The sequence below is a fragment of the Sceloporus occidentalis genome, unplaced genomic scaffold, assembly GCF_023333645.1.
Source record: "Sceloporus occidentalis isolate IW3139 unplaced genomic scaffold, rSceOcc1.0.p SCAF_34, whole genome shotgun sequence".
Classification (NCBI taxonomy): Eukaryota; Metazoa; Chordata; class Lepidosauria; order Squamata; family Phrynosomatidae; genus Sceloporus; species Sceloporus occidentalis.
In genome coordinates this window covers 66,119-210,297 of record NW_028317014.1, presented here as the reverse complement: position 1 = coordinate 210,297, position 144,179 = coordinate 66,119, and the positions used below count along the sequence as shown (strand labels likewise).

The window sequence follows — 144,179 nt, the reverse complement described above, 5'->3', positions numbered from 1 at the left end:
GATAACACTGGAAACTAAAATAGATTAGCCTCTGGAAAAAACATTTCTCAGCAAAGTACTACAGTAAAAACTCCCTTGTATTGTTTAATAAACCTTTAAAATAATGCCATCAGTACTCCAAGTTCCACAGGGGACTTTCCCGTCAACAAAAATCTTTCGTTTACATTAAAAACAGATATGATAATCTCTCTACAGCAGTCCAGGGGGTTTCAGAAAATAGAATATTCATACCGAGCTCAGATTTCCTTTTATTAATTCAGCATAAATGTCCATTTTTTGTAACTCAGGGGGATTTAAATGGTCGACATTGTTCACCTAAAGCCTCCCACTCTTAGAGCTAGTGCCAACACAGTGATTCACACAATAGTAATTAAAACAGCATTATCATCCCTTTCTTTCCAGCGACACATTAAAAAGTAAGAAAAAAAACTATCTGGGTGTGTTCCTGAGAGATGGGTGTACCCCTGTGCGACAATCTATGAGAGTGGATTCCAGCAGGGGAAAAGCCGGATTGGGAGCATTTACACTTAGCTGATGACTTCATCACACTAGGAACATTCTCCAAATTTCCAATGAAAGGTCAGCATTTTCCCAGAACTGAATATAAGATTATTGTAAGTGCAAGTTACAACACAAAATTTTAAGGTTCAAAAACAGAATCCATACACTAGAAAACAAACGTAGGTATATGTAGAGGTCCATAGACCACGGTCTCCTAGCTATTTACAATAGTCTCAATATTAAGCTAAAAGAATAAAATAAGCACAAATAGTTGCAAAATGTTAAATGAAAGTATTTTTTGAGTCAAAAGCTAGATAGGCACACTGTCTTAAAGGGCTGACTCACCAAAAAGAGAACCAATTTAATGTGACTTCTTTAAAAAATGTTAATGAAGAAAAATCTTAGGGAGGTGGCAGCCCCCCGCCGCCTCATTGGTCTGACACATCTCAACAATGATTGGCTGCCTGAAGTAGCCAATCTGTGGCAAGAAAGCCCTCCAACTGAAACCAACTGGGCATCATTATAGGCGTTAAGGAGCACGTGCTGGCTGGAGCATCACCTTCAGTAGATTTATATTGAAACAGACTGAAGATTTAACAATGCTGCCAACTAAAAGCACCAATCTTACTACACCAATACGCCTCGGAGCCTATGAACTTCATGGGGAAAGTGTATTGAAAATCTTTAAATTCTGTTTCCTGCCTACATTGAAACATTGTGCTCCCAATAGTCAGAAACTTGCACAAATGTTTAAATGTTTGTAATGGGATCATATGCATTGATGCAGGACTTCCCAAGATGAGAATGACAGACAGGTTTGGTGAGGGGGGACTTGATTGTGGCACTTCAAACGGATTAGAACAACTGACAGAAGCGGCGTGGCCACAGACCACACTTCATGTTGGGCTACAAGTGAACAGTAACAAAGTATACACAATAGGATTGCGTAACAAGAATCCCTGAAGACATTAACACCCAGTAACTGTCAGACCAGTAGGACTACATTCCATCAGCCAACGCAATGGAAGGGCAGGAGGAGAGAGCGAGAAAACATTACGCAAACAAGATGAATCTGGAGCCTGCCACTTGCACTGATGTATGTTAAATTCTTTATTTTATTAGTCTGCATGCAAATATATACTTCAGGAAAAGGAATGACCACTGGCCCCTTTGATAACCAATGATAACTGGACCAGTGACGTTAAAATTGTGTTGCCATGAGCAAGAGGAAGAATCAGTTTCGCCATTATTCCTTTATATAATTTATTTATTTATATTAATAAACCAAAAAGGGAATGTCTGTGTGTGGCCCCTTTAGTTGTTACTGACTACAGCAATATGCTACTAAAAGGATAGTAGGCATTATGTAAGTCATTTTACCGATTGTTAAATAAAACATCCCTGGAATGTGAGGTATAGTTTTATATATTGTAGCTTCCGAGTAAAACACCTCTCTTAATCGTAATCAAGCTAATTGAGCAGTAATTTTAGTGAAAGTGACCCGACGGGCATGTCAGGTGGTGACATGGCGTGTTCTGTGAGGTCAAGTCATTAGATGAAAGGTTATTTATTTTCTTTGGTAAGTAGGACAGGGTTCCCATGGGACAAATACTGCTGGGAAGAACATCACATGTGCTGGTCAGTAACATGTTTATGGTCTTAGATTGTGTTAAGTCTTCACCAATGTCAGTGCAGATTCCCCTGGTGAGACCACCACTGATGACCTGAGGTGAATCCTGTGTAAGGGATTCCACGGAGTCTTTCCTTTCTTACAAATAGAATAGAGATCTAGAAAGACTGTAAAGTTTTTATTGACCACCAATGCTTTATAAGAGTTTATTTTGAGTATATATTATAGTTTAAATCAGGTAATGACTGACAGGGTAGCTATTTCAAAATATGGCCAAACAATATATATATTAAAAGGGGAGCAATTATGAGTTAAATATAAAATAATACAACTATAGTGGGGGGGCGTGAAGATTACTGGCAAAAGCAGGATTACTGCCCTGCAGAACCTCCCCATCATCTCCAAAACTTTATATCAACGAAGTGTTGGTAATAAAAGGAATGAAGAGACAACTCCCAGAGAAACACATTATACCGAGAGTTTTGTTTAACACAAAGGGGTATTTTGAATTTCTATGGAGTTGGTTCTCTGTTGTTGAGTAAATATGAACTCCTAAGCCTAAGAACGTAGCTCCACTCCCAGCCTTCCTCTTTCACTAGATGGGAACATAAAGAGATCAAGGTCCTCTTCAGAGAGATGTCAAAGACAAGAGAACAGCAAGGATTTGGTCACATGGTTTTGCAAACTTCAAAAAAACACTATGGTTACCCTTATGCATTTAACTCATTATGATCTCCATAACTCAATGTACACGTTATAACAGAGAGAATAAAGAAAAATAAAAAAGGCAGAACAAAAGCCACATCTAGTAACTCACTTTGTGCTAGAAGTTGAGATATAGTTTTTCGGTTGTCCTCCGAACCCTCAAAATCCTTTGATGCAAGCTGTTTGTTGGCAGTCTCCATGCGTTCTATAGAGATACCATGCATTACATAACATCAAACAAAAAATGTATACATTACCATCAAACACAGAAAGAAATGTATACATTACTATCTACATCTACCATTACAAATAATGTTATTTTAGTTAAAAATGAATTGAATATAGATCACGTGACTAATGGTTAATGTAAGAAAATTCTACCTTGGAGAAAAGACAGTAGATGTCTGAAATAGCCTTCCAGTAGAATTAATAAACACAAACACAGGAAAGACATTCAATGCTTAGGACGTTCATAAAGGTACTTATATTAAATAAACAATGTACTACATTGGCCAGAGGGTTCTTTTCTACACCATGTATTTTTGTAATTATAAAGAAGAGCATAATATTGATATAGGTGAATACACGTTGGAAAAGAGCTTCCTGTAAACTGCCTGGAAGGATTTTATTGTCAGCTATGGTAAAAAAAAGGGTAGATTTGCCTACAGTTTAAAGGGAGAGCACATGTTGATGAACTAAACATTACAAACCAGAAAGTAATTGTCCTTTGGAAGGAAGCATCAATTTGTGAAAGGGCTGGAATTCAGTGACACCCATCAGGGAATATGTCACCCTGAGGTGAGGTCCTTGAACTAGAACAACTCCTATCATTATGTACTAAACCAAGTTAGGCAGAATGCCTTAACTATAGAGTCATATGAATAAATCAGCCCAACATTTCCAAACAGGAGTGTGTGTCAACACCCACATTCTCAGAGATGTGTTAAAGTGCACTCGTGTTTATCTCAGAAAGAAAATCTTTACTGCATTTTACAGGGGTTTCAGCTGATAAAAAGGTTTGCAATCTATAGAAATGCACCTTAGCCAAGTTCTAGCAATACACCAGAAATGACAACTTCCACCACTATTTCAAAGAGTAAACTAGTTTAGCAGTGCCCTTCACTGCAGCGTAAAAGGTAAGAGCGAAATCGGAGAACACCTAATATAAAAAATGTAAGAGGAACAGTAATCAAAAAAGCAACCCTGATACAGATGGGTGCCCTTTAATTGACAGAAAGGCCAGCACCAAACTGGTCTTCCCAGGTACCTGTATATTGTTTGGAGGTCACATAACGGGTATGATATTTTGCAAATATTTCAAATGTAACTAAAATATGAAAATTTAAAATATAATATACAAATTATTTTTTTCTACAAAATAGGATTTAACCCAGTGTATAATGATATACCTCTAAGGTCCCGATTAAAGTCATGAATCCTACGGATCTCTCCCTCCAGTTTGGTTCTCATGGCTTTCTCCAATGTTTCTCTCTTAGTTGAGGACTTAACAAGATTTTCATAAGCTTCAGAAATCCTCTGGATTTCCATTTCCATCTTAAGCAGAATAGAGATGAGAATCAGAAAACAAGTTTATATACAGAGCCCATCAATAAAGACATGATGGTTTGGAGGCCACATGGAAATTCAGCCAACTTTCTATATATACATAACTAGTATACATCCTCTTTACAGCCCGAAAAGTTCAAAACACAAGGATGTGACAACAATGGCACAAAAAAACATTCTTAGCAATGGGTTCTTATGGAACAAAGATCACATCGGGACATGAATAAGGCATACAATTATCATACAGATCAAATAGAAGAAAAGCAGAACAAATCATCAAAGTTGTTTATATAAAAACAGGAGATGTTCCATGTCAGGGATGGGCAAAAAAAGTGAACTTACAGCCGTACAAAGACTACCGGTAGAAATTATACTGCGCCAGCAACTGGGGGTCTCAGTTTGCCCTTCCATATTCTAAATACACACAGGACACGTTTCTTTGCTGACAATGGCTCTGGTTTTTAGAGTTAATAACAACGCATTAGAAACCTTATCATGCAGTACAAAAGATATATATGCTGTAGATTTAAAAAATTAGCAAAATTTCACAGCTGTAACAGGTAGAACATACTTTCTGAAACCTTGCTACTTTGTCATAGCAGCCCTCCAGTTCTTGGCGCAAAGATCTGTTCTCCTCAGACAGAGCAGCGACCATCTGTTGTGCCCTAGATACAATGGCGAGCGGGTCTCCCTGCATATGTGCATAAGGAGAGGGCAACTGAGGAGGTCTTGCCATTGCAGGATCCATCTGTGGGGGCTGTGGTTGTTGTTGCTGCTGTTGCCCACCAAAATATGGCTGAGATGAACGATAAAAGTCCCCAGGATGATACTGTGGCACATGCTGAGAGCGGGGTGGTCCACCGAAGAAGTCACCGTGGCTTGGAGAAGGAAGCTGCTGGTGCTGAGAAGGAGACATACCGGATGGAGGTGGGGACTGCAGAAGACTTATAGACCCCAAAGATGTGAGTGAGGACGTGGGACTATGGTAGTATGAGACTCTCTGCTGCTGGAACTGTGATGAAACATCTTGATTTTGCCTGTGGGAGATAAAAAGTACATGAAGAAAATGTTGTATAATTATCACGCACTTCACATTCATCCACGCATTTGTATGTATTCCGCGTGTGCACACAACTACACAAATACATGTGGACCTCCTTCATTAAAAACCACGTGTATTAAAATACTGAAACAAGACTGTTTTTTTCTGCCAATAAATTAAAATAGATCAACGCCCACCTCTGTCAGCTATTCTAGCTGAATGGGAACAGATTCACACAAATAACTTGACTGAAACATATAAAGTACACTCATTATTTTTAGACATGAAAAAGACAAAGATTACAAAGAACTTTGTACATACATGAAAAACAGGCACCTGTCCCAAATAAACACCAGTGATCTCACAATATATGAAGCTTTCTTCAAAATATTTGAGTGTCGACTCCTCCCAAATTGGCATCTTCTAAAGGTATTGCCTCATTTTGCAACCAAAGTGTATCCAAACATCTCCCATCTTCTGTGTACTAAAAGGAATCCAAGTCGTGATCCAAGCAAAGCTCCCAGGGAAATCTCTAGTATTATTAATGTTCTCTCGGCGGAGCTTTGTCGGTACGTACGTCTCTGCTGAATGCTGTACACAAAGGGAAAGAGAATCCCCGACGATAGAAAGTTCTCAGCTGCTGGAGCTGCACAGAGCTGTCCTGGTACCAGCCCTCTCAGCCCACAGAGGGGAAGGTGGATCTTTGCATGTGTGTTACTAATGAGAATGTAGGTCAGATCACTCACCCTCTCCATTCAGAGCTATAATTTACCATTACAAGACTGGTTCCTCTACCTTTTTTTCTCGTAACACTAATCCAATGACAGCAATTTATTAAAAGATCAAGTTCATGTAAACAAATGTTAAATATACACTCATGTTTAACCTTTTTGTCACGTATATCATCTCACTTGGATATGCACGATTGGAATAGTGAAAGTTTAACATAAAAGCATATAGAATTATTGCACAAAAGTCAACTAAAAAATTCTAATCCAAGTACTGTGCTGAACAGGACACTCAGAATAACCGCCCTGCATACAGCACAAAAAGTGCAAACCTGCAAATAAATAAGTCTTTAATCAGATTTTGCCTCGTTCGTGTTGAGTCATGTGACAGACAGGATGAAATGCCTTCTTGTCCCATCAGAAATAACATTAAGAAATTGTCTTGTTTTTATAAACATTAAAAGGAAAATGAAAACCAAATGATAAAACTAGGTCACGTTTTTCAACGTATGTCAGACTCATATGAACCAAACAATCCTTACTAAACTGCATTGTGGTATGCATTATGTGACATCGAGCACAGCCCTCCTGGCAGCCATATTTCTAGTTTTAGTTCTATGCTGGAACCAAGCCTGGGGGTGACTACAATTCTCACTACAGATTGGCTCCTTCAAGCAGCCAATTACTGCCGAGAAAGCGTCCCTACCACTAGGTGGAGTCGATCTCAGATCCCCACGATGTTCACCAAGCAGCATTGGAGCTCACTGGCAGTAAGTAGATCACACGGCTGGCAAATAGCAGGGGTAAATGAATATGGGGGGATTCTCATGCATGAATTTGCAAAGGGGACATCACAATAATTTAAAGGAACCTTTGAGATGTCATATGCACTCAATGGTATATGGTGGCTAGAGTTTTAGTAATAAGGAAGAAAACATTATTATTCACTATAATATTAGAATGCTGAATAACATTCAGCCCGCGTTCCGGACTGATAAGGCCCCACAGATAAGTCGCCCAAATATAGATCTGTTTTTTTTATATTAAAGGCAGAGTGATTTAACACCTGTTTAGATTTGTCATCCAAGTCACAAAATGAAAAGTATGCCGTTTTCAATAAACTTTGCATAAAATAGTTAATTTGCATTTAATTTTAATGGTTCAAAGAATGTCAGGCAAAATGGTCGGCCCTCGCACATCTTCACTTCATCAAATCTGGCACTCTTTGAAAAAAGTTTGGACATGCCTGCTTTAGACGTTCCTTATCCTGTTTCACCCTGGATCTGAGTGCTTATGAAAGCAAATGTCAACCTGGACATTGCATTTGGTTGTGGGTTCTATGTATTTTACAATACGTGTGTGTGTATATGACTTCTAAATTCATGATGGTTATAAGCAGAACTGGATGAATGCCAGGTGGTGTGCCTCCTATAATTTCATTGCTATTCCGTCATTTTACATGTTGCCTTGTGGATGCATCTTGTCTCATCAACAACTACAAATATTTATCTGACTTTACACAGGTCTGGCCTATTTAGAGCAAGTAATTTTACAGTAGCACATGACCATCTGACTTCTGTTCTAATCATTGTATATTGTGAGCAATGTAGGATGAAAACTCGGACATAACACCACATAAAGGTCCCGTTGAAAGACAGTGTTAGTTTAGCATAGAAGCCACTCCACTAAAATCTGTAAAAATACATAAAAAACGTGTTATTACTCCCGCCACCACCAGTCTCTTTGGTTCTATCCAACAGATGGCTGAGAATCGTTAAAATACATTCCATTCCTCGGAGAAAAAGGTTTGCACTGCAGTACATGGCTGCAGTAATCCGAGTAACCTGCCGTACCCTGTGACTCACAGCTTGTAACTAAGCTTCACAATGTGTTTGTATGATCTGATGAGAGGCTCAGCCAATCGCAATGAAGAATACACAGAACACATACCCAGCTGCCCAGAGACATCCAGCAGGTGAGTATATTCTGGAAACACAGGGCTTTGGGAAAACCAAATCTGCTTGTTAGACCCCACTGGGTCTCTTGTGCAAGTTAGTACTGAAGCAGGCTAGCAGGGAGTATAAAGGGTACGAGCTTTGGTTAGCAGAAGGTGGGCTGGGTGAAAGCATCATATGTAAAACAGAAAAGTGTAGGGTGAGGAAGAAGAACACATCCATAAAGGGCATTGTGATGATTCTTTTCATCCACTTGAGAATTAATTTAAAGGAGACACTCAGCTATCATAAGCAATAAGGGAATATGGTGGCTGGATGATACCTTTAACCATACTTTCATGTACCGGAGGAATTTGCAAAGTAGTTACAGTGCTCAATACATAACACAACCAGCCTGCTCACACCATTCTCCCAATGTTCTGGTTTAGAGTTACCAGTCAAAGAATCACTAGACTGGAACTAAGATCGTCAACTTATGTCTCTGAAGCCAGCTTAGGAGGGAGATGGTGTGAAAACAGGTGCCCTACATAAACCAATGATTTGATTCAAGTACCAGAACATCAATGTTTCAGCCCCAGTCTTTCACCATATTTTAAACTATCCCACATGCAGTTCCAGTATGTGTAAAAACCTGGCCAATTAAGAGTCCTGAAGCATTAGACTAAGGATTTAAAGCATTATAGAATCATTAAGTTGAAAGGCTATATGATATTCAGTAACTATTTTACACTAGGTTCCCAGCCTGGGCGAGACAGACGTGTTCTGCCCTGCAACATTCACCATCCCGAACTGAATATTTAGGATGTGTTCATTATTAGATCATCCCTCCACTGCTACTGTTATTACGCATAAAGACCTTCACAGCTAATCTCCTCCCAGAAACCTGTCAAATTCCTTTAGATCACAGACACTGACAACTGAGTAAGACAGAGGTAGACTATTAGGACAGACCACCTTGTTCAACCTTCTACAAAACCTAAGAGACACAAAAGAAAGGAGTTACCATTTTGTTTATGTGTCACACCTCAGCATAAGGGTTAAGCAAACGATCACATGCTTTCCCCTTATTAAAAAATAGTCAACATTTGTGACACCAATTTATGAAAATGTATTTAGGAAAGCTGCTGAAAGATCCCAGGTATCACTCAAAAGCAGTTACGTTCTACCCTTTATGATCATCTATGCATCTGTCGCCCTATACTATTATATATAACAACATATAGTTAATTGTTTCATTTTGCTTAATAATGCTCTCTATATAAGTGTATTTAAGAGATTGCTGGCCTACCTAGGAGCTCCATATTCTGGAGGATGTTGGTACCGAACCATTGGACCATCAGAGCGATTCTGCTGACTGCTCCTACTGTCTCCATAATGGTGTCCAAATTCCTTGGATTTTCCTTGTGAAGGAAGAGTGGAAATGTTTTTGTAGGGATAGTCGGGTGGTGGTCCCCTGTGCTCCATCACTTTTTGACCAGTGTTCTGTGGTGGATTTTTGTACATTTCACCGGATCCTGGATTTTTGTAGAAATCACTTGGCTGTGGTGATAGGGGAGCACTGGTGATTGGCGCATGTGCTTTGACTCCACTTGTGGCCAGTGAAAGCTGCATCAGTCTTTCACTTAAAGACCGTACATGGCCTTGCTTAAGGTCCTTCAAACCATCATCCTGATGGACTTTCCCTGGGTTGACCCTTTGAACGGCAGGGCGGCCTTCAGTTCTCATTTTTTGATTAGTCACCCCAGTCACATAAAATGCAGCTCCAACACTTGTATGAGGCTGCCCTCGAAAGTATTGTGACTGGACCTTGGCCTCCTCATAAGTAGGAAGGTCTTCACTATTTTGGGATCTCAAAGGCATCTGCTTTTCCATCATATTCTCCACCTGGATCTCCTGCCCTTGAGGCTCCTGGCGGGCAGCATGTGGAACCAGTTGGGGATCCTGAGAGGTCAAACTTTCGTTCTGTGACCCTTGGCCTCCGCCGTAAGGAGGAACGTTTGCCGTGGCTTGTTGGTGCAATGCCAATAGGTTGCGGTTTTCATTAGGATTCCCGTAACGCAGCTGCTCCTGTAGCAGTCTCTGCAACACTGTGGTGGCTGCTTGCTCTTCGGAAGTCCTCATCTCCAACTGCGGTGCCTCAGATTTGGAATCTTAATGACCTGGGACAGAGCAATTGGAATATTTCAGGACTACAAATGAACAGGCAGTAAAATAGCCATTTCATTTTGATATGCAAGCACTGACATCAACAGTTTTTATCCTGTGATTTAAGAAACTCAGTAGGCTGTGGAAATTCAGATATCAAATCCTGACTTTATAAAACAAATTACAACAAACATTAAAATATATAAACACAGCAGTCAGTCAAGAAACGTTCTGGTGCCTGTAACAAACATTATGTGTTATTACACATATCATCGCAAATACCGGACTGTTGTGTTTCATTTTCCATGTCTCTCGACTGCCTCCACTGAAACCAGGATGTATGTAAACTTCTCGCAGATGCTCTGCTGGACTCCAACTTAAGTCACTGAAGGCAACTACATGCATACTAGCAAAACATCAGCGTTCAGAAAGCATACATGTTATTAGCCTCTGCTACTCCGATTAATTTTAATGGGAGGTCAGCTTCCACCTCCTACTCAGATATGCTCCATGCTTTCAGTTTCCCTATTTTGATGTTAAATGAATACTGGAATAGATTTAGTGGGGACACCAGTGCATTTTACTGCAGGAAAATTCACAAAGGCATTATAACAACAATAACTATAGAACGCCTGCGGAAAATGCACCATAGTCCACACTAACTGGATTCCAATGTGTATTCAACATGAAAACAGATTGAGGTGCATCGCTAAACAGGCTTTAAGTGCTTTACCGATTTATCTGCTTTTAGATAGTTTGCCATGGTTGATGGCTGCAAATTCTTTACAAATTTAAATTTTAAATAGTCAATAGTTATTTTTATGAAAATATTAAGTGTCACTAGCCAAACCATGAGCTGCATTTTTTTTCTATGCAATGCTTCAAAGGCAAAACCCTGTGCTTACACCCTAACCTGTCTAGCGCCTGAATGTGCCGATGGCACAAACCAGTTGCTCCTGTCAAGAGTCAGCCAGGCTGAAAAGCTACTAATTTTTTTGCACAAATAGGGTCAGTGAATCAAAATTAGCTGATGTCAGGAAAAATATCCCCTTAATTTATGCAGGAATATGAAAAAAAGATATAAAATGCGTCCAAAACCCTATAGCATAATTAATAAAAATGTGTAAAATCCTACTGAGATATTAACAAAATATTTTTTTTACTACATTACTGATAAGTGTAACAGATAAAGGAACCCAAAGAAGGAAATATTACCTAGACCCGTCTTTTTGCTGCTGTTGCAGACAAATGTTGTGCTGGGTTCCTGTTCATGGGGGTATCTGCAGTTGGAATTTTTCCTAGTCGGTGCTCTTCGCCAGGCTAGAGGATGGAAAAAAACATATGTACATAAGAATGGATACTGAATATTAACATTAATTTTAAGGCAGGCTTGGATCATTAGCACAATAAAGTTAGAATCACAGCAAAGACATTTAAAAAGTAGATTGCAATTCAAGGCTGTAGAAAATCAGAATTAAAATGATTCATTGCTTGAAAATCCAATGTCATTAGTAACAGACTGTAGACCTTTCTTAATCCTGGACTCAAGCTACAGAGCTCAATAACGAGGCACGTCAGGCAATAAGGACCTTGCAGAGGTCCATGCAAAATGCATGAAGTCTTCAACCACCAAGTTCAATCATAACTCGGGTCATGCAAACATGGCCTGTGAGGGGAGCTGACCTAGAGATGCTTAACGCCCCCAAATCTTCCATAAGTCAGGGTTTGGCAAATACACAAAACACGTTGTCTCCTTTCAAATGTATACACTATTAAGGGGATTGTTGGAGCAATGATGTGTGTGTTTCCTAAACACATACCTTATTGTGTTTGAAGTTTGAGGGACTAAAAACCCACTTCCACTATAAACTGCTTAAAGAGACAGATTTGTGGTGTGTCGGGTGGACCATAAATTGCAGACAACAGAAAGTAAACACCCAGTCCACATTCCAAATACATGACTAGTGCAGAATATAGGGAAGTGACAAGCAGGTGTGAAAGGATACAGCAAGTTCTAAACACACGCATATAAGGGAAGTCGAGGTGTATACACTTCATACCGGATATATCTCTATGCTGTGCAGACGGACCCACCAAAAACAAACAAACCCATTCAACCATGAATGCAACCAAAGAAATAACCCAGCCATCCATAGTAACACTAGAAGGGTTATCTAACAGACTGTTAGAGTATCGGAGCGTTTTAATATTAAGCTTGTTTGAGTAAGGCCCTTCTTACCTGTTATTTCTGTGAAATTGTTACGTTATATACTACTTATGTCCTGTCTACCCATTTTATAGCGCTGCGGAATTTGATGGTGCTATATAAAACAATAATAATAATACGTACTACAATATGCTAGTATATTTCATACAAATATTTTACATGTTTTGCTATAGACTAAACTCTTGAGTTCCTTATTCATTTATGTAATGTTGCATTCCAAGTAAATCATTTTCATCTATATGGTTTGTAAATAAATTAGATAAAATACATAGATTACACAAAAATCCCAAATTATCCTATTCTTGACCCATCTACATCTGTCTGTGCCATCTCTTTTTGAAACCAAATCTTATTTGGTTTTATTTAAGATAAATCCTTTGACGATTTGTAAATATTAGCATTTTTACATACTTCCCCTTTGAAGTTTACCCTCAGGACAGCAATGGATCTGGACGTCTTTAAGCTGTTCATTAAACATGGAGCAGGGACGTACTGACACAAAATTTACATTCAAAGGACACAAAGTGGATTATTTCAAAGCAACACTTCTCAATTCCCTCTACTCAGATTACACAGAAAACAGCAAAAAAAACCCTATCATATTTAACCTCTCACCTAGCCGTCTACCCATTACATTGTGTCTTGTTTAATGATCCTACGACCTTTATCCATGCTGTAAGGTAACAGTGATAAATCAGACACTTCCCCTGACAGTAGTTTGATGGAACAGCTCAACATTTGGAGTGTGGCGTGCTATGGTTTCAAGACAACCAGAGACGCAATGAATTAATACCTGGAGGCATCTACATACAACCAGCCCAGAATAGGCTGAAATTTTGCCAAACTGCCAGAATAAAAATAATACACTTTACAATAATTTTATATATTAATATTCGGACCAATACTGGTGTTGCATATTTTCTATAACAATACATTTTAAAGCACCTGAGGCATACATATTGGGTATTCCGTCACATGGCCGTTTATTGCTCAGCTCACCACTACATCAAAGTACCCCAAGTTTGGCAAGTCCTATATAATGTTACATGGCTATACTGCTTGCAAGAAGCTGAAACAATGGGACCAAATACTGTTTAATTCTGTTAAGCAATCTTATCTCTTAGTCGCGGTAAATTTGTTTAACAGACCATCTTGAGGTATTGTGCTAGATAACAGGTAATCAGCTAGAGGTAATATTTTGTGGAAGATATTGCCAATTTAACAGTGTCGCTTAATGGACGCTAGGCTATAATACCTAACAGACTTGTGCAAGTGGACCAAAAAGCGATTTGGACAACAAATTATGTTTCTGATGAAAATTGGAGGGCTTTCTACATTCAGAAAGAATTTTGTTGTCACTCACCCTCATTCGCTCGCTTGTGCATTCACACTCTCATTCACGCTTAAAAATTGCAACTTGTACGAATCCGAATTTGGAAGTCTAATAATTACAAAAATTCCTCTAATGATCTATTAGCCTTTTAAAACTTGGATTAGCCAACACAATGTGCCATTAAAACACAGGAATGATGGTTGATGATAAAGGGCCTCTGTATGAATATGAAGATATTCCACTTTTGTTTCCAGCTGAAAAAGTCATTTACCACACCATTTAACAATGTCTACCCCGTATTTCTGATCTATTTCATGTTACTTTAATGGACAAAAATTGCTCTTCTTTTCTAAGTGACCCCAAACCAAAAATTCCAAAACACTTATTTTAACAATTTTTGATGCTGTATCGCTAAACGTTTCATTATTTTTGCCTACAAGTACTCTATATAGCATGAACTTAAAAAAAGTAAACCTATACATTTATGGTGTATTTTATTGAACAATTACATGCAGAACTTCACAATCAGTGCATATTCCTACAACGTGTTACATAGAATGCTCTCATTTTTGGTTAACGCATCAGACAATAAAAAAAAAAGCTTATTATTATCCATCTCCACATGACAAAACTGCATGAGAAATTAAATATTAAGTTCAAACACAATTCAGTTACTAATAGGGAAGCATTTCCCAGCACTAGACGACCATGAGAAGGTTGAATTATTTATTATTTTATATAGCGCCATCAAATTCTTTAGCGCTGTACAATGGACATAACATGTAGTATATAACATAACAATATGACAAACAGAAACAACAGGTGAGGAGGACCCTGCTCAAAGGAGCTTACAATCTATTGTGGCTGTATTTTTGAATGGGGCTTTAATGCAAACAACAAAGTTACACTGCTGATCCCTCTGCTATTCCAATAACTAAAGGGTTAAATGGGAGTTAAAATGGGAGACAAAATGACCCCAAAGAACCAGACCAGGAGTTACCTGCGATCATTCAGTAACCAAGGGTGCGGCAACAAGCAGGTGTATGGAGCCCGGCCAGCTCCCTGCCTATCCATACCAAACATACTGAATCACCTTTAGCCCCAGTGAAAATGAAGTAATCCTACCCTTATTTACATACTAGCCGGACTGCTATCTTACCTTACACAGCACAGGATGTGACGATAAAATGCGACAAGTTGTATTTTCTGTATTGGGGATATGGCTGCGTTTTGAGAAAAAAAAGTCAAATCAATTGTGTATTTTAAATAATTACACTTTTTGCTTCCATTGCTTCATCAAAACACCCCAGATATCCATTAGAAAGTTTATATTAACCTGGTACTGACCCAACGACTCTTATGTTATATACGAATTGCAGGGGGCTCAGTGTCTGCACAAATGTAAATGCCCAAATTGTGTATATTTCAGAAGATTTCCTTTTAATGTCACTTGATCTATCCAAGCACAATATTATCGTAGTGGATGGATAAAAATCTGTTTGCTGGCGGATTCCACGGAGAAGAATGAAATAAAACCACAGAATGCAGAACAAAGGCTGGAGTTAGGAGGTAATGTGAGTCACTTCAATGCTTTGCATACACTTAACAAGGGGACATGGATCAAAGGACAACTGATACTTCTGATTTTCCAAGGCCATATTAAACCTCCTGAAGGTAAGGCTATTCACCACAAGACAAAAAGGCACTGTTACCTTTGTATTTGGGCTGACAGTTAACCCATCGGCTGCTGGTCATTCAAACTTCTAAAGGAAGCCTTCATACCCAACAGCATCCTTCATTCTAGATTTACACACGGACGCAAATTATAACTCCTTGAATGAGTGTTGCTATAATTCTAATACACAGGCTGAGGCCATCAGAAGCGACTGTTCAGTTTGCCTCGTTTTACACGTTTATCTTTCACATGACCGTAGGGCAGGACTGATTACAGAGACAGAACTACACTACTTGTGTAGAGACTACACAATCTCTAGTTAAATAAGAGCAGAGATGTTGATCTGGTATATATATATTCACTAAACCGAGTCTTCCTCGCTGATTTACCTATGCATTACCCATAAAGACTTTTGTCCCAACTGACCCCGTCGGCCAGGACACGTGTATGCTTCAAATGCTGCTGATCAGCATTAGGCGCTCAACTGTAACATGTGGGATGTAGAAACTCAGAGGATCAGTTACTCAGTTATAGATGCCATTCAGCAGTAGAGCACCTTACAAGCATGCGCATACTGTAACTAATGTATATATGTTTAATGTATGTGTTATATATAAATGTATGTGAGACTCAAATCTATCTGGCATCATGTTTGCTTGGGCAAATGATACAAAGAAGGATGGTTATAGTTCCTAGGTTAGAAGAAACCTTACTCAACTAAGTGCAGGTGTGAGTATGGCAGGGTTAGTATACCTTTAATTTACAGGAGGACAAACTATAATCCATATGCTACTTCATACGACTGCGTAAGGGTCCTGATTACAGTTGCTCCCCAAAGTATAATACCATTTAATGGCCATTTTTGACATGCAATACCTCTGTGCACTGCTTTATGCTCCTACTCGGCTTCTTTGGCAAGTTTTAATTTGGAGATTGAGAGACCAGCTAATGGAAACAAGAAGACTGCTAAATGATTTTTACTTCAAACTGTTATTACTATTCTGATCTGCTAGATGATGTTGAAGCTTAAAGGGATTTAATTTTTTTTGAATCCTTTCAGGTTTAGCGCTTCCTTAAAAGTTAAATGCTCATCACAGTCCTTGTGAAATTATATTATACAGACTTCCACTTCTAAAAGTCTATCAAAGCTGCTGAAAGTCTGCCTTTATTTAACAGAAAGCATGCATCAAATGGTTTATAATACGCTGCTGTGTGAGAAGTAACCTTAATCGATAAGGAGATATTTAATCACCTTAAAGGCAAATACAGCCATTGCATGCACTTGAATGCATGATGGCCGGATGGTTCCTTTTGCAAATGCGTAGAGAGATTCTGAAAAATCCTCCATAGGCATTTGCTTATTTCCCAGCTGCATGTCCTGCTGCCTGCCCCGAGAATGCATTTTAAAGTGCTTCAATATGTATTCATTGAGAAGGCTGCATGAGACACTGCAGTATCATTTTGAGACGCTGAATACTTACATAGCCATTTATTGAACCTTTTATAGAAATACCGTCAACTTGGCCAAATCTCATTTAAACCAAAGAAAAGCCCCATATAAAATTATGTAAAATGATCTGAATGGCCAAAAGAATAACACTTCTGTTTAAAACACACATAATGCTGTATCTTTTCACTTTATTATGACTTCAAAACACCGTTCTGGATTCACTCATACTCACAACCATCTTAAGTATCTGAAACAAACGTATGTATACAACATGTTTTATCTGCGCAGATATGCGCGGTTTTAAGGTTGATGTTACGTCATGCCAGCAGCTCCTTCATGCATAAAACAAGATTAACGTTTACGATTTCTGTGACATCACTCCGGTGCTGAAGCTCAAAGACCTGGGGTTTGAACGAACGGAAACTGCCCTCTGACCACAGCAGCCAGCCCACAAGAACCTTGTTTCACCCCGCTGTACCCAACCTCCGTATTACCACTGAATGCAGGGCTTTGGGGAATGGGTGCAAACAGTGTGAGGTCTGGATGTACTGTTCAGCAACTCATTCTCTTTTCCATTTGCACCTGAATCTCAGAAGACAAAGTCTACCATTAAAATGGGACAGTCCTTATTTAAATGAGCGTTATATGGAGCTTTTCTCATTACCATGTTACGGTATGAAGCATACATTACACTAGGAAATAAAGATAGTTTGCACACATTTATTATATAGATAGCAAACCATAAAATGACATGGGACACTATGGGTGGCTCCTAAAAAATATCAAGCCAACTCCCAGATTTATCTAAATTTTAGACAAAATTTTAATCATACAAATAATCATATCAAAGAACAAAAGTGATTTTTATGGTTGCTGTGGATTGTAAGCGTGCGGGCAGCCCCCTTACCCAATGTAAATACCCGAGAACGTTATGCTCCAGCTACCCAAAGCCCCCTTGCAGGAATCCCTCTGACATTGCTGGGTGTTCCCGATATTTAAAGGGGGAAACGAGCGAGGAGTGGCGCATGTCACAGCCCATTGGCTCTCTGGTCGAAACCCGGAGGGTTGCCATCTATGCCAATGTATTGGTTCATCTTCATTTGTCAATTCAAGCTCTGTCACGTTCTCTGAATGCATGTACTGTAGGGAGGGCCAGGTAAATTGTTGGCATTACATAAATAAAAAATAGCGTATTTTACATAGTTAGACAAAGTAAGATGTAAAGGAGGACAGCAGTCTGTTGAGGGCACATGTACTTTAATTTCCTGCACTAAATTGTGTCTCCAAAGTTATTGCATTACCTCTATTGTATATTTTCCCTTAGCCAACGCAGCCTGGCAAAGCTGTGGTTTACAACTTGAGAAAAGCCTTGGTATGGCCCACTAAATTAATTATGCAATTCTGACAAACTAAGGGCCACAGAATGGCTGAGAACACCTAATATGTTTGATTTTTTTTCCCTTCAATAGATGATCACTTATGATTGTCCCTTATTTTGTCCTTTCTCGTCACAGATTATTAAAAATATTGTTCCCCTTCCAAAAAGCAGCATACATGATTCAGTGCTACGTTTACAGCAAATAAGTAGTTCCACAGGATAAAGAATAATTTCCCATTACATAATAGGGGCTATTTGCCAAAATTTCTTTCAGTGCCTCATTACATTCAGTAAACACATTTTTATTTAATACTCACAACCCCCAGTAACTCCCCTGAGCTTAACAACGTCACATCAACATTACAGCTAAACAAATATTCATTCTCCTTCCTTGTTGTAAGCCAACCTGTACAATGAAAAAACAGGTTCTTCTAAAAAGGGGTCATTATTAACCCTGTATCTCCCAGAGGGATTGAGCCGGGTACTTTATACTGTGTTGGATGAGGAAAGGTGATCGTGATTCTCAGCACTCTATTGTAAAAGAAGTCAGACGACGCATTAAACACGTACAGTATGTAACATGCTCTCCAGATGCATATCACCATGTAATGCACACTAAATTCTTCTCCTGCCCACAAATATGCATCTCCCGGCAGGAGGACAAGCACTATGTGTACGGCTGATGTAATAAGGGGCTGGAGTTTGCTCCTCCAACATAATGAGAATCATGTGAGGATGTAGAATGCCGAGTTCCAGAACAGAAAAGACACAAAAACATTCCACCGCAGATGAGGTTAAAGAAATAGGGTGGGCACTATACTATCACCATACCAAATCCGTCATTCATATCCTTATCCGGATTACGTGTTACATAAGACAAAGAAAAATGTTACATTACGAAAACTTAGTTTTTACTTTTACTCCAGTTTTCAGTACAAAGAGGTACGTCTGTACTCCAACGTTCCATGTGGTTAAACTTAACATATGTCCTCCTCGATTTCATCAACTTATGGATGATGCCTCAAAATATACCTTGCCCCATCAAAAGTAAAAGAGCAATTATCTTGTGGTTCAAACTCTGGTTTGTTTTTTTGTAAAGTGGGAAACTCATAATGTAACAACAAAATGAAGACAAAAAAAAAAAAAATCCCTATCATGTTCTGATGAAGTTTGATTTTAAAAGAAAAACCACCGAATGATTTGCTCACCACTAATCTCACCCATGCAGTGACATGTAGAGAGGACAACTTATACATAGTAAATGTGCGTTATTCTAACTTTCAAGAGGAAACAGTTTTGTTAAAAAAAAAAAAAAAAAATGATGTGGACACCAGAGAAACTGGGAAAGATAATTTGCCTGTAATATTGTCCGTTTCTCTTGCCCGAATATATAGTGTTAAATGTCTCCTTCTTGACTTTCTGATAAGCTCTACACAGCTAAGTAGCTCTGATTGCCTAAGAACTATTTTTATAGATAACAAAAATATTACTAAAAAATGACTTAAGCTCAAATGTATAACCTGAATCTGCAATTAATTCAATATATGCGAAATCTTTAGAAATACGGTATATCTAGCATACCCTTCCGTTCTGTATACTCGTTTCATTACTTACAGGTTGATACAATACAGAGCCCTCCTCGCCTGTTTCTGTAAGTCAAAATTTTATTTTATATACCGTATTGGCTCGGATATAGGCCGCCCCCGTATATAGGCCGCACCCTAAAAGTTTGGTGCTTTTCTAAAGAAAAGAAAAAAAAAAAAAAAAAAAAAGCACCAAAAAAACATGCTGCCACTCTGTCTCGGCCGACACCCCCCCCCGTGGAGGCTGTCTGAGGGTATCGGAGAGTAGGATGCAGGTCCCCTGCACCGCTGCGGGGGATCTGTATCCTAACCCCGCTGCCTGCCCGGCGCCCGGGACCCCGAATATAGGCCGCACCCCCACTTTAAAGACTTAAAGTGGGGGGGAAAAGTGCGGCCTATATTCGATCCAATACGGTACTTACTACAGTTACTTCCCGTCTACCCATTGTACTGCGTAACGGAATAGGATGGTGCTTTAGAAAACTATAAATAATAATAAAATATAGAGAGTGGTCTGCTAGCTCTTTTAACCCAGTGATAAAAAAAAATCAACATGCTGAATTAAGCACAAATTATTAACCATTTACACACTGAGTGCCAGAGGTGTGTGAAGAACTGCAATGTCTGTTAGGAAAAAGCAGTGGAATCGGAAAATTCTGAAATCTTCCCTTCTACTCCTATTCTCCTTTGTAAGAAAGTTTCACCATGCTGTGTCTCATTAATGTCGGCATGTGACGGATGCCCTGCAGCTCTGAAAGGGTTACCGAGTCGGAATGGCTCTCAGCTCTGGAGTGGGCCTGCTGAAACGGAAACTCCACACTGAGTGGTTGGGGACAGACAAGGAAAGATCAGCAAAAAATCACAGTTAACAGGAAATCCGTCAGCGTGCAGGAATCTGTGTGCTTAAACTCTAACGGGGTATAATCAAGTGTAATCATTTACGCCATTAATACAAGACACTGAAGACAAGACAATCAAAGGTCACGATATGCTTTTTACAAATGCAATATTATGCAGTTTTCTTATAATTCAAAAGTAACTATGGAAGGAAAAATAGTTTATAGTATTTAAGTTTTAGCACATTGATTTATAGGCAGCCAGCGGAGCTATTTGTTTCCCTTTCCAAGTGAATTAGAACATTATTTTGATACATTCGCTTGTATATAGAATAACAAAGTAAAATATTTGGAATTCCATTTACACGGGGAAGCAATTTTCCTTGCACTCTTCACTTCCTGTTGTGTCATGCAACAGCCCCCGCTTTGACGGTAAGGATTAGCTCCTACAAAACAAGTTTTTCCAAATTTCCGAAGTTCAGAATAAGTAAATCAAAATCACACTTGGACTCTTAATTAGTTACATTAAAAATTAACGACAAGTTCGGTAAACAATAACAATTATTAGTATCTCAGCTTGCATATGTAATGAATTGTTGCTGAGATGCAAGGGGGGTTGTACAATAGTATATATTAAAACTAGGTCCTGTAACTGCAACCCCTATCACTCACAGCAACGCATTTACCTTCAGCGATGCCCTAGCCTGACCTATCTCAATGCAGACTATGGAGGATGTGCTGAGTCGGCCTCCATAGTATAAATGGGCCAGTTGAGGAGATCAAAGATCTCCCCTGTAACCGGCCCACTGAGCGGGATACGTGGTGGCAGATTGCCCAAGAAGCCGATCTGCCCGTCTGTTTGCCAGCAGGGTGACTGCCACCCCCCTGGACCTGCTGCCTTAGACCAGAATCTGCCGCTGGGGGCCACAGACTTGGAGAACAAAAAAACAAAACAAACATTTTGAGGACTTTTCTTTGCTCACAGCTGCAAAATGATAAACTCTCACAAAACACAGGCCTGCGGATGTTTAAAAGTGTAATCACTCGCTGAGCCACCTGGTCAAAAGGTTCTACACTTCATCAGCTAAAACGAGGGAAATGACCTCATTTTCATGTTTATAATACAACAGCCCTAAGCGCTGGACATCCGTGAAATACCGTGCGGCATTTTTAGATGCATTCACAAAGGCCGGTTTAAAGATTAAGCAAATGCTTAGGGTGACCTATGCCAGTTTTACACAAATTGCACGTAAATGTATAGCATTGTAATGTTTTTATTTAATATTGTGTTCCTTACTTTATGAAAAAATATCTGTATTACTCGTCTTAAAGTGGAGACCCTGATCTCTTCTAGACCTTCCAGTGGCTGCCTCTTGTGCACACAGAGATACATTAAACATCTGTATTGTCCGTGACAAGGTTTGTCCAAGGGCGCCTATAGGGAATTTACTGAAATGTCCGCGGTAAATCCTACTAGTTTTCTGGTCTTTCAGAAATGTTGGGACAGCCTTAGAAACATAGAAAGTGACGGCAGATAAGAACCAGTAGGCCCATCCAGCCTGCCCAACTTTGGTAGCCACATACAACTTGTAGCGCGTTCACAAGCGAGCCGGCATCGTGAGGAAGAACAGCTTATAAAATGCACATTGCAGACATGCACCGAGCCAACGCCGAGTCAATTATTAGGGAAAATGGAATGCCCAGCAAAAGAGAACGCAACTGGCTTTATGCAAACAAGAAGCAAGTTATGGGTAACGGGCTAAAAATACTCTGATTATGCAATTTATATGTTACAGCTGTAGATTTAATAATCCATCTTCCAGGGCTTCTTTGTAATAGCCGAGTTTAACAATTCTAGTTCGTAAAACTACAGTCATGAAAGGTCAAATGTTAGATGTATACACATATCACATGAACGTGTCGATATCCAGCCTTATTACATTCAGCTTGCCCAAAATACTAGCATTACGTCAGGTTACTACAAGAATGTTTAGTAAGGGGGGCTTGTTCTAATAAGCATTACTGTAGCCAATTTGCAGGTAATCGTCTCCATTTTTCAGGGGACCTGTCAGAAAGCAGCCAATCAGCGGCGAGAAAGCGCTCCCATTGAAATCACCACGTGAGCAAAGGCAGCGAGGAAGGACCACTCGGCTATAATGTGCATCGCAATGCATGTGACTGGAGTATCTCGTTAAGAATCAAATTGATCTCCCCAGTGTTTCTATAGGAACGCCATCTATATCATGTGTAAAGGGAGAATAATTTGTGACACACACACTAGACTTGACCTCCCCGGTATTAATCCAAGAGATTCTTCACATCTGATGGGCTTTAACCCTCCGATCCGGTAACCTCACATTCCTTGGTAGATCTTTTGCCACAAAGTACAAAACGGCGCATCTGACCCATAACTACTACGGCAGCCCCACAGCCTGATACCGGCAAAGCATGGACTCCATTATTTTAACTGTATTCGGCTCTTCTGCCTTCTGAATCTTTAATCCTAGCGAGGTGATCTTGTCAACCATAGATGAATGCGCTTAGCAAATGTGTGCCAAATGCTAGGTCTCGATTTACATCGCGGTCCACGGAACGCAACACTTGGTAGATTCCTTATAACCCTAAGGAATTCCAGGCATAACACTATGGGAAGAAAGGAACTAGATAACTATGTTTGATTTTATTCTCTCTCATATATATTTGTATGATTCGGGAGCAAGATGTATATAGGTGACAGTATGTTTTAAGAATGACATCTGTATTATAGGGAGAAATAAGTTAGATGCTTGGATGTCTGCCCGCATGACATGAATGTCAGTAGAAAAAGATCTGTTGTAGAACGTAGGAAACATAAATGATCAGCAAAGTGTCTGGTAGGATCTTTGCTTGTTGATCCAATGAGAAATCAGCCATTTTGGAGTTAAGAAGGATTTTTTCCCCCCTTTCTGAATCACTTCTTTGCCTTTCTTCCGAATCAACAGTGAGGTTGAACTTGATGGACTTGTGTCTTTTTTTCACACGACACAAAAAAAACAAGCATTTCTGTAGCAAATCTATACTGGTGCAACGTAATCGGTCAAGCGCAAAGAACAGCCAGTGTGAGGCAACAGGAATCCTTCCCGCCGGACAGCCTCATCTGTAACAAACTCCTAGACTTCAAGAGCAATGTTCCAACTTGAGCTGGAGGGCCGTCTCTTGCCTGAGCCTCGTTTAGAAAGTCAGGAGTAGTCCTTGCGGTGGATTCCTGTCTATGCCAACAAAGGCCACTGTTGCCTAGTAACTCCAGCGAGTGTAATTGTGACTCCCAGGACACTGGTACAGGACGCGGGCGAGGAGGAGGGAGTCCATGGTGTTGCGGTTTCCTGGAGACAGGAATCTCAGGCTCCCACCCCAGGTCTCCAGCCACGTATGAACCCTCCCTGCCAAAGAGAACTCCTCCCTTCCATGGAATGAGTGGCCAAGCGGCTAGAGAAAGGAGAATGGGGCAGGAAGAGAGGTGGGAGAGCAGGTGGCTGGATATCACAGTACGACAGGTGTTACACCTGGAGATGCAGAGCACTAAATGATTCACATGACACCAGGAAGAGCAGCTTCAAGCCACAGTGATAGCACAGAGAATGTTGAGCCATACCAAGGAGTCATTACATTAAATAAAAAGAAATAGAAGCACTATAATACCCTCTATATGTGTATATATGTGTAACTATAGTATGTGGTGCCAGGGCAACCAGCAGGAAAAAAAACATGCCCATGCCAAAGAAACAGATGTGGGTCCATATGTGATATTTAAAACTTACAGTTCTCAGGTTCCAGGAGCATTCTATCCGGGTATACAATAAGAAGCCAGCACACGCGGATGTTAGGAAGTAAATCATCCACGTATAGAAAACGCTGCTGCTTGAAATCAGGAAATACTAAGCTTTAAATAGTAAAAGAATGGGGCATGCGGGGCATGGTCACAAAAAATACAGTACGTAGTGAGGACATGCCGGGCATCATCACGACATGCAAAGAACCGAGTATACAGGCAGCATACAAAGCGCTGCTACAGCCGGCAGAACTACCGCATAGCACGCTTCGCTGTGGGGCAAAAAGTATCGGTTATCCTGGACTACAACTCCCACCGCCCGCAACCAGCTAAAGTTGTGGAATTAGTCGGGCCGTGTGCATCAAAGTGATTCTTTAACACCGTAGTGCATTAAACGCATGTAAAAACAGGAATCGCCACTAACCGGTGTAAGCCCCGTGTCCTCCTTGGCTCTCGTCGCCGTGATGATGTCCTATCGAGAAGTCCCCAGCGCGCACGGCAGCCTCTCCTCACTCTGCAACGATCATCGCTGAGGAAAGGGCTCAGCTGCAGCGCTGGCTCCGCCCCCGGCTTCGCCATTGGCCAGCGAGGGGCCTTCCTTCACGCCGTTGGCTAGTCAGCATGCCGTTCAGCAACAAACAGGAGTCTATTGTGTTCCCGAGGTTTATTCGGGGTAAGTAAGGTCTTAGTAACTCTTGAGATGCTGCGGCAGGATGTAGTAAGAAGCTGGTAAGGATGCAGTCATACTAATCGCTGTAAAAAAGGCGGATGTTTCATGTTGTTATCATTCACTCAACCCCCTTAAAACAACCAAAGTGAATAGTATATCCGACATAAATTCATAATAAATCAATTATAACATTATAAATGAATAAATAATTATTATAAGGGAATTATTTCATTTAGTTTCATAATACATCTGTTGTCGGCCAAATAAAAAAAATATTATAAATATATTATATTATGTGCACATATAAAAACATATATGGAGAGACAGGCTGGCGTATGAACACACATCTTGTTTTAATTAATATTTATTCATTTAGAATTTTATAAATGATGTATTATTCATTTATGTCGGATATGCTATTCACTTTGGCTGTGAATAATCACAGCATGAAACATCTGCCTGAGGAACAGCTACAGACGAGGCAAGCATGTGGTGTGGAAGGTGAGTGTGTTTTTGAATGCGTATGCTAATATGAGTGTGTGTATATGTGTGTGTGTATATGTGTGAGTGTGTGAGTATATGGTTCAGTTTGTGTGCATATGTGTGGGTGTGTGTGCATATATATGTCACTGTGTGTGTATATGTGTGACTGTGTGCACATGTGTGAACGTGTTTGTATAAATGTGTGGGTGCGTGTGTGTATATATGTGTGAGTGTGTAAATGTGTGTGAGTGTGTGTGTATATATACGAGTATGTGTGAGCGTGTGTGTATATACATATGTGAGTGAGTATATATATATATGTGACTGTGTGTGTATATGTGTGAGCGTGATTGTATATATGTGTGAGTGTGTGTGTGCATAGTGTGTATATATGTGTGAGTGTGTGCCACTCAGCTGGATCCAAACCGCCCGGCCAGAAAATACCAGCCCGTCCCTGCAGAGAACACTTTCCATTATAATGTACCGTATTTGCTCGATTATAAGACGACCCTGATTATAAGACGACCCCCCAAAATCTGAATATTAACTTAGGAAAAAAAGAAAAAGCCTGAATATAAGACGACCCTAAAGGAAAAAAGTTTTACCAGTAAATGCTAATTCATGTAAACTATTTTTTTAAATAAAAGCTATGATTGAGAAAAATATTTTTTTTGTTTTTATTTCCTTGTATTTTCCAACCTGTCCCCCAGTTACGCACATCTGCCCCCAGGCTTGCCACACCAATATGGCACTGTGGCCCATGATATGCCTTGTAACCCCCTATATGCCACTGTGCCCCATGGTATGCCTTTTGACCCCCTATGTGCCACTCTGCCTCCAGAAATGCCTTATACCCCTATATGCCACTCTGGCATTTAGGGGGTTAAAAGGCATATTATGGGGCAGAGTGGCATATAGGGAAGTATAAGGCATTTCAGGAGGCAGAGTGCTCTATTAAATGCCCCCTTAACGCCACTCTGCCTCCTGAAATGCCTTATACCTCCCTATATGCCACTCTGCCCCATAATATGCCTTTTAACCCCCTAAGTGCCAGAGTGGCATATAGGGGTATAAGGCATTCCAGAAATGCCCTATGTCCCCATTTAACACACACACGCACACACACACACACTTACCGGTGCTTTCTAATTTCCTGCTGTATTGCCGGGGCAGCGGGTTGACGTCTCCTTCCGCTGCAGCCAGAAGGAGGTGGAGTTGGCAGCGGGGGTTTGTCTGCGTCCGTCGCGGATACCTTCCCCGGCTGTCAGAGATCAGAGTTCCCCGCACCGGTGGGGGGAACTCTGATCTCTGACAGTCGGGGAAGGTATCCGCGACGGACGCAGACAACCCCCGCTGCTAGCCACACCTCCTTCCGGCTGCAGCGGACGTTGTCTACGCGGATCGCGTAGACATCAACCCGCTGCCCCGGCAATACAGCAGGAAGCACCGGTAAGTGTGTGTGGGGGGGGGGGGGACAGGAGGATCCAGGTCCCCTGCAGCGGTGCAGGGGATCTGGATCTTAGTCTCATAATCAGACCTCTATTTGAGGTCTGATTAGAAGACGACCCCGATTAGAAGACGAGGGGTATTTTTCAGAGCATTTGCTCTGAAAAAAACCTCGTCTTATAATCGAGCAAATACGGTATTTATGTAACACAAGCAGTTTTAGACATGTGAGAAGTCTTATATAATTACAACAAAATACACAATATTAACAGAATGAACCCTTCATGGCTGAGTTCCACCAGGGTTACATACCGCCAGAGATCCACTGGAGTCAAGCTATCAGTTCCAAATCAGTGGTCAAACCATCAGACACTTTTTAACTTCAACAGAGAAAAAATACATATACTGTAATACTATATGTAAATAGTATTTCATATCACATATACATATCATATAAATAAAACTATGGTTGGATTTAGGCTGAATTGTCACACAAATATCCCCATACAATATGGTATGATTTATATAAAAATATTAAGGTATAGAACTTCAGAGATTAGCTCATTGCCAGCAATTGACATTTGCAAATATTTCTGCATAGAGTGAAAAGGAAAATCTCCCATTGGACCGATATGTTTTTAATGCAGATGTGTCATACGCCCTCTACTCTGTGATATCTTACTATATGGTATGATTTTACTGTGGCAAGATATAGAGCACCAAATATCAGCAAATTGGTTACAAAGACATTTTTCAATATTCCATATGGGGTGAAAAAGAAAATCTCCAATTGGTCCAGTATATTTACATTGCATATACCTCACGCACATCCCCCTCTTTGATGTGCTATATTATCTTTTTTATCTGGCAAATTTTATACATAATAATCATACCTGGGAACTCTCCAGGTTTTGTCCAGAGACTCCAGGAGAAGAGGCGGTTCTCCGGGTCAACACCTAAATCTTGCAGGTGGTGGGAGCAGGGTCGTTAAATTGGGGGGTGTACCGCGACATTGACAGGATAGCCCACAACATAGTCGGGACCGGCGATGGACATGGCCACACCTCCTACTAATGTCAGTGAGTAGTCCAGACCACGTCCTGCAAAGGAAGGCTCTGGTTACCGGGAGCTCAAAAGTTCAACAATGTCTATTTGTTACAAAAGAGTTCTTTTATTGCTGTTTATGTTTTTGTTTTTTATTTATGTTATGTTAGTCTACGCTTGATCAAGGACAGTAGACAACTTTTGGATAGGGCTATATCAAAAGTGGTCCAAGGAAGGAAAAACGGTGAACTGGGTCAGGGGTGGCCATGGCTCATTGATGCACATGGGGGGCCGTGTGGTTAGAGCATTAGAACTGGACCACGGTGCATGTGTGTCGCTTATGCGACGCTTTGCTGCAGAATGCATGGCACAAGGATGCACTATGGGAAGAAGGCAAGGCGGCGGAGGCAGTATGATGCTTTGGGCAATGTTCTGCTGAGAAACCTTAGGTTCTGCCACTTATGTGGATGTTACTTTGACACGTACCACCTACCTTAAGCAGACCATGGACACTGTATTCCCTGATGGCATTGGCCTTTTTTCAGCAGAATAATGCGCCCTGCCACAAAGCAAAGATGTTCAGGAATGGTTTGAGGAACAAAGAGTTCAAGGTGTTGACTTGGCCTCCAAATTCCCCTGATCTCAATCTAATCGAGCATCTGTGGGATGTGCTGAATAAACAAGTCCGATCCATAGAGGCCCACCTTGCAACTTACAGGACTTAAAGGATCTTCTGATAACGTCTTGGTGCCAGATACTACAACACATCTTCAGAGGTCTAGTGGAGTCCATGGGTCAGGGCTGTTTTGATGCCAAAAGGGGGACCTACACTATATTAGGCAGGTGGTCATAATGTTATGGCTGATCTGTGTTTTATTATTATGTTGTACTGCCTATACTTTGCAATGTATACCATATCATCTATGTAAGCAAAAACAAATGTGGTTAAACAAACATTTCAGCTGGTGTTGCTCCAATGCCTTAACATCGAGGCTTTATGCCTTTCAATGATGGCAGCCCCTGGGGGTTAAAAAAAGTACTTAGTATCAACAATCGTCTCCTAAGCTCAGCCAGTGTTGCTGAAGTTCCTAGGTATAGAGGTCCCATTTTATCGCTCCTATTCAAAATATGCCATTCAAAATAAAAGAGTTCCCAGAGGACTCCTCCTGCAGGTTAACTACAGGTACTGCAGCCAACCATGCAGGTCAATGAAGCCCGGCTCACTAATCACTATGTGATCAGTGAAATAAAATTTTAAAAATATTTAAAAATTTAAACTGTAAAAAAAAAAGTTTAAAAAATATAATAAAAGTTAAAAATAAAAAAGACCTTAGTGATGTCACCATTCCATCATAAGGGGAATCATCCAGTTCAAAGAAAATATGTCCAAAAAATGTAGACAAAAAACCGAAATAAATTATTTTTAAGAGTAAGTCATAAAATTGGCGCTCTATCTTTGCAAAAGTCCTGGCATAAGGAGAAAAATTACCAGCATCTGAAATATCCTGGGATGTCTTGTTTTCAAAAATATATGGTTTGATTGGGTAAATTTAATTAGCTAGTTTCAAAGATGTCACAAACAGGGCATAGTAGCAAACTGACCAGATGTCAAAATTACAAATTATCCCCTTTGCGACAATGGCTGTTTTAACATTTCTGCATACCGAACTCACACAAGTTATATATCCTTTTTTTCAGGACAAGAAGGGCTTTCATTAGATGCCATTATTTTAATTGTATCATATAATTTACTATAAAAAATGTAGAAAAAATTACTTTTTCTGACTTTTACTTGAAAAATCTTTTTACTCATCTATAAAAGCTAATGAAAAAAACTGCTAACTAGAGTCTACTATTTGTCCTGAGTTTAGAAATACCCAATGTTTTTTTGGTATAGGGCGATAAGTATAAGTAATGTTTTGCTATTTCAAAACCATTTTTTACAAATCTGGTAATTCTGCACTGTGTGCTATTTAAGACATCTTTGAAGCCGGCCAATACAATTTAGCCCATCAAACCATGTATTTTTGAAAATGCTGGTATTTTAACGCCTTCCATGCAGACATTTTACCGCCAAGCTTTTTCAAAGTTTACAGTAGTATTTTTTGTGTTTTTTCCCCACACACATTCTACATTAGGTATGAATTTACAGCTCCTGCAACAATGATACCTAAAAGATACCCAAAGAAAAATGGTTGGCCTCTCCTGACCTCATGACGACTGGACTGCCTGGGCTTAGATGTATTGAGGATCTCTATATTTTGTATATAGGTGCCTTAGCCAAAACTAATATTAGAGATTACATTTCTTGATGGACTTTGATGTCCACCTGTAGTTTACACCTCTCCAACAATCACTTTAAGTAATTCTAAGTATGTGGGCATTTTTTTCTTTCACTCTCATAAAAGGGCTTTGCTGCAGTTGCCCCTCTATATTATTCCTTGCCCCCCCACACCAATTTTGGAACACTAGGCAGTTGCTCCAGGGTTGCACCACAAAGCACCACAAAGCCCCTAAAACAGTAGTGTATCTATAGGGGAGGGGGGAGCAGAGAGGCCGCCTTCCCTGGGCTGGTCTTCAGGGCCGAGGCAGGTATAAGATTGTGATCTCCCCAACCAGCCCTCTGCTCCTTCTCACTGCCCCCCCCTCTGCTCCTTCTCACTGCACCCCCCTCTCCCTACTTTCCTTGTTGCTGTGGGGGCGCGAGGCGTCCGTCTTCCAACTCTGCCGCGGTGCACGCTTCACATGAAACGCCGGCACCGCAACGGAGTCACGAAGAGTGAGGGGCGCCGAGCGGTTGCTGAAAGCATCATGAGCGACCGCTCGGCGCCCCTGCCTGGGACTTAAATTAAAATTGTGTTTTTTTAACTTTATTTAACATGGAGGATGTTAAATAAAGTAAAAAAAAACAAACAAAAAAAAACCCCGATGTTTTAATTTAAGTCGCAGGCAGGCGCCCCTGCTGCAGTGGCGCCCTGTGCGGCCGAACACCTTAAGGCCGGCCCTGGTGGGGGCTGCCCGGCCCCCTAGAGTGGCGGGCCCGGTCGCAGTTGCTGTGGGCTTAAGGGGCAAGTGCCCCTTTAGCCCTGCGTTAATGTGGCCGTAGCGGCCGCATAGGCCCAGTCAGTCCAGTCCTGACTGGGCCTATTTTAAGGTAGGGGCCTGGAGCTGCCCAATGGCCAGTCCGGGCCTGTGTGTGTATGTATATATATATATATATAAATATATATATATATATATATGTGTGTGTGTGTATGGGCAGGTGTGTGTATGAGCAGTGTAGGTATTTGTGTGTTTGTAAGCTGGTGTGTGTGTGTATATATGTGTGTGTATGGACAGGCGTGTATATGTGTGTTTATGGACAGATGTGTGTAAGGTCAGTGTATGCGTATATGTGTGTTTATGGGCAGGTGTTTGTAGAGGTAATGTGTAAGGGCAGTCATGTGTAAGGGCAGCGTATGTATATATATGTGTGTTTATGGGCAGGTGTTTGTAAAGGCAGTCGTGTGTAAGGGAAGAGTATGTATGTATGTATATGTGTGTTTATGGGCAGGTGTGTGTAAGGACAGTGTATGTGTATATGTGTGTTTATGGGCAGGTGTTTGTAAAGGTAGTGTGTAAGGGCAGTCATGTGTAAGGGCAGCGTATGTATATAAATGTTTGTTTTTGGGCAGGTGTTTGTAAAGGCAGTCGTGTGTAAGGGAAGAGTATGTATGTATGTATATGTGTGTTTATGGGCAGGTGTGTGTAAGGACAGTGTATGTGTATATGTGTGTTCATGGGCAGGTGTTTGTAAAGGCAGTCGTGTGTAAGGGAATGGTATGTGTATATGTGTGTTTATGGGAAGGTGTATGTAAGGGCAGTGTATGTTTATATGTGTATTTATGGACAGGTGTGTGTAAAGGCAGTGTGTGGGCAGTTGTGTGTAATGGCAGGTGTTCGTAAAAGGCAGTGTGTATGGGTAGTCGTGTGTAAGGGCAGTGTATGTATATATGTGTCTTTATGGACATGTATGTGTAAAGGCAGCATGTAAGGGCAGCGTATGTATATATATGTGTGTTTATGGGCAGGTGTTTGTAAAGGCAGTCGTGTGTAAGGGAAGAGTATGTATGTATGTATATGTGTGTTTATGGGCAGTCGTGTGTAAGGGCAGTGTATGTGTATATGTGTGTTTATGGGCAGGTGTGTGTAAGGGCGGTGTCAAGGCAGCGTGTATGGGCAGTCATGTGTAAGAGCAGTGTATATGTGTGTTTATGGGCAGGTGTGTATAAGGGCGGTGTCAATAAAATAACCTCTGTAAAAAAAATAGCTGAGGGGGCACAATTTTGAGGTCTGAAGCAATACCTGAGGAAGAGAGGAAATCTTTTGAAAGATTGTCTAAGTATTATGTAAATCCAATAAAAAAAAGTTATTGCATACTGCAGATATTTATTTTGTTTTTTCAGTGGCATGATTTAGTGGTGGAACTTACTATTGACCCCCCCCCCCCCAGGTTTGACTGTGGTATCTTATGTGCCTCCATATATTGTTCCTAGAGTCGCCACTGTTTGTGTCCCATATATCAAATACTTTTTGGCAGGATCACTAAACTGCCAGTTTCTTTTTTTCTCCAGTTTTTTTCCTTTTTAAATGTTTTGTTCCTACTAGTTGAGGGAAATGAGGCAAGTGAAACATTGTTGTTAGGTTCTTTCTACTCCTCAGTAAGGGAAAAAAACCAATATTAAAAGAATGCTAAAATAAAAGGTGCTGTTCCACCCAGGGGGCCTGTTAACAACAATTGACATGTCAGGCACATTACAGAAAAGAATTAAGTTAACAACAATTGAAGCGCCTGGCATGTACTGGAGATAGAGGAGATTAGAAAGCGATCAAAGATTGCTTTCTTCACTCAGCTGGTGTTGCTGCAAGTATCAGCGCAATGTGATTAATCTCCAGAGAGATTACATTTGCCATATTGAAGGTAAGTATGCCTTTCCCAAGATGGGGGCGCCTTCAAACTGGTAAGGGAACACTGCAGAAACTGCCAGGAAATGTACAAAATTTAAAAAACAGTTGGGTCACGAAGGGGTTAAAATATTTTTAGAGAGAAATAAAGAAAATATCACTTTGTTTTTCTCCCTAATGTTCTTGTCAATTAAAAACAGCTTAAAAGTTTATTGAGATGCTTCAGTTGCCTAGAAACCGAGTCCTGCTTTCCTCTAAAGTCCTCATCTGTGTATTGCATCACAGCAGTCTGATTTCCTTCTGCCATTCCCATCTGCCATTTCATGCTTCTGCAAAGCTCTACACACCCTAATACACAGTTATGGGGAGTGAGTAATGATATATGATAGTTATGATGGGAGTGATGTATGATATGTGTTATTGACCGAGTTGTTTTGTGCGATAGGTATGATAGAGTGAGGTGTGATGGGAGTGATGGGAGTGGGTGTGAGGTAATAGGTAGTAAAACTATGTCTGTGATTTTAGAGACAGCAAGAGCAGACAGACAGGATTAAGAAGCCCACTGAAGTGTTTTCAACAAGGAAATATAGCAAAACAGTATGTTATTTAAAACGTATAAGATGCATACCATAGTAGTACATAATGTAAGAATCTAGAGAAACAGCACCTTTAAGTAACGTGTGTCTCACATCAGAGTTATACACGTAAAACAACATTTTCTACATCATTTGAAAATATAATTATGTTCATATCCCTTAATACAAAAAAAGTGTAATGTAGATATCCTAACTTTAAAAGATTGCTATATCCCAGACCCGTCTTCCTGCTACTGTACATATACCGTAAATGACAAATCCCAGAGTAAAGATCATTCCTTCAATCAATGTAACTATTTTTTTCTCCGGAGGGAACCACTGACAGACACTTTATTTATAATGCTTTACGAGTTTTAGCTCCAATGAGGATGTATCTCCATTGTCTATATGTGACAACCGATATTTAGAGGAAGTGTATTGGAGAAATACTGGATATGGGAAAAAGTTAAGTAACTGATTAAAGAAAATAATCTGCACCGTGTGTGATACATTAGGTCTGGATCAAGATAGCCCCTTAATCATGTATTTCATGCCCCAGGAAATTGAGGATTCTTAACCTCTTAATGACAAAGCCCGTACATGTACAGGCTCAAAATGCATTGTTTTCAATGGGTTTTGGGACTGCCCATTGTCCTTAAGGGGTTAAAACATTGTTGTCAGATGGTGAGGTGATTTGTTCTTTATGAAAACATTGAAGGAAGGTGAGTTATATAGTTTTAGAGTATCCCTATCATAAGGATTGCATACCAAAGCCAACCCCTTTTCTTACCAAAAAGTCTGGTTTAAGGTTGAAGTCAAAAACCGAAGAGGTTACAGGTATCCAAGCTTTTACGCAAGTAGGGATTTAAGGATGATAACCTAGTATACCTAGTAGTGTGGCTTTAATGTCCACAACAGAAAGACCCAAGTCTCTGAGAACCGGAATACGGCCCAAAACAATTAATAGGCAAAGTCATTGAAGTTTTGTATTATATATATATATATATATATAAAAACACTGTCAACGTGGACTTCTAGATGTAACAAGATGGATACAAGTGTTCAACATCATGAGTAATTTAAGAAAATTACACAAATTCTGAAAAATGAAACGTGTTATTCACACCCTGTGATACAAAAAAATGAAAAAATACATATACTTAAATATTTTTTACTGCAAGCGCTGTATTTCACTGTTATTACACAAAGGAATGGTCCAGTTTTGAATGTTGCAGCGTGCTTATAAATGACATTCTTTAATCATCATGACATACTATGTATTGTATGCTGCCACCTTGTGATCATTGGTGGTATACGGTACCTATAAATAAAGTGAATTGTGTGCTTAGTACAGCTTATGTGTACATAAATATAAAAAAAAGGCACCTTACACCTTTCACACAATATTCCCAGTAAATAAAAAATATCCTTTTTTTCTTTTTTGTACACTTCTGGACTGAGGCAGTTTTAACATATTTTGTGGTGCTCGTCTTTATCTGTAATTTTCTTCTCTCTCACTTAGTGTACCTACACAACTTATATATATTTTTGTTACAGGACAAGAAGGGCTTTCTTTAGATACCATTTTTTTGATCCTATCTAATTTCCTATAAAAAATTTCCTATGAAAAATCTTTTACTCATGTACAAAAGCTAATGAAAAAACCTGCTAAATAGATTTTGGTATTTGACCTGAGTTTAGAAATATCAAATGTTTTTAATTTTTTGCTTTTGTTTTTGCAAGATATTGGGTAATAACTACATGTAACATTTTGCCATTTTAAAACCTTTTATTTTTTTGAATCTGGTAACCCTGTCCCCATGTCCCATGTTGACATCTCTGAAGCTGGCCAACTCAATTTACCTCCCATCAAACCATATATTTTTGAAAACTAGACACCCCAGGGTATTTCAAATACTGGTATCTTTACACTTTCCATGTACTTAAATAATTTAATGAACAAATTGGGTGTTAAAAACAGAAGAATAAAAAAATAAAAATTTTACCTTAACATGTGTCACTGTACTCATTGTACTTTTATCTCTTTATCACAATGTCTTTTTTCTAATTGCCTTCTTATTTTACTTCGACATAATAATAAAACCTATAAAACTCAAACACATTATTTCTCAAACTTGGTTTTCAGCTCTAAAAAAAAGTTTTACTAGTAAATATTAATTCACGTGTGAACTATTTTTTCTTAGGCGAGTCCTACACAGAGAATTCCCCTTTCTATCTCATTAGAGATTTTTACCTTTAGCTCAAAGTAGCAAGGTGAATTGTTCAGTGTAGGACTCGCCTAAGAGGTTTGCCGTGACGTGGCAGGCGAGCTTACACTTTAAATGGCCATTGGAGTGAAACTAAAAACCTCCATTTGTCTAAATAAGCATAGGGATTTGGCATAGTGCACAGGTAACAATTTGGCGTTTATTCTATGTTTTTTGGGCTGGTGAATACTATAACCATTGCTGCCGCCCAAAAGTGATGGGAGTTTGAGCACAGGCCTTTCTTCTACGTGTTTGTATTTCAATTTTGTATTTCACAGCCAGGTTACAAATGCTGCCGCCCACCCCATGTGGTCCCTATTATGGGTTGATACGTGTGGCATTGGCACTTTAATAAGGGTATATCCATACCTGGGAACTTCTCGGCTCCGGCTACCCCGAGCCTTCCCTTGCGGGACGCGGCCAGGCGTTCCAGCTGACGGCAGTAGAAAACAGCCCCATTTAAAGTAAAAATGGGCAGGAAGTGGGGTGTGTCAAGACCCTGCACCCGCCACCCGGAGGATTCGGGTCTTGACCTGGTGAACCGCTCACCCGGCAATCTCCGGGTCAAACCCGGAGAGTTCCCAGGTACTATTATTGGCAAATACATGGGAATTGGTCCTTTTTGGACTTAACCCCCCTTCTCCTCGACGCATTGAAGCAGCAATTGGCATATTCTTAATTGGGCCCTGCAATCCTCCAAAGTTCATGAAAAACATCTATGGATTTCAAGATGCAGCTCAATAAATTTTGGTGGATTTCTTTGCAGTTGCATGTATCTTGGGCATGAAATCCGTGCTACATTGTCCTCTCAATGCCGGCTACACAAGTTGAGGTTGCTCTACACCTGTCACATTTGTTTATTTTTATTCACCTTGGTGGAACATTATCTGCTTTAGGGAGATACATCGCGTGTGTGGTTTTACTATTTTTCATTTCATGCATTTTTTCTGGTCCTTTTGGCTTCATATTGCAGGGCAATGTGTAATAAATATAAAAATGTTTCTTCCTTTAACATGTATATGGCAGTTTTTATACAGAAAAACACTCTGATCACCTGTTATCACTTATGCTGCTACTTCTTTCTTCCTCTATGTTCAGTCTTTTCTTTCAGCGTTATCTATGTTGTGTCTTTAACACAACCTCCGAAGAAGGCCTCGGTCAAAATGCTTCCGGTTATGTGCTATATGGTCACAATACCGGACTTTGGTTTAGGCGTACAATTTTAAAGCATTTGCGTATAATACACATTAATTTTTTTGTGATTCTTGTAACCCTTTCTTTCCTGTATGTATAACCAGCATCTATGCTAGACATGTATTGAATTTTTTGCGTTAGCCTTGAGCTTTTGACAATGTAGAGCTGCGATCATAAATAAGCAAAATGTAGGTGAAGAGTAAAGAGAGAAGCACAATATAAATTTAATTTGGATTTATTACAGCAGAACCCCCTCTCATACATGAAGACTAAGTATGCAGGTAAGGCGTTTATGTACAGAGTATAGGCATGTTAAAGATACTGAGGAACGTCCAAAACAGCCACATCTGTTCTATTGGTCCTTATATTCCTTTGGAGTGATTCTGCCTACTGGAGACAGATTCCAAGTGATTCCTGTCTGTGTGATCACCTAAAATGAGACATTATATAACGTTAGGAAAGGGTATTTGAAACAGAAGATATTTAGAAACAAATAGAGTTAAATAACTACATGTGCAATAATATTATGCCTGCTAATGGCCCCAGTGGTAAACACGATGCAATTTGCAAAAACATACAGTTCATAAATACACGTTGTTCAATTATTTAGAAAAGATTGTTCAAGAAATCTGGAGAAATGAAACACACCATCAACATAAAAACAGATCGCTGGTCCTGTCCGATTACACGCAACAGAACCCAGAAACCAAGCTGTGTTCAACCAGGATTTTTTTTTCTTTAAAATCTAAAGACAATGTTAATGTCTGCTGCATCGGTGCCATCAAATCGTGTATAATGCTCACCTGCGTATAATATACAGGCATAACATAACACAATGTTGTAGGAAAAAGAAAGTAATTGTGTATAATGTGTCAGATTAGGTAACTGGCTCATGATTGCTGAAACTGATCAATGATCAGTGAGCTAAAGCATCATTAATCACTGAACAGATAACACTTTGTTATATCAAAAGCTGTGAGGACCTGCATAGAGATCACAGTGTGATCGGTGCAGGGGGATCGCGGGGAGGGGAGTGAGAAACCATCTCTCTCACTCCCCCTCCCGTCCTGAAAGAGAAAAGCAGAAAAAAAAACCCCTGTTAGTCCATTTAAAAAATAATATTAAATAAATCATTAAAATAATATAAATACAAAAAAAAAATATAATGTGAGCTGTGATGTCATTGTGACATCTCTGGCATGTTGAGGAGGTCCCTAGGAGGACCTCTAACCATTTCTGTGTAAAAATACATAAAAAAAAATGGGAAAAAATTAAAATTAAAAATATATATATATAAAAAAAAATTAAAAACCTTACTTCCCATTGCCCTAGCATAACATCTAGCCAGTATAACCCTCCTGCCCCCGTTCACAACCCCCAAACCCGTTAAGCCATAGGCATAAAAATTATACAAAATTGTACACCTAATAGTATGCTTCCTGGTGCTGGAAAAGTCTGGAAAATCTATATAAATTAGGTATTTCTGAAATCAGGACACCTGAATTAATAAACTTGGAGGGGATTTTCCATCACTTTACCTAATTTTGTGAGGATTCAGAGGGAAAATGTAAAAAAAAATTGGTTTATTTTTCTAATCTTCGCTAGTTTTTACTAAATTTCTCATTCTAAATTTTCAGCTAATCATCCAACTATGGTATCAAACAAAAGCTCTATCTCTCCTTGAAAAAACAATATATAGTTTACATGGGTACACTATTCACAGGAAAAGAGAATCATCGCTAAACCGACATACCCCAAAAATGGCAAAATTGCTCTGGGCTTTGAGGTACCAAAAACCCCTGGGATTGAAGGGGTTAAAATATACTAATCTGCTATGCCATAATGAAAACATACAAAATCAGTCCGTTGGGACTGAAAACACAAGAGTTAACCCCTTCAATGTCACCGTTAGCACCCTCATTTTCAAAATTCTTGGAAAGAGGGTAAACTGCGCAATAAACCCAAGATATTTTATGGTAATTATCAATATCTGCTTTGCATTTTAAAATTTCTATAGTACTCCATGCGACTGATAAAGCAATGCAAACCACATTATGGATTATAGCTGCAATGCTGGCCACCATGTAAAATACTATAAAAGATAACTTATATTCAGAAACATCAGTTATATTCTGTATACAATATCGATATTTATATAATATGGCCAGATTTGTCTGAAGAAAGATCACAAGGCTAGTCTCAAATGCCAACTACGGCAGGTATTTTAAGAACAGTAATGCGATTTTTGAAGTAATACTCACATAAGTCCAAATAGAAACACAGAAGGTTGCCCCAGATAACAGGATGATGTTTCCATACTTGTCATGGAAGTCAGGTCCAGACTTGTGATGAGCCTGTCTTGAGACTGTTCTCTGAATCCCACGAGCTGTTGGAGGCAGGGGGAGAAAGAAATTCATCAATACGCATTAAAGAATGAAGGTTTGCTCGTTCCTCATACTCTTATCATGCTAAGTCAGCCAGTACATGCTGAAACCTGGCTAGCTGCCCCCCCCCCTGTGTATTGATGCTGCCAGCAGTATGGGGTCTGCACTTACAGCCACCCTGTACCAGCATGTACTGGCTGACTTGTCATGATAGGAGTGTGGTTGCTAACAGCAATCTGCTAACAGCAATCACAGTCCCATCATGCCTAGGTTCCAGCATTTACTGGTTGCCTGGGTATGAAAAGAGTGTGTTTGCTGTTAGCAATTACACTCCTATCATGCCAAGTCATATTGTTGATTTTTTTTGTCCGATTGTGGTGTGTTACTTTTAATAAAAGTGTGGTTACACACTAAAATTGGACAAAAATTACTGTTACAATGCCCAGCCAACCAGTGCATGCTGGAATCTGGGTATGCCTGAGATTACTGTTAACAATCATAATATATAATTTTTTTTGTACAATTTTGGTGTGTAACTTACTTTTATTAAAAGTGTGTGGGGGGTCATTTTCAGTTTTGGCTAAGTGAACCCTGAATTTTCGGTTTTGGTCCAAAATTTTCATTTCGGTGTATCCCTAAAATAAATAGAACTATTTCATTTTAACTTATCCAGAATCCTGAATTTGTAGTCACAAAACTTTCTAGGCCCAGAAATCAGTGAGAGGAAAAGTAAAGGTTTTGTGTCATTTACTTTATTTTAATCTGCATATCTTATTAAAGGCCATATTTTCACGCAGTGAAAAATGAGTGCGGCCCACACACGTATACAATTCTTATGAAGTGGCCCACTGCAGAAAAAACTTGGACACCCCTGTAATAGATCATACATACATACACAGAGACCTGCACAGTAGTTTGTTCTACGTTCCTCTTTCAGTTTATACAACCAACTACTTCAGTCCCCTATGGACGTACATGTACGTCCTTAAAAAAAACAACAAAAAAAAAACTACAAGGGAGGTCAGGCTTGCCAGCCTTTGGTCGGCAGATCCCAGCATTGTTGGCTTTTTGCCGACCAATCGTATAACAGCAGCCAGTGCAAGCACCAGTAAGCCATAACATAAGGAACACCGATTGCCCAATCAGGCAATCTCCTCCGGGAGATGTCACTGCTGAAGTCAACTGGAAGGTCAGCAGAAAACAGGGTAGACCCAACCGGTATATCTGATTGCTCCCAAGGCACAACTTAAAATCACTACCCTATAGGGTACTATAAGGGATGAATGTGACCCTCTGTAACAAAAAAATGTATGGTCTGTAATCAGGGGGCATTGGCATCGGTCATAGATTAACAGTGGCACCTAAAGTGTGGAAGAAATAAAAGGGGAAAAAACCCCAACCTATTTTTAGGGGGGTGTTTTTTTTTTCTCTCCACTAGCACTATATTTTTGCTATTTTATTTTTTTTTTATTCTGAAAAGAAATGTTTAATTTGTGTGGGTACGTCAAACACAGAAAAGAGGGCTCTTAATTAAACCCACACAATACAAATGGCAAAAAAAAAACCTAATACTAAGGTACCAAAAACCCTGCGACTGAAGGGGTTAAGAAACAATACCTTTATATAAACATGATCTTTTTAATTGAGATTGTGTTAAAGTTTTAGGTGTGGGGAATATCATTGGCCATCTGGAATCTCTAAATACACTATATTATAATATATAATTTATTACACACACACACACACAATAGAATGCCCAGTCTCACTGGTAACTAATCATTTTGTGTGGATATCCATTAGCGTCCCTACATCTCGTGTGCCTTTCTGACGTCTGACGTTACCAAGGGGCGCTCCTTCCCTGCTCAAGGTAAGCAAGAAAATCCTAGATTTCTGCACCATGACATACCCTGTGTGACAAGGTCAAGGCGTTCCAGAAACATCATTCAGATACCTGCATGCGAAAGGCAGACATGCCATTTAATAGCGAAAGCCCTTTACCCAAATTTTAGGATAAATCAGTATGAAACCAACGTTGGCGCACGGATGGGAACTAAACTGATGTAAAAACTTTAAGGTTTAGAGAAGATCTACTTAGGGAATTATCTTTCTCATGGTGTGTCTTGCAGTATCATAGGCAACTCACTATATGTCACAATAGACTATCCAAAGCAGGCAACAGCAAATGTAATTTGGTTAAATTTCAGCTGCATTGTATACAATTGTATACAGATTGTGCTGCATTGTATACAATGCAGCACACCACTGTACAGCGCTACGGAACGTGATGGCACTATACAAGACAATAATACGCGTGGATGGTCTTCTTTACTAGTGGACGTTTGGAGCCTTAAGAGGATTACCGGTATGATGTTTTCCCACGAAAAGGGAACAGGCTGCAGATTTCTACAAGAAATGTTAGGGGATCCAATGGAGAAGTTGTAACTCGCCTCGCTGAGACTGCGGCATTTAATTCATAAAGGAACACACAGACAAATAACAGGGACTACGAGCGAAGGGGCCATTAAAGAGACCTTTGCAGCAAATACACCTTTATCCCAGCCTTACCGGTCGCGGACAGCGCGGATCTTGCCAAGGGGAACATGTTTGTACCTTCCTTCTTTCCTTACCCTTGAAAGAAATGGAGAAAAACAAAATGGCTGCGCTGGATATCCTGATTGTGGCCACTCCCCATTCCTGTCGTCATTGAAACGGAAAAGAAAGAATGTCTCTCAGAATGCCGGGAATTGTAGTTCCATCTTTTCTTCAGTCTTTCTGTAAGATACAAATGAAGGTTCCAAAGGCGTATTCAGTAATATAAAAAGAGGACTAACATTTTAGTATGCTCTTGGGAATGTCTGGTTTTGTTTTCATATTACGGGAAAGAAAGGAGTGAGTGAAAGAAAGCGTTCACAATTAAAGAGCAGTATAATAGCGATGTAGACGATAGGAGTGGCTCGGTTTTTGTAAAAAAGCAATCGCATAAGTGGAGAATAATACGTAATAAACACTTATATTCTTGATCAATTATTAATGAAGACATGACGAAATAGTGTTTAAGCAACACTAGTAGCACCAGAACCATAAGTGTCAGGATGGCCGAGTGGTCTAAGGCGCCAGACTCAAGGAATCAACTCCTTCCGCATACTGGGTGTTCTGGTCTCCGAATGGAGGCGTGGGTTCAAATCCCACTTCTGACACATCTTTTCTTTTTTGTTATTACTTGCAAAATTTATCTCGAATTAGCTTTACAATTTTCCCAAAGTTATGATATCAGAATTTTTTTTTCTACATTATTGTCTCAATAATGTACATAATTGGATATTATTATTATTATTATTATTATTATATCAATAATTGGAGGCCTAATACATTGGCTAGAAAACCACATAATAAAGTAGGTTGCTAAAAATCCTGTATAATAATAATAATAATATTGCAGGGGACCATCAGGTTACAAGTGTCTTGGTGTACAAGTGGGCTTTTTAAAGGTGGCACTAATAATACACGCTGCCAGTGACATCTCACCAAAAATAATGCATATTAAAGTACTGTATCAATACTGTGGCACACATTATTTATATTTGTAAAAAATAATACATCAATAATAATGTAATAACTGAAATAATGTTATAATACAGCTCTGCATGTCCTCTGTGGGCCGATGATCATACCTGGGAACTCTTCGGGTAGTCGGAGCCTAAAAGTGACCAGATTTACCGATGATTTTGCTTGAATCAGCTAAAATTGTCAGGAACATGGTTCAATTAAAATCGATTCTTCTTATTTATGTTATGGGCTCCCACACAATTATATTTTGTTTTGTCAAGGACAGATAGAGCTTTCTTTTCATACAATTTTTAGATGTATAGTCCATGAATACATACATACATAAATATATATAATAAGGCAAAATATATGTTTCTTTTCTGGTTTATCAGAAAGTATTTGTTACATTCTAAAACCCTTAACCCCTTCATGACAATTGACGTGCCTGGCATATCATGACTTTAAAGGGGATTTAAAAGAGCTTAGGCGGTGACACCAAAAACACACCCCAGGACAGTGTCACAAGCGCCGCCGCAAGAGATTTTGCTTCTCGCAATATGGCAGTGTCCTTTTAAAATACCAACAAGTTTGAGTTTCTAGGCTCCCTCTGCAGGTCGAATGCAGGTACTGCATTTAATCATGCAAGTCAAATTGTAATTAGTAAAATAAATGAAAAACAAATAATAAAAAATTAGGTAACATGAAAAAATATGTCCCCAATGATGCTACCGTCAGGGGAAACATCCAGTTCCAAAAAAAAAAAGTCTGAATATATATATATGAGAGCAAGTCCAAAAAATTAGCGCTATATCTTCACAAAAATTCTTGCACGGAAAAACTTAAAATACTGACAATTTAAATGGCAATGAGGTGTCAAGTTTTAAAAAATTTACGATTTAATGGGGTAAATCGAATTGGCTGGGTTCAAAGTTGTCCACAAAAATAGGACATGGGGACAGATTGACTAAAATTCAAAAAATGTACACCTCTCAAAGGTTACCTCTCAAATAACCCAAAAAAAACAATTCCTGGGAGGCTGGAGATGTTGCTGAACACATATTGGAGTAAAGGATTTTTTAAGTAAAAGTCCTTTTTTCCACAATTTTTCACCATATTTTATACTTTATTTTTATAGTTAACTTTGTATAACTTGTGTGGGTACAGTAAATGATAAAGAAGTAAATTATAGCTAAACGAGCACCGCAGAAATGTTAAAACAGCCATTGTCATGAATGGCTTAAGGACCAAATGAGTTGATCGCTTTCTTCTCTCAAAAATACTTGAAGGGGCCCCATGTGATCCCTCTCAGGAATTCACCATATTCAATATAGAAGCTGTCTGCTTAAAAAGAGCTTAGAAAGCAATCAACGATCGCCACTTAAGCTCAGTTGGTGTTGCTGAAATGCCTCGATATCAAGGCATTCAGCTCTTCAGATCAATCACAAGCGCCATAGTGAGAAGCATCCTGTCTCTTACATGATGACAGTACCTAGTAAAAGTAAAAAGAGTTTCCAGAGAGTCTGTCCAGGTACTACAGGTACTGCAGCCAACCAGGCAGGTCAATGGAGCCCAGCTTACTAATCATTTTGTGATCAATAAAATAAATAAAAAAAAACAGTGATGTCAATATGACACCATAAGGGGAACCACCCTGTTCTGTTTATGTGAGAATAAGTGTAAAATATGTGCCAGTTACCTGGGGGGGGGGCAAACTGACATAGAAAGAAGACAGAAGAACACAAAGAAGCAAGAGAAGTGGAACTGCGGGAAAGGAGACACCAGACACAAAAGCAGACGGTGAAAAAGGTAGGAAGACATTGAGAGAGCATGAGGGAGAGTGTAAGAAAGTATGATAGAGTGAATTTAATGACATAATGGATGTGGGTGTAGTTTGGGGGGGCATGTCAATGTCGCGCAATACTTCCAGCATAGGGATGCTGAATGGCGGTTTCAAGGTCTGCCTCGGATGTGAGGCAGTCCCTTCCACTAGAAACTGCCTGGTAGCGCTACTTTCTTCATGATGTTCCATGCCATTATGATTTTATTGGGCCACTTTTTCTCATGATAGCAAGGAAATGTCAAGAAGGTTTTTATGGGTTAAAATGCAAATGGTGGCTGGAGTGTTCCTTTAATTTAATAGCTACTAAAATTCCACACCGCAGTCTGTACTACTGGCTTTATGTAACTACTTTTAGCTGTCGAGGAAAATGCCCCACTTAGAGGGAAAGCCAGCAGTTTAGCATGTCCAGTTCCAGTACTCGGAAAGGGTAGCAGCTGGGACATTTCGTGAGCAGAATGCCTTTTGATGCCACAGCAAAGCCAATGTAACATGTGTGGAGTGTGACGTGATATAATATAGCCATGATTTCACAAGTTTTCCTGTGGTTTAATATCCCGTGTTAATTGAATGATATGGAAGCATGCAAACTGTGTTTTTTTCCTACATTTCCCACATTCATGTACAAACACATACATGTACATATTTGAAGCGTGCAGCTTGTACACTGCTTCCACATAGTAGGAACCATCAATCTTATACTGTTGAGTCAGTTACTTGATCTCTGGCAAGTGCCTGCCTCATGGCTACACCAGCATGCGCATCACGTTGGTGACTATTTAGTCGAGGCAACTGGATTATCCATTTGTGGAAACCTGTGGCTAATGGATACCCCCTGCTCTAGTTTAAATTCCTACTTACTCTCAGGTATGCTTTGTTTCAGCAGAGCCTGTAAATGGAGGGCGCCATGAAAGGAAACACACTATTGATATATGATAATTACTTAAAAACAAAACACAAAAAAGGAAAGGCATGCTAAAAAATTAGTTTGTTTAATAAAAGTTACCCCAATTTACATAATTAGATTTTTCTTTCTGTTCAATGCTGATCATTATCTGCGCATGTAGTAAACACATCTCAGTCAATATATGGATTCAATACCATAAAAGAAAACAGGCATTGGCTCATGTAAGGGAACATTAATGGGACAAATGGATGCGTAAGCATTTATTATACAAGTGCCGCCATTCATTTAAACAGTTATCTGGATTTTGTCTTTTTGATTTTCTGACAATCTTATGCGAAACTGATGGACATGGATGTCCCCTTTTATCAGTGTAAGCATGCGGCATTGCAACTATTTACCATTTATAGATTGCGGGTTTTTTTTAAAGTGCTAAAAACCCTTTAGCTCTGAAGTGTAAAAAAAGACCCCTAGTCCTTAAGAGGTTAATAACACTATTAGTATTATAACCTAAAAGTTCCAAACATTGTAGATAAAAAAAAGGGTTAAACATCTGTTAAAAAATATATATACAGCTGGGGAAACGTTTTAGCTTGGAATTAACATTTTAGTGACAATATATTATGAATGCGTATCCCCTAATATAATTCAAAATGGCAAAACAAATTGTATGCATTACTACTATACAGTAAAGCGAACGGCGCCCACAGGAACACGATGAGTGAATGAACCTGTCAGCGTACCCCTCCCTCATTCATACTAGCAAATAAGACTGGAACAGCTTGCTTCTGTCTTATTGGCTGGTCCAAAGCAATATCTTCCAATCACATTCTGGCACACAGACTCGGCCCTCCCTCTGCGTTGTGACGTTGGGTCGTTTCAGTATTCTCTTCCTTGTTGGCGGAAAGTTTAGCCGGCAACATGGCGGCAGTTCATGCACTGCTGTTTGGGGGTATACTCCTCGCCCTTTTGGGGGGTCTCTCTGATGGACAGAAGAAAAAGGAGGTGAATATGTTTAAAACGAGAGTAAAGAATAGAGGCATTTTAGCATGTGTGCGTCTGTATAGGTAACAGCATCGGCTTGCGGGTCCATTTACATACCCGGGGACTTTCAGGGTTAGACACTGAGTCTCAGGGATTTTGCCCCAATCTTAGAGTGAAAGGGTGGATTCTCAGGGTCACCCAGTCCAGAGCTGACTCCGTCTCATGCTACCCTAATGTGATCATATGTAAGGCTCCCAATAGGTGATTGCTTCTGGTATGGTTGATATGCCTGCTTTAATGCAGGTGACTATATTAAGTATATCTTTAAATAATGACAGGTCAAGATTTCCATGATGACTGCTATTAGAGCCTTTTGGGTAATGCATTTGACGAGTCACTGCATAGAATCTGCAAAATCAGCTATAAAAGGCTAATGTTTCAAGAGTCTCGGGCTCTGCTCATTTAGAAAGTTCCCAGGTATGCTCATTTAGTCTGTCATTAGGTGGAGGGTTTACGTGTTCTGTTTGATGTATGAAAACATCAGCAGGTGTAATACCCGTTATTTATCCTTTATTGGAATGCAAGCTTCTGGGTCTGCAGTGCAGTTGTGGGGGTATTTTGCTGTATTTGAGCCATCCTGCTCCCCTGATGTGACATCTGCTTTGATTTATAGATGGTGTTATCGGAGAAAGTTGGACAGCTCATGGATTGGGCCAGTAAGAGACCAGTTATTCGAATGAATGGTGACAAATTCCGTCGTCTTGTTAAGGCTCCCCCAAGGAATTATTCTGTCGTCGTTATGTTTACCGCTCTTCAGTCACACAGACAATGCGTTGTATGCAAGTAAGAATTTGACCAGAACTTTTTTTTTTTTATTTCTTATTAATGACATAAGTTACAGAAATGGCAATTTTCCACAAATGACCCTAGAATAGAACAAACCAGGAAACATACCTGGCTTCCTATATGTATTTTAAGCTCATTGATTTTTATTTAACACAATGGGCAGACTGGATGAACAGAATGTTTCTTGTCTGCTGTCAAGTTTTGAGTTTCTTTGTATGTTTCTATAGTACAACATTTAAAACAAGTTCTTAGCACCATAACATCCAATGGAGTGTTCTCATCAGGTTTTTGTTTTTTTTTAGCTTTTATTAGGCTACTTCTAAAAATGTGCTCTTTATACCTTGCTTATGTTGTAATTTGTAAGTATGACAGTATTACATTGGAAAATGGTACTCCTCAGCTTGTCATAAAACTCATCCATGCGTGGTGGTCCTACCTGGTTCTCCAGCCGGTGTGGTCTTGGGTGTTTGAGCTGCTAAGGACATTGTTGGTGTTCAAGTTGCCCTTATCCCCTGAGATAGTCCTCTTACATTTCTTCCAGAACTCCACAACATATATTATTAGCAATGAAGCTAGCAATTGCTAGAAAAAGGGAGAACAGCACCCCCACGTATCACAACATGAAGCCTGGAGCACTTAGGCTCCAGTAGGGGCATGCCTCCTGCTGGATAGGAGGGTCCCATCGGTGGCATGTGCTTCCCCCCAGTCTTGTCACCACAGCACCAACACCGACTCCTAAAACTTGGATATCGCTTTGTGCGTTACTGATAGAGGTGACCCTTAGTGCTCTGTAATCATGGAAGTATACCAGGTTTCATGTGTTGCACATATTTTCCTGTTTTATTTTGTTGTCTCCTTTTTTCTTTTGTACTTTGAATTTTATTTCAATATAGAAATATAGAATTTTTTTTATTGTATTTTGAAGAATGCAGAATAATTTGTACTTATGTTTAAATGTTACAAACAACCTGCATTTTAAATCTTAAACTTGTGTTTTCGGGTTCGAATGACTGTTAATGAAATTTGACAGTTTTGTTAATTTGTACTAATGTAAAAAAAAAAAAACAGGGAGGGGCCCAAATTAAATAAAAAGAAACAAAACAAAAGTCAGATTTTTTTTTTTTTTTTTTGTGCATTTCAATGTCTTCCACTTTGTCCGCCGACAACCTCCTGTGTCTATTTTGACTTAAACAATCTGTAGAATATTTTTTACATCTGTACCCCACACCATGGCTCCTTTAACCAGAGAAGCATTAAGGAAAAATCTACAACAATCTGCATTATACATCCATAGTTCAGTTTTTTGCAAGTTCATGTTGTTCAATATAGCTCACACCGTGCCTATAAACAAACGTGGCTGGTATTCTGACATTCTTATTTTCACAGGCAGGCTGATGAAGAATACCAGATATTGGCCAACTCCTGGCGTTATTCAACTGCCTTTACAAATAGGATTTTCTTTGCTATGGTGGATTTTGATGAAGGATCCGATGTATTTCAAATGGTAAAACATATAAATTTAAACGTATACTCTAAGCTGCATTTGTGCACATGTTCCTTCTCTTCAGTAGTCAAATTGAGATTGTCAACGCGGGACCTTTTTTAAATGCTGTTTGTGAATTTTGCATATTATCCACCAGTGTTGCTTCTTTTTCTGTTAGAAACACTATCCTATAGCTTTCTGGTTTGTTATTTAAGAACAGTATTCAATCATTTGATAGATAAACAAGTAATAGTTTACATGAATTAATCTTTGCCGTGAGACACTCTTTGTATGTAGTGTATAATTCCTGCTGCTTTTGGAGAAAGTACTTAGAAACCACAACTTCACATTTTTTGCTACTCAAGAGTTTGCCTGCCTCATATACTTAGACGGAAGAATATTTTTATTAAAGACTGTACTGTGACTTATCTCTGATTATTTCATTTTAAAGTAGCCCCAATACATTACTAATATATAAATATGGAGTTTGTAAGCAGAACTTATTACATGTATCGTATGATCACTGAATTGTGGTTCCTTACCAATTGTTTGGGTAAACAAGGCTTTATAGTTTGCACTGAAACATTTCAAATGTGAAAGCATTTAACAATATATTTAAGCTACTGATAACTGCCCTTTTGTCTCCATAGCTAAATATGAATTCGGCTCCGACCTTCATTCACTTCCCTCCCAAGGGGAAGCCCAAGAAAGGTGACACATACGAGCTGCAGGTCCGGGGGTTTGCAGCGGAGCAGCTTGCACGCTGGATTTCGGACAGGACAGATGTCCATGTAAGTGACAGGCCTTTCTGACACTGAGAAATCTGTGGACTGCCAGAATGGCCTGCAAATTACTTACATTATTACAATTGACGTGCCAGGAAAAAAACATCACGTTGGCGACAATTGGCAAATGTTAAATGTCACAAATAATAAATTCAGCCACTATGAAGGGGTTAATAAGGATTTGTTTCTGGTGCGTCACATGCCTTTGGCTCACTGGTGACTGTAGAATGTGTACTTAGATGACAAGGTTGATATATATACTTGTTAGTAATAGTAGTAAGCTGCACTAAAGGGTGGAAAAGTAATTGTCATAATGTGTTTCTGCAGATACGAGTATTAAGGCCTCCTAATTATGCAGGCCCATTGATGCTGGGCTTGCTGTTGGCTGTGATTGGTGGCCTTGTGTACTTGAGAAGAAGCAATCTTGACTTCCTGTATAACAAAACTGGATGGGCATTGGCTGCCTTGGTAAGTGCCCACTTTGTTGAAAACATCTGTAAATAAAACTGTACCTCAGAGGCATGTTTTTGTATATGAATGGTGGTATGTGTATTATAATTTTGTATTATTATATATGAGTTCTAATGGATGGGTCATCAAACGTTTTTTTCCTCCTCATTTTAGTGTTTTGTATTGGCAATGACATCAGGGCAGATGTGGAATCATATCAGAGGACCTCCTTACGCACACAAGAACCCACATACTGGCCAAGTGGTAAGTACAGCTAACTGATATGTTGAACTTCATGGTTTTACTCCAATAACGTTGTTGTTGCGTTGTAAATGGTTAGTTTTAGGATCACAGAATCTGGTGCGTCTCCTTCATTTTCCGAACTGGTTCTTCCTGCTTGTCCATCTGTGGATTATACTTAATTTATAAAGTTACCACTACTCGCTTCCGCAAATAACTTTCATATTTAAAAACATTCTGGGAATGCAAATGGTATGGAGTAAATTTCTGGCTGGTGCTTTCAAATTAATATTGTCTTTTCTCTGCAGAATTACATTCATGGAAGTAGTCAAGCTCAGTTTGTGGCTGAAACACACATTGTGCTTTTGTTCAGTATCCTTTTTTTCTTAATCCTGCTACAGGGTTTGGGGCGTAATCTCGGTATAACTTTAATTTGTTAGCTTTTGTGGCAGAATAAATCTCAAATGCTTTTGCTAATAGTTGTCTAGTCATTGAGGTGAATTTACTATCTGTGGTGTCTTCAAGTGGTAACATTAGCCAATTGTGACGTACAATGCAGTCGCTTGGAAAGACTAGATTCTTAGAGCTTGGGAATTTTACTACAGTAAATCCTTGCTATTCGCGTGTTCCGTATTCATAGATTTGCGTGGGTATTCGCAGCCATGTGCAGTGAGACTAGAATTTTATAATAATGTATTTGCGTGTGAATGAGTAGTGTCAGAGAATGAGTATTGGTACACCAAAATATTGTACACACTATACTATTACAAGGAAAAAATGTGTATAAAATACATTTTATAGAATTCATAGCATAACAAAAAAAAAAAGGGTACATGAAACGAGTGGTGGTCAATAGCAAAAGTGTTTGGTGAACAGGGTCCCGCTGGAACCCAACACCTTCTTCCTTTATAGGATCAATGGTTCTGTATTCACAGGGTTTTAAAGGAACCTAACCCCTGCAAATAGCGAGGGTTGAGTGTGTGTATATATACCTTTTACCAATGTGTTGCATATTTACGCCTATGGTTGTAATGTGCTTTTAAAATGTTTTCATCCAAATCAGGCTATTTTCTTCTGCCATTCAATTCAGTTTACCATATTAAGAGTACTAGTACCTGCTTTGTGTAAAGAGACTGCCTTTTTTAAGCACTTGCATCAGTTTCATGTGAGCTAGCGTAAATGTATAATATAAATCATTGAACTCTGGGTAGAGGCTCAGAGAAAAGATGTGCTTGGTTTTTGTTGGCACCTTACATCTTCCCTTAGATGGTGGCGTGACTCTGGGAATGGTTCTTCTACATGAAGCTGCCACTTGTGATATGGATGTAGGAAAGAGGAAGAGTAAGTATTACCTAGTACACTAATGCTATCCGTGATTCTTGCACGTAAACCTTTTGTCTATTCTGCAGAGGGGGACATATTATTTGTGTGTTGCACGTATTTACTCACTTATTATTTGGGTGCGCATTAAATTGTATTTATTTTGGAACGTTTTGGGGAGTTTGTTCCTGTGTCTTTGCGGCACCACCTCACCAGAATGCTTAATCTATCAATGATTATCTTTTCAAGCCAGGTGAGGTGGCTGTATGTCTTTTGCTATCATGCCCTGAGACATGTTTTGATGTTTACAGTTGTGTGTTTAAATATATGATTATATTTGGTGTTTTCTTTATTTTGTTCTATTAACAGTGATGTGTATAGCTGGTATAGGACTTGTGGTTCTGTTCTTCAGCTGGCTGCTATCGGTCTTCAGATCAAAATACCATGGTTACCCATACAGGTAAGTTGCATATGGCTGCGCGAGTCTAATAAAGACAAGTGTTTATTGGCAGTACAGGAACTCGGACCAGCAGCTGAAAGACAATCCCTCTGAGAATGTCCAGGTATATTAATGAAGATTATTGTTAAACATTGTAACAGAATGCACTTAATCTATTATGAATTATGTTCATAATGCTGCATTCAGTTATAAAGTTTCAGTTCAGCAATTGTAAGGAAACACTTTTTTTAGTATGTGACTGGTAAATTAAAGGGTTTAAGTCACGCGATCAGATCTAGTTTGCCTTAAAGTCTATATATAAATACCTGGGTTTCAAGTCTAAACTACTTATATGGTTTTCATTTAAATCCAGCTATACCAATATTACGAACATTGGCTTGGGAGCTCTTTCAATGCATGCATATGGGGAAAGGTAGCAACTTTCGTTAGACTCCCCCGAATTAGAGCAGTAGCTGGCTATTTAAACTGTCACCGTTTTATTTTTTACTTAAAGGGATAGTCGAATACGCATTTGTCTCTAGATGGGTTATAAAGTACTTTGATTACTGGGGCTGAAGCCCCCAATCTTTACTCCATAGCCTCAAAGGGAGACTCCTGAGTAGCGGTCGGCAGGGACCTGTGTCCGTCACAATGGATTCTGGTGTTTTCCACTCGGGCCACTAAGACCACCATGTAGCTATAACCTGGTCTGGTCCTGCAACATGGTCTCTTTAAATGCTGTATTCTCTCTACCCTGAGTACCGGAAAGTGATGTCCTTTCCAGCGCTCAGTGAGGGAGATGGCTGACTGCTAGGCCACAGGTAGGGAGCGATGGTGGCGTTTTCTGGGGAGTGGGTGCGGTTAAAGGAAATTGTTAATATTGAATAGAACTGGATGTAAAGAGCAAGAGAGAAAAAAGATAGTAGTGTAGAACATCTTTTAAAACACAGAAAAATTAAGAGAAGTCCTTAAAAGAGATGCAAAATAACTGTTTTTCAAGTAGCTGTGCTACTTTTGTTTTCTACCTTATTTTCACGCACAATCGAAGTCAACTTGCATGGTTTCTTTTTTTTTTTTTTTTTTTTCTTTTGCATTTGTAAATGACATCTATGCCTTTTTTAGTTTTTTCAAGTCCCTCTCCCCATATTCTATCCCTTTTTCCCTGGCTACTTCTCAGTCTCATGTCGCCTTGATTTTCTGCCTTATTCTCATATAGAAAAGAGGAATTCACTGGAGCAAAAAAAAGTAAAGGGATTCTGACTTGTGGAATGGCAGTAAAAAATCCTCCTTTGTTTATGCAAATATTAAGGCATCCTAAAATTGCTCAGTCGGTAGTACAGACCTGTACGTGTCATGGTGCTGACGGCCAACTATTGCATTTTGTGCGTTAATAGGTAATTGTGTACATAGCTGGGTAGTGTGTATGTATGTATGCGTGTGTGTATGTATGTGTGTATATATATATATATATAATATGCACTGATGGTAATTTATAGGGTCACGTATTATACCACATTGAATGCAATTGCTGGGTCAGAGATGTGGTTTTCATTAGGGCTTTTTGTAATAGATTGGTTGGTCAAAAAGCGTGTGAGCCTCTCTACTACACTGCTATCATATCTGCTATGGGCTCTAGCCCTGGATCTTCTTGAGACCTAGAAAAGCCCTGGGGGCATAAAAAAAAAACCCATGGAAATTTAAAGGGGACATACATGCATATCGAGGCATGTAGCAACACAACCCCCCTACCCCGAAAGCCTTGTGATTGCTCCGAGGAGTAACCACAAGCACCATCATGCAAATGACGTTGCTGTAACTCACAAGATGGCATCACCAACTGAAAAATCAATGAGTTTACAAAGGGTCTATCCAGACCCACTTGAGGACTCGAGCTCCTCCTGCAGGTTGAATGCAGTTATGTGTGTGGGTGCACAAAATGAGAGAGAAGAACATTACAGCAACACTGAAAAAATGTTAAGAGCCTTTGTCCCAAAACGTACGAAGAGTAAGAAACAGTCTTGTCATTAAGGGGTTTAGAGACCAGGGTTCAAGGGGTGGCGCCTTCACAGGAAGAGGAATTTCCCAAACATTCAAGGCATCAAGTAGGATTATTAACAGCATTCAGAGGCGCCTGGGATCATCTGACTCAGGATGCATGGGTAAACAGTATTGTTTCAGGAGGATTCTACCTCTAGTTCAGAGATCTTCCTCTAGAAGATTCCCGGTGTCTCACTTACCCTCTGAACCAGAGCAAAGATCCGCTCTACACATCCCGGTAAACGGAGCCTTTGGCAAGACTGAGACATCTGAGATTGCTTCGGTCTTTCCTGCTGTCTCGATGGGATGTACAGGTGGCATCATTAGATACTCATGTAAGATTACCTCCTCTAATTCTGTACTCTTTGGATTGGTGGTCATACCAGAACAGACTTACCTCAGGGAGATATTGGCTGACACTTGCACCTTTGGTCATCACCACCTAGAATTTTTGATGGTGGAAAAGACTCTGGTCTCCTGGCAGCACCTCCTTGCAAACAGAGCAGTGCAGATCCGTTTAGAAAACGGGTCGGTGGTAGCCTACATAAATAGCACTACAATGTTGTCATTGGGCAGAAAGTCTTTTTGGCCCTTCATATCAGGGGAGCTCCGAATGTCCAAATGGCACCCAATGTTACCAGGTGAGTGTTTCCTGCACAAGGACACTCTTCAGCAAGTGGTCGACAGATGGCGAGTCTCAGATATTGATCTCATAGCCTCCAGAATGAACGCAAAACTATCACTCTTCTTTTTACTGAATCCCAGGGATCATCCTCTGGCGTTAGATGCCCTTTCCAAAAAATGGAATTTCCAGTTAGCTTATGTCTTTCCCCCCTTTGCTCTGATAGCGCGAGTACTCAAGAAAATCGTCAGACGTTGCTTTGGTCTTCCTTATTGGCCTAGGTGGATTTGGTAATCCAGAGCGATACAGCTGCGTGTGAGGCCACCTTTTTGTGTGAAGAAACCTTTGTCCATGGGACCTGTGTGTTATCCAGGTCTGACCATACTAAAACTAATGGGTTGAAAATTGAAAGGAGGATCCTGAGAATAAGGGTGTTCTCAGAACCATTCACAGGGACATTACTGCACAGCAGGAAGTTGGTGACATCACTACGATACTTGAAAATCTGGAACACCTTATCATCCTGGTGTACCTCTGAGGTTTTGCCCTGTATCCTGTCCTGACATGGTTATTTTGGTCTTTCTACAGGAAGGATTTGATAAAGGCCTTGCCCTGGCCACTATTAGGGTATACATTTAAGCGAAAAATGTAACAAAAAACTAAAATAACTCCAGCTCACCATTCAGATGTTTTGCAGAGACGCTTCAAATGGCTGGGAGCAAGGGATAGAAATTACATTTTCCACTGCATATAGCACTGAGTTCACACACACATAAAGGATATTCTAATCAGGCATTTACCGGTGCTTTATGAAAATGATATCCTCAGTGAGATTCTCAGAAATTGTGTTAAAGTAGTAGTGAAAAGAGGCTGTACACTACGTAATCAATTGTCTCCTAGTGACTTTTCAACCAGTGATTGTACCCAGTTGGTTACATCTTAAAGGATGTTACAAATGCTCTAAACCCAGGTGCAACTTGTGTAGCTATATCAAGAAAACTAATTTGTTTAGGTCACTAAGTAATTGCAAAAGCTACTTTATAAAAACTTTCAATTGTGATACAACGCATGTCATATATTTAGCAACATGTACTTCATGCAATGTACAATATGTCAGGTGTACTACCCGAAAGTTTAAAAGACGTATATATGAACACATACATAATTTAGATACAGCTCTTTCTTCGCTACGATCCATGTCTGGTTTATCCAAACATTTTAGTGAAATACATAATGGTAACACAACAAATTTAGAAGTGATAGGCATAGAACGCGTTCACCCCCCCAAAGGGGGAGGAGATTGGTCCCCTGCTCTTCGCCTAAGGGAAGCTTTTTGGATTTTATGCCTTGACACGAGATTTCCTTTGGGCATGAATTATAGAAATGACCTAGCATATATTTATTAAGCTTTATATATAATGCATTATTATTAAGTTGAATCTTTCATTTGTTATACGTGCCGTAATTATCACCTGGTGTAGAATTTCTATGTGTGCCATGATTTGTATCAATCGCACCCGCTCCCTGTGTTGACTAATTATGGGTTAACGAGGGGGCGTGAGCATAGATCAACCTCTAGACAGTCATTTATATATAAGGTGCAGTAGCAGCAACATACATTTAAGCCATGATTAAGAACCGTAAGGTTCGAAACGTGTTGGCGTATTTTCTTTCAATCACTTGAGCACGTTTTTTGTTTTTTTTTCTCTTTTTTTTATTTTTTTTTGTCATGTTTTAACTGGTCTAATTCAATTTTGAATTTTTAAACCCTTATTTGTGGAGCGGGGTCTTCTATCTATACTGTTATGTATATTTCAGCGCTACTCATGATATGGGCTTTCTTTAGACGTGTTTGAAGGTTCACTAAAGCTATAGACGGGCTACAACCCCGCCAGTTGGTAAAGCTGATGCTCTGGGGTTTAAACCTTGTGCTCCATCAACTGACTCAGTCTCTTCACTGGCACCTCTTTTCATTTCAGAAGACAGCCTTCCTAGTGGCTGTCACATCTGCCAGAAGAGTGAGTTGCAGACCCTGTTGTCTCAAGGGAAACCTTTTTTGCTTTTCTTTTTTTCTTTTTTTTATTTTACTTTCTAGAGTAGTCTTCATCTGCCACTCAGGATCTACCAAAGGCCGGGTCTTAGGGCTTCACCTGATGAAACTTGTAGGGCAGCAATGTGGAAGCACACGTTCGCCAAGCATTACCGTTTGGATGACTTAGCTATGAAAGATCTTTCCTTTGGTAGATGGGTACTTATGGCAGCCACTGCTGAGTTTTGCTAATTACTTCTCTATTTTATCTCACGTAATGTGACACCAAGGTTTGCAGGGAAACCTAGATTCTACTTACTGAGAATTTATTTTTTTTCCCCCCGTTTTTTTTTCTACACACCCTTTTTTGATATTTATTTTGTCATTTACGGAGCATAAAGCATGCCTGATTCTTTTTATTCATTGAGGAGCCCGTGAGGCAGGGGAGCTATTTGTACTCCTTAAGAGTCCTGCCTACCTAGGAAGCAGTTGTTCGTCTCTCTCATGTAATGTGTGACCAAGGTAATAGCAGGGAAAAAAGAATTCAGTAAGTTGAATCTGTTTATTTATTTTATCTGTCATTTATTTGTTGTTTGCAGGTGTGGGGGTGGCTAGCTGTGTATGACATCAGGGGATCAGACGGCACACTGCTACTTCATAACGTTCCATGCCATTTTTGTTTGGGACACTTTTTTTTCATGATGCCTTGGAACGTCATTGATATTTTAACGGGTTAAGAGGGTTTATTTTGGTTTCTTCATGGGCAGGGAGGCTCGCGTATCAGTTTATCTGTGATTTTATCTTGCTGCAAATTGTTATGTGCATTTCTCTGAGCATTGTTGGAAAAAGTTTAGTGTAGCTGCACCCACCTATCGGGGGCACTACCAAAAAATGCAGTTATCCGTGTCCATACGACACTCTTGCCTGTCCAGGCGCCAGGTTCCTGCACTACTGGTGCTTTTGGTATGTTCTGTTTACAATGTCTGGGCACAGCCATTGCAAGCAAGGCTTTATGGGAATATATGTTGGCTTTAAAGGAATATGTTGCTAATTTTTAACTTAGATTTTTATTAGGCATGGACATTATAAAGTTTTATATTTTTGTTCCTTCTTTCCTCAACTCTAAGTAGGCTTCTCTACCTTATAGCCTGTACTTATTTTATATGTTTTCATATTATTATGCTGATGTACCATTATAACAATAAGAAAAGTAAATTATAACCTTGCATCTTTTTCTTTTTAGTTTTCTCATGAGTTAAAAGAAAAATTGAAGAACCAAGTCAACGCCAGGCTTGTTCTAAGAAAATGCAAAGTTTGAACGGTTCATGTAATCTCTTCTATAACCTCTGCTGTCGAAGGTTCTAGACCACTTTATACTAAGGTGAGGATGAGAACTCCTCCAGCTGCAAAACATTTTTTTCTGAATGAGATTTTCTTTTTGTGGGTGAACCAAAGAAATCATGCAGTGCCTTAGTAAAATGCAGTAAATATTTTTTTTCTTTTTTTTTAATTTTTTTTAGACCTCCTTCAAAGTGTCAAGTCGCTTTTACGTTTTTGACAAGTCTGTACTTTAAAATGGTGATTATAATGTAGTAGTTACATTTTGTGTTTCTCTTGTAAGGTTATGTTCATTAATTAATGCTTGTAGGACATTGTTAATCTTGAGACGCATGTGAAAATTTTTCTTTCTATTATAACCCCTTAAGGACAATGGGCGGTCCCTAAACCCATTTTGAGCCTGTACATGTACGGGCTTTGTCATTAAGGGGTTAAGAATGCTGATATTTTAGCTTCTTACTAAAACTGGTTTTGGTAAGTTTCTCTTTCTGACCTGCGTATGTTTGTTTGTATGTTGATTTGGTCATACCAAGTAAGTTTGGGGTATTTTCTACAAGCTTAAAATGCTTCCTTAATTCTTCTTGACAGCATTTTCTAACCTTTCCAGTGATACTGATTTTTTTTTTTTTTTTACTGACTTACCTAGAGATTGTGTGCTCACCATAGAAAGTAATCAGATATGTAATTGTGGTTGCTCGGTTTTATTCTGTTCATTAGGGAAATGTCTAGTATGTACAAAAGGGATATTTTCACTTTCTTTTTATGTACCAGTCATGAGCAGTTAACATATATATTTTTTTTTTTTGCTCATCTGTGGACGATGGACTTTATCTGAAGCTTCCAAATAACAGTTGAGGTGGTGACACTTTTAAAGCACAAACCATAATATTCCTTGTACAGATTATCGCACATACTATTTGTTTATATATCACACAGAGAATTATTCTGTTTATAGTGAAAGCATGATACCTGAAATCTCATTTGAACAAAAAGACTTCCCAGAACTAATGTGTAAAAGTGGCAAAGTGGACATTGTAAAATATTCATTGGAAGGTTGACTTATGCCATGCCTGTAGCTTATAGTTCTTTATCTGATATTGAGATGCAAAGATTGTGTGAGGTTTTTTCCCCCCAAGCAATATATCTGAATGTTAAATGTTACCCATTGTGCTGACACTTCAAAGTGCCTGAAATGCAATAATGTGGTTACGGCTCCAAAACCTGAGAATAAACTAGCATGCCTGCACAAGTATTGTTGGACTACAACTCTGCAAGCGTCTGACTGAAAATGAGTTAAAATTAAATTTGATACTGATCCACAGTTTAGGGCAGCCATAGTGAAACTGTAATTTCTTATGTTTCAAAAATGTTTTACTGGTCTGCTTTATCATCTCGATAGTTTTCAATAAACAAATTTAAACCACAAAAACTTTTCTGGCTGCATTTGTTGACATACTATGTTGTCTGATACTAGCTAACATGCTCATCATCATTTAGCAGACTATTTTCACAATACATAGAGGTGCAAGTTCTCTATATATTATATATTTTACTCACAAAGACCTGGAGTGCTGACCATCTTTTGAAAGTGCTTTTTATATATATATATATATATATATATATATATATATGTGTATATGTATGTATATGTGTGGTTTTTTTTTTATCTAGAAAAATTAAATACCTTGGGTAGAAGCAGAGCACCCTGTTTGAAACATTGTTAATGATAGAGGTAGGTACATGTTTTACATATATATATGTACATGCATTTCATGCTTTACATACTTAATACCACTTTGCAGTAGATATTGTCTATAATGCAGTGGGAAGAAAGAGTAAGATAACCGTAAAATGTGGTCTGATCTTCATCTAAGTTACAATAATTAACAAACCACCTGTTTTAACTAAGAACACACATTGTATTGTTCTTGTCCATTTTGAATATATCATTCACACAATGCGGGTTAGAAAAAGTATGTGAACCACTAAGCTAATCACTGCAACAAAAGGAAATTGGAGCCGGGAGTTGTCAAACCTGGAGTCCAATCAATAAAAAGAAATTGAGGAGCTACATTGACATAAAAAAAGCTCAAACATCTTGTTTGCTGTTCTCAAGGAGCATCTGCTGATGTCAACCATGCCTCGCAAAATCTAAATCTAGGAAGACCTCCAATCAATAATAAAATGTTGATTTGCATAAGTCTGGAAGGGGTTACAAAGTAATACAAAGTGTTTACATATTCATCGGTCCAGACATATTGTTTGTAAGTGGAGACAATTTAGTACCATGGCTATCCACCTTAGTGGGCGCCCAACCAGGATGACTCCAAGGGCACAAGGCCAAATGCTCAATGAGGTTAAAAAAAAAAAGAAACCTAAAGGAATCATTGCAACTTGTTAACATATCTGTTCATGAGTCTACCATATGCAAAACATTGAACAGGAATGGAGTATATGGCAGAACACCACAAAATTGCTCTCTGATTTAACATTGCTGTTCTCTTGAAGTTTGCCAGCAACTCAACGTTACTGGGAAAATGTTTTGTGGACACATGAAACTATAAGACTATCAGGAAGAACATGCAACACCACGTATGGAGTAAATAGGGCACCTGTGGTAGTGTGTGCCTCTACAGGGTGCTCTCACAGCAGGACAGGACACAGATAGTTAAAAATAGCCTTTTTTCCATCTTCAACTGAATAAACACAGCCTCTTAACAGCAGAGAATCACAGCTTGTTAGTATACAGCAGATAAAAGAAAAAAAAATCTTCACACAGAAGGGAATAAAACTCCATTCCATAGGTGTCCTATTGGGAATCAGTCAGGTAGCATTACAGTACCAACCTGGAGACTTTACACTGGCCCCCCCAGGTTCAAAACTGCACCACTTTTTTAAACCCAAGTAATAAGACAGAATTTTAAAACCCTTTCGGTGCCTTGTTTGGGGGAAATGTTTGTACACTCATCCATAGCACTGCCTATCCACATGAAAACATCCCAATGCTGCCTTTAGGCCTGGACAGCTTACCATCATCAAGGGGACAATGAGTTCCCAAGTTTATCTGCCAGCTGAAGCTCTGTAGAAGTTGGGTGATGCAGCAGGACAATGACCCTAAATAGCAAAGTAAATCTACTACAGAATGGTTTAAAAAAAATAAAAAATCCACCTTTTGGAGTGGCCCAATCAGAGCCCAGACGTTAACCCATTAGCGACGATGCGGAATGACCTCAAGAGATCTGTCTACACCAGACATCCTAACATTATGGCTGAGCTTAAGCAGTTATTCCTCCTGAACATTGTGCAGCTCTGATCCAAAGCTCCTGAAAGGGCTTGTTGAGGCCATTGCTACCAAAAGAAGGTTCAACCAGTTATTAAATCCAAAGTTTCACTTAATAACAAAATACTGTAGACAGACTTGGGCTGACACTCAAGGATCTCTAGCAACATCAGAGCTAGTATCCAGACACGCAGGAAGGACCACTTAGCACATGGTTTTGAAAAACGACTGTATATTTTCTATCCTATTCCTATCATTGTTTGTTTCTTGCCTAAGAATCTTGCTCAAAAAACAAGTTTGGCTCTCATGACTTAACTCTAGGTGCAGCAGTGTTAATGAATTATATCTTTGTGAATCTTGTCCTGAGCATCTCCAGCTGAATTACTGTGTCTAACCGCATTATGGCACATGGTGGTACGTTCACTTATATATTTTTGGAGACAGGGTCTAAGGGTTACTTGGTAGTGCTGAAGTCCAAATGCAGATGTATTGCTCACCCATGCAATATCTCACTAGCAGAGCAATCAACCAGCACAGCTACTCTGTAGGAAGTGATAGTACCAGGACTAAGGCGAAACAAGGTACTAAAAAAGAAGACGCAGAGGTGAAGGCAGAAAAATCCAGACCTTAAGGCCAGCATCACAGATTCATAAACGGAGAAAAAGCCAAAGGTCAAGAAGCCAATGAAGTCATCAGAGGAAGGCAGAAGTTTGGGTAACAGGAGATGTGTGGGATTGAGAGTGAATCACTGTGGTGCTAGTTTCAAGGAACCAGAACAACTGAGCAACAATAAGTAGTGTTTAGGGTTATTTATAGGAAGACGCACATCACAATTGTAGGTGTTCTCTTGTCATGTATGTGTGATGTTATATTGCTGGGCTTGATTCAATAGACCTGACATAGCATTGCATGTCCTGGACTAAAAACAAATGAATGGCAATTGATGCAAAAATGCATATGAGCAATATATATATATATATATATATATATATATATATATATATACCGTATTGGCTCGAATATAGGCCACACTTTTTTCCCCCACTTTAAGTCTTTAAAGTGGGGGTGCGGCCTATATTCGGGGTCTAGCGCCGGGCAGGCAGCGGGGTTAGGATACAGATCCCCCGCAGCGGTGCAGGGGACCTGCATCCTACTCTTTGATACGCTCAAACAGCCTCCCCTGCCAGCACTTCCCACGGGGGGGGTGCCGGCACGGGAGGTTGTCTAAGCGCATCGTGCGGACGGTCACCGGCTGCGTAGGTTATTTACCCGCATCGCCGCAGCCGGTGACCGTCCGCACGATGCGTTTTACCTCTGCCCCCAAGACTTACCAGAGAAGACTCCCGGGTGTCTTGCGGGGCCGGCGGGGGACATCTACGCAATACGTAGCAGCAGTTGTAACGAAGTTGTATACGCGTATTGCGTAGATGTCCCCCGCCGGCCCCGCAAGACATCCGGGAGTCTGCTCTGGTAAGTCGGGGGGGGGGGCAGAGTGGCAGCATATCTCGGGGGGGGGAGGAGGAGGAGGACAGTGGCAGCATATCTCGGGGGGGGGGGAGGAGGAGAAGGACAGTGGCAGCATATCTCAGGGGGGGAGGAGGAGGAGGACAGTGGCAGCATATCTGGGGGGGGGGGGAGACAGAGTGGCAGCATGTTTTTTTGGTGCTTTTTTAAAGAAAAAAACTTTTTCTTTAAAATAGCACCAAACTTTTAGGGTGCGGCCTATATACGGGGGCGGCCTATATCCGAGCCAATACGGTATATATATACATATATACATACAAGCATAAAGGCATAGGACTTGCCATCGTTGTCCCTAAACAGCCTCCCAGTGGCACCAGAGCCGGCCTTAAGTGTTCTGGCGCCCTGTGCGGACTACACCTCTGGCGCCCCCCCCATCCCCTTCTCACTGCCTCCCCCCCTGCCCCACCTCTGCCCCTTCTCACTGATTTTAATTTTTGCACAATTTAATGGAAAGCTTTGCCAAGCTAGGACATTAGCACATTTGTCACATATTATTATCCTCTGTAGGTTCCGAACTATGACCCACGGGTTTCATGAGAAGCGCTGTGAGTACTATCAGTGCACCATATACTTCATGGGAAAACTATTCGGACATTTGTTAGTGGTCGCATTCAAGATTCACGGTCAAGCACAATTAGAATAGTACAGGCTTTATTATTATATATATACATAATTCTATAATAATCGCTGTAATATTATGGTGTATCTCTGTCTATTAAGAAATGGCTTTTTCAGGTAGTTTGGGGGGTTATGTTTAGAGGGGGTCACAATAGCACTAATGGCCCAATGCCTAAAATCAAACTTGTGGCAGCAGCATAACTGGAAGCGGCAAACCTTTGTATATACCGTATGTCCATTATGGATTCAATAAAGCTGCAGTGTTCATTTTTGTAGGTTTTTTGCCTAAAGGATGTGACAAGAAAAAAAACCAACAATGTATACATTGTACGTGCCATATTTTATTGTGTGATTTTGCACATTCTCCTTCGCACTCATTTGACTGCTGCCGCAATTAAGCACAAATACACACAATGGAAGTTGACGCACTTTTGCAGTGGTCATTTTGCTCACAAGCGCGATCATCATAACCACCATTCTTGGCAGGAGTTGGAAGCTCACGGGAGGGCCCTGTTTTATTTGTACATATGTATATGTTAACACTATATTTATTTTGTACAGTGCTGCGGACTATGTTGGTGCTTAATAATCATAATAATAATGATGTTCCACTAGCAACAGTTTGATATTCCAAAAACGTAAACCTAAGAATTTGCTGGGATGCCTCCGCAAAACCCTCATAAAAGTCCTATGCATATGCAATGCACATAACAAAAGCAGATATGGCCTCATTCGCCCAATTGCTCCTGCGTTGCTTAGTGACGTCAAGGGTTTCAGCAGTACCCCCACCTTCGCAGCAATGCCCAATCCAAAATTTTCCACAGGTCAGTGACTAGCCAATGAGAGCCTAGTAGCGGCTGAAGGGGGAGGAAGAGCCAATTCAATGCGTCTCACCTCTCCCCTCCCTCGACAAGATGGCGGCTGCTGCTTTGTTTCTGGTTGTCCGCTGTGTAATGGATCTGTGATCCGGGGAGGCGGAGGGAGGAGAGGACAGGCCGGGAAGGGACAGAACCCCGAGAGCTGAAGGAGGTTACCGGATAGCGAACAGTGAATAATCGCACGTTTGCTGTCTCGAATTAGCATATCACCGGGGTAGAGGCCTTTTTACCGCCTGTAGTGATTCTCACGTCTCTCCTCTTTTCTTTGCCGAACCTGACCCTCCTCCTTCCTAAAGGCTCTCGGGAAATGGCCGGGCGCCGTTGAGGAAGGCCTATCGGCGGGTTGGGACCTGGCTGAGAGATGACAGCGGAGCCCATGAGGTAGGCCGCAGAGCTTTGTATCTGCTTCAGGCGGGAGAATTCACGGTGACTGATAAAATTATGTTTAGACCAAAACTGCCGTTAATTATTTCTATAAGAAAAATACCATGGGGAGTAAAGCACCGTTAATACGTCTGTTCGTGTTTTCGGTTGTGACTACATTCAGGCACAGTGCTATCACAAACACTTCATTATTATTTTATGTGTCTGCTGCACGATTCTCCCTTTTTTTGTGGTATCTTATTGAAATCAGTTTCACAGATCCTGCTAGGTTGGGTTTAATATGTAGTGATGTAATCGTTGCTATATATATATATATATATATATATATTTTATTTAAAATGGGGTGCAAGAAACAGCATGATGTAATATGGGTGACCAGTGCTCCCATACCTAAACACATGTTCACAACTTTGGTTTGTTGTCCTTTCTGCTCCCTTTCCCAGTGATGAGGTTAATCTACAGTATTATGTCACTGAAATGCTTATTGAGTATTAGTAAAGCAACATTTTTAGTATCCGGGTTGTTGCTGGATGAAATAATCTACTAACGCAAGATGATGTATAAAATAGTTATGCTGATGCTGCTTTGGTAAATCATTTGAATTACAATAAAGTAAAAAACAATTGTAACTTGCAGAAACCTGTACATCATCGTCATCATGGTGCTGCCGGTTACAGCCTAAAATATACGGATTTCCCGCTTAGGGTTTTGCGTTGTTCATTGATGCTTTGCTATAGTTCTCGGTATACATGAAAATGAATAAAAAATGTAAAATACTCTCATTGGTACACCTTTTTTTCTCTCTGCTAATAAATTTGGCATGCAGCAGATCTTTTTTTGGTTCTGGAGTGTTATAGTGTCTTGTCTATCTTTAGTCTGTTAAAAATAATAATGATAATAATAATCTCCCGCATCCCCCCATTCCTCACCCAAGAATCCACAACAACTCTGGTTCATTCCCTTATTTCCCGTCTTGACTACTGCAACACTCTTCTGGAGTCTCGATTCTCCTCTACAGTCTGTTATAAATGCTGCTGCTAGGCTTATCTTCCTTGCTCGCTCCTCTTCTGCTTCCCCATTTTTATCACGTTAGGAATTACATTTAAAATCCTTGTACTAACATGTAACGCTGCTGCTCCTCCGTAACGCTGCTGCTCCTCCGTACATTTCTGCCCTCATAAACAAAGACTCCATACTCGATCATTACGTTCTTTTCATGGGCTAAGGCTCTGCTCCTCACTTATCACCTCTTCCTTTTCCCGTCTATTAGATATAACTTGTGCTGCCCCATATCTCTGGGACTGACTTCCGCCGAACCTTCAGCTTTCACCCTCCCTCCCAACATTCAAGAAACTTCTCAAAACCCACTTCTTCAGAGAAGCCGCACCATCTTAGCTGCTAGAACTTCCCTGTCACTGATAAAACCCCACACTACCTCTCACCTTTCTCTCTGTGCCTTATGTTTGCCCTCATCCCATTCCCTCAAGATGGTAAGATTGCCTCTGCACCTAATGTATCGGTTTGTCTTAGTCTGTCAGTTCTGGTCTTGCTGTATCCCTTTAATATATGTATTGTAAAAAGTGCTGCATAAGTTGTTGGCGCTATATAAATAAAAGATAACCCTTGGCAGAAATAATTAAACTGAGACATTGCTGTGTCTTTGCGTCACTATGCATGAAGAAAGGGCAACCAGAGTAGGCTTCTTTTGCAAATAGGACTCTGACCTTCTCTAATGCATAGTTTCAGTCGTTGAAGTTCGTTACCGTACCCGTTGGGTTATACGTTGTGGTGCCCTTCATAATGAAGTACTTGCATTAAATTCCCAACCCCAGTTAACTCATGTTATTGAATAAATGTAGTATTTGTAATGTGTACTTGCCCGCCTTGCTATTGGGTTGAAAGGAAAAAAATCCTCCCTGGCAGGTGCTGTGTTCAGTATTTATTCACTAAAGGGAGGGTTGTTTCAGCTTCTTAATTTACATTATAAAGTGCCCTCACTCCTAGGTGTCTCAGGCCCGAATGGCTGAACTGGCTCTGTATGATGCATAACTTGATATTTGACAAAATCTTACTGATTTTATATAGTTTTTATATATTTTATAAACTTTATATAGGACCAGACAAGCTTTTCTGCAGCAGAAGCTCACTGGCTTTGACCATCATAACATAAAGTGAACTCAGGGAGTTGAAATCAGAACTCCCATACAAACTCTCCCACCCTGAGGTGTTGTAACAGACTCTCTGTGTCTCTAGCAACTTGTATTTCCATAGACGGGTACAAGTACAATTCTTAGGACAGTGGGTTAGATTTTGCAAACTGGTTTGCTTATCAAGGAAGCATTGGTATTAATACACCTTCGAATATTTGTGCTTGCGCTAGATTTATATAGTGTATGGATCCTCTGCAGCAGTGTGCTTGTGTGTCACTTAACTTCTGTTGAGGCTGCCCGATAAACATGAGATACTTAAGAAAAGCTTCATTCTGGTTACTTGGTTGGAGAGGTTTTTAGAAAGCCTGGATTATATTGCTGGGCATCGCTTACTAGATTGTCAGATGTGGGACGTGTGAAAACTGTCACAAAGAGGAGAGATGGGGAAAGAAAACATTGTAACAGGGAACTGGCAACTATGGAATTTTGATTTAAAGCCTAAATATTGTCTGGAATGAAATCTTTGGCATTACTTTTGCTAATCATGAAAATAATGCCAGCCCCTCTGTGCTATAGTGGGGGCTTCTGTGAGAAATTCTCTTATCGCCCCCTCTTTTTAACGCCAGTGGCATGAACAGATCTTAATGGATACAATCCTGAGTGAGAATGATTGTTATAGGAGACATGTTTAAAATATCTGGTTGACTTGGTGGTAGATTAAAAGTATGTGAAGGTAAAATTGTCCTCCATGTGGGGGTTGACAAATTTGGGTAGGGTTTAGGAGCTAGCCAAAAACATATAGAAGCCATGCGCCCCCCCCCAACGATACTGTTTAACATGCATATTAACATATTTACACATACACCAATGCTCATTAACCTATTCATTCATACATACAGTAAGAGACCTACGTATGCATATTCACTAACGCGCAGTAACACTTACACTTCTAGCTTTGTTGGCCGCTGTCGGCTCCTCTCTCGCATTCCTCGCTTTGCTTGCGTCTGAGCGCCGGATCAGACCCAGGTGTGGGGGGAGGCAGCCGTGCTGGAGCTGGGGGATCCAAGGCCAAACTCTACTTGCCAGGAAGTGAGTTCTTGTTACCATGGTGACCTGGCGCTTGCGTTTTGTCAAGCTATGTGCTATCATTTCAGCATTGCATAAAATTGTTCAATTATTTCACTACATTTTTTACTTATAACAATGCACTTAATGACATTTAATTTAGCGGCGCTGTTTTCATATCATAGAAATGGACCTGGTCCCAGAATCTCTGGTATGCCACAGGTAGCGTCTGTGGCAGTCAAAAATGAAAATACATGTATCTTTATAAACACTAACATCCTTAGAGACCATTGGTGTCAACATTATTCCCGTGTTTACTCTAAAAGTGAAGTTTGTTTAGATTGTTTGAAAATGTATATCTACTTTGCACATGGGCTAATATATACGGGCAAACGTTTTGGGACACCTGACCATTACACCAACAGGGACTTTGATGACATTTCATTCTGAACACAGATTTACAATTCCACTCTTCTGAGACGGCTTTCCATGAGATCTTGGAGTGTTTCTGTGAGAGTTTTCACCCATTCATCCAGTAGTGAGGTCAGGCACTGATGTTGGATGAGATCATCGAAAACTCTGTTCCAGTTCATCCAAAAGGTGTTCGATGGGGTTGAGGTCAGGGCTTTGTGCAGCTGGTCACGTTCTTTCACCCCAAACTCACCCAGACGTGTCTCTATGGAGCTTGCTTTGTGCGCTGGAGCACAGTCATGCTGGAATAGCAAAGGGTCTTTCCCCAAACTGTTTTCACAAAGCTGGAAGCGTAGCATTGCTCAGAATATCTTGGTACTGATCCTAGCAACACACTTTGGTTAATCTCGTATAGCACATCTTGACATTGGCAGCAAGGGCTTAAGTTGGGTTTGTATGAAACGTAGTTAATACATTTATGTTGAAGTGTTCTGGTAAATAACGTGGAATGACATACTAAAATAGTCAGTATTGGAGATGAGCTGGCATGGAAAAATCTAAATATTTTGGGGGCTTAATGTACGTTTTCATTTGCTTTTTTTTATGTCAAGGAAATATTTTTTTTTTGTTTAAATCCTTTATTGGCGACAGGCAAAACACAGTAGGGCAGCATACACAACGCAATAACAGCGTAACAAGGTTGCAATGACAATAACACACAGTGTTAAGACACGCAGTACAAAGCCCTTCAGAAGAGACGCAGAGGATGATGAGCAAAGGAGGACGACCGAGAGCGAGGCACCCGGTAACACAAGTCAAACAACCCCTGCGAAGTGCAACAGTGAAGACGCCGAAACAATTTTGTGTCTTTCAAAACATGCCACAAGGGGGTAGGAGGAGGGGAGGAAAGGGCGAAGAGCAGAAAAGGAGAAAGGGGTCAAAGAGGGACTAGCGAAGAAGGAAAGAAAGAAAAGAAGAGAGAGAGAGAAGAAAAAAAAAAAAAAAAAAAAAAGGGGGACCGGGTCGCCGCTGTCGGGGAGCCACAAGCAGTGATCATAAACGAAGTAAAGGGGCGGATGGCCTGGTATCCGAGAAGGCGGAAAGCCACGGGTCCCAGATGCTGTCGAATTTATGGAGTTCATCTCTAAGTTTGGCCGTCATGAGCTCCATGGTGATAAGGTGCCAGATGTATGCCGTGACCTCGCCCTGAACCGGTGGCGGGCCCTTCCATCGTCGTGCCAGAGCGCGCTTAACCGCTGCACATATTCGGTGAATAAGACGCTGGGCGGCGGGAGGAAGCTGAGGGACAGGGGCGTCCATGGCGAGCAGTGCAATCTCAGGCGAGGGGACAATCGTAGCGGCCAGAGCCGTGGACAGCATGGCAAAATAGGTCGACCAGAGTGGGCGCACCAGGGCGCACGACCACCAGGCGTGAAGATAGGAGCCTCTCTCTCCGCAGCCTCGGAAGCAATCGGCCCCGCGAATCCGGAGCATCTGCGACAATTTCGCCGGCGACATGTACCAGTGTGCGAGTACTTTATAAGCTCGTTCTTTGGTGTCCGTGTTGATCGTGAGCTTGTGGATATTAGCAATTGCCGCGTCCCAGGAATCCTCCGGGAGCTCCCTCTGAAGTTCAGCATGCCACAGCGCTCGGTACAGAGGAGGGTGGGGGAAGGTGGTGTCAATAAAGTGTGCATAGTGCGTTGAAATAGAGCCCTTGATCCTCCTGCCAGCAAGAAAACGTCTCTCGAAGACGGTGAGCGCAGAGATAGGGCGTCCCCCGAGGAGCGAACAGACAAAGTGGCGGACTTGCAGATAGCGAAACAGTTCGGCAGGTGGGATGCGCTTGGAATCTCGGAGCTCCTGGAAAGTTAGCATCTTGGTAGTCCTCACCACCGAGCCAAGCCTACTGAGGCCCGCTGACCGCCACCAATGAAATCGGGAGACGTCATTGCCATCAGGAAACAGGGGATGGAGAAGCAATGGGGTGAGCTGCGAGACGGAGCCCCGAAGGCGGAGCTTAAAGCGCCAGGTACGCCACGTAGCCAGAGCTGCTGTGATAGTGGGCAAAACTGGTAAGCGTAGAGGCATGGGAGGATCCAACCAGAGAAGGAGCGGCAGCCGGTGGCGCAATACATAGCTATGCTCGATATCGACCCAGGGCAGAGTGTGCGCAGGGAGGGACCAAGCCTCCAATTGAGAGATTCTCGCCGCCACATAATACAGGTAGAGGTGAGGCACAGCAAGGCCCCCCGCCAGTTTGGATTTGTACAACGTGGCCCTGTTGATCCTGGCTCTTGTGTTGCCCCAAATAAATCGAAAGATACATGACTGGAAATGCACAATATCACTCTTGATGACCGGAGTAGGAAGCGCACGGAAGAGGTATAGAATGCGAGGAAGAATGTTCATTTTAACTGCATATATACGACCCAGCCATGAGATGCGGTAGCGGGACCATTGCGACAATTCCCCGCGCAGAGCAGAAAGAAGCGGAGGAAAGTTCGTCTGGTACAACGAGGCAAAGTCTCTAGAAAGGCGGATGCCTAAATACTTCAAATGCTTGGGTTGCCAGGTAAACTTGAAGTTAAATGCCAACAAAGTCTTTAAAGGATCACCCAGGTTGAGGTCCAAAGCCTCGCATTTGGCGGCGTTAACTTTGTACCCTGAGAGACGAGAGAACGTGCGGAGGGTATCGTAGAGATTCGGGAGCGAAACGAGGGGGTTGGTGATGGTGAGGAGAATGTCGTCTGCAAAGAGGCTCAGCTTGTATTGAGTGTCGAGAACCGCGATGCCCGTGATGTCGGGATGTTGCCTGATAGCTGCGGCCAGGGGCTCGATACACAAGGCAAACAGGAGCGGCGAGAGAGGACACCCCTGCCTCGTTCCATTGCGTATGGTGATGGTCGACGACTCACAACCCATCAAGGCTACAGTAGCAGACGGGTGACAGTAGAGAGCCCGGGTTCCCTGGATGAACCCCTCCCCAAGGCCAAATCTCCGCAAGACTGCCCACATGTAGGTCCAGTCAACCCTGTCGAAGGCCTTTTCCGCGTCCAATGCCAACAACATGGAATCCTGACGGGAGAGCCGAGCTGTTTCAATGAGGTCAACTGTGCGTCGAATATTGTCCGGAGCCTCCCTGCCCGGGATGAAACCCACTTGATCTGGGTGAATCAGCACCGGAATGATCGACCCCAGTCTGGTCGCCAGCAGCTTGGCATAGAGCTTGATGTCGGCATTGATGAGGGAGATGGGGCGATAACTGCCACAGTTGGCAGGGTCTTTGCCCTCCTTGTGGATGACGATGATCTTGGCCCGCAACATCTCACCAGACGGGGGGGTCCCCGACAGAAAACCATCGAAGAGCCGGAGCAGACGAGGCACAAGAAGCGACTGGAACTTTTTATAGTAGGACCCCGGGAGGCCATCCGGGCCCGGAGCTTTAGAGGGCTTTATTGAAGACAGGGCGGCACGGACCTCCTCCTCGGTGAAAGGGCTACACAGCGAGGTGACATGCTGCCGGGGCAGAGATGGCAAAGGAAGAGAGTCTAGAAAGCGAAGCAGGTGATCAGGAGAGCGAGCATTCTCCGGGGCTTTGGTGCCGTCGTAGAGGTCTTGATAGAATAAAGCGAATTGGTTGGCTATGTCCGTCGGGTGAACCCAGGAATGCTGATTGGCGTCAACAATCCTGGAAATGTTCTGCGCTTTCCTTTGCGCCCTGAGACGCCTGGCTAGCATCGCGTCTGGTGTCAAGGAAATATTTTAAACACAAAACAAAGACTTATGTGAACACCCTATGAATACCATTCAAAAACCTCTATCGAAGGCATACGTGTTGTGGATTCCTTCACACTATACGGCATATATTGCTTAGCCTGCTGCTAAGTCAAAGTACCCCAGGTTTGGCGAGTCCTATATAATTATTTTGGCTATATTGCATACCAAGGAGCTCAATCAGTGGGACTGCTTTGTATTTTAACCTAAATGAGACTCAAGCAATTTATTTTTATATAGCTAGAGGTATTGGTAGCAGGTAGAGGAAGGTGGCTCTGCCACGTTTACATCTCTGGTCGGACCTCACCTACAGTATTGCGTACAGTCCTGGATCGCCCGGTCTCCAGAAGTATATTGACATTTTTGAGACTGTTCAGAGGAGGGCTACGAAAATGCTGAATGGTTTGCAGGAAAGACTAAGGGATCTCAATATCTATAGCTTGGAAGGAAAAAGAGGGTTTGTAATAAAATGTATATTATTAAAGGAATTTATCAATGTACAGGGGACAAGCTTGTTTGAAAGGAGGAATGTTGGTACAAGTGGCCGGTCTGAAACTAGAGGCTGAGCTGTAATGTAAGGACACTTTTTCATTACAGGGGGTATGGTACATGGTACAGTAATACAGTGACAGATTTCAAACATGCGCAGAACATAAAGCTATCCTGACTATTGGAAAGGACCAAATGCTGGTGGGGGTTTCAGTGCTTAATCAGGAAAAATAGGCACACTAGACGGGCCAATGGTTCTTATGCGCCATCAAATTCTTTTTTTTAGTAATATGTTTGTTTTGTTTTAGTAATACATTTTTTTTCTTTATAGTGAAAGCAAGTTAAATACTTTGGTACAAAAACTCCATGAGTTTCTGGCTCACTCCTCAGAAGAGGACACAACTTCCCCTACAAGACAGACTGTGAGCAAAAGTGGAGGTAGGCTTAACACAAGCATCCGAAGTTCAGCTGTTTGTGCTATAGGATAAATCAGCCTTTCTCCTTAAGATCTCCTAAGTTGGGCATATTTTTTCAAGTGTTTGTATGTGAAACACAAATTGACAAATGTACTAGCAGAACTAGAAGCACAGTGGGCTGTATTTATTAAAATTACAATTTTGAAGGCACTCATGTTCCTGCTGAGTGTAATTTTATCCTTGACAAACAGTGTCCCTTTATACCACAGCGTTTGCATCAATAGAAATTTGCAGATGTGGACAATGGCATTGATTCGTGTGTACATATAAGAACACAATGATAATGTTAAATCATGCTATGCATGATCTTGCTTCCTTTATCTGTTGCATTGAAATCTTACTATGGTGATGTCTGTATTACAGCTAAATCAAATTCTGCACATAGACTGCATCCATCAGAGACCAACATGGAAGAGGTACTGTTTTGCATTTAAACATATTTAACTTTTAATATACAGTATTCTCTATTGAAAATGTCTTATTATTCATACTCTTATTGATGATCCTTTTTAAAAGTAATCTTTTCACTTTTTCCCCACAGGGGAGTAGTTCTTTTGAAAAGTCCAAGTGCTTGGGATCATCCCGCTCCAAAAGGTAAATCAATTTAAAAAAAAATAAATCAGCCCAAGGGTGGCTGTTAATAAATTGTGTACATGAAAGTGTACCTGTGCTTGATGTACATAGTGTTACATATTTAATTCCAGTGTCCTCTGTTTTTTTAATTCAATTTCCTTTATTTTGTGTTTTAAGTGTGCTAAAAAGTAACCTGATATTATTTAATGTCATCTGCTGCTACACCAATGTGCGAGCACAATTCCAGAGAGACTTCTCCCACAAAGAATTGTCAAATCCCTAAATCTTGTGATGGGATTGTTACTTGGTAGCATTGCTGATGAATACATACTAGTGACACTAGCCTGACAAAGGTTAAGTGGCAATATTTTACTAACAATTATTCTTAGTTTGGTGCAGCTATGCCATTCTTTAGACTCCCCCCCCCCCCCATTGGTGTGAAAAATTGGTTATGCTGAGACTTGACATTATTGATTTAGACCTTTTTGATACAAAAGCCTGCTGTACACTGTAAGCTTCAAAGCAGAGTGACTTTGCTTGTATGTGTTGTTCTAAGTATATAATCATCCGCGCACTAGGTAAAACTGCATTCGTTTTTGGGCTCTCGATATAAAAAGTAATATTGACTTTTATGTACGCCCTTCCCCAACAGAAAACCCATCTTTGTGACAAAATATGTAGAATCAGATGAAGAGCAGGTACCAGAAGAGATTCCGCGTGTAGAAACACCCACAAAGAATTCAGACCATGAGGTTGATATGGAAAGTTTGCCCATAGGTAATTCTCAATTTATTTTCTGTCCACATGTTTTCACCCACTGATTTATATTTATCCAAATAGGCGTCTTTGCACTACAGTTCTTTGGTAGCCATTATGCAGGATTTTTGTGCTCATTTATTCTTAATGTGATTAAGGGGGGGGGGGGGGGTGTAAAAATATCTTACCTGGGAAACACTGCAGATCAGAGTGTGATTTTCTTGACTAGGTACTGTGGTGGTACAACCAGAGCCTGTTCTGAATGAAGATAAAGATGACTTCAAAGGACCAGAATTTCGCAACAGAACTAAAGTTAAATCAGATGTAGCCATACCTAAGAAACGTACAGGTAAGTCTAACGTAAAAGCGATGCCTTTTTAACAGCAATATTTACAATTTCTTTTTGACACTTAACCCCTTAACGTCCATTGCCGGGTCAGGCACGTCATGCAAAACGGTCACTTAACGACCTATGACGTGCCTGACACGTCATCAGACTTAAACAAGCTTAGAAAGTGATCAATGATCACTTTCTAAGCTTAAACGGTGTTGCTGTAATGCCTCGATGTCGAGGCATTCAGCAACACCGAGATCGGCATGATGGGCCATGTCTGGCCCCTCCCCGGGGCGTCAACAGCCGCCATACATTGTATGGCGGCGGACGCCCGTTTTAAAAGCGTTTAGGAGGCGATCAACGATCACCTCCTAAACTTCAATGGTGTCGCTGGAATGCCTCGATCAGGAGGTATCCAGCGACACCAAACACTTACCTCTTGATGGACTGTGACCGCTCCGGAGAGCGGTCACAGCCGCAGCTGCACGCAGTCTTCACCATCCGCAAGATGGCGGCGGTCCGGGAAAAAAATAATAAAGTTGAAAAAGTTCGCTAGACAGTCTCCTGACCTTCTAGAGAACTCTGGCTCCACTTGCTGGTTGAATACAGGTACTGCATTCAACCATACAAGTCAATGGAGGCCAGCTTTCTAATCACTATGTGATTAGTAAAATATTTTAAAAAAAAAGAAAAAAAATTAAAGAAAAAAAGAAAAAGCTTAAAAAAAACATGGTAACATTTAAAAATTATTATGCTTTAGAGGAACTATCCAGTTCCAGCAAAATGTAAAAAAAAAGTCCAAAAAGAGTAAAATAAATAAAATAAAAAAATAAAGTTTATTATTATGAGCAAGTGCTAAAAGTAGCGCTGTATCTTCCCAAAAATCCTGACGTGGAAAAATTTAAATAAAAGCATTTCAAATACCCAAGGGGTGTCTAATTTAAAAAAATGAATGGTTTGATGGGGTAAATTGGAGTGGCCGGGCTCAAAGATAGGGCATAGGCACAGACTGACCGAAATGGGGGGAAAAAAAAAGCGCACTTCCAAAATGTGGCATTTTAACCTCAAACACCAGACAAACCCATACATGTGGGGTATGAATGAACTCGGGAGATGTTCCTGAACACATATTAGGGTGTTGTTTGATAGTGACGTATACCTGGAGCTATAAATTTATACCCAAAGTACAATTTGTGTGAAAAAAAAAATAAAAAGAAATACTACCACAAAGTGTGGCAAAGGCTGGTGGTAGAATCTGATGCATGGAAAGGGTTAAATACTACCATTTTAAGTACCTTGGGGTGTCTAGTTTTCAAAAATATATGGTTTTATGAGGTAAATTGGAGTGGCCGGGCTCAAAGATAGGGCATAGGCACAGACTGACCAAAATAGGGGAAAAAAAGCGCACTTCCCAAATGTGGCCTTTTAACCCCAAACAGCAGTCAAACCCATGCATGGGTGGTATCACTGTACTCGAGAGATGTTATTGAACACATATTAGGGTGTTGTTTGATAGTGACGTATACCTGGAGCTATAAATGTATACCCAAAGTACAATTTGTGTAAAAAAAAAATACCAAAAAAATACTAACACAAAGTGTGGCAAAGGCTGGTGGTAGAATCTTATGCATGGAAAGGGTTAAAATACTAGCATTTGAAATACCTTGGGGTGTCTAGTTTTCAAAAATATATGATTTGATGGGGTAAATTGCATTGGCCGGCTTCAAAGATACCCGAAATGGCACATGGGGGGAAGAATTACCAGATTTGGAAAAAATGGTTTTGAAATAGCAAAACGCTACCTGTACTTAATGCTCCATAACGTGCAGAAAAAAGCAAAAAAACATAAAAACATTGGGTATTTCTAAACTCAGGACAAATAGTAGAATATATTTAGTAGGTTTTTTCATTAGCTTTTTTGGATGAGTAAAAGATTTTTGGGGTAAAAGTCAGAAAATGTGTTTTTTTTTTACATTTTTCATCATATTTTATTATTTTTTTTATGGGAAATTAGATAATATGATTAAAACAATGGTATCTGAAGAAAGCCCTTCTTGTCCTGAAAAAAACAACATATAATTTGTGTGGGTTCACTAAATGAGTGAAGAGAAAATTACATCTAAACACGAACACCGCAAAAGTATTAAAACAGCCTCGGTCCCAATGGTACAATAGGTAAAACACAGCCTGGTCCTTAAGGGGTTAAAGGCATAGTATTGCGGGGTCTGGGAGAAGTTGGGAATCTGATTACCTCTTTAAATGATGTGTTGAGTTAATGGCATGTGGTGTTGTCCCTCTGTTTTTCTAGAGGAAGGACTGCATGGGATAGTCAGCTGCACAGCGTGTGGGCAACAAGTAAATCATTTCCAGAAGGATTCCATTTATAGACATCCTGCCCTGAAAGTACTCATTTGTAAGGTACGATACAAAATGTATAAACAAATACTGCCGTTAATCAGCCCTAAGTATACCAATTGTATGTGTGTGTGTTTTGCAGCGGTGTCATCTCTGCATGAGCTTTGCTTGGGGAAGTCTGCAAGCCTTTGACTTATGAGAGCTGTGCTCTTAGCTTCCTCTAACACAGAATTGGTTATAGATGAGAATATCCTATAGTCTTAAAGATTTAAGTAGATGGGAAAACGCTTTGCTTTCTGATGCTAGACCGGGGCTTGCGTACGATAAACGGACAGTATACAGTCCCACGCAGCCGCACTAATGAAAAGTGCATGATACTTCAAAATCTGTTCTATAATTTTTGGAGGGAAAAGACATTTACCTTTAGGAGAAGTCTTCATCCGAGTGAAGACTGATGAGAAGATCTTGCAAATGCTTTCTGAATATCCATCAGTGGGGTATTTACTTTCAGAGCCACCACCAACTGCCCCCTCCGTGCCGCCTCCTTACAGCTGAGCACCGTGGTATGATATCCTGGCACTCCACCTTTTAAGGGTGTGAGGCGTGGGGTGGAAATGGCCTATGTAGGCTCTGCCAACATGACACAGTCCCATAGTATTAATAGGTCTGTTGGGGAGACCAGTTATCTGCCAATTTAGTAGGATGTGATGGACCACTAAAGGAAACATTTTCTTCACCGATTCATGAAAAACCCAATTAAGACTTTATTTAAACCCAATTTAATGACTGTTTTACTTTCCCTGCAGACTTGCTATAAATATTATATGAGTGATGACATTAACAAGGATGCTGATGGGATGGATGAACAGTGCAGGTGAGTGCTTATCAGCGTTTAGGCCGTGTGATAGTCTGTGTTGTAACCGACAATGATGAGAAGGCATTTATTTCCCTGTCACCAACAAACTTGATAATCAAGAGACTGAAAACAGGCACAAGTAGTTAAGATACATTCTTTCAGTGGTATACATGTAATAAAAATGACAAATCCTACTTTAATGTGAGCGTTTGTCAGGCCTGTGTAAAATATATGTGATCTGATCTACATCACATGTATAGACAAACACAATGTGCTTAAGCTAATAAAACACATTGACAACTGTTCATGTCTTTATTAAATATACTTAATGAACATTCACAGTGCTGGTGGGGAAAAAGTAAGAACCCTTGGATTTCATAACGGGTTAAACAAAGAGTGGGGGCCGTTTTGTTGACAGGCACAGTCAAGGATGCCCATCTTCGGTCGGATCCGACCATTATTTTATGGAATACGTATGCACCAGCATACTGTATGGGGGAGGGTGGAAGCTTAAAAACAGTATTTCCTATATACTTTAAAGGTTTACTGCAATTATGCTCTTAGTTTTAAGAAATTTTAAGAAACACTTTTCCCACTACAGTTCTTTAAGCTCAGCTGTATTCCTAGGATGTTTGGTGTGGATGCCTCTCGAGGTAATTCCTCAGCATCTCTAATGGGTTAACATCAGGGATCTGACAGGGACACTCCAAAAAGGAGGATTTTCTTTTTGAAGCCATTCTCTAGTAGATTTACTTTGATGATTAGGGTCATTTTCCTGCTGCATTACACTTCTACTGAGCTTCAGCCGGCAGACATCCACCCTGACATTATCCTGTACTATCCTTGATAAACCCGAATTCATTGTCCCCTCAATGATGGTAAGCAGCTCTAAATCACGATGCTCCCTCAACCATACTTCAGCATTGGGATGATGTCTTTCATGTGTGTGATGCCCTTTTTGCTCCTCACACCTCCAATCCTGTTTCATTGATTGAGCTCCAAGTTTGGTAACTCCTGACTCCAGATAGTTTTTGTTGAGGTCATTAGCCTAGAGGCTCACATACTTTTTCCAACCCACACTGTGAATGTTTGAATGATGTATTCAATATGGATTAGAACAATATAATTGTTGTTGCAGACTGTTCATTATTATAAGATCATATTTTAAGATACATTTAATATATATACATATAATTCCAAAGTGTTCACGTTTTCGTGCCACAGTTTTTATATCATGTCTGCATAAAAATGCCTGTCTGTTGATATTTTCAGTTGTGATCAGATTGGTTGTTTATGGTGGTGGTATTATAGTTCTCTAATTAATATTGTTAATGTGTTTTGTTTTTTTTTCTCGTTTATCCAGATGGTGTGCTGAAGGTGGAAACTTGATTTGCTGCGACTACTGCCACAATGCTTTCTGCAAGAAATGCATTCTTCGCAATCTTGGGAGAAAGGAACTATCTAATATAATGGATGAGAACAGCAAGTGGGAGTGTTACATTTGTCAATCAGAACCTTTACTGGATTTGGTTACGGCATGCAACAGTGTGTTTGAAAACCTAGAGCAATTGTTACAGCAACATAAGAAGAAAATGAAAGTGGATCCCGACAAAAGCAATCAGACTGATTCAGACAAACGAAACTCAAGCTGCAACGGACGGGACAAAAAGGTGCTTACTGCGTTTTCCGGGGCTGTAACCTATTCTTACAAAGCGCTGAAGGTGCCAAAAGAGATGCTGAAAAAAGCAAAAAAGCTAATTGAGACAACCACAAACCTGAATGCAAGCTTTGTAAATTTTTTGAAGCAGGACGTTGAAAATTCTGACATTAGCAGGAAAGTCAAGTTAAGACAGCTGAAAGCATTCAAGTCTGTTTTGAGTGACCTGAAGAAGGCTCATTTAGCTTTGGAGGAAACTTTGGCTGAGGAGATTCATTTAGTCACTGAGCAAGACTCAAAGAAAAGCAAATGCAGTACCAACGAGAATAAGCAACCAAAAGAGAGAAGATTAAGTGACGAAAAACATAAAGAAAACAAACTGTCACCCACTGCACGTGAAAAAGGCAAAAGTATAGGTCACAGAGAATTTGAGGAGAATGGTGGTACAGAATTGGCTAACAGCGCAGAAGAAAGTCTGGAACAGAATGGAGAGCAGACTGTACCTATGGATGGAATTCAATGTGTGGACAACAATGAAACAAAAGAGGAATTGGATATTAGTATGGAATCGGATGACGCCGATACACAAGCAGAGAATGAGCACAGAGATGACGGAGAAGAAAGCGAGACTCAACATGTAGACAGAGATGCGGATGGCAAAAGTGACTTTGAAAATAAAAAATCTAAATCACAGAAAAAGACAGATAAACAAACTGTCGGCTCAAAGCCAAGGGAAAGCACAAATGGAAGTAAGACTGACAAGATGGATAAAGTTAAAAATGTAGGGTCCTCTAGTCCTGAATCGGAGAAAGAGACTAAAGAAAATTCCAGTGGTGTGAGCCAGGGTGTTAAATCTAAGTCACGTACGCCTCAGAAAAAGTCTAAGGCTTCTGATAAATTTCAACCCAATGCCCCTGAAGCTCTTGACCTTGACATTGTGTCGGTCCCTTCTGCAGTTCCAGAAGATATTTTTGATAGTTTGGATTCTGCATTGGAATCACAAAATATTTTAAAAGATTCTGAAACTGGTATTGGGCCAGTAATACCAAAAAGCAGGAAGGATGGTAAAGAGACAAAGATGTCGGTCAAGAAGGAATTGGTTGTGAAGCTAACACCAGTCTCGCTCTCCAGTTCCCCTTCGAGGGCAGATGGTAGTAACTCAAAGAAATCTTCAAAGAAGGGAAGTGATTCTGAAAATGACAACCATGGCAATGTTTCTTGTAAGGAAGGTGATGAGCACTCTTCTCATAGCGAGCCAGAAGATTCCAAACTCCGGCGCTCTCCTCGTGTTAAAACAACACCTAGGAGACGCCCTGCTGATGAAAATCGTATTGCGTCTAATACAGAAGAGGAGAGCAATGACACAGACAAAGAAAAACCGTCAAAGCGTAAGCAGAAGTATAAAGGAAAAGGTAGCTCTTCAGATGACGGTCCCAAATCAAAAAGTTCTGGAACCAAACAAACTGCAAAACTTGAAGTAAAAAGTGCCTCCGATTCTGACGAAATGCCAGAGGTCCTCAAAAAGGCGGCTTTGATGAGTAATAGCTCTTCTGAACCTGAAAGCGGTAACGAGGAAAAGGTTTGTAATAAAGCCGAACCTAAGGAAGAGTCCCTGGAGAATTCTGGTAAAAGAAAAAGGAAGAGCTCAAGTTCTGGTTCTGACACCAGAAAAAAGACCACTAGAAATTCAACGGCGGCAACAAAAAAATTACGTGGGAATCATTCTGACTCCTCAAACTATGACTCGGAGCTGGAAAAGGAAATAAAAAGCCTAAGTAAAATCTCGTCGGCTAAAAAAGGGATAAGCAAGAAAACTAAGAAGGCAGAAGAGAGCGCAGAGTCCTCCGAAGACAAGAACAGTAAAAAGTCTCCAAAGGTCAGGCGATCCACTCGTGAAAAAGGTGAATCTTCAAAGAAGAAAACAGTCTCTTCCTCGTCTGATTTATCTGAAGACGACCAGGATAACCCAAGTCAAATTTCAGAAGATGGTAGCGCTGATGAGCAAAAGATTGTACCCCTGGTGGAAAATGAAATATTATCTACAGCTGGATTTTGTCAGTCCTCAGGTATGTTTATTTTTGCACGTTGGTGGAATATGTTTACATGATAAGGGATGTATTGCAGGTCATTTTCACCAAATTGGCCTCAAATGGTTCGCACAGCATTCCCTTTCAAATGTCGTGCAGGCCGTGGTGTTTTCAGGGTTGTGTGTGGAAAGGGATTCTGGTGAAATTGAACGGTATATTTGGAATGAACCTTGGATTTACTGCACCAGCCTATTAACCCCTTAAGGACCGGGCTCATTTTTTCTTTTTGTACCCTGTTGGACCGAGGCTGTTAATACTTTTGTGGTGCTTGTGTTCAGCTGTAATTTTCTCTTCACCCATTTAGTGTACCCACATAAGTTATATATTGTTTTTTAGGACAAGATGGGCTTTCTTTAGATACCATTATCATCTTATTTACTATAAAAAAATAAATAAAAAAAAACATGGTGAAAAATTGAAAGAAACACATTTTATGACTTTTATTTGAAAAATCTTTTACTCGCCTTAAAAAGCAAGTAAAAAAACTAGCTAAATAGATTCTACTACTTGTCCTGAGTTTAGAAATACCCAATGTTTTTATGTTTTTTGTTTTTTTTTGTTATAGGGCAATAAGTACAAGCAGCGTTTTATGATTTCCAAACCTTTTTTAACAAATCTGGTCAGTCTGCCTCCATCTCCTCTTTGGAACATCTTTGAAGCCGGTTAACTCAATATAACCCATTCAAACCATATATTTTTGAAAACTAGACACCCCAGGGTATTTCAAATGCTGTTATTTTAACCCTTTCCATGCAACAGTTATACAACCACACTTTGTCAAACTTTGTAATAGTAATTATTTTTAATTTTTTTTCCACACAAATTGTACTTTAGTTATAGATATACAGGTTCTGGTATATGTCACTGTCAAACACCCTAATGTGTGTTCAGGAACATCTCCTGAGTACAGCGATACCCCACATGCATGGGTTTGTTAGATTGTTTGGCTGGTAAAAGGCTACTTTTGAGGCAACACAGACTTTTAGCATCTGGTCAGTCTGCCTCCATCTCCTCTTTGGAACATCTTTGAATCCGGTTAACTCAATTTAACCCCGTCAAACCATATATTTCTGAAAACTAGACACCCCAGGGTATTCCAAATGTTGCTGTTTTAACCCTTTCCATGCACCAATTATACAACTACACTTTGTCAAACTTTGTAATAGTAATTTTTTTTTTCACACAAATTGTACTTTAGTTATAGATATACAGGTGCTGGTATATGTCACTGTCAAACAACACCCCAATGTGTGTTCAGGAACATCTCCTGAGTGCAGTGATACCTCACATGCATGGGTTTGTCGTGTTTGAGATTTAAAATGCCACATTTGGGAAGTGCGCTTTTTTTCCTCCATTTTGGTCAGTCTGTACCTATGCCCTATCTTTGAGCTCGGCCACTCCAATTTACCCCATCAGCCATTTTTTTTTATATAAGACACCCCTTGGGTATTTGAAGTGCTTTTATTTTAACTCTTTGTTGAGATTTTTGAGAAATTTTAGCACTTGCTCAAAATAATAAACTTTATTTTTTTTTTATATATATTTTACACATTTTGCTGGTACTGGATGGTTCCTTTAGTGACATCACTGCATGATTATTTTTAAATGTTAGCCCTTTTTTTTTTTTTTTTGAATATTTTACTAATCACATTGTGATTAGAAAGCTGGGCTCCATTGACTTGCATGGTTGAATGCAGTACCTGTATTCAACCTGCAGGTGGAGCCAGAGTTCTCTAGAGGGTCTGGAGACCATCTAGCGAACTTTTAAAACTTGATTGTTTTTTTTACAGGGTGGCCGCCATCTTGCTGGAGCGGTCACAGTCCATCCTGAGGTAAGTGTTTGGTGTCGCTGGGTGCCTCCTGATCGAGGCATTCCAGCGACACCATTTAAGTTTAGGAGGTGATCGTTGATCGCCTCCTTAACACTTTTTTAAAACAGGCGTACATTGTATGGCGGCTGTTGACGCCCCGGGGAGGGGCCAGACATGGCCCCCGATGCCGATCTCGGCGTTACTGAATGCCTCGACATCGAGGCCTTACAGTAACACCGTTTAAGCGAAGAAAGTGATCGTTGATCACTTTCTAAGCTTATTTAATTTTTTGACGGTTCAGGACCGTCAAAGGTCATTAAGTGACCGTTTTTCCGTGACGGTCCTGAACCGGCAAAGGTCGTTAAGGGCTTATTGCTTTCCATAATGTTGTGCTGGAACTTAATATAAACATTGTTAAGCTAACTGCATATGACATTTTTATGTGAAACCATCATTAATTCAGTGAATGCAACAGAAAATGAGAAGCCTTGTTAGATAAAACAAGTGGGGAAAAAAAACATAGGGAAACCTGAAATACATAACAAATTTAGTGTTGGTGTAATGGCGTATGGATAAAATATAGCACAGCTATGATTGGTCTCTATTGAAGTACCTCTTTTTGGGAGTTACATACTTTATATTTACATTTCTGCTAGTAATCGAAGGTAATAAAAGGTCAACATGCTTTGTAACCATCTTTCTTTCAAATTGCAGGCGATGAAGCAGGTACAAAAGCTGGTGTGGCGGAGGATGAGGAGGAGGATGATGACGATGATCCCGAGAATAGGTATGATTCCAACCATACGGACTTAAAAAAGATTATAACACACCCTAAGCGTGGGCCCAAAGCCAAGCAACGGAAGAGCAAGCAGGTTGTACAAACCCGGACTTCCTGCCTTGTAAAGACTCGATTCCAGGCTGCTCGCAAGTTTGAACGAGTGGCTGCCAATCTGAGGCCAAAAAACAGAAAACCAATGAAATAAAACTATATAAAGTGTTTACACACCTTGCATAGGGTGTGTTATAAATACACAGCGTTATAAGTCTGTTCCTTCATGTTCTGTTCAGGAAGCCTGAACCATTGTTGACTTTAAAGAATTAAATGTCATGTTTAAACACCTTGTGGTGTTGGGTCTCTTCACTTTTAATTTCCATTATCTTTTTTTTTTTTGCCTCTAAACATCTTAACGGCAACTCTTTAATTCAATGAAAGATTCACATGGAGCATAACAGGCTTTTTATAATTCTAAGCTTTGAATATATCATTTCTTTTGGTCTGCACTGGACAGAATTGTCTGCTGTGTTTGCAGCTGTTTGATACTTCGGCCGTGTTAAGCACACGCTGTTGCGCTCTGATGTCCCCCGTTGCCTTTACCCTGTCTGGTAAACTACTTTATCTTGCCAAGAAGTACTTTGATGACGTAAATATTTTTTAAGCTTCTGCGGTTTGTTGCAACATTTTCTCATTGGACACGGAATACCCCCTTCCTTAAAATAGACTTCCATTAAGTGAGACTTTTCCAGCTCAGGTGGTTAAGACATATATATATATATATATATATATATATATATATATATATATATATATATATATATATATATATATATATAATATTTATTTTAAAAGGCCATATTATCTAAAAGTGAGACGACCCTTGTATAAATAAAGTACAAACACATTTGATGTTTCTCTACGTAGGAGCATTACAATTTTCAGAATGCCAAAGCGGTCGTGATGTCTGATTTCAACACTCGATTTCTCTGGACATCTTGTCTTTAAACGGATAAAGCATTTTATACAGAACACAGCAGCGGTTTAATGGTTTTTGAGATTAAAAACACGTATGTCAATATACTAAAACTGCTGTGAGGCTGCTTTTGAAGTGGCGAGTAGGTATTTCAATTTTGGATCCTGAAATACATTTCACAGTATGGTTCATGAGCAACTTATAAGAATACACATCAGCAACTGTATTGTTTTTTGTTGTAGCAAAAGTCCTTATAAATAACAGTCTTAGCACGATCATTCAATACGAGCCATTCCCATTTTTAGGTAATACTGTCGGACTGCTATGCTTCCATGTGTTTCTTGTCCTAATAAATAAGATAATGGAACGGGGTGAAGACAGATCCAGTTTTTAACTTTCAACTCTATTTTTTTGAGGGCAGTAGGGGGTTATAGCCATCCATGGCAACAAAAGTTGCGTTAATTGACCTATTCAATGAAGTCAGTTTTTGTGGCTTTACGTTGGGGAACACTGAATATGAAACAAAATCACACGAGTATTGCTCTTTTTCTCCCAGATTGTTAGAGGTAAAAAAAGTGACTTAGAATCCTTGTCTATTGGATTTATTTGAGAGTTGGTTCGAAGCGAATCAGTCGAGGCTCAACGCAAATGCTGTCCGTTTTGAACAAATAGAGGTTACAAAAGTTTAGGATTCATGATTTTTCTGTGAGTTGCTATACAGTACCTATTAAAAGGTTTTAGCTCCGTTTAATGGAAGTTTGTTTTTTTTTGTATTATAAATACAATGAGAAGTCATGAAATTGAGGTCAATTCTGTCATCTACGCAAAATAAATACGTAGTTTGCTGCTTTATTTTTTTTGCATCTTTAAAAATTAAAAAATATATTTATTCCGATTTGTGAACTTTTTGATGAATACATTTACCCCTTTGTGTGTGTCGGATGGGTGTTAAAAGCAATTCGTTGCTTATGTGTCTGACAGTCACAGGGTTAAAGTTCTAGCACAGGGGTGTCCAACCTGCGGCCCTCCAGCTGCTGCAGGACTACATCTCTCATACTCCTCAGCCAGCCCCTTAGCTGAAAGAGCATTGTGGGAGATGTGGTCCTGCAGCAGCTGGAGGGCCGCAGGTTGGACGCCCCTGTATCATGTTTCATCTGGGTCTGCTGCTAACTCCTGAAGAAATCTTCATAAATGACGTATAAAGAAGTTTATTTCTTAACGCAGAGATGAATATTTAATATTTTTTTATCACTTACTAAGACTTTTGTTTGTCATGTAAGCAAATGTAATACCTGTTTCTATCCGTTACTCACACAAAGGAAATGCTGGCTCTGTCATTTCCCTGTTTTTTCCTTTTAATGATTCTTTATGAAAACACAGCACTGTTGGTTTTTCCCTGTCTACTGCCATGGAAGGTTAGTCTGGTGGGGTATTTAAAAAGATTAAAATGCTTAACGCCGTGAGGTACAGCAGAGTCTTACATGTGATCTATACCATGACTGTATGTGAAGATCATTTAATTTCTAACTTAGGTTAGCTTTTAGGCATCAAGGTTCTCGGACAAAACTTTGCTGCTTCTTATGCTTTTAAAGATAAAATCTTCATATTTCGTCTAGTTAAACTCTCAATAAGCCATTTCAGAAAGCCCTCCGATGTACCGTTCAGCTACCGTTATGCATATTTAGACTTCCGTGCCCGGAACGTGGTATTTAACTCCGAACCGCTGCCTGTTTGTAGTTTGGACGTAGCAGGGTAAATTACCCAGTGCTGTGTACTTTGTTCGATTGTTCCGTATATTTTACGTTCTGCATTACTGCCTTTCGACTGGTTATGTTTAAACGACAGTATTTTGTTGGCAGGAATATGGTGTACAAATGCATTTTGCTTTAACGAATGCAATAAATGTTTTTAAACGTGTCTTGTCCACGCATTTGTTTTGCATTTTCGCCAAGTTCATATTCAGCACATCATAGGTCATTCATCTTTGGGGTTTCCACAAATTCTGCTGTAAATGAAAACGCAATGATCAAGATAACCTTGTTTTCTTAATTGATTCAAATCGTTTTAATATGAAAAACTACTTTTTCTTAAACTCACCTTGAGTAATTATCAAGCGTGAGTATCAAGTATGTTTCAGTAGTGGATCTAAAACTACATACTGTGATCACTGCCTTTTAAATACAACACGAGCACAAAATAAGGAAAAAATGCTTGATTTTCATAGTTACACCCAGTGTATCTGAAATTTTACCATAAAAACAACAAAATTTTTTAGAATAACTTCTGACATATTTAAGTAACAGAACACTTCATAAAGTGAAATATCTAACTGTAGCGGCCCGAATAACCTTTCTGAAATTGAGTTTCCCGTTGTGTATGGTATTTATTTGGTTTTTTTAAATCGTAGAAAATCACACTAAACCAGACATGTCCCCCAGTTGTAAGCTTCTGTGTTTCTCCTGTGCATGCGCTGATGAGCTATGATGCACCGCTGTATATCGGACATAGTATTTTGAAAAGTCTGGTAACGTTTAAAAGGTTTTGGGTTTAGTAACTGTTATTGGTCATTTTTTTTTAATACCCATTTATTGCTTTTGTTAAATTAAAAACATTCTTGGTATATACCACAACTTTGTTTTCATACCCCATCCCCTGGACTGTATCCAGTGTTGGCTCTATATAATATAATTTATAATAATGAAACCTTCTTCTCATAGAGGACTGAGCAAATGCCGGGTCACCTAGCCTCCAGCATTTTACTGACAGACTGTCACTATAGTACTAGATTCTTTAAAAAAAAACAACAAGACCTGACTGATATTATATAGGAATATATGTCGTATTATCCAGCAATGTGGTATAATGGGGGTAAACCCTCCATAACGAGTTTGATTTACAGAAATTAAAGGTAAGGAGAGCCCTGATCAGACAAGCCCACATCTAGACTTACCGGATTTAGGAATAATTTACTTCACCCTTTGTTCCCACCCTCGCGATAGTTGTTGGCTCCTCGCAGTGAGGCTGGTACGATCTGGTCACGGTGTATATCGCTGTGCCGATGACATAAAGCTATACGCTAATATATTATAAATATAATATAGTGTGCCGCCGTAGTGATGGACTTTCTCCTCTTCGCATAGTCCATGGTTAGTGAAGTGGTTTGTTTTTTTTTGTTAAGGTTTTTGTGATTTCTTAATAAAAGGGGGCACCGTATTCAAGTGGGGAGGTCTTTGACATCGTGTGTTAAAACTAGAAAGTTGAATACTTAGTTTCAGGAATCCTGGTATTTAAGAATACAAATTCAGACTTAAAAAAATCCTAGAAACTCTAAAACCCAAGTATATTCCCCAAACAGAAATTTAAAGTGGCTATTTCTTTCCCAAATAATGTGTTATAGCTGCATACATAAAATAAAATGGTGTAATTTCTGTAATGATTGTTCCTCCCCATTGAGTCCCTCTTTTGGGTTTTGTTGGTTCAGGCAGTCTCTTTCAGGGGCGAGTAAAGAAAAGCAGCAGCCTTCAAGGGATGAAACGGATTAGATAATGCAGGTTCTCGCCTGTATCTACTTATCAATTAGACAAAAATACCAAGTTTAGTCGAGCCGAAAGCTGTGTTGGTGACGATCTCCGCCGCCAAGTAAACATTTAAAGGCCATCTTCTTCTCTCAAGCCGTCTTCTGCGGCGGCTAAAACTAGGATCTCAAGTCTTCATATTGAGAGAGCTGTTCTTTAGGGCATCCTTCAGGCCTACGTTAAGCGCAGGCACGCGTGGAACAAGCCACGTGTAATCCCAACTCATTCCACGCGCTCCGGAGTTAAAGGAGATCTATTCTGTATCGTAAACATATTTCTGGAGTTTGTGATAAGACTAATTCCCGGGTGAGACTTCAGAATGACGTGGAAACGATTCTTGATCCATGAAGCAAAATATGCGTGCGCTCCTAATCAATGTTTTACTGTATTTAAACATTAAAAGGTGTTCCACGTAATACATTAGCTGCACTTAAGTATGTTAAGCCAGGGCTCGACAAATCCCAGGTCGCCATGGCGACTCAGAATTTTGTCCTGGCGCCTAGGAGTTTGTCAGCCTCTTACATCCACAAAAAAATGCCCCCGCTGCTGCTGCTGTCTGCCCAGACAGCGCAGCCACTCAGAGCCTGCCCCCGAGCCTGAGATCACTCCCACGGAGTGATCCTGTAGGCTGAAACCGCGATTGCGGGAAAACCTGCAATAGCGTTTTCAGCTGCCACAGGCAGCTTCAGGAAAGGGGGTTCAGTGTTGATTGCCAAGTGTGGGGACCTGACACAACATCCCCCTGCTGCCTGATCGCTCCATGAGAGCGACAGGACAGCGTTAACCCATTTAGCATTTAGGGGTTAATTCCCATTTGTAAGGGGTTCTGCTGCTGGTGGTCTGCCTGGAAGCCCAGGCAGACCAGCAACAGCAAAAGCAAGCCCCCACAAGCCTTTCGATGACTCCTGTAGGCATGGAAGCCTACAGCAGTCATCAGAGACTCCCCCCTGCAGTGGCTGGTCTATAGACCAGCAATTGCGTCCCAGCTGCCAGAGGCAGCTTCAGGGACAGGGGGAGAGGGTTCTTCGGTCTCCACATGAGTGTGGACACCAGCCCCAACACCCCCCTGCTGCCTGATCGCTCCCTGAGAGCGACAGTGCAGCGTTAACCCCTTCAATTCCACGATTGTGTATAACACATTCGTGGCATTGCAGGGGTTAACATTTGTCCCCACAAGCTTGTGGGGACTAAATATCAGTCAATGCTGTGCTCCAATGGAACATCAGCATTGAAAGCGTTAAAAAATAAATAAATATATATATATATATATATATATATATATATATATATATATATATATATATATATATATATATATATATATATATATATATATATATATATATAAAAACAGGGTACTTCCAAGTCAAATGCTGTGAGTTTAGTAAGTGGGCTGATGATGATCCGATCACTCCTAACCAACTATTAGTGTAAAAAAAATCCTGGCTCCTAACTTTTAGCTGGCGCCTAGATTCACAACAAGTTTGTCAAGCCCTGTGTTAAGCAAATGAAAATGAGCATATATGCCCTTTAATTACTGCTAAATATTTACATTAAACTTGAGCCTTTTCCGTTTCTATGGTTACAGCCCATCAACCTCAGATGTCATTTTTACCGGCTGCCTCCAACGTTTAAATCTCTTAAATCTATTTCTTAAAATAGCGGCGGTTTGTGCAACGTGTTTACTCGCAGCTCTACAGTGAATGAAATGAATTGTGCACGTATTATTTTTATTGTGCATTTCAGTCATATGTAACCTTGAAACTTAGGCAAAGCTGGGGTGGTGGGGGCGACATTTAAAGGGCAAATCCCATGATTGTAATATACAACGCTGTATACATTAATGGTAAGCATTGATAAAAATAAAAAACTGGCTTTCTCATTTTGTGCCAATAAACTCCCTTTATCCTCACACCCGGTAGCTGCCGTTACTGTCATCCACGTGGTGTTGTGGGTGAGTTTCCACGGCCAAACACCTCGCTGGGCCAATTCTCAGTCTGAACTATCGAGGCAAGATAACAGAACTGGAACATATACAGATAGCTGATATGTAGCTGAGAACAGTATGCAAAAATGAGAACCAAAAAAATATATGTGTAAACTTTTTTTTAATTCTGATACTGATCTATAACACAAATTACCAAAAAAAAATGGTGGGGTTCCTTTTAATATGTTTTCTTTCTTTATAACAGGTAACCTATCGCTAAATTAAAAATGTAACTAAATCATGAAAACTTCTTGTGTTTCATTAGGATTGCCAAGAAAATGCTTCTGGAAGAAATCAAAGCTAACCTTTCCTCAGATGATGATGATGACGTGACTTCTGAAGAAGAGTCGGTGCCGAGCAAAAAAACAAAAAAGAGGGGGTCTGAAAAAGCTGCAGATGATGGTAAGAATTCACTTGTACTTAGTCATAGTGTTAAGCTGTAGGAGTTATTCTAGTCGCATTTTAAATGCTCAGCTGCCAGTTTAGTGAATAGTCCCCTATAAATGATGGGTTCCTAAGATGGTTTAATCATGCTTCTGCCGTTTCTGGTTTGAAAACAAATGAGTTCTGCATTTGCCCACAGCCGCCACTAAAACTGGCTTCTCGCGTGTGTATGCGCTTAATGGGATTTTGAATTGATGTATAAAAATATTTAAAAGAAGAAAACATGCCCTTGGATTCCTTAAACTCGATGTTAGCTCTCCAGCATGAGCAGTCGTGCGCAATCTTGGTCATGTTGCAAATGCAAATGTGTTAGAATGTTTCACATTATTAAAAACCTTACGCCTGCTGCTATTGACTGTCCGAACCCCCCCCCCCCCCAAAAAAAATAATACCCATTCTTAATCATTGCGGATTTTGCCTCATTTGTAAGGGGGGCTATCAGCTTTAATATGCGTTATATAACTTTGGTTAAAAAAAACCTGCTGGAAATGCAACTTCTGCTCACCCTGTTTCCCCATTTGAAAATAGGAGGAATAACTAATTTGCATGTGTATAGTGGGTTGATTAGATGCCCCCAAATTTTGTATGAGCCGGCACTGGCGGTGTTAGGTGGGCTCTCTGACCAATCCCATCTCTAACAAACGAGAGGGCGGAGGTACCCCGATCCTTCTTTTTGTAACTCATTTCTTTCCTCCATCGTATGCATTACATTTCATAGGGGGGCTGGAGTGTACTTGTTCAAGCACTTAATATTTTGTATGTGAAACAGAGCCTTTAACCACTTTAGCCTTTATGATTTATCCTGGTCATAGGATTTCTTAGAACTTGTGTACTAAACAAGGCCATAGTGAATTGTGGCTTCTGTAGTGTATTTAGAATGTTGATGATATTTCTATTCAATTGCAATCTGATTTTTTTTAAGAGGTTTGAAACATTTGAATGCCCTTCTCCTATGTGGCAGCCTAGTAATAAAGCTTAACACACAATTGTGAATCCTTCCCAGCAGATAAGGATGAGGATGTGGGAAGCTCCGACTCTGATAGTGACTCTGATTCTGCCAAGAAACCGAGATACAGACACCGTTTGTTGAGACACAAGCTAACCTTGAGTGATGGAGACTCCGGGGAGCAAAAGGGAGAGAGAAAAGAAAAATCCAAAATCTCAAAGGATGGAAAACGCAGGAGCAGAAGGAAAGGTGGGTGCTTAATGATTTCATCTGCTTTAACTTTTCAAATGGAAGATCAGTGTGATATAGTAGTAGGTTCATTGTATATCTTCCACTACTTTTTCAGTCTAGCTTATAGTTTTTGAAAGGCCGAGGGATACTATTACGGAACATAGATACAAAAAAGTAATAGCCCAACGCTAACATAAGGCACAAGTTGAAAGAGCGGGTCCCCCACATAGGGGTAGGCACCAAACGGTTTGGCTTTTAGTGCGAGTTAGCTGTGGTGCACAGAAATGAAGGTAACAAAATGTACCTGCTGCATGATCAGTGAATACTTGCCCCTTTCTCTACCCACCAGCTACATACCTCCAGTCGGCACTGCGCACTGTAAAGTCATTGGAATTACTTAATTAGCCAATCAATGGGAAGAAATTTCAGATTTTGCAGCAGGGCCATAGCTTCTGTCCTAAGTTTAATTTTTATTTTCATTTTTTCTTAAGTTCCGGCTCACTTCATGTTCTATAGATACACAGCATCTGCAATGATCTTGCAGTGTGATCTAGGATTTTCCGTAGTCTTTTGGAACAGCCAAATTCAGCAGAATCCAGCAACTCTTTGGCCTGAACTTGTTGGCAAAGCACGAGAGATTATAGACACTTACTGATCGATTTCTCTTTTTCTTCATTTTCTAGTTAGCAGTAATGATTCTGACTCTGATGGAAGTAAGGAGTCTGGAGTTAGTGAGGAAGTCAGCGACAGTGACTCTGACGATCAGCGCCCCCGGACAAGGTATTTGTTTGTCTTATTCTTTCAAACTCTGATATTTGTGCTGACAAATATATGAAAAAACTTAATTTTTGTTTGTACATCTTAAGGGCTGCAAAGAAAGAAGCAGAAGAGAACCAGCGTAGTTACAAGCAAAAGCAGAAAAAGAAAAGAAGGCGGATTAAAGTCCAGGAGGACTCTAGTGACAGCAAGGTACCATTACACGTTCTAATACACTATATGGCTAAAAGGATGTAAACACCCCTCCTAATTACTGAGTTTAGGTCTTTCAGCCTCACCCATAGTTTAACAGGCATATAAGAGCAAGCCATCTCCATAGAAAAACATTTGCTTAGTGACTTTAAACATGACCCTGTCATGGGATGCCACTTCTGCCTCGGGTCATAGCATGAAGTGTCTGCTGGTTCTACCTCAGTCCTCTCGTAAGTGCTGCTGTTGTGAAATGAAGCTGTCCAGGAGTAGCAGCTCAGCCGCAAAGCAGTAGGCCGCACACACTCAGCGTGTAAACAATGTGCAATACCAAGTGTTGGCCGGCGTGGTGTAAAGCACACGGCCACTGAGATTTAAAGCAGTGGAGATGTGTTCAGGGAGTGCTGAACCTGGAAGTCTGATGTACAAGTCTGGGTTTGGCAGATCCCTAGAGAACCCTACCTAAAATGTGCATTTTTGACCTTTATTTCCAGTGAAGGGTAATGTTAATGCTACAGCGTGCAGGCTTTTTAGGTAATTGTTTGCTACCAACTTTGATACCACTCTGGAGAAGCCCTTGTTCCTCTTCCAACATGACTGCCAAAAGCAAAGTCCATAAAGACATGGTTTGGCAAGCGTGGCTAGGAAGAACTTTAGTGGCCTGTACAGAGCCTCAACCGTAACTCCATTGAGCACCACCGGAATGAATTGAAACATTGATTGCAAGTCTTGTCCAACATCCTTGCCTGACCTCACAGATCCCAAATCTCAAATCCCAGGAGAATTGTGGCTGCTACTGCTGCAGGGGAGGAGAGTGGGGGCCAGTCAAGTAAAAATGAAAGGCTTATTACAGAACTAAAATCGTTAGAAAAAAAAAAGGCTGCTTTCTGCAAAGAATTGTATGATACACGTTCTTGATGGCAGTCTTTATTAATATGGGGACCTTGCTTGTCCTAAATGTTCCTATTTATAGTTATTGTAGGCCTGGAGATAAGCCGTCTGTTGTGCAAGTGACCTTTATGTCCGTAAAATGACACATCCATGCAATTAAATGTATGCATGACCTTGAACATTTGCGTAAACTTACAGGAACACATGCGCATTTACATTAATTGAGAGCCCAGCAGGCTGTTATTTCCATATTAACATTTTTCTGTGAAAATGGCATAAAATGCACATATTTAGATTATTTTTAAAATTTCACAAACGCATCACTTGATTAGCCTTTTGTAAATCCCTCTATTTGGTTGTAAGCGGTAGAGATTAATATTTTACAGATAGAATGATAGAAAATTATCCACAAAAATGTTTAGTAAGTTTACATTTATCTTGTTCTATTAGTCATCATTGACCACAGACTTTCATTAATGGCTCAGATGCTACTGTTGAGAAAAAAAGAGATTCTAAAACAGAGAGCTAAATTTCCAAAAAAAGCCTGTTTTTACGATTTCTTATGTTCAGCAACATCCCATGATTACAGTAATACTCCTAATTCATTGCTTCCTTTACAGAGCCTCATCATTCCGGTGCACAGTACCTTATTTTATATATTTTTTTTAACATTATAGTATGTCCACAGGGAGTTGAATAGGGATTGAGGAATGTTACTTAATTTAATTTCCTTTCTAATAGAATTATTGACCGGCTGATGTTTTTGCATTTAAGAGTAATTCAGAAGATGGAGACCAAGATGACGACTCTGACTCCAAATCACCGGGCAAAGGGAGGAAAAAGATCAGGAGGATTCTCAAAGATGACAAGCTTCGGACAGAAACTCAGAATGCCCTGAAAGAGGAAGAAGAGAGGAGGAAAAGAATTGCAGAAAGAGAACGGGAACGGCTGAAGCTTAGAGAGGTATAGGAAGCGCAAATTGCTATTGTGCATGGGCTGACAGGCCTGGTAGCTGTTCGCTGTATACATCGCCCATTTGAGTTGTTTTACTAAAATAGTGTTTCATTAATTTTGATTTAAATATTTTCGTTAAATAGATTTCTTTTGATTTTACCCCTTCAGTACCAAGGATTTTTGGTACTTTAAGTCCCAGCGCTATTTTGCTATTTTTACTGTGTGGATTCCATTAAGATTCCCTTTTTTCCCTTGTGAAAACAAAGTACCCTTTGTTTTCAGAACAAATGGGGTTTTCACCCCATTTGCATAGAGTACTAGTATGTGGCATCACTTTTTTTTTTAAATTATTTTAGTGATTTGTTTTTTTAAATGTAAGAAACGTTACCCACTTTCTCACTCTTTTTTTTCCTGTGATCACCCTGCACTAATCACCAAGCAAGTCTCTGTACTGGGAGATATTACAAACGATCAGTCAGCAAAAAGCCAGCGATGTCCCTGCTGCAAAAAAAAAAAGTCAGGCCTGCAGTTGTGTTATAAAGAGTACCTCAGATGAACAATATATATTCCACAGTGTCATGATTTTTTTTTTCTCAACAAAAAGCCAAAATGGAGGCGCTTTGTTTGGAAAAAAATAAAAACCTATAAGTACATCTTTCAGGTTTGCAGTCATTTGTTTATGCACAGCTATCTTAAGGTCCTTCCACAGCATTTCAATCGGGTGGAGGTCTGGACTTTGGGCCATTGCAACACCTCGATCCTTTTTCTTTCAGCCATTCTGTTGTAAATTTGGGGTCATTGTCCTGTTGCGTGATCCAATTTCGGCCAGGCTTTGGCTGTCGGACAGATGGTCTCAGAATGACTCTAGACTACTCTGTATACAGAGGAATTCATGGTCAACTCAATGACTGCAAGGTTCCCAGGTCCAGTTGCTGCAAAACAAGCCCAAATCACCGCCACTGTGCTTGACTGTTGCTGTGATGTTTGGGCTGATATGTTGTGTTTGTTTTTTGCCAAACGACGTTAGACGTTTTCACTGTTCACTCATGTCATTTGGGTTTTGGTCCACCATAGAATATTTCTGGTACAGAGTTTAAAAACTAGTAACGGTGAAATGTTCCTGTTCATTGGACCATTACACTTATACATACCATGCATCCTTATTTCAATTCCCTGCTAACCAACCTAATTTATGAAATAAAAACTGTAATATGCACACTGTTTACGGTATGTAATAAACAGGCTTGCCTTTGACCTTTTTATTAATCTGGTCTGCTTTTTCTTTTGATGCAGTAACTTTTAGAAATCCCCTCAATTTGTTTCTACAGATCTCTACTTCTACATTTTCAGAAAACACAATAAAACATCTAAATGGTTACTATAGTTTGAGTGTAAATATATATTTATATTGATTTCGTTTAGGTCATTGTCGTTGAAGATGCTTCACCGGTGAAATGTCCAATTACCACAAAACTAGTGCTGGACGAAGATGAAGAGACGAAGGAACCTTTGGTGCAGGTTCATAGGAACATGGTTACAAAACTTAAACCTCACCAGGTGGACGGTAAGAAATGTGAAGCCATTCATTTTGGGTTCTTTGATACATTTGTTGTTTTATGGGGTGTAGAGGGTATAACGATAAAACAACCCCCCCTCTACACTTTTCTTCCATTACTGAACCTGGACACAAGCTTGTCACTCGGCTCTAGTCATGCCACATAAAACACTTGTTTGGGTCCCTGTGTGTCAGTTGCTGCCTCAATGTCCAGCACGTGTAACGTTATACGCAGTATTATCAGATACCAGCTTAGGTCATCCGTCTGTTCTTTTCCCCTCAGGTGTTCAGTTTATGTGGGATTGCTGCTGTGAGTCTGTAAAGAAAACCAAAAAAGAACAAGGTTCTGGCTGTATTCTGGCTCATTGTATGGGTCTTGGGAAGACCCTTCAGGTAAGATTTGGATATCATCCACCAACTAATGCAAAAATTACTAATAATCTATCTTAACCCCAAGGACTCTGGGTTTCAGGGTTTTTTTATTATTTAACCAACCTACATATTTTACTCATTACTTTAGTTACTTGATACCTTTGTCTATTTTCCAGTTCATTTTTTTCCATCGCTTTTGAACTAATTCAGGGATCTGCTTATATTCAAGAACGTTATTTAAAAGCGCTCACTTGTGTACAAAAAGTATTTGTTAAAAATGCTGTGCCCTTAACGAGGGGACACACTTTGCAATAGATGTGTCTGAGACTTGAGCATCCATTTGGGGTTTTTTTTTAGAGCTAAGCTGACCATATTAGAACAGATTGTCTATCTTGTAGTTAGAAGTCAGTGCCTGCAAGTGATTTAGTTCATTATAGTGCCATTCCTTTTTCCTCGTTTGTTCTTGTTAACATGCTACATCTGAGCCATCTACATGCACTCCAAGTGTTCAATGTTCTTTAGGCCTGCATGTTGTAATCTTGGACATGTTGTAGTCTAACAATGTTTGCTTTGTTCTCAGGTCTGTTTTCACAAAATAAACTCCAAACGGCTGTAGAAACCTTAGGCGTTCTGTCCCTCATCTTTGTGTTGGTTTGTCTTTTCCCTTCACCATGCATGTTTAAATTCACTTAGTGTATGAAATGCAACAGGCTTGCACCAGTAGATATCTGCCCCCCCCCAGTGAAGTTAAACATACTTTATTATTAACAATTACCCATAGGTGTAAATACCACCAGCTTGCTTTAAAGTGAAGCTATATACCAAGTGTTTTACACCTACCGATAATTGTTAAAATTATTTTAATTGAGCAATGCACGTTTTACATACACATTTGCTATCGTGGAAGGAGAGTTATCGGTTGGATTATACTACCACAGAATTAATGACCCCGTGTCACGGGGTAAACCGAAAATACATCTGAAATGTTTTTTGTTAGTATTTGTTTTTAAGTTGGAGATTTCTCTAACGTGATATTTTATTTGGGATTCTTTTTAGGTGGTCACCTTTCTTCATACAACTCTTTTGTGCGATAAGTTGGAATTCAGCACAGCTCTTGTCGTTTGTCCTTTGAACACAGTCTTGAATTGGGTCAATGAGTTTGAAAAATGGCAAGAGGGCATGGAGGATGATGAGAAGCTTGAGGTTTGGCTCTTTGTATCTATTTCTTTTAGTTAACATGGCTCTCCAAAGTGTTGCCATACACAGCTCTATAACTATATATCACAGACCTTCATTTGCAGTTGTGACATATGCTTGGTACTGGTTCTGTATTTGCAGGAACCTATGTATTGTCTTAATTTTATTTAAATTGGATAGTCTTTCATGAGTGTTCGTCTGGGAAATGTATTAAAATGTCCATGTTTTGAAGTCTTACAGTCTGAAAGAAATAACAAAAATAGACTTGAGTTAAAATCACAAAGCGTACAAGTGAGCCTGCGCGATCATAGACCTGTCAGGCGTCTGATATTGCTTTAAAGAACTTGAGCTATATGAACTATTCAACAGTTCAGTAGTTATGGCATATTCGTTTTTTAAATACATTTTATACAACCTATTCTACAGGTGGGTTAGGGCTATATAAGACACAGTAGAAAAGTGCTTTGTCCAAATCTACTTTTTTATAGACACAGGTAAATGTTTTATGAATTAAACAAATCTCATCTCCCTCATTGATAGTCTGTGAATTAGTAGCCATTCCTTTAAGCAACAGATTGTATGCAATTTATGCCTGTTGTAAATGCGCATCTGTTTGGTGCCTGTATTTAAGTTATCAGTGTCTTCTTTTAGGTTATCGAGCTTGCCACAGTAAAGCGTCCTCAGGAGCGAGGCCTCTTAATGCAGCGGTGGCATGATGAAGGAGGAGTCTTGATTATTGGTTATGAAATGTATCGGAACCTCACTCAAGGAAGGAGTGTAAAGAGTAAGAAACTAAAGGAAATATATCAGAAGACTCTAGTTGATCCAGGTGAGGTCTCACTTTAACATAACCTTAAGGTGATGCATTTAACATCATCATATGAACTAAGTAATGCATGTAATCTTATGTCTTCTGCACTACTCATCTGGGGAAACAAGCACGTTTTCAGACTTTTGTTTGGAAAAGTGTTTACTCTTCTACAAAGATAATGTAAGTAGATTCTAATATTTGTCATGAGTTTACAAAACACAGAATGTATTTGTTGCAAGTAATAAGACCATAAGCACAAGTAGCATACTGCTTTTTAAAAACCTTTTTTTTCTTGTCATCCTGCCCCCATGTCTTATTTGGGACATCTTTAAAGCCCGCCAATTCAATTTACTTGAATCAAACCATATAGGTTTGAAAACTAGATACCCCAGGATATTTCAAATCCTAATATTTCGACTAATTCTACTACCAGCTGTTGTCAGTTTGTGGTAGTTTTTTTTGCGATTTGATTTTTGCCACACATACTTTAGGTATAAATTACAGCTCCTGGTATATATCACTTCCAAACACCCCTCCAATGCGTATTCAGCAGCATCTCTTGAGTACAATGATATGCATACGGGTTGTTTGATGGCTAAAAAGCCGCATTTGGAAGGTGAAGATTTTTTATTTTTTTTTTATTTTGACATCTGGTCAGTCTGTGCCCATGTCCATTTCGGGGACATCTTTGAACCCGGCCAGTTTTACCCCATCAAATCAAACTTTTCTCATAATTTATTTCTGGTATTTTAACTCATAAAGGTAAATTTTTCTTCTGGTCAGCGGTGGTCAGTACCCATCAAAAGTAGTCCAAGGAAGGAGAAGCAGCAACAGGGTCATGGGTGGCCAAGGCTCATTGATGCACGTGGGGGGCGAATACCTGGCCCATGTGGTCAAATCCAACAGACAAGCTACTGTAGCTCAAATTGCTGAAAAAGTTAATGCTGGTTCTGATAGGTGCCAGAACACAGTGCATCGCGCTTTGTTGCATATGGGGCTGCATAGCCGCAGACCAGTCAGGGTGCCCATGCTGAAAAGCAATGGAAAAGGTGGCCTGGTCTGATGAATCATGGGCCCATGTGCATTGCTTAACTGGAGAACACATGGCACCAGGGTTCATCCATGGAGGGTTCACCTCGCAACGGAAAGGATCTACTGCGAACGTCTTGGCGGCAGATACCACAGCACACCTTTAGAGGTTTAGTGGCGTCCATGCTTTGATGGTAGTTTGGGGGAAAATGTCTGCTCCATCACAATCAGTTATCGTTTACTATATATGTTGGCCTGTGGTTTGCATCTAATTATCTGAGTTTGCTCAGTCATATGCAAGACTTAATCTGTAGTCATTAAAATGGTACTCTGTATTTATCGAATTACAACCCTCATGATTCATGCAAAATGGCTTAAAACATGTTTCTGCTGTAGGGTCATCTTGTTGTATTTTTGCTCATTTTCATGTCATTGGTGAATTTACTGCAGATTTATTATGATAAATTCATTCCCAGGTCAAGAGAACAGGCTTTTGCACATATCCACATGCAGCTATTCATTTGAAAGTTCAGTGTATTTTACAAATGATGGGTAAAATCAGGAAGGTTACCATCAGAACCCCCAACATTTCAACAGTTTTTCTTTCTTTCTTACTCGGGATGCTTATGGCGTCTGTCATATTTTGTGGAGGCTTTGGAGTAGCTGCCTTTCATCACATTCAAAGAGTAAAGTTTTAGGGGTTTATTGAATTAACATGAATATTCCAACTCACAGCTTCACTGTGCTTTGTGCCTGCATTACATTGCTTTGAATTTGACCTGCGATGAGATGCGAGTTTAATGGATTTTCCTATGCTTTGCTTTTTGTGTATTTTTATAGAGCGTCCCGACATTGCGCAGCGTAGTCGCAGAAAGCAGACATACAGCACGGTTATCATCCAGTAGTTTCTGGCCGCAGGAGACGAGGCTAAAGTGCAGCTGTGCTATTATTTGGATCCTGTTAGGGTCGTGAGTCAGAGCTGGCAGCGAAGCGGACCGTCTGTAGAAGGTGGCTGCGGAGTGTTACTCTGGCTCACTGCTGTGACTTTAAATGGGAAAATATTCACTGCTGGGAACCATTTTAATTAAAAATATGAAAGGGAGTGGGGAAAGTCTCAATCAAGAACTTGCGATCCGATCTGCATTTAAGAGTGAATATAAATATTAGAACTTCGTGATTTAGGATACGTTTAGTTTTCAGCCTTACACTTTCCATCTTCAAGTGTATTTATCTTCCCATGTTATACTATGTATACGTACATCTGTGTAACCTCTTGCACTTGGTTTTCAAATCTGTAAATCTATAGTAAATACCCAAAAGTATGTGGGCACCTTGACATCTATGAGCTTGTTGGACATCCCTTTTCAAAACCATAGACGTTAATATGATTTTGCCCACCTTTGTGGCTGTAATAGCCTCCAGTCTTCTGGGAAGGCTTCCCACAATATTTTAGTTTCTGTGGGAATTTGTTCCCATTTAGTCATGCTGGAACAGGAAAGCGCCTTCCCAAATGTTTTTCACGAAGTTGGAAGTTAACAATTCTCCAAAATGTGTTTGTATGCCGTCACATTAACATCACCGTTCACTAGAACTAAGTGGTCTAGCCCAGCCCCCAGACCATCGTCCTTCCTCCACCAAACTTTAATGTAGGCGCTCTGCGTTCAGGTAGGTACGGCTCTGCGTTCAGGTAGGTACGGCTCTGCGTTCAGGTAGGTACGGCTCTGCGTTCAGGTAGGTACGGCTCTGCGTTCAGGTAGGTACCACTCTCCTGGCATCCATCCTTCAGACATCCAGTGTGCGCTCTAACCCTTTGTGGCTGAGCGGTTACTGCTAGACGCTTCCACTTCACAATAATGGCACTTGCGGTGGGCCCTTGCAGAAATTTCACAAACTGGATTGTGGCACAGGTGTCCTCGTATGACAGTGCCATGTTTTGTCACTCAGCACTTCATACAACCCGTTCTACAGCTAATGTTTGCTATGGAGATGGCTTTCTATGTGCTTCATTTTATACACATTGGCAATGTGTGTGGCTGAAACGCATAAACTCAGTAAGTAGGAGGTAAAGAGGCATAATGTACTTATCAGGACTACCATTTTTTTTCTTAAAGTATCCCAGATTCTCATTGTCCATTTACATAGAAAGTGATATAGCTTTAATAACTATACAGCAGCATATGCAGCTTAAAAATCTGTCTATTGTGTTGCTCAGTTAAATTGAATTTTTTTTGAAAGGTAATCTGAGATCGTACAGGACAGCACAAAACGTTTGGCCCAATGAGAAAATCCTCAGGAGCCAAGGAAGCCGCACTCCATAGATTTATCAGGCCCATATTACCGTTATCAGTCCAGTGACATTGGCCAACCCTTTGTGCCCACTTTCTTGCCCTGAATGATGTAAAAAAAAAAAAATATATATATATGTTTTTTTCTAAGTTCCACTAGTTTTTACTCAATTTCTCATCATACAACTATAGTATCAAAAGAAAGCTTTCTCTCCTTGAAAAAACAATATATAGTTTACATGGGTACACTATTCACAGGAAAAGAGAATAATCGCTGAACCGACATACTGCAAAACTGCTCTGGGCTTTGAGATGCCAACCCCTGGGACTGAAGGGGTTAATATATGTAATTCCAATTGGTTTTGTATCCTAATTTCTTTTAATTGAAGGCTTTTTTCCCCCCATATACAGTATGTTCAACACAATTAGCCAACACTAAATGTTCACAAGATAATATATGCTGAATGACATCTTACCGAAATGTATGTTATGAACATAAAAAGATGGCAAACACACAGTCACTTATTGCCATCTCAACATACATAGTCGTAGTTATTTTGGATAACAGAACAAGACACTTCTCAAATCATAGGATATTAACTCAATTTTTCTTATGAAATTGTATCCTAATTTCTCATGCCTTATCATCCAACGTTGTGTTTCGCAGCTGCTTGTCTCCTTTGTTGGGTTAATAGCGGGGTGCAGGATTGTTTCCTTGCTGTGAACACAATTACAAACATCCTCAATATCTATAGGAGGTCTCCTGGTGCCCTTCCTGATTAACTCAATTCCTCATTGCTGTGTGATAGCAACTTGTTACTCTTCTCCGTCACAGAAAATAACCTGTAGCTTGATTGCACTTGTTAATTTTTATTTGAATAACATTATTTCACTAATATTGGCTTAGCTCAGGCACAAAGGCTTTGAGTTTTAAGCTGCCATTGAGGGGGTACTTCAGAAATCCACGGTTTGTATCAACTGCGGCCGTTCTTAGTAGTGAAAAAGTACATTTCTTTTACTACTTTGCACGTCATAAAACTGTGAAATGCTTCCCTTTGCCGGATCTCTTTCCCCTGGGATTGTGTGAAGGAATAAAGAACACAGCTTGATCTTTCCTAATGACTGTGTCCGTGTAGAGGGGGTCTACATGCAAACGCTTGGATATCAGTATGTGCTTAGGGGTTATCCGGTGCTAATGTTGAAAATATATTTCACGTTAATGCTAACAGCTGGTAGTGTGGAGCTCTAAACGAAGATAAAATAGCTTCCTTCAACTTGGTGGATTTCATGAGGCAATAATTGAAGTGGGAAAGGCTATGATCAGAATTAACACTTTAACATATTCAGTGTTAAGTAGGCCTATGGATTTTTGTTCAGTGCTTATACAGAACTCATGTTTTCATGAAAACTTAGCTGGCTCCACTCCTGTCTGGGGGGGGAACCTTTTTCGGGTCTGGCTCCACTCCTGTCTGGGGGGGGGACCCCTGTCACGATCTGACTCCACTCCTGTCTGAGGGGGACCCCTGTCACGATCTGACTCCACTCCTGTCTGGGGGGGGACCCCTGTCACGATCTGACTCCACTCCTGTCTGGGGGGGACCCCTGTCGCGATCTGGCTCCACTCCTGTCTGGGGGGGACCCCTTTCGCGTCTGGCTCCACTCCTGTCTGGGGTGGGGCCCTTTCGGGTCTGGCTCCACTCTGGCAGACTAAGTTACTGATGAGCTAAATAAATAAATGCTTTATTTCCAGGAAATGTAACCATTTTATTTAAACAAGCCAGGGCAAAAGCACTGCCTATTTGTAGTCGGTGATCTAGTCACTGCTCCTGGAGTGCTCTGATTTTAACTGGATCCCTTCTACCATCTCTGAGCCAAAGTGAGTGGTTCTCACTACATGGGCAGTGAAAAGATCTGTCGGCCCTTGCATTCTGCTCATTGGCCAAGACATAGTGATGTCATCGGCACATCTATAGCCCATAAGCTGCCAGATCACTACATCTGAAAATAGTAAAATAAGATAACTTTGACTTCTAAAGTGGGTTCACTTACACTTTAATAGAGTTTGATTGGCGCTATATAAATAAAAGATAACATTGCAGTATTTGGTAAATTGGTAGAGTACACGTTTGTTATAAGCCCTAGCCTTTAAAAAAAACAAAAACCCCTTTTCTTGAAAAATATTTAATCCTGTTTTAGTTTTTAAAAAGTATATAATTGAGTCATGGGGAAAAATACTTTTTATAGCAAAGTTAATTTTCACCTGCTGGCAGTTTTTAGTTTATACCAATTACTATGTAAAATTTGAGGACAATGAGATACATTTGCCTGCAAGAAAACATTTCTTTCCGGTATGATTTATGCCCCATTGGCAGCCATATTCTCGCTTTCAGCAGTACTTAACTCTTTTTAAATACAAAATGTTCATCTTGAGTATTGCGTGGATAGCAGAACGAGCTATTATTTCTGTCTCTGACAGCTTTACTAAAGAAGATTCAATTTGTGTTTTTCAACAATGGGGAAAAAATGAAAGCACTTACCTGAGCTAAAGGCTGAAGCCGTATTCCTTTCGGCTCGGATGGTTCTTAACACTAGCAGCTAATCAGAGGCAGGAAAACACTCCCGTTGAACTTAGTGGAAGTGGTTTCCCCACATGGCATGGGGGGGGTCTGAAAAGACTCATGCATGAAGCATTCAACAAGTCTGCAGTGGGGTATTTTAATGGACAGGACTAGGGCAGTGCCCCCAACTGCCTCCTCTACGGCTGCCATCTTGACTATCTCGGCGCTCCTCATTCATCGCCTTTTAATGCAGTCTATGAAGACTGTGCCGGCAGAGATCTCGCCTGCTACTGGCCCGTTAAGCAGCAAAACACTAAGGGGCCTGATCAACCCAGATGCCAATCTTTCCCAAGTTGCCAAGTTTTGCAGCAGGTTTACCCCAGCCGCCCTAGGATATGTCACTGTCCGTCTGTATTTATACACCAAAAAAAACCACGAAACATTAAACTGGTTTGTGAAGCCTTCCTACATTTGTCTATCACTCTATTTACTTGCACAGTATATTCAGAAGCAGTAATTGTTTATTTTAAAGCTGAGATGTATGTCTTGTTACTGCTGTACATTGGAGAATATCTTAAGACTATTTAGCAAGAATAGATGATACAAAATTTTTCTGCCTAAAATGGCTTTTTTTTGTACGCATCTTATAATTGTGTTCTGTGTTATATCTAGGTCCTGACTTTGTAATCTGTGATGAAGGACACATTCTTAAAAATGAATTATCGGCTATTTCCAAGGCTATGAATTCCGTAAGAACAAGGAGGAGGGTCATCCTGACGGGCACCCCTCTGCAAAACAACCTTATTGAATGTGAGTTTATTTGCATCTGTTTAAATAACGCTTTTTTTGTAAAGGTATACTCTGGGTATTTTCTTCCCCACCCTTTCCTGGAGCCTGCGTAATGTTTTTTTGTCGGCACGCTCTGAGTGCCTCTGAATACTCATGCAAGCACATTCCACGCAGTCCTGGGAATCTGAGTTCATTCATTCATCCCATGTCAGGAGACAACTGCTAGGTAATTTACATGAGCAGCGTTTTACATTAAATACAGTTTGCTTCACCTTTACCCGATGAAACGGGCATGGCTGCCGCCTTGAGACCACATAGCAGTGGGCATGTCGTTTAAAATATATGTCTAGGAAATGAATTTGTAAAGCCAGATTTCTCTGCTTTTTTTATGACGCTGCATACTTAACCTGCTTCTAATGAGTCGATGTGCCTTGCAAATGTGCTTTTTTTCCAGTAGGGTGATTAATGTTTAGACCACCTAACATTTACATTTTTACAAATGAAAATACGGTCATTGAAGATATATCACAACTGTGAACCTGAGCAGGACTCGTGACATCAGTGACAAGGAGCTTAATCAGACCAAAACTCGTGTAGTAAGAGCAGGTTGAGTGTCCTGTTAATGTTCAGCATACGGTTTCAATGGATCTTGGACGGAAGAAGAATGTTACTTAATTTGCAGTCTATCAATTGTTTCTGATTGTAAGTCTGTCTCCCTTTCTCCAGATCACTGCATGGTTAATTTCATCAAGGAGAATTTGCTTGGTTCTGTAAAAGAATTCCGCAATCGCTTTATAAATCCTATCCAGAACGGCCAGTGCGCGGATTCCACGATGGTCGATGTCAGAGTAATGAAGAAGCGCGCTCACATTCTCTACGAGATGCTGGCTGGATGTGTGCAGGCGAGTTATCTTTAAAACTAGTTGAATTACGAGTTAGTGATACAAATATTCAGTTACCAAATATGTTAACAGTATTAGCTTTAAAGGCTTTGTGTCTGTACCATGTATATTAAAGGGTTACGTTTGGGGCTCATTGAACACCCCTTCTTCAACAGCTCAATGGCAGCATAGAAGTTTGGTAACTTGTTCCTCTTTAACTGTATATTTGTCTTTAGGTAAACTTGTCTACTTTACAAGGTTTTTTCCTTTGCATGCTGGGCAAACATCCGTTTCACAGCGGCTATACGAGTGTCTCAATGTTGATAAGGATACAGCAGTAAATGTTCTGTTCATATACTGAATTATGCTTGTCTGTGTCTTTTGCGTTTCAGAGGAGAGATTACACCGCTCTAACAAAGTTTTTACCACCAAAGCATGAATACGTTTTATCGATTAGGATGTCTCCAATTCAGTGCAAACTCTACCAGTACTACTTAGACCATTTAACAGGTAGGGCTTTCGTTTTTTTTCTTAATTTAAATGCAATTTCTTCTTTTTTTAAGTAAAGTTATGAAGTTACTGGAGGCTGACAATTTGTGTGCATAGCAATGATGTCGAGTGTTCTGCCGGGATAATGCCATGTTCGTCGCCAAGATTGGATCCAGTTGTTAGTCCAAACGACTATCGTTCATGGATAGATCTCAGGCTCAACTTTGCCTGTGTGCCAATATCTAAACATCTTATTTTCAACCAGTGTGTTTTCCAATCTCTTGTGTATCATCCACTGTTCTTTCATGGGCACAGGTGGCCTTTTCTGGTTCCACAGTTGGGAGGCCCTCCCTTAACGTAAGAACCACCTTAAAGTAAAATGTATTTATGAACTTAATACTTAATCGCAAATGGGTGAAAAGCCATTTAAAACATGTCGCCTGTCCTTAACACGCTGCTTAGTTCTTTGATAGAACGCTATTTGCCATAAGTAGTTTCCTGAAAGCTTATAGTTGGTAGCATTGAACATATGTGGCTCTTTACAAGCCGCTAAATCAACAAATACTTATGTGAATATCATCTCGGCAGCCAATCTTACCAGTATATCAATAAAATGTCTTTCTGGTACCCTGCATGGTTGATTGTGACATCCAGGCATCTCGCCTGTCGTTATTTACCATGCATTGTTTAAAAAAAAGAATAATCCCTACGGTGAAATCATTCTTCGGCACAATCTGATAATACCCATCGAAGAACCATTATCTTGCTAACCAGGTTATGTATTTTTTAACCACTTTAGGGCTGAAACAACTAATCGATAAAATCGATAATGAAAATCGTCAACGATTTTCATTATCGATAAATCGAATCGATTTTTATCGATTATAAAAAGAGGTTTTTTTCAGAGCAAATGCTCTGAAAAACTCCTCTCCTTATATAATCCGACCTCAAACAGAGATCGGATTATAACACCGGAATCCAGATCCCCCGCAACGCTGCAGGGGACATGGATTCCCCTCACTGTCGGCCGGTCTCTCACTTCCATCTCTCTCCCCCCTCCCATCTGCCTCCTCCCCCCTCCCATACACCCCTCTGACTCCTCCCCTCCCATACACTGCTCTGCCTCTCTCCCGACTCCCTGGTGCTTTGTGAACCTCCGTTACTGACAGGCACTTTCACTGCAGCTTCACAGAAGCCTCAGCGTAAGTGAAGGGCAGTAACGGAGGCTGTCTGTGTGATGCAGACCCCCACCGGCTGACAGAGAATCATGCATCGTCCAGACAGCCTCTGTTACTGCCCTTCACTTACGCGGAGGCTTCTATGAAGCTGCAGTGAAAGTGCCTGTCAGCAACGAAGCCGGGTAGAGAGGCAGAGCGGTGTATGGGAGGGGGGAGGAGTCAGAGGGGTGTATGGGAGCCACCCTCCCATACACCACTCTGGCTCCTCCCCCTCCCATACACCACTCTGCTTCTCTACCCGGCTCCCTGGTGTCTTGTGAACCTCCATTGCTGACAGGAGGCAGAGTGGAGTATGGGAGGGGGGAGGAGGCAGAGTGGAGTATGGGAGGGGGGAGGAGGCAGAGTGGAGTATGGGAGGGGGGAGGAGGCAGAGTGGAGTATGGGAGGGGGGAGGAGGCAGAGTGGAGTATGGGAGGGGGGAGGAGGCAGAGTGGAGTATGGGAGGGGGGAGGAGGCAGAGTGGAGTATGGGAGGGGGAGGCGGAGTATGGGAGGGGGAGGAGCCAGAGTGGTGTATGGGAGGGGGAGGAGCCAGAGTGGAGTATGGGAGGGGTATTATGAATTTCATAACGCTTATCAGGGGCACGGTGGAATCTGGCATATAAGAGGGATAAGGCATATATGGGGGCAGAGTGGCAAGCTGGGGTGTTCAGATGTGCATAACTGGGGGCAGTTTGGTAAATAAAAGAAAATATAAACAAGGCTTTTTTCTCATAGTTTTTATTAAATATGAAAAATAGTTTTTATTAAATATGAAAAATAGTTAACATATGAATTAATATTTACTAATAACTTTGTATTAAAACCTAGTTTGAGAAACACTGTGTTTGGGTTCTTGTAGCTTTTATTATGTCAGTAAAATAAGAAGGTGAATAGAGAGAGGCCATTGCAATAAAGAGATGAAAGTGTAAATTGTACATTTTTATTACATTATTTTAAATTTAAAAAAAATTGCATTTTGTATCCGATTAATCGAAAAAATAATCGGCCAACTAATCGATTATTAAAATAATCGTTAGTTGCAGCCCTAAACCACTTTCTACGTTGACATTTCTAGACACCAGAAGATGAAAATGTTTCTTTAATCCTATTTTTCCCCCTTTGCGCTAAGCATGTTGGGTCTGAACTAATTACTATAGTCACTCTAGGGGAGTTTTCTTCCGACTTCTGTTGGAGTTAGTCTCTGAAGTTTCTTAAACAGGATTAATTTAAAAACAGAATGATATCATACGTCTACGAAGATGTGATGGACAGCAGATGCTAAATCTGGGTACAAAAGGGCACCATTCACTAAGCCGTTTTGCTTGTGTTTGTATAGTTAAGGATGCCTTAGATAACTTGCCAGTTGATTTTTTTTTTTTTCTTTCTTTCAAATTTGGTGCAGGCTATTATCATTAGGCTGGCTTTCATGGTAATAAGATACCCATTGAAAAAAAATAAATAAATCATGTTACATTAGTTGCCCTCGGGAACTGAGTATTTGAGTAAGTAATCTAATAAATCCTTAACGTTCTTCTAACTTTAAAACATTTCTAGAGCTGGATCTTGTCGGCTCATTGCCCCCCCCTTTCCTTTTGCTTTAAATTTCCATTAAATGTTTTTATTGCAGCATCTTGTATTGTAAATATTACCTTGTTTTTTGTGTGATACACGAATACACTTTGTTCTCAGTTGCATTTAGTAATTTATTTATTTTTTGCCCGAAAAATACGCTTTTTTTTTTTTTTTTTTTTTTGACATATGACTGTTTTAATCTAATAGGATCAGCGCTATTGGGTTTATATTTGTAAACTAGGCATACCCATTTGTACAAACTGAAGTAAACGTTAAAGCGCCCCCTATTCAAACCAGCTTACAGTCTAGAAGTAAAGTAATTGCTGTTTAAGTGATGATAAAGTTCTCTGTCAGTCTTTCGATGATAAGTTGACTTCCGTATGCATCTGCATTTCACATTACAAGTGGTTTGTTAGAACAAGCAAGATGTTTTGAATTCGGGTTTTTGAAACTCAGAATACGTATTTTTAAAGTAGCTTAATGGAGTTATATTCTTTCCAAACAGACTGTCACACAAACAAACATTTTCACTTTATCCGCTGTGTCTTGAGTGCTGGCAAAATATCATATTGATACTTTTAGGAAGAATAGCCAACCTTAAATGTTCCATATTGCCCTAAGAAATGGCACAGAATGGTCATGACAAGGAAAATTTGGTTAGGTTTTCCCGAAATGAACATTTGTCAAGCTCACCGCCCCTGAATGCGGTTTTGTTCTTTGAGACTATGTACAAGGGGGCTAAGCTGGTCAATCTTCTATAATACAGAGTTAAAAGTACGAAAACTTCTGGGTATTTGAGTTATTAGAAATGGGTTTCAATCCTGTGGTGGCTAGAGCTTTACCACGGATTTCTCATATAAACTTGTGTTTATTATTTTTATTGTGTTTTAATGGGGCACCCCATAATATGCTCCTTGATTTACAAATCCATGGATGTTAATACAAAAATGACAGCTTGGTGTTAACCCTATTAAACGTTTGCATGAACAGGTGTTGGTGCAAGCGCCGAAGGAGGAGTCCGGGGCAAGTCTGGAACAAAGCTTTTCCAGGATTTCCAAGTTTTAAGCAGAATCTGGACTCACCCTTGGTGTTTGCAGCTGGACTATATTAGCAAAGAAAATAAGGTAAAGACAGATATCAGACTACATATTTTTGTCTGAATGTTTCCCCAAAAATCAATGCCAAATAGTGGGTTGAATTTCAGTGAAATAATAGTTTTTTTCTTTGCGAGTAAATTGCTATAGATTTGCCTGCTTCCCTTTTGATCTCTGATCATGCGCCTTTATATTTAAAGATGTATGCCCAATTTTAAAGTTTTATTTGAGATGTCAGCCAGGCGTTTTCCAAGTGACTTAAACAGATGTTTGAACAGACTTCAATTTAAAATGACATTGCTTGCCTTTAAATAATCCATATCAGTGACGTCACAAATGTCTTTTACAGGGCTATTTTGATGAAGACAGCATGGATGAGTTCATAGCATCTGATTCCGAGGAGTCTTCGATGACCCTAAGTTCTGAGGAGGAAGTTGTAAAGTAAGCCAGTTGACAATCCTGGGGTTTAAAGGGTTTCAGGTGGATTCTGTCACGACCTTATTTGAATGATTTGACTTTTATGACTACAATTGGTGGAAAGTGTTTTAATTATGAGCAACGTTGGCCTCTGCTGGAAAGCAGTCTACCTACCAGAATGGTTATTTTTGTTTATTGTCTTCTGCCAGAAAATCACTTAACAATAACGTAATGTAAAAGATCACCAGGAATTAGTCAAACAATCAAAGCTAAATTCCAACCAATCTTATTCGTGGCTTTATGTTCTGCCAAAATCTGAATTAAATTGATGAAGCGATTGTTTGGTTTTCTGGGTTTTTCCTTTATGCAGTTTTAATTTTAAAATTTTATTTTAAATGAAAATGGTTCCACTGGAACTTTTTTTTAATAAAGCGATGTTTTGTTTTCTAGGAAAAAAACGAAAGGAAAAGGCAAGCACGATAGCAGCTCTGGTGAAGAGGAAAGTGACAATGATGTAGAGGTCATTAAAGTTTGGAATTCCAGATCACGGGGTGGGAACGGGAAGGATTCCACGGCTGATGCTGTTACCAACAGTTCATCACTTAAAGTAGAAGAAAGTGAGTAGAAGTCCCGAACTTTAAAGAAGTTTGGCTGTTAAGAACATCGTTAAAGTACTCGTGATCAGACATAAAGGAATTTTTGGGATAATACCTGAACATTGCTTTGTGCTAAGTATTTTTATAGCAGTTGAGTTCAAGGTTGAATCAAGATATGATCCATTGGTGCCATCCAAACAATATAGGCTGTTAGTAACAGTTAACAGTTAGCTTGTCTAAAAGGTTCTCAGTATGGCAGAATGTTTAATTAGCAGAGCTTTAATTGCTTTTCATTTTAGTTCATCACACACAATGTAGTATGAAAATGCTTGGGTAGTTTTATTTTTTAAATAGTTATTTTTTTCAGCTGTGCAAACAGTAGTCAAGACTTTTGCTGTCTCCGTATTTTGTTGCTAACCTAATCTTGTGGGAACTTTTAGTAACTCTCCATCCTTAGTGCCAAAAAAAGAAATTCAGGTGAAGTTCCTGTTGATGTCTTCTGGCACAGTCTCATTATTCGCCATTTAGTAAAATCAGGTTAAAAAATCAATGTTGAATTCACACCTAGAGCTAGTGAATGAAGTTGCTATCTTTGAATTTGAAGTTATGCTCCTCAGCCATGATGACCACGTGATTTGTATTTGTGATTTTGTATGTTGTGCGCTGCTGCTGCCTCCAACAGTTCTTCAATCTGCAGTTCAGCAGAAAAACCTTTTTCCGTGTTCTGCTCCATGTAGAGCTCGAGTGTTTTTTTGGAGACCAGCTTTCCACAATGCACAGAATAAACACAACTTTTTAAACTCCTAGGTTAGAAAAGCAGTAATCAGAAATAAGTAGAAGTTAAGAGTAAGATAATTTTATGTATACTTATTACTTCCCATTTTAGTGTTAGCGGGGCATGTGATTATTGACCACAGATAATTTTCTACTTGGTAAATGTCTGCCAAAGTTTAGCTAATTGCAACCTCGGTAGTTAAACATTAATGTCTACGAAGCTGCTGAATTCCACCAAACTTAGGAGAAAGCTGCACCAGTTATAAATGCATTTGGAGACAATTAAACTAGATTTTATTACTTTTTAACCTTTCTCTTTTGTTTGTTTGATAACACTCAAAGTTCCAGATCTGAAACCAATGCATGTACAACCTTCAAATGAGCCGCTTTTCTTTACCTTTATTTGTTTGTTTCCCCCCCCCCCCCCCCACTGGCAAAGCCCCAGCTGCATCCAACCCTGGTAGCCCAGCCGCAGACTGGTATAAAGAATTTGTAACGGAAGCAGATGCTGATATCATGGAACACTCCGGGAAAATGATGCTTCTCTTTGAGATTCTACGCATGGCAGAAGAGCTAGGAGACAAAGTGTGAGTTATGTAGCTATATATGTTTGCTGTTATGTATTCACTTGTAATGCTCATGCTTTTATTTTATAGGTTCCGTATGACCATATTTAAATATTAACCCCTTAATGACTGATGTGCCAGGTACATCACAAAAAAGATACAGTAAAGTACCAATGACGTGCCTGGCATGTCATGGGGATAAACAAGCTTAGAAAGCAATCATTGATCGCCTCCTGTCAGGGCTGCTGAAATGCCTCACTATGGAGGAATTCCTCAACACAAATAAACCGAGGTCTCTGTGTAATCGCTCCTGAGCGAAATCACAAACACCATTAGTATATATATAATATGTTTGTTTTTTTTAAATGCAATGTGCTATCATACGTGTACTTATTTTGCAAAGAATCCCATAACACTGGATGTTTCTAAACTCACATGGATGTCACATGGATATGGCCTTCTGGAACATGTTCTCTTCTTGCATTTAATGTTAAAAGCCATGCTTGTCCTAAAGAAGATGTCTAATCTGAATGGGTACATTAAACATGAAAAAAGGAATCTTGATTAAACCAACATATTTTAAAACTGAAAAAAATACTGTCTCGGCTACAAAATAGACATTTGCTAAACTACGTTTTCAGTATTCCAGTCAATGTCTGGGTAATTAAAATCCCTCGTGATTAAAACATGACCCATATGTGCAGCTTTTCCGACTTCTGATAAGAGCCGATGATCCCCCTCAATACTAATGTTTGGGGATTTGTAGCATATACCTTTAACATACCGCACTTCGTCATCAAAGGAAGAATGTTAAAGAATACATATCCAAGTACTTCGATAAGAAATTCTTCCTTAGTGGGTCTGTATTGGACATTGAACTGCCGCTTTAATAAACATCGGGTCATGGAAGTATATTTAGAACTACAACAAAAAGACATGACGGATTTCCTTTTAAAGTTTGTCTAGATTGTTTTGATTAAAATCACTTCCTAAATAAGAGCTAGATTGAGTAGTTGCATTTCCCAGATCACTATCATGCCTCTGCTCCTGCTTTTAAGGGTAACCTGTAGTTGCACCCTGTTTGCCCTTAGGAATGACCTATGGCCTTTTTAAAGCCATCACTCAAACCCTGTGTCAGCAGAGCTCTTGTTACAAGTGTTGTGTATGGGTGCCATGTGTCAAGTCGCTATATACATGAAATCTCTAATAATATTAAAACTATTTCGGCTAAAATAACTTTTTTTTGATATATACATTTTAGCTTAGTGTTCAGCCAGTCCCTCATATCTTTGGATTTGATAGAAGATTTCTTGCAATTCGCTAACGGAACGTCCCCAGAAGATAAGCCCACTATTTATAAAGGTATGTAATAGGTTTTATAAAATCTTTTTTTATGCTGTTTTTTTTCCATCTTGTATTTTTGTTAATTTCCTTTCTTGAAAGGTAAAACAGTACTAATAAATTGATAGCCAATTTAATATTTTAGCCCTAAAACAACTTCTATGCATTGTTCTATAGTGCCTAGAATTCTTTACTGTATGGGTTGTTGATTTTTTTTTAAAACAGATACAATAATCGTGTTATGTCAAATTTGTAGGAGCCAGCAAAATATGTAAGAGCTGTTTTTTCAATCATGTTTTTATTTTCTGTCTATGATGCTCCATCATATGTACCCTTAATATAATACATATATATTAATGCAAGATAAATGTCCTATTCTAAAGATATCACAAACTGTGTAATAAATAACAGAAATTAAGTATTTATTAATACATTTAAATGTGGAAAATACGTATCAATGATAAGTCCATTTAATAAAGAATTGATAAATAAGTGGAAACATTACTTCGATTAATAAGCTGATGGAATGGCCCTCACTGTGCCTGACGCTTTGTGTTCCGTGTTTTACATATAACATGGTGTGTTAACCCCGTGCAGAGCACATCTGTCAAGCAGTCTCCTACTCCTCCTCATCTTCCAGGTGCCAGTAACCTTAGGGTCATTCCTGACACTCATGATAACCTCATATGCTAACATCCACACACACGGTAAAACCAAATACTGACACACACGCACTCATCCTACCACCATACGCCTTACCCACTATAACATCATGAGGTAACTGACACATGCTAACATTATATGCTTATAGTCACACACACACACACACACACACTAAAACCAAATACTGACACACACGCATTCATGCTACCACCATCCGCTTACCCACTATAACATCATGAGGTAACTGACACATGCTAACATTATATGCTTATAGTCACGCACACACACTAAAACCAAATACTGACACACACGCATTCATGCTACCACCATCCGCTTACCCACTATAACATCATGAGGTAACTGACACATGCTAACATTATATGCTGACAAACTCGAAGACCTCACAGTGACACATGCTCGCACCCTATGCTCATGTGTTCCTGGCCAGTGCTCCCTCTTGACCTACAAAAAACCTTTGGCGCCAGGAAATGATTTCTAGTCACCATGGCGACCTCACACCCAGGGTTTGTTGAGCCTTGTGTTAAGTGTAGGTTAGCCCTTAATTCTGTCGTTGCAAGCCAGCTAAGTCACTGGGCTACTGTTTCGATGAGAGAGTTTAGGCATTAAGACTCTACTGCTTGTTCTCTGATACCTAGATAACAATCACTTGAACACAATATGGTTCGATTCTCTTCAACCTTCCGCTGTCGAACATCATCAAATCGTTTGCTCAGCCTTTGCAAAAGTTCTGTATCTTTTTTTTATCTTCCTAGGTGAAGGAAAGTGGTTTAGAAATATTGACTACTACCGTTTAGATGGGTCGACCACGGCTCAGACACGGAAAAAATGGGCAGAGGAGTTCAATGATGAGACCAATGTGAGGTAAAAGGAGTCTTGTGTTGCAAAACCCAGCTGCCCAGTGTTCCTTTTGACTGTTCTGCGTAAACGTTTGCCTTTCTTCTCTCCGCTTTCATCTTGCCAGAGGCCGTCTGTTCATCATTTCTACAAAGGCAGGATCCCTTGGCATAAATCTTGTGGCTGCTAATCGTGTGATTATCTTTGATGCCTCATGGAACCCATCATATGATATTCAGAGTATCTTCAGGGTTTATCGATTTGGGCAGAACAAGCCTGTGTTTGTTTATAGGTTTTTGGCACAGGTATGTAAAGAATTAGGTTTATTAAAATTTATAAATCTGTCCATGTGAGCTCTTACCACCCCAATTGTGTAAATAAGGCACAAATAATTCTTTTAATCATTCTGCTAAATTATAACATCAATGTAACCTTTTTACACATTTAAAAGTGCTATAGTAGAGCTAGGTGTACCTAGCAGTGCTAGCCTTTGGCGATCATTTGGATTGCACTGGTTTGAAAATAGCTTTATTTCACGTAAACTGATTTTTTTCTTGTCTGTTTGAAGGAAATGATGTTTGCAAACTGTTTTAATCTCATTTATTTACTATAGAATTTGTGCATAAAGGACAGTAAATACCTGGAATTACAATTAGCTTAGAAACCCAGGAATGCATAAGATGAACATTTCTTTGAACGTATTGGCTTTTAGTTTGAATATTAGAACTGGCAGGTCATTTCTTATTTTGGCTAATCTTTTAGATTTTGTTTTTGTGCTCCTTTAACAGGGTACCATGGAAGAGAAGATTTATGACAGACAGGTTACCAAGCAATCGTTGTCATTCAGAGTTGTTGATCAACAGCAAATTGAGCGGCACTTCACAATGAATGAGCTAACTGAACTTTACGCATTTGAGCCAGATTTATTGGATGACACAAACTCTGAAAAAAAGAAAAAGCGGGAGACCCCGATGCTGCCCAAGGTAAAAGGGGCAGTGATGCCCATGCTGTCTAGTGCTGAAACACCTCTGCCTTTTCCAAGAGATTTCCTAAACTTTACCTGCACTAGAAGCGACCATATAAATATGTACTGTTTAACGTCTTATTATTCATTTGTTTACTTACCGCTTTTTCTGTTTTGTTAAGGAAATGTGTAGGGTTTTTTTTCACATGTGACTTTAATATTTGTAGTGTTGCATGTGTTCTCTAACATTACGCATACTGCTGCTCTGTAAGGACCTATGGCCACAACCTGCAACCACACAGTGGATCAGGAACCCAGCTTTCTTGGGGATGTATGTGTGTCCTGGGCATCGCTTTGTTCTCATGGACATCACGTCCACACACACACACTTTATGCAACTTGGGCATTTGGAACCACCCAGTGTGTGTGGATGGACAGTTCTGTTCTTGCTTAGCCAGCTTATTCAAAGGACGGGGAGGGTTTTAGTGCGTTTGGTATGGTTTTGGTAGCACTTAATTGAAAACATTTTGTTAATAGGCATCAGAAGTAAGTTTGTTTCAGGCATGATTGTTAAATACCAAAAACCTTTATCTGTCCAATGAAAAGTAGAGATGTATTGCACCTTGCAACTCTGCTTATTCAGAGTAATTCTTTCCTTTTCACTTGAAATTCTTTGAAAGGTAACCCAGTACCGTCTCCTGTTACCCCTCCTCCCCTTCCCTTCAACCACGCAGTTATCCAACATAGATCTTTCCCACAGAAAAAGAACGCCATCGAGTGTGAACTGAAGCTTGACGTGAATATTAGGTGACTTACATGGTAGAATAATGGCTTTTTCCTTCAGAGTGGGAACACGTCCCTTTTCATGGAGAGATTGATGAGATGTCGTACCTTGGAGATCATATTTACGCTTGCAAGATAAGGTTTAATGAAGTAAACAAAAGATTTTTTTTTTAACCTCTTAACTGGTTGTGTTGTAGGGACCCGTTCTCTACCCCCTCTCCCGTTAATGATTTTTTTTTTTTTGGAGCAGACCACCAACAATGACCTTGCAGCTGGATAAGGAGCAAATTAATGTTGCTACAGCAAGAGAAATACAGCTTAGACAGACCTTCTGCGTTCCTCACTACAGAGGCTTTCAACACTTTGAGGGAGGGATAGAGAGAGAGAGAGGCGCTTTCTTCCCCGTTCTTAGCTGCGTATACGATGAAGTACATTTTTCTTAGCAATGTTTTACCTACGTTTCTTAAATTGTTAGGTATCCTGTTCATCTTTTTTTTTCTTAGATGTGACGGTGATCCAGACAAGTATGATTTAGCCTCAATCTTTTACAGCAGAACATTTTCTGTATGGTAAATCTATTTGTGTGCCTCCATGAACAGGAGTGGGGGGGGGCATGCTCAATTAGGTTTAAATATCTATCCAATAACAGGTCTGCGCGATACAGCTGCCGCTGTGCTAGTTCCGGAGATTGGGAACTTGGCTCATCGTGCAGAGGCAGGCTGGAAAATAACAACTGCCATTTGATTATTCAATTTATTGGCGTTAAATTGTGATTTGTCCGTCGTTCTTATCTTTTTCCAATAGCTAATCTTTTTAAGATCTACAATTGCACTTGCATGTGCTCTTTCTTTCATTAATTGTTCAAATTTAAAGGGTTTCCCAAAGATTTCTTTGTCACTTAAGGACTTTTTTTTTGTGGGGGGTGTTAACCCCAAATGGCCCTGTGTAATGTCACGGGCAAGATGGGGATCTTGTCTCTAATTACTCTTCCCGTGTCCTGCGTTTATTCCATTTTTCCACTATTGTGGGCAAAGAATGACTCGAGCAGTATTTGTGCTCATGACCACCTTCGAAAAAGGTCTGTGGTTAATGCTGTCTAATACAGGGCTTAATAACAGGTGCTGTTTAGTCTGTAGCCCCAGTTTGTATTATTTGAGTTAATACCCTTTTTTTTTTTTTTTTTTGGAGAGCAGTTGATAAGGGGTGAGATGATCCTGAATCCGATTAGTTTGTTTTTTTTCCAACAATACATTAGCACTTGTGCGGAGTGCTACATTTTTATAAGAATCTGTTACAAAATTGGTCGATCAACAAAGAAACAAGATTGCCAAATTTTCGCCAAGGCAATGGGGCAGATTTCCTTAAATGGGGCAGTCCGGTGCCCCATACAGCCGCGCCAACAAAGCAGTTATGTTAAAGTATATGATGGTCTTGAGTGTCTCTAAGTACTTTCAGATATACAGTGCTTGCGTATTTACGAAGCAGGCACACATTTGCATTTGTTGGTGCCTTCCAGCATTAGTTACATATGAGAGATAAAACCTCTTGGTGTGTAGGGTACCAGGGTATTGACGACTATTATTGTTATATGACTATTATTTAGATGCGGTGTCCTTTTATCCCCTGCCTCATTTGTTGCCGATGACTAAAGGAGTCCCGTCTCCCGGCACATATTATACTTACCGCTGGTCAGATACAGCGCTGGCGCAGCAGATGCAATGGAAGTCTGCCCCGACATGCATGTGTCTCATGTACCGCTCATTTCAGGTAAGGGCAGCTGCAACTTTTAGGTCCGGTACATGGGTTTTTTCCCACTTTGAAGAATGCGTATGAAAGAGCTTGCTAGAAAGCTCTGAGTTTTGTTTAAGTTGTATATTACTTGGACGCATTTCAGCAAAGTTCTCTGTGTATCCCTTGAGCTCGAGCACATCTCTTGTCCTGGCTCTTATAAAGTAGTGCAGCAGAATTCAGAGAAATCTCACTTATCTGATATAATACACCTGGGTTTTTTTGTGTCTTCTGTACCCATCGGCAAGAACATTTGGCAGAGCTGCCAGCTTACTGATCATTTTAACACCTATAAATCCATTCAGTGCCAGTTTTGTCTTTATTATCATACGATAAATAAAACATGACAGGCATTCTGCAGATTATTTTACCTTAAAGTGTTATTTGACTTGTGTGAAATAGATGAACATTTAACATGGTAGCTTCAATGGTTTCTGGGAAGCTTGTAGATTTCAGGGTTGCGTTTAATCTTAATTTTTCTTTCCGGTTTCTTCCATGGTGAGATGTGGAGGTGCACCTGATGCAGTCGTGAGTTTGTCGTAGTCAAATCTACAACTTTGAATATATTGGGTTTTTATATTAATGCAGCTTTTAGCCCATCTTTATTTACCCGATGCGTTCCAAATTCCTGCAGCTCAAAAACATGTTTTAAGATGTTGGTTCCCGTAATATAAACTTTTTTGTTCTGTTTTGCTTTTTGTAGGTGTCATATTTATATTGTCAGTTGAGAGCCTAGTAATGTGTGCCAAGTGGCATTTTGTTATGTGAGGCAGAAGAGGAGGAAAACTTGCATGCCGTTGACATGGTTACCCCTGAGTTTGTTTTCAAACCTGTACGTATAGGAAATGAAGCACTTGTGAGAGTTGAGTATAGTCCTTTCTAGGCAGCCTTTGGACCCGAAGGGGCAGTACTGGCCTGAGCTGACATCATGTGGGCCGTATATGATACAAGACGATTGCCGCAAAGACCCATTTTGCGTCCAGTAATTTCAGGGTGCTTATGTCTGTTTCCCTAACAGCGAAGCCAGCAAGCAGCCATATTAAATCTCCAGAAGTCATCTTCGTTTTATTGGATTCCAAATTAGCATATATAAGTCTTTAAATTCAAATACTCGGCCAGACTCCATTAAGATATGTACTAATCTTGGCTCCCTTCCCTGGGGCTGGCAGATTATACATGACTTGTTTTATAATAGTGAGTTGGCAGCTTATCACCAATTTCAGAAATGTAATAAAAATGCCAAGTCAGTTGTGCAACATAGATCAGAGGGGCTGATAACGTTACTTCAGTGGTAATTGTGGTTTCTAATAATAAAGCTGTTTGTGTATTTTTTGTGTGCTATAGCTCTGCCTTTTCACAATAATAAAATACATAAGGTGTATGTTGCAGGCCGGAGTCTTCATGCCTACCTGTATAAGAACGAAGACGTTTATCAAGCCCTTTGCTTGATTTTGCAATCAGCCCAGGCTGAACCTTAGTCTTGTTGGATGATATATTTTGATAATTAGAGACAGTAAGTTTAACAATCTCAAGGACGGGCTGAACATAAGTTATGGCACTAAAATATATGCTCCCTAAAGTGATCAATAATGTTTCATTCCATACGTTTATTATGTTCACCGATGTACTGACAGCTAGTTGGCACATGGCAGCAAATTGAAATAATCTTCTTCCTTCGAGAGTGCCGGGCTAGTGGATTTGGTGCGAGTCCAGGAGATACCGGCTTGGATTCTTGGATAATGTGTGAAACATTGCAAATTCTGTATTTTTCATACAAAAATAGATATTTGGGTGTAGTTGAGTTTTTTGGGTTGTTTCTTTGTCTCAAAATGTCTTGGAAATATTGATGGATTAATATTAGATAGGTGTGCTGTTAAATATATATCTGTTACATCTGCGTTGAGTAACTTTACATCTGCGTGTAGTCTTGTAACAGTCAGGCACACAGATTATATTGTGTGGGTATTCCTTGTAAAAGTCTCTATACCTTTTGGGTTTTGAAGATGTATCCCGTATTCGAAGTATATACATGCCTCTTATTAAATGCATCTGTAATAATTAGACTGAACACAGAAATTGATTAATATATAAATATTTACTCCTTTGCTTAGGTAACATTTTGTTTTCTTAGGCTAGATATCAAGGCCAGTAGCAGGACATCTCTATCACCTCTACGTCTGTCTGAAAACATATTAAGGACACTTATGTTCTTGTCCCCTCTCAGGATACTGTGCTTGCTGAGCTGCTGCAGGTCATGAAGGAGCACATAGTGACCTATCACGAACACGACTCCCTCCTGGACCACAAAGAAGAGGAGGCTCTGACTGAAGAAGACAGAAAGGCAGCATGGGACGAGTATGAAGCAGAGAAGAAGGTTAGCTCTATGCACAAGGCTTACCTGTATCATTTTATTTATCTTCTATTAACATCATGGCACTGGCTGTTAAATAACAGGAGCACTCCTTGTTCTAAACTGGTATTCTTAATGCAGAGTAAGATTTAGGGCTACTTACACAAGTTAAAGCCTGGAAGTTGTTGTCCTCTTGCTGCTTAACAAAATAAAATTTCCTCTGTGAAATCATTCTGTATTATTCCTAATTTCAAAAAATAGTAATCTTTCCATAACAAGCATAAACCAAACATTACCTTGGGTAATAAGTGAGATGGGGTATAAACACAGGAGGAGGTAAACGTATCCGCATTTAAACAGAAAATACTTCCTTTCTGCATTTTATTTTAAATAGGGCTGATGGGAAAGAACCCAACATCATCAAGCGGATGCTCCATCTATCATATGCACTTTAATAGCTGCGTGGTCCTTTAAAAGATTCTTGTTGCCCTTTTTACAAATTGGGGGAGCATAAAGAATCCCCCCTAATGCCCCGCTGGTTGATTAGCTGTACAATTCAGCTCTGGCTCCGCAGGCCAGGCTCTGGTCAGACCTCAGTGTATATGTGTATTATTTTTTTATTTTGGAAGAATGCATGTTCTTTAAAATGCATTCTTCTTTACAGGGGCTGCCGTGGACAGTAAACTGTCCCTTTTTAAAAGCCCCCAGTTTCCAATTCTGATTTAAATGACTGGCTTCTGTGTAGCATTGCTTGCGTCTTGGTTGTGAGTAGCTTCCCTCATGTGGCCAGTGGGTATATTTTAAAGAACTTCCAAAGCAAGATGATATTAAAGCCCATCAAAAAGGAACATCTCACTTAAAAATAAAAGCTTTATGGAATATACAGCACCCAACAGCCCAAAGTGTGTTTTGAAGTTGATTTGTCTTTGACCTGACACAACCTGATGAAACAAGAAACACCTCTTGACTCACTTCGCCATCTGTTCCAGTTGATGTTTATCATCTGTTTTATATACTGGATTATGTCTTTTTTTTCAAATTACTATGTTACTATGTAAGGCTTTTTATCCAGTTGTAGATCAAACCTATAGTGATTTACTGCCAATGAGTTTGTATTTCTCTAGCTATATCTTTTACCTGCTGTGCGTCCTTGAACTGATTGGGACCGCATATAGTCTGCTGCTTCTCGATGGCTCAAAGAGAGGGAGGCTATGGGGCTTCTAAATTCCCTGCACACTCTGTCATTTTGCCACCGTCATACTAGTCTACATGAGGTGATACTTTTACCTTCCCTGCAGGACATTGACAATATAATTTTTCAATGATCATTTCCACAGACTGCAGGAGCAGCTTTAAACCTGTAGCACATTGTTCTTTAATGGCATTAACCACTGTCCATCGGCATGCAGTAGGATTTCGGTTGTTACGTTAGACAAGTATGGCCCCGGCAGTGATGTATACATGTGTTATACATTTTACATAAAAACCACCAGTGCGAGGTTCAGTTTTGGGCATGGGCTTGGTATTATTCCCTTTGATTTTAATTTTACATACATACTGATGAGGGCAGGCACAAAAACATTCATAGGGGATGGGAGAGATTTATCTGAAAGGCATATATATATATATATATATATATATATATATATATATATATATATATATATATATATATATATATATATATATATATATAATAATTAATCTAGTGTGTGGGGCTAGTCATTTATCTAACTTTGATAGACGTTTTAAGCATTTAATGAGCGGTGGTAAATACTAGTGTCCTTCTCACCCTGCACATCCCAGTCCCAGATTATGTGCAGAGCCAAGAGTTAAGGTACATTCTCTTCACTTCCAGCTGTTGTTTGGTTACACATTACGTACATACTGTTTAAGCAACTGTTTTCTTCTTAAAATGCCTCTGTTAATTACATTTGTTTGCACGCTTGGTGAAGCAACGTAATATAGTTGATGAAACCTTAGCATCTGCGATAGCCTTTTTTGTATTTCTTTCAAAGGGCTTGACCAATCGCCTTAACATGACAGTCGCGGCTGGGGCAAACTATTCTCAAATGAATTTCAACTCTCAGTCTCCTTACATGCCGTTGAACCTGGGAGCGTTGTCCTCTCTGACTAACCAGCAATTGGAGGTAAGTCATATAATCCAAACAGATTGCATTAAGTATGGCCATGAAAGAGTGATTCCCCAACCAAGGGCAGTTACACTGAGACTGGTTTATCTTTATATTTTACAGCTGCCATACATACATTGAAGACAAAAAGTGATTTGATAGCTTGTCTTACTCTACAGCTGTTCCATTACTTAACCCATTCAGTGAGGGTATGCACTTCACGAGTAAGAGTTGCTCCCCCCTCTAGTGCTGCAAGGAATAATTACTACTTGAGTCTAGAGAATCTGAGTTCTGTGTTAGTAGTTCTATTAACCTTTCGCTAAAAGACTTGTATACTTTTCTCTATACTTTAGATCACTCATCCTGCATTTTTGTGTTTTTATAGGATCTCATTAACCAAGGGAGAGAAAAAGTAGTTGAAGCTACCAATAACATAGCGTCAGCACGAATCCAGCCGTTGGATGACATCATTGCAACAGTGGTACGCTGTCTGAATGTTAATGTTTTTATCTCTACATATCGGTGCTGCTATTCACTAACCTTTCTGTAATATCTCCTCCCCAGTGGAAGGAAAATCCCACCTTGTCAGAGGCCCAGGTTCAATCTTTGGCACTGAGCAGACAGTCAAGCCAAGAGCTGGAAATCAAGAGGCGGGAGGCCATTTATAACGATGTCTTGACCAAACAGCAGATGGTAACTATTTTTCCTAGAAGGAACTAGGCCCTTAATCAAAATGTTGTTTAAGGTAGCACCCACTCTGGGAATGCATTAACGGTGTGTTTTTTTCTTAGGGTAGTAATACCCCCAGGGACTATGTATGCTCTATCACTTTTTAACCATAATCATGCTATTGACCGACTATTGCTAATGCTTCTTTAGAGCTTTTCAGTAGAGTCTTTACAGGCAGACTCTTAATCCCAGGCTTTATTTTACAGTTGTGAGTAGGGGTATCCGATAAGATTAGTATGTCTTTGAAGGACAATATATAACCAGAAATGTAAAGTCTTTTCTTGAACTATGGATAAGATATCTTAACATCTAGGCTATGCCTAAGGCAGGTAAAATATCATTTTAAGAGCTGTGCTGCCGTGAAAGTTAATGCTTGTCTCCTTCCTTGCCTGCATATTCATGTCATGCAGTCTTGGATGCACCTGGTTGTTGCTCTCCCTGCCATTGCTAGATAAACACTTGACCAAAGTTATCCAAGAACCAGTGTAGAAATAAGTATTCCAAAGATGCTGAACCCATGGATTTAGCAACTGAAAAGGCCTGGAATGGGTCTTCCACCCCTAATGTTTTATCTCATGTCCATGCAGGACGGGGTGCATTCCGAGAGACTCTGGCACTGTCAGTAGTTGAGTCTTTACCAAAGAAATAAAGCATTATCCTTCCTGCGGAATCCCTTTGAATTGTTCATGCAAGTGTTTCCTGTACGGTTATTTCCAGCTGCAGGCTTCACTCAATTAAAAGTCATTCCAGTCACCAGGTTACAAGTTAATTTCAGTCCGCATTGCGTAGGAATGTCCTGGCCTCTCTATCACGCTGGCCAGATCAACAACAGCATTCCTCATCAAAATACTCCACCATTACATTTCTGTTTCCACTTGTGTTTCAGCATTTCCCAGTCCTGCCTGAGGAATTGCCCCTTTTGTGACTATATTGGAAAACCCCCTCTAACAAAATCTCTGTGAAATAAATGTGAATTTGGCTTTGCTCTGTACGGATACAATGTTTAACTCATGAACACGGCTTAACCGCGTAGCCATGCTGACTGAAAGGGGCGCTTTACAGTCCTTGTCCATTGGATACTAGCCTATTAGTGATGGTGATAAGTTTAATGGCTTTCCCATCTGGTGGGGTGTCCCTTTACTAATTGATTTCAGAGCAGAAACTATTTTTTTTCCCTCCCTCCTGGATATTTGAGATGGAAGCCCCGTGTTCTTTAGTTTAGAATTTCCTGAAGTAGCTTTTGTTCCACTCTTCTGTGTTGCAGACAGCAAATGCTGTTTTATTAAAAAAATCTGTTTATATAAATTTACTTGATCTTTTGTTTTTACATTAAAACTTCAGAACATAATGGCACCTCCTAAAAAGCAGTTTTGCATCGTGTAGACACGGGCCTGGCTAGCTTGCCTCTGTGCTCTATAAGAAAACAGTTTAGGTGTTATATGAATGCAAAGATGTTTCTATAGGGTCATTCACACTAAAGGAAAATACTGTGTTGGTGCTGGCTTAATTGAACCTTTTTTCTATGCAGTTAATTGGCTGCGTCCAGCGGATATTGATGAGCCGAAGGTTGCAGCAGCAGTTCAACCAGCAGCAGCAATTACAGCAGCAACAACAGCAGCAAATCGCATTTCAGCAGCAGGCTGCGCTCAGTCGCATGATGTTGCCAAAGCCTGCATCCATGCTACTGAATGCAGCCAACTTCTCGCAGATGAACCTGCAAGGAATATACCAACCCGGGATGCAGGGGCATCCATTGCAACGAGCCCCACCACCCATGAGAAACAAAAGTGCAGGAGGCTCTCAAGTGAAAAAGATGTGATATTGCACTAGAACCCTTACATGGATTGTTTCAATCATAGAGATCTTTTTTTCCTTTCCCTTTTTGTGTAGAAATCGATGGCTTGACATAACTTTGCTGTACAAAAGCAATGGCGTTTGGTTTTTCTTAAATGCCAAACTGTATAAGCTTTGCAGTGTAATCATTTAGTTTTTGTTTTTTAGTTTTCACACGTTGGTGTTCGAGATGAGTCCACAGGGGCTGCAATGAACTTTTTTTGCTTCCTTAGTGCAGAAGAGACATGTTTTCAATGAAAACACGCCTTCAGTAATTATACCAGCTTCTCTTATGTAAATCTATATGCCCCTTTGCCTCTGACCTTGCAAAGCCACCTCGGTATGCAGAAGATGTGTTCCTTATTAGCCCAGTGCACCTTATATGCAGTTGATAACATCCACTAAGGTTACAACCCAGTGAAGAAGGGGCCTTACAGATGCCCGGCGGCATTGTATCAGACCAAGGGTACATGTTTTGGTGCAGCAGAAGGGTGAACATAATTTTGTGGTGCAAAAGCCATCACTCTTCACCAGAACCCTGTACAAAACACTGCTTTGGATCCATGCATATAACATGACTCGATCTGACTGACTTTGGTTAAAACACCATAATGATCTAAGAAGTAGCATTCGCATTTAAATAAGTGTTTCTTGTCAGCTGAAGTCTTAGATATCACATAGCCTAAAGCACTGTTGTCTAACATGTATTTATGAAGTTGGATTCCAGAATTTTTCTATGTTTTAAGCTTTCTTGAAATTCTTGCCAGAGACCGCCAGTCTACTCCTTTGGAGCATTTGAGGTTCATGTAATATGTTTGTTGCATATTAATGTCTGCTTTTAAATGTTTCATGCACATCCTGTGCCTTTTTGTAAATATAGTTTTGTTTTTTCTTTTTAAACTTTTTTTTCTTTTGCATATTACATTATTTACATGTCAACTTCAACAACATGCCCCCATGACCATCCCAAGTTCTTTTGGGATGATGATTCTAATTGGTCCAAATAATTGGTTGGCTCCTGAAAAAAACATTTTTCAAAATTGAGCTCTAGTTTGCACATTTAAAGCAAAGCCACATTTAAAACACGGTAGGTCAAATTTCTGCTTGTAAGTGAACATGTTTATTTAAATTGTGTATCAAAACCTGGATAGCTTTAATAGTTTGATACCGTGATCACTGCGTTCACACACAGTGGACATGTACCTTTGTTACTACCGCTCACAAATTCATGAGGTACTTAACGCTAATTGCCCTTAAATAATAATGGTGGTTGTGGGCTCCTTTATAAAATCATTGTCAGTGTCGGTGTGTAAAATTTTGCACCTGTAGTTAACAGTCCTATAGAAGCACTTCCAAAGTCCCTGTAAGCCCTGGGAAAATAACTAATACGAGTGGTAAGGTACTACGTAGATGGCAACCAGTCTGATTACAGTACAGGTAAAGTGAGAGGGACACATTTATGTAAAAGTTATCCACAATCCATTTTTAATTTTGCTTTTAAAGCTGTCAGTATAGACTAGTGCAGAGACGGGTGCTGGCCATTTCTTGAGTTTAACACTTTGTAGTTTGAGATGTTTCAGCCATGCATTCCAGGTCATGTTAAAACACTCGTCAGCTTGTCGTTTTCATGCAGTTGACCTACCTTGGAAGTAGTCTGCCAGAAAAGGTTGTCCGTCGCTAATGGTGGAGACTTTAATTGCATAACGCCAGTGCCAATGGGTACGTGTTCATTAATACACATTAAGTGGAAAATTCTGCACGTTTTCATTGACTTTCTCCTGCTTGCTCCAGCGATAGTTGCCATGTTTTTATGCCATCATTATTATTGAAACAAGCATCCGTTTGCAGTGCTGGGCCTTGCTTTTCTCACACATATATCCAGACTGTAGGGGTGTATTAACATGATGGCCAATTCTTTGCTAAGCACAAGAACTTAATGAAACGTGTATTGACAAATAAAAGAATATCCAGCCTTATTACAGGTTATTTGCAGACCCCATGGAACATGAAGGACATTTTATGTAAGACAACATGTTTTAAATACTGCATTCTGTGCAATATTCCCCAAGGTTAGCGCCCCAACTTGTGTTCATTTACATTACAGAAAAGACATTAAGTTTATTTTTCTTCTATGCTTGGTTTTTAAGTGAGAACGTAGGGTTTTTTCCCCCCTTATTCCTGAAGTTTGCAGGTCACTTGAACATTTCCAAGTCAGCCTTTATTGTATGCTACGAAGGGCCGTCCCTGGTGAGTTTTACTGGAAGAATAGTTGACCTGGCTGTGCATTATGAAGTAGTCATTCACTAATCATATAGAGGCAGTTCACCATTCTTGCATGGGAACTTCACTGGGGCTGCCCCTTCAAAATGCATGGAGATGTAGCTCTCACGTTGGGAAATACACCCTCCAACCTCCGCTATAAAACCATTAGTGTTTTAATGAAGGAATAACTTTTGTTTTGGTTTGTTGATGGCATGTTGAAGTCCAATAAATCCATTGGCTGTAAAATGCTTTATTTTCATTTCAGATATATTAAATTGTTTTTTTTTTTATTATACAGGCCTCTGCATCGGTTACTCTGTAGTACTGAAGCTCACTAGGCTGATTATACATTTCCGAATTTTGCACCCCTTAATTACTGGTATAGTTTTGCATATGTACGTTTTTCCACGAACATTCATATAGATATGCAGTATAAATGTGCAGCATTATTTTAAGGTCCTATTTTTTCCCCTCTGATTGTTTCTAACGAGCACAGATCCTTTAACTAGACCAACATAGTTTTCTGATATAATCCTTCCAATAACATATATCGTTGCACATAAACATATCCCTTAAAGTGTTAGTTTAAGTCGTTTCCTGAAATTAGTTTGTAAGTATTACATGGACAAACGGTTGCTTTCTATCCGTTGTGTACATCTTTATTTTTGTAATACTGTCATTTATAAGTGATTCATGGTTTCTTGTCCCGTCGATTGTACTGTTGGCAATTCTCATCAAAGTCTTGCTTGTAGATTGAAATATTAAGGTGAAGCTTTCCCATGATATGTTTGTGTGTATAAGTTGGGTTTTTCGCCCTGCTACATGCTTTATCTGTGCTTAGAATTTTTATTTGTACTCAATACTTAAAAATGTGCAAAGAAAAGTTTCTTAAATCAGAAGTAATCACGTGGTTGTGTATCCTACTAACCCGTTTTGAATGGGAAGCTGTATGTGGACGATGCAATTAGGACCATTCACTCACAATTACTAGAACATTTTAGCTATATTTACCATTTTTTGCATTAACATCCAGCTTTAACAGATATTAAGAGACGTACGTTTGGAAAAGTGTAAATGCTATTATTTCCATTTTAATTTTAGGTGATTTAACTAGTTGCCGCTGCTTTTAAGCAAAGTTAACAGTTGCCTGTTCTACATTTTTGCCTGCGAAATTCTCCACACTTCAAGACCTGTTATTTTGGATGTAAAGCGTTTTGGCTTGGTATTTGTGATATTGTACATGTATGTCTCAGTTGTATAGTAGTTTCGGTCCATTTAACAAGCTTTGGCTGCTGAAATCATACAGCTGTGAAGGGTTGCCCCTTTTTTTTCCTTTTTGATTTCTGTATTTAATATCCTGAAGTACTGTAGGAAAGTTACTTCTTCCCACAATTTTTTTTTTTTTTGTAATATACTGAAGGACTGAAAAGTTGTGTTTTTAATGAGCGAGCATTCAAGTCTGGAATTATACTCTGTGTTTTCACCATTCAAAGTGATGTTTAGTAGTTGAAACTTTAAAAAATATATTTAATATCTCATTTAATAAAGTGACCAAAACCGTTTCTCGGACTGCGTTTGTTCTAAATGAACCATACAGACAGCGTGTTATTTCCTTTCCGTCTCTATAGCTTCATTCGCCGAAAAAAGCATTCAATAGTATGCGACGGTATCCAGTTCAAGGAAAAGATGATTCTTGTGGGTGTGATATTTGAAACAATATTTAGAAGTATACCTTTTACATGTCTAATAATCAAGAAAAGCATCAATGCAAGAATTTTGTTTAGATCATATCAGTTTTCAGTAAAAATATGAATTTAGTGGGTCTGAAAATATGTACTGCTTTTTCAATCAAATTACAATGGAACAAAGAATTTGACTTTTTTGTATCTGAATAATCCATTCCCTTGTCCTTACATAGACTGCATGAACCGACAACAACATCCAGCAGATTAACCATATGGTACAAACAGTGGCGACTCTAGAATCAATATATATGGGGGGGGGGGGCACACAAGATACCACAGTCAAACTGGGGGGGCATTAATAATTTCCACCATTAAATCATACCACTGAAAACACACACACACACACACACCCACCCACCCACCCACCCCCAAAAGTAATGTGCTATGGAATGATACTTTTGTTATTGGACAATACAATACGTGATCATTCAACATGGGAAGCCTGAAGCCACAATTTAGTACGACTAATCCTTGAAATCCTTTAAACAACACAATACCTTAACCTTTCCACTAAATGATTTCAGGGCCTAATATTAGTCCCTGCTGCCGATATATATATATATATATATATATATATATATATATATATATATATATATATATATATATATATATATATATATTTATTTATTTATTAGACCCTGCTGCCGATAGCAGGTATAGATCAACACATTAACACACAAACCCAGCTTTGCATGTATAGATCAATTGAAATTCACTTGTGATCTCAGCACTGAAGGTATATATCAAATAACCAGAATCAGACATACAAATCCTATATTTGCAGGTATACAATAATAATATATGAAATGTAGCATTGCAGGTATAGATCAAATCAATACATCAAAACAGCATTGCAGGTATTAATCAACTGAACAAGACATACAAACCCTGTATTTGCAGGTATACATAAATAATGTATGGAAGCATAGCAGATATGGATCTACAGAAGAACACACAAACCAAGCTTTGCAGGTACAGATCAATTGGAATTCACATAAAAACATGGCATTAAAGGTATATTTAAAACCCCCTAAATTACAGGGATAGATCACAGGTTGCACACCCCAACCACGCTGCCCACATAGAACCTGGCCAGCACCCAGATAACACACATGCGATTTGCCATCTTTGTCCCATATACACCCTGCCTGTGCCATCCTGTTCCCCAAGGCTCAAACATCCTGCTAGTGCCGTCTTTGCCCTTCCACAATTATACATCTATGATACACACAAACACATTAACTCATGCTCTCCCTCATTCAGACAACTCATCCACATATTAACTCATGCTCTCCCTCATTCAGACAATTCATCCATTTTAAGAAACTACACCCCTTGGAGCTTCAAATGAGGAGCTACATGTATTTCTAGGACAAAAGTTGAGTGCACAAATAATGATGGAATATGTCGCTTTGGCTTGAAAATATGTTTTTTCTAACCATAACGACATGTTCATTTGTGTCTTGCGCACTCCAGGTTTGTACTAGAAACACATGCAGCCCCTCATTTGATGCGCCAAGGGATGTCGTTTTTGCAAATGTGTACTTTGTGCCATAATTTAACTTCCTACGTGGTCCCATGTGTTCTCCAGGTAAACGACGCACCCGACGATGCACGGAACGTAAAAGAAAATGTAAAATGTTTTTCTTCCTTGGACAATAGCTACTGATCCCTGCAGACCGGGTACACCCCACAAGAGCTGCAGTTTCGGAGAAGCTCTGGACCAGTCATCTAGCCATCACAATTTGGCTCTTGTCAAAGTCGCTCAGAACCTTACGCTTGCCCATTCTTCCTGCTTCTAACACTAACTTTGTGGATGAAATATTCACTTGCTGCCTGATATATCCCACCCGCTGACAGGTGTCATGATAACAAGATTATCAGTGTTATTCATTTCGCCTGCCAGTGTTCATAATGTTATGGCTGATCAGTGTCTCTAAACAGTGATCCACAACTTCAATCAGTCGCAGCTGTTGCACAATATTGTGTAGCAATAACTTGTAAACTAAATATTAGTTTTTTGATTTTTAACCCATAACCTATTTTCACAAAGTGAACATCCAGTTAGCTAAAACGTATGCTCACGTAGCTACTAAAATAAAATGCCTTCCCATTGAGTCATGTTATGTGTATACCTATAGGCGGTTTATGTTTTACCATCCAAGAGACATTTGATATACTGCACTATAACAGTTCCAGTTTTTCCTGTACATTAAGTGATATATGGAAGCCAAGAAATTTTAAGTGTTTAATTAAATCTTTTGTGCACCCTCACTCTGCACTTGAAAAATCTGCTATTTCCAACATAAGCACATTCACTTCCACATACTGATACATACCTACCAAATAACAAAGTCTATCCGTGAGTGTTTTCCACCATTAGCATGACCTATATAATTTACTGACCTATATAATTTACTGACCTAATTTAGACATCGGTATTACACATGGGGTGTTCATTCAGTAATGAGAGAGCTTGAAGGAGAGTTGTGGTTTTAATTCCTTGACTTCTCAGCACATTATGAAGGTCCAACCATAGAGTAGGCTTCTGTTGTAGGAAGAGTTTTGCTCGTCCTATATAATGTATAGTTAAATCACCCATTCAAGCGTGCCTTACACAGGATTGGCTCTTCCCTTCTTATTGGAGGAACTTGCTGGTGTTGGGCCTTCATAATGACTACCTGTCTAGAAGTTGAAACCTCAACTCTTACTTAAAAATTCTTTATGCCCTTGAAATGAGGATGTCTAGTAGCCATTAGTAAAGGCCCTGTCATATATACAACCAACGGCCAAATTCTTACACAAATAACAATATGCATGCTGGAGGGTGGAAGCCAAAGACTTGGCCAAGTTTGCCAAGGGTTAAGAATCCTAGCACTAACCCTCATGAACAGTACAGGTTCTCTGTCAGTGGCAGTCTGGAAGAGGTGCTGGAGATCAATACATGGCTGAGCCGGAGGTTTGTTTTTAAACTAGGTTCTGGGCAGAGATGGAAGTGGAGAGGTAGTTAAAGTAGATTGTAAAGGGGTCTAGCTTTGGGAAAATTAGGCGAGGGCAGTGGTGGGGTTAGCATAGACAATAAGGAGGTACATTAGCTGGTGTTTGTCCGCTGATAAACCAAAAATGGGGAGTAATCTTACATGTATTTTAGCAAATGCAGGAAGCTTGAAAATGTGTGAGCTGTAGATATTGGATAGTGAGAAACGGTATGGTTTGATCAGTATCACCGAAGTGTGGGATGATACGCATGACTGGTCAGTTAACTTACAAGGTTACTCACTTTTTAGAAGGGACAGTGTAAATAGAAAAGGGGAGGCATTTGTTGATATGTGAACCCTAAATTAGAGCCCAGTAAGGTGTGAGGAACAACGGGGAAAAAAAACTGTTTCACCAAAAACCTAATTTTAGGAGGGCATAACTTCACAGAATAGGGGCTTCTATTGAACATGTAGACAGGGATAGATTTTTTTCTGGACAAATCGCAGAAGACAAGTGGAATACCCTTCAGGCACATGTTTGAAATTTACACACGTCAATGCATACCTTTTGGGAATCAAATACAAAAGAAGTAACCTAAAACCAATATGGCTCACCAGTAATATAAGGCAGGAGATTTAATAAAGAAAATGGCATTCAAACATAAAAGCAAGGCATCCGCAGCATCATTTATAGAGTACAAACATGGCTTCCTGCCAACAGATTGTACCATATCATTCAGAGAAGGCCAGATCACGTGGTCAGGCTTTCCCTCTCAGTAGGTATCACTGCTGACACCCATCTGCAAGTTCACTTAAGGAGAGAATAATTGTCAACAACAGACTTAGCAACAGTGCACAATGCCAGTCAGCCCCTTCAAATGTATAAAACATGGTATTGATTCACAGAAGAAGAATATCATCTTGCCTCTTCAAAGGTCAATGAAAATTCTGGGCACTGTTCCTTAAAAACTGCAAAGGAGGGCTACAAAAAGAATATGGGGATGGAAAATGGAAAGACTAAAAAGTAGTATTTATATACCCTAGAAAGTTGTTTATTATTATATTATATATATATGCAGGGTGAATAGAAAGAGCTCTAAAGTGACCTGTTCATTAACAGAAATATACAAAGAATGAGAGGTCACGCTCTGAGATTGGAAGAGCAACGTTTTTATCCAAAGGAAGGATTTCTCTACAGCAAGAACAATACATAATGAATTAACCACCAAAAGAGTTGGCAATAAATACTATAAATGCCTTAAAAAAGGGTTTGGGCCAGGTTGACCAACAATGACTGCATTGCATGATGACTGCGATGCACAATGCCAGATTATCCGTAAATAGATTCCCCTAGGTATTCTGCTTTTCACCTTTGATTTAGCGATTTTATTTTTTTGTATGCCATTCGCTTCATTGCACTAGGTTTCTTTGCATTTTGTTAAATGGTAAAAATATTAACGTCCATTTGTTCCAGCATTCTTACTTTACAGCGTTTTTTCAGACCTGCCTAAAACATTTCCACAGTACTGTAATTTGTATTTTTGCACTTTTGGCCAGCTTGTAGTTACAAGTTAACTGCTGGTTTCCCTCCCTACCTCTATTATTGCCAACAATCTACACGTCATTACCGGTTGGAAGCTTTGTAGTATATTCAAAATGAAGGTGATATTGCAGTAATGATTTTAATATACCTAGTTTTATGTGAATAATAGCATTAGGTCTATTAACTTCTATTTACAGTTCTCAATACAGATGTTCTACTTTCATGTCTGAAAGGGTTTGAAACTTATGTGCGAAGTCCAGAAAAAATGTAAACAGGAATTTTTTGAGATAAGCACTTTTCTATGGTAGTATTTATGCTTCTTTTTAAATTGAATTAATGCTAGCTCTACCAAATAGGTAGCACCAAAGGTGACAGGGCTACAGTGGAAACCAGGTCCTCCATATTTGTCTTCCGAGGTCGCACTCCCCCAAGCTGATATGCGGCATTTCCCCTCCATACTAAAGCCTAGGGAGGGCCCTATTTTCTAGGGTCGCCCTAAAGAGGAGCCTTCAAGGAGAAGTGGTGGCCAAAAGGCACAGTCCGTTCCTCCCTCCAAACTAGAGACTTTGAGGACCAGGCTCCACCGTGGCATTTTGCGAGTGAAACCAGAACAGTGAATCCAAAATTCAGAACTCACTGCCATCCAGCACTGTATGCAGCAAGTACTCCATTTGCAGCTTCTCTTAAAGGTTTAAGTACTTTTCCGCCATACAGGTTGAAGACTAAAGCCTTTCATGGTATTTATATTCCGTTGTAAGGGAAGAGAACGGACAGAGTATACCTATGTATCTTTAGGTATGTTGGATTGGAATGTGTGCCTTAACCCAGTTACAGACAGGAGTAATTTACTGGCAATTATGTACAAAATTGATTCTGGTACAAAGTTAAAAAAAAAGTAGCTTGGTCTCCATAGCAACGAATATAATGGTCCAGTCAGCAGGACCACTCTGTAAATTGATACCTGGTTTAGCTCCACCAGAATATCTTTTGTATATAACTGCCGGAGTTACTTTTAACAAATATATCCCTCCTAGAATAGACTCAAGAAAGCTTTGTGCCATGAGGTGAAGGTGCAATAAAGCTTGGAATGGGAATTATTTCATGATTTGGGACTGGATAATTATCCTTACACTGGGAGGTCGTTTTAAAATTGTGCTATTCTCTTTGACATCTTTGCCCAATGATACCAGTCAGTGGACGGTGTCACGCTTTAGTGAAATAAATAGAAATTTCTGTGTTGACTTATACAACTAGGCTTTTTTGAGAAATTACGTACTTTTCCCCGTACGCCGAGTCCATGCCGCTGCAGAAACAGCCCACCAACCGTCAGTTCCTATTTAAGGAAAAATGCATGCATGTGTATAGCATTTTATTCAGATTACGAAGTATGATTATATATTTACATATAATCAACATACGTAACGTTTCTTGAGTAGTAATGGTGAATGTCGGCAAGAGTACAACAGCTGCTGAGGTTTAGGCTAGTGCTCCAGACAAAATAAACAGCATTGTTCCTGCTTAGGTGAAATTACTGTATTTAATTAAATGAAACAAAACTGTTTTATTTCTGTAGCCTAGAGCAGTCTTATTTCGAATGCATGCAAACACAGGTGGATAAGCTAAAGAAAGTGTTCCAAAATAAGTATTTATACTTAAAAAATAAATATCAAAAACTATATGTTGCAAATTAAAGGTATGCTTTTAATGGTGGGATTTCATTTATTTTGCTCAACGTTAGGGTTTTAAAACTACATTTAGAATTATTTATACGTTTTATAAATAGAATTTATACTAGTAACATACAACAGTTCTTCAATCATATCAAACTTTATCTTATTCATATTTCCTCAAAGCACGATTAAGCCATATTTGTCATATTATTATTTATTGTTTTGTATAGCGCCAAGATATATATATATATATATATATATTAAATAGTTCTATTTTTAATAGAACTACTAATATTGTTAATATCGAACACGATACGTAAAAGAATAAAGTGAAATACATCAGCGCTTCTTTGGAAAGATACTGTACCTAAACTGTTGGCAATATATTGCCTGCATATTTGTTCTTGGTCAATCTGAACAAGTTTTTTTGATGATATCTTTTATTGTCACATAAGCTTTTGGTAACCTTGGAGGTCTCGCCTACACTTCTATCTAAAACTTATGTTTTCTATGTTGACCCAATAAAAGCTATCATATTTGACTAAAGAGTTCACCTTTTATTGGACCAATACAGCTAGATCAATTTTCTTTATGATCGTCCTTGGCTATTTGGGTGATTTTGGGGGAACACCAAGAACTGATGTACCTGACTCATTTTTATGTTCCTTCTCGAGTTACCTGTACCTGATTTATCTTTGTTTCTGAAATATTATTATTATAAAGTTTATAGACGTTGGGTGCAATCGTATTTTTGTGTGTCAAATCACCTCAATAGGATTGTAGGTCAAACACTAATGGTAACATCTGTATCATCTTCATTCAGCTTTTTTCTACCAATTCACTGCCTTCATTGCACACTTTATACTTGAAGGGATAGCACAGGGTGCAATGCTGGATTATATTACAGGAAACAAGATTATTATCGACCTGATTTGATAAATGTAAGGTCTGATGGATGTACCTGGGTTTCTGGTGATATATATGTAATGGACATCAAACAAAGTAATACTGTGGATGTAATCTATTTAGATTTGCAAAAGCATTTAATCTAAACAAGCAATTGAGCTACATGCAAGCATGGACTAGTGTTTACAATTTTGCTTTGATACAAGAACATGAACACTTATTTTTTTATATTTTACTTTTGTTACTCTACATTTTTTTCTCTCGTAACCAGGACTACCTGATAACATCGGAGGTTCTGTTTAGTATTTATTATATTTTTCAGACACGGTATTCTGTGGCATTCCTGGTATGTCATCTGTCATCAGTTGGGTTAAAAGGAATAATGGAGCATATCAGGGTTCTTCATGGTATCAAGGCCATACCTGGGAACTCTCTGGCTTCGACCCTTCTCCCAGGGGTCCAGGGGTCCCTTCTCTGGGAGGATCCCTGCTCCCCTGGGTCTGTAGGTCGGTTTCTTCTCTGGGCAGGGGAATTGTCTTTGACTGTGCCCACTGCCTCCCATTCCTCACCCTCTAAAGGTCGTCTGGGGCTAGCCTCACCCCGACAGGTGACTAGTCCCAGCCTTCACATAGATAAGAGAGAGAACTATGGGTAGCCTAAACTAGGAAGTTCCCAGGAATGGTCAGGACCCAATACTCTCATTCTGCCTTCCCTGTACTTAGAAAATGAATTGTACAATAATATTTAACACAAAAACAGTTTATATGTATTTAGAGACATACAGGAACATAATGCAAATAAGATAATTTTATGCAATATTATACCTCCTAAGTGCCTCCTTTTGCCCTAAATCCCCCCCACTCCTAGTCTTTCCCAAATGTCCCTCTTTTTTATATGGTAGTTATGAGTGTGTGCCAGTGTTGCACAACCCCAAAAGTTAAAATAGTGTAAATGCCTTACTTTTAACTCTGTCCGAAAGTCGCATAAAAAGTCTTGGTAATGTCCTGCCCCACTAGTGCCACGACGCCTAAAACAGGTGTCCCTCTTTAGCTGTTTGAAATGTCTGCCGCTGCAATTCTATTAGATTATGAGACACTGCATAACAATGCAATTCAATACAGTAGGAATAAAATTTTATTTCACGGGTTAAACTTCCAATAAAAGTACTAACTAGTAAAGGCCAAACTCTAAAAGCTCAAGAAATTATACCTGTTCCAGCTGTAGTCTAGAGATTAAAGCATCAATTTACAGTAAAGGAGACATGTGTTTGGTTACTCACTCCATGGTCAGATCCAGACTTGACTACAGAAATTTCACTTTGCCTTGCCAAGTATCCAGATTAATCAGTCAATTCATAATACTGCAGATTGAGTTATTAACAACCAGAACAAGTGCGAGCACATCAGTGAAACTGTGGAAAGTAGATGTTCCTTGGTTCTACAAATCAAATTATAAGTCATGTAAAAAAAAACTTTAAAGCAACTAATGGCTTAGCAGAAAAGAATACATCGTTAAGTGGAATCCATTACGTTCCAATCAAAGTGTTGGGGTCAGTGCATGTTCGGTTCACATGTGTAAAAGAGTTTACAACCGCAAGTGTCCTGAAACTTAGAAGTTACATTAGTGGATACATGTGTTTAAATATTTTTTACATTTTTCAATTTGTACTGTAGAAATATATTCCTCAGTATTATAGGTATTTGGCAATTTAGGCGCCATTAAATAAATTAGTGTGGTTAATTTTTTCTCGAAAGTGGACTGTAAATAATTAGCGGGGTATCCATCTTACCCCCTGTTGTTTTTGACACTGTATTAAAAGCCTACCTACACTAATAACGGCACTTCGGGTTCCCACAAGGTGTTAGAAGAATAGTAGTTAACACTTTGCTGCTTAGCTGCAGGATCGACAGATGAAACAGTTAAAATTGGTCTGAATCACTGAGGAATGCAGGCTTAAGTGTTTCTATCTTTGCTTCTATAATGGGTGTTTCTTTGATTCTAAAGTTAATGAAATGCATCACAAACTTGATTTATGATGGAATAATTACCAACAAGCAGGATTTAATGTACAGCTCTTTAAAGTCTGAAGTTATTTCCTGAAAAGTTACTCAGAAGAAAGCATTCCCACAAATCCCGAGAAAATGTCATTAAAGCAGCATTTGGGGTTTAATGTCGAGACTACCCTCCTGCCCCTCCTCACGTCCCTGCCTGGAAATGAACATACGGCTTTGGTTATGATAAGCTCTCGTACACTTTTACCAATAGCTAACATGCATGATTACAAGTTAGATGTAATGCTGGTTTTAACATTGGGAGATTTCCACTATGGCTTCCATGTGGCCTCCTTTTCCCTTGGAAATGACATCAAAATACTTTGAGACTAAGCTCTGCTAAAGGGATATATTGTGCTTACCTAATACAGAGCTTGTTATTTTATCAGATTTATCTTTGTCCTGAAAAATCTTACAATTTAGATTTGTTGTAAAGTCAGGAATCTCTGGTAAGAGTTCAGACTTTGGCAACAAACTAACCAAGAAACTACCCATTTTTATTATCTCATGGAATCCAGGAATTTGGGACAATATTGCCCAACATTCTGTGGGGTCAAAATACCATTCAGAAAGTGAGTTTGGGGAGATGGAGATACTATTGTATTAATGGAATAGGAATTTAAACATTTCATGAGGACCTCATCCATCCCAGAAGTTATATTGCAGTGCTGTTAGACCTTCAACATTCATCACAAATGGTGCATCACTGATGCATAAAAGTAATATTGTTTAACAATTACTACATGATCTATCTGTTTGCTGGCAATGTGGTTGCAACAATGAATTGCTTATCCTTAAAAGATTGAGTCTGTCACCATTACAACTTTTAGCATTTACCATCTTCATGTATTTAAACTTTTTTGTCATTTTGCTGTGGAGATATTTGGTTTAAAAGTAAAATATTTTTAATTTATGGGAGTTGAGATTTGTGGTGGAAGTAACATATCTTACTAATGTCCTTACTGTATCTCCGATTCACCTCTTCTCCCAAACCTTACAAAGGCTTCCAGACAAAGACAGCCGCTATCAAAGAGGGACAGTAATTTAACAAAAGGGAGAAAACACTTAATGGGGAGGAATAATCATCCAGATCCTGTGAAGGGGAGTAAAGATGGCAGCTCTCATGGCATACACAAGAAGCAAGTTACTTTTAATACACCAGACCTTTTAATATTGTAAAATAGTCTACATTTTATCGTAAAGGCAAGTACTACATTGTTTTGTCATGTGTTATACCTTAAACCCGTGAGGCACAGAAGGCTATTGTAAGTGGGCACAGTATATATTTTCTGAGGCTATGAGATGCTTTATGTTTTTTGTTGTTGATGTGTTGCTAGCTTCACTAGTGGACTTTTGGTAGGGGAGATACATAAGGGAAGGGATGTAGTCCCCCTTTTCTTTCTTTGGAATTGAATCAGTTAATCGGAGAAGGGGGAGCAAGAGACACCCTTGGGAAAATGTCAAACTTAGTAACCAAGCATGAGTAATCTCAACATCCTCCGGACCAGATAATAAAGGGTTTGTCGTCCCCCCTCCCCTCCCATGGAAATAACAGGGCATCTAATAACAGCTCAGCTTATCTTGCTTTGGCGTTGACAAATCCTCTAATTTCAAAGATCATAGGACCAGGACAATGTCTGTTCTCATTACCCCTCAGGGTATGTTGCAGAATGGAGAGGTTCCCATTGGGAGAGAGTAGAATTCTCTTCATCCTTAACTCTCTTCTGCAAAAAATGGATTGAGTAATTTTATTTGTTAATATTTTGAGAATACCTTTATTTTAACTTTTTTACCTTTTCAAGCACTCCTGGTATGTAAAAGAACTAATTTCTAACAGCTTTTCCATTAACTATACATTTATATTATTATTAGAAGTAGTAGTAGTGATGATGATAATGCGAAATGTGTTATTGTATTTATCTGCAAAAAATATATTTTTCAATATATTGCTTAAATTATGTTTGCTAACCTGTGCTCATGGCGTTAAATTTTAGAATTTTTATCCCACCTTTTACTTACTATGATATACATAGACAGACAGCTTCATTGGACACTCCTGCCATCCTTTGCAAATGCATTTGCTCCACGTCCTGCTTGAAATGTGTTTGGCTGAATGCATCTTCTTACACCTGACGTACTCCCTTCCATTGCTGGATCTACTGAGCGAGGCATGCAGAGCTTTGTCCAGACCCCAGTGCACATGTGTAATGTTTTCCCAATGATTTCCTCTAATTGGCTGATTAAGCTTTTCAATCAGTCACAGGAATACTCCCATTCATTTCACTGGAAGTACTTTACTGTCACTGATTGACAGCTTACGCAGCCAATAAGGGTTAAGAAATTTCCGATCATGGAGGAAGAAAGAAAATGTGAACCATGGCTGCAAATTCAGTAAGTGTTTTTTTGTTTTGTTAGAATGCATATTAAAGTACTCGCAGAGTACAGTTAAACATATTGAAAAACTAAACTATCTCTCAAAAAATATCCTATATGCTCTTTTGATTAATGAAAATGTTTTTGTGTGCACCCATTTTAGACAGCACTGAAAAAGAAATACAATGTTGCATATGATTTCTAACGCAAGTTCCATTGGAAACTCAAGTAACAGAATAGTTGAGTAGACCAGAGTTGCGGTTAACGTTAGTGTATAATGTGGAGGGTTTTCCTCCCGTTGTTTCCCGTTTTCTGGGAGGTTAACCAGTGTGGGACATGGAAGGATAGAAACCAATTGTAATAGATCAGTAATGACATAAAAGACAAGATGATTGAGCAGATTGCTCTTAGAAATGTAGACTTACGTTTGCTGCTCAAGTAGAAAAGGCTTGGTCAAAGAGCCCTTTCTATTCAAGCAGTACTCATTCTGTTCTTTTATTCTTTATTTTTTTTACATTTGTAGTAGCAAATGGTCTCTATGTGTTGGGTCTTTTTGCAATACGTGGAAGCGGTGTGAAACCTGGCATTATGATGAGTGAGTGTGTATCTCTTGCAAGAATATATTTTAATTCTGTGTAGTTCATTTAGTAAGATAGCCTCCAATGCTTAAGTCTGGGCTAACATCTTCCTAATAGATGGAGCATCCAACTCGTCTCTAGACTCCCAGTTTATTAAATGTACCTTCTAGGCTTAGAAATCTCCTCTAGGAAGTGTTGTTGTGTGGGGTGTAAGGGGGCTGAAGTTCTGGGTATGTTGGTGAGAGCTCTAGTAAGGGAGATTAGGAATATGGGGTAATATATTGAGAGGGCAGTTTATAGCATGTGTGGAGGCTGTATAAAGTTCGTAGTGTGGTAAGAGAACCTAGTTAACTTTAAAGCTTGAATGGACTCAAGACCCTAATCTGCTCTGTATTCTGTATAACTGAATCATTTTTGGAAGTACTTTTTTAAAGCACAATTTTTATAGTAAAAAAAGAGAATAATACTAATGAGCAGGGGTAGCTTCTACTGCAGAGTAATTTAATGAGTGTTCCAGAGGCAATGTCCTTTCTTGGCACCTTAAATTACTAAACAGAGTATGTAATATTTTTTTCTAATTTTGTTTGGAATTATTCTTTATAACGACTATATAGCGCCAATGCAGCTTTGTACAATGAGGTATGGATTCTTAGAGCAGACCAACAGCAGTGATTAACACACACATGGCCTAGATGGTAATATTACCAGCTAATGTTTTTTGGACTAGAAGCTTTACATTAGGTAGATGGCGGTAGAATAATCATAAGGCAAAGCAG

The 144,179-nt window shown here is 39.7% G+C and overlaps 4 protein-coding genes and 1 non-coding gene across 5 annotated transcripts in view; 3 read left to right on the top strand and 2 right to left on the bottom strand.

Annotated features, from left to right (window-relative positions):
• The window catches only part of LOC149298101 (angiomotin-like), an 18,529-nt gene extending 8,281 nt beyond the window's left edge, over positions 1 to 10,248 (bottom strand). Inside the window, exons 1-4 of the mRNA XM_089487710.1 lie at positions 9,416 to 10,248; positions 4,974 to 5,439; positions 4,246 to 4,390; positions 2,949 to 3,041 (exon numbers count right to left, since the gene is read on the bottom strand). Of these exons, the coding sequence (XP_089343836.1) occupies positions 2,949 to 3,041; positions 4,246 to 4,390; positions 4,974 to 5,439; positions 9,416 to 10,248 (1,537 nt within the window). The remainder of the gene's footprint in view (positions 1 to 2,948; positions 3,042 to 4,245; positions 4,391 to 4,973; positions 5,440 to 9,415) is intronic.
• A 27,289-nt stretch (positions 10,249 to 37,537) lies between these two features.
• Positions 37,538 to 42,184, bottom strand: LOC149298100 (cytochrome c oxidase subunit 7B, mitochondrial-like). Its single transcript, XM_089487801.1, has 3 exons — positions 42,135 to 42,184; positions 39,447 to 39,571; positions 37,538 to 37,615 (listed from the first exon to the last, which is right to left on the bottom strand). Exons 1-3 carry the CDS (start codon positions 42,169 to 42,171, stop codon positions 37,538 to 37,540), a joined length of 240 nt encoding a protein of 79 aa, XP_089343927.1. The 5' UTR covers positions 42,172 to 42,184.
• A 471-nt stretch (positions 42,185 to 42,655) lies between these two features.
• TRNAL-CAA (transfer RNA leucine (anticodon CAA)) lies at positions 42,656 to 42,766 on the top strand. Its single transcript has 2 exons — positions 42,656 to 42,693; positions 42,721 to 42,766. It is a non-coding gene; the product is annotated as a tRNA-Leu (tRNA).
• Positions 42,767 to 46,777: 4,011 nt separating this feature from the next.
• Positions 46,778 to 52,428, top strand: LOC149298098 (dolichyl-diphosphooligosaccharide--protein glycosyltransferase subunit MAGT1). Its single transcript, XM_089487695.1, has 9 exons — positions 46,778 to 46,861; positions 47,514 to 47,683; positions 49,073 to 49,190; positions 49,820 to 49,960; positions 50,282 to 50,422; positions 50,579 to 50,668; positions 50,953 to 51,016; positions 51,911 to 51,985; positions 52,334 to 52,428. The coding sequence occupies exons 1-9, from the start codon at positions 46,778 to 46,780 to the stop codon at positions 52,426 to 52,428; spliced, it is 978 nt and encodes a 325-aa protein (XP_089343821.1).
• A 12,662-nt stretch (positions 52,429 to 65,090) lies between these two features.
• LOC149298097 (chromatin remodeler ATRX-like) lies at positions 65,091 to 127,280 on the top strand. The gene is made up of 37 exons (XM_089487785.1): positions 65,091 to 65,110; positions 73,337 to 73,467; positions 73,881 to 73,897; positions 74,023 to 74,075; positions 74,707 to 74,831; positions 75,040 to 75,159; positions 77,453 to 77,562; positions 78,306 to 78,373; positions 79,719 to 80,422; positions 80,834 to 82,078; positions 84,625 to 84,697; positions 91,486 to 91,622; positions 92,506 to 92,511; positions 92,668 to 92,859; positions 93,525 to 93,621; positions 93,708 to 93,810; positions 95,473 to 95,661; positions 97,075 to 97,216; positions 97,491 to 97,600; positions 98,636 to 98,782; positions 99,428 to 99,605; positions 106,132 to 106,269; positions 106,975 to 107,150; positions 107,522 to 107,639; positions 111,400 to 111,533; positions 111,853 to 111,944; positions 112,371 to 112,537; positions 113,730 to 113,877; positions 115,118 to 115,218; positions 116,634 to 116,742; positions 116,843 to 117,020; positions 117,504 to 117,698; positions 122,475 to 122,624; positions 124,619 to 124,750; positions 125,118 to 125,213; positions 125,297 to 125,425; positions 126,990 to 127,280. The coding sequence occupies exons 1-37, from the start codon at positions 65,091 to 65,093 to the stop codon at positions 127,278 to 127,280; spliced, it is 6,321 nt and encodes a 2,106-aa protein (XP_089343911.1).
• Positions 127,281 to 144,179: the final 16,899 nt, after the last annotated feature.

What these genes read in the sequence shown, in the direction of transcription:
- LOC149298100 (XM_089487801.1), bottom strand. Translation starts at nt 42,171, where the DNA reads ATGTTCCCCTTGGCAAGATCCGCGCTGTCCGCGACCG. An exon ending in ATCCGCGCTGTCCGCGACCG is followed by an intron (nt 39,572 to 42,134) that starts GTAAGGCTGGGA and finishes TGCCTCCAACAG; the next exon opens with CTCGTGGGATTCAGAGAACA. An exon ending in GTGTTTCTATTTGGACTTAT is followed by an intron (nt 37,616 to 39,446) that starts GTGAGTATTACT and finishes GTCTCATTTTAG; the next exon opens with GTGATCACACAGACAGGAAT.
- LOC149298097 (XM_089487785.1), top strand. Translation starts at nt 65,091, where the DNA reads ATGACAGCGGAGCCCATGAG. An exon ending in GACGATGATCCCGAGAATAG is followed by an intron (nt 84,698 to 91,485) that starts GTATGATTCCAA and finishes GTGTTTCATTAG; the next exon opens with GATTGCCAAGAAAATGCTTC. An exon ending in AGACCCCGATGCTGCCCAAG is followed by an intron (nt 117,699 to 122,474) that starts GTAAAAGGGGCA and finishes GTCCCCTCTCAG; the next exon opens with GATACTGTGCTTGCTGAGCT.
- LOC149298098 (XM_089487695.1), top strand. Translation starts at nt 46,778, where the DNA reads ATGGCGGCAGTTCATGCACTGCTGTTTGGGGGTATACTCCTCGCCCTT. An exon ending in AGACAATGCGTTGTATGCAA is followed by an intron (nt 47,684 to 49,072) that starts GTAAGAATTTGA and finishes TTATTTTCACAG; the next exon opens with GCAGGCTGATGAAGAATACC. An exon ending in GGATGTAGGAAAGAGGAAGA is followed by an intron (nt 51,986 to 52,333) that starts GTAAGTATTACC and finishes TTCTATTAACAG; the next exon opens with TGATGTGTATAGCTGGTATA.